We start from the raw sequence: 144,179 nt of genomic DNA, 5'->3' as shown, positions 1-144,179 counted from the left end.
GAAGTTTGAAACAAAAAGGGGATTGTCAGTCGACTAGGATGGTGTCCTAGACCGCCAAATACCCAGCGAGTACTAGAGGAGTAGATTTGTGAAGAGATTCTATTGAAATAATAGAATAGTACTGTTTGGAGATTTTAACTTCCATTGTATTGACTGGGACACTCAGAGTATAAAAGACCCCTATCGGGTGGAATTTGTTCAATGTGTCCAAGAAAGTTTCCGAGATCACTATATAGGGGGCCCCACTCGACTCAGGCGGGAGCAACACTGGACCTTCCCTCAGAAACCGAGGTCGGGCAAGTGACTGAAGTGTCACAGTGACCACAACTGTCTTCGTATTAACATAGTTATGGAAGAAGATCAGACAGCTCCACAGATTAATGTCTTAAACTGGAGCAGGGCCAGGTTTGGGGCCATTATGCAGGATGTAGCAGGGGTCGATTGAGTGAATTAAAAATCACACAACACCGAGTTATAGTCCAACATGTTTATTTCAAAACACTAGCTTTCAAAGCGCAGGTGATCACCCTAAAAGATAAAATTCACACTAAATTTCTTTGGTATTATATTCCATGACACTACTACCCTGTTGCTCTAAATTCTATGTCTTATGATTGGGCTCCACAAACACCCAATGAAGAAGCTGCGCTCTGAAACCTAGCGCCTCCAAATAAACCTGTTGGATTGGAAGCTGGTGTTGTGTGATTTTTATCTTTGCCCACCCCCGTTCAACACAGTCTCCTCCAAATCATGCTCCCATCAACTGGGTGAGTCTGTTTGAAGGAAAAGGAATGACTGACAAATGGGAGGCTTTTAAAAGTGTGTTGTCAAGAATACAGGGCCAGTGTGTCCCTGTTAGAGTTAAGGGAAAAACTGGCAGGTTTAGGGATCCCTGGCTCTTGAGGAATATTGAGGCTCTGTTGAAGAATAAAGAAAACAGCATACATTGTCTTCAATGTTTCTGTATCAAAGTAACCTCTTCCAGTCCTAAAGACACGATCACTCGCTGGAGACTCGACAATTCTTTCAGGACCCTGCAGCACTCCAGATCCGTGAACCCAATGAAAGGCTGTCACTATCCCAAATCCTGTTCCGACAAGACTCACAATCTGTGTGACATCCTCCTGTCACCAGCACCCACCCTATCAATGTAAGTTCCTCTTGTATCTCCATGCATCTACTCACCTCTATAACCTTCTCCAGCTCTTACACCTCTACCTGTGTAAATGTCACCCTCCCCTACAAACCTTCGCAAATTGACCAAACTGGAGGAGGTTACTTATGCTTCCTTATATGTGAAACTGTCTCCAGCCAAAATTACTGCCCTTCTGAAAAATCTGTCAGACTACACAACCTCCATGTCTAAATAATCTGCAGAAGTAAACCTTCCTATATCTATGAACATCTTCAGTCACGACTACCCTCCCTATCTCTGTTTGGTCCTCCAGTCTATCTAGCCCGCTTTATTTCTGTCATCTGTTCCATTCACCGCACTCTGGGGAAAATAAAGCTTCTTGCTATCCACCCTGTCTGTACATCCCATGATTTTGTAGACCTCAGTCAGGTCCCCAGTCAACCTTTGTCCTTCTAATGAAAATAATCCGAATCTATTCAAACTTCCTAAAGAGCTAGCCTCTTCCATACCAGACAACATCCTGGTGAACCTCCTCTGCACCCTCTCCAAAGCATCCACATACTTTTGGTAATGTGGTGATCAGAACTGCATGTAATATTCCAAATGTGGTCGAAACAAAGTCCAATAAAACTGTAACATGACCTGCCAACTCTTTTACTCAATATCTCATCCAATGAAGGAAATCATGCAGTATGCTGCCTTAACCACTTTACTGGCCTGTGTTGTCACCTTCAAGGAACAATGGACCTGAATACCCAGATCTCTCTGTACGTCAGATTTCCCCAGGACTTTTTTCATTTAGTTTGGTCTGAATTGAATCTTATGAAATGCATCCCATTGCATTTGCCTGGATTGGACTCCCCATCTGCCATTTCTCTGCCATCTCTCCCCTGCTGTATACTCTGACAGTCCACTTCACTATCTGCATCTCCACCATTTTTAATGTCATCTGCAAACTTGCAGGAGGTTAGACGGAGCGAGATTCATAGAACCTGCAGGATGGGACCAGAAATGTGTTGTAGAACCTGAAGGATATTTCAGTCTGAATGACTGATTTATTTTTGAAATTGCATGTTGAGCCGATCTTGACGACCTAATTTTGGAGATGTTTACCAGAATTTCTGTGCACAGCTTCAGATCCCCAGGCTGGGAGATGTGAGTTCAGATGTGAATCTATTTGCACATTCTGCCTGTGTGCCTGATACTGACCTGGAGCTGCTCTGATCGAAAGCACTTTCTCTGCATCTGGTGGCCTTCAGATCTACATGACTGACCAGAGCTCACCTCATCAAACCCTTCATTTAGAAAGTGCTTTATTTTTTCATTATTTTCAAATGGCAGTTTCATGAGATGCAGGAATTAGGGTTTGTGAAAATGATGCCTTTATCATTGGAAGATGGGAAGCCTTCAAAAATGAGATTACGGCTTTCCAGAGACATTATAAAGTATTCCTATTTGGGTGGAAGGAAATGCTGCAGGGTGTAGTGTATGCTGGATGACTAGAAGTCTAAACTTTTGGTTAAGAAAAAGAAGGAAAAAATTGTCAGGTATAGACATGAGAAATCAAGTGAATCCTCAGACTATAAAGGCAGGAGGAGTGTACTTAAGAGTGTAATCAGGAGGGTAAAAAGGGGACACGAGTTAGCTCTGACAAATAGGGTATAGGAGAATCCAAAGGGTCTTTTTAAATACATAAAGGACAAGAGGATAAGGAGGGAGAAAATAGGGCCCCTCAAAGATCAGCAAGGCAGCCTTTGTGCGCAGCCGCAGGAGATGGGGGCGACACTAAACAAATGTTTTGCATCATAGTTTACTGTGGTGAAGGAAATGGAAGAGAAAGAATATGGGGAAATAGATGATGACAACTTGAAAACGTCCATATTTAAAGAGGAGGACGTGCTGGATGTCTTGAAACACATAAAAGTGTTTACATGCCAAGGAACTGATCAGGTGTACCTTGGAACTTTGTGGGAAGGTAGGAAAATGATCGATGGGCGCCTTGCTGAGAAATTTGTATAATTGATCATCACAGGTGGAGTATTTGAAATTTTGAGGTTCTCTAACGTGGTGCCACTATTTAAGAACGATGATCAAGGAAAGCTAGGGAAGTTTGGCCAGTGAGCCTGACATCAGTAGTGGCTAAAGTGTTGGCGGGTATCCTGCGAGATAAGATTTACATGTATTTAGTGACTGGGGATAGTCAGCATGGCTTTGTGTGTGGGAAAACATATCTCAAGAAATTGATTGCTTTTTTTGAAAGAGTAACAAAAAGGATTGATGAGGGCCAATCATTGGATGTGATCTATACAGACTTCAGTGAGGCATTCAACAACGTTCCTCCTAGAAGATCGGCTCACAAGGTTAGATCTCAAGGAACACAGGGAGAACTAGCCGTTTGGATAGAGAACTGGCTCGAAGGTAGAAGACAGGGGGTAGTGGCGGACAGTTGCTTTTCACACTGGAGGCCGATGGTGTGCCACAAAGATCGGTGCTGGGTCCACTACCTTTCGTCAATATATAAAAGATTTGGACGTGAACGTAGGAGTTACAGTTAATAAGTTTGAGATATAGTGAACAGTGAAGAAGGTTGCCTCAGATTACAACAGGATTTTGATCAGGTGGGCTAATGGGCTGAGGAATGACAGATACGTTTAATTCAGATAAATGTGAAGTGCTGCATTTTGGGAAAGCAAATCCAAGCAGGGCTTATACAATTAATGGTAAGTTCCTAGGGAGTGTTGCTGAACAAAGAGAGTTTGGAGTTCATAGCTCCTTGAAAGTAGAGTCGCAGGTAAGCGGATAGTGAAGAGGTGCTTGGTACGTTTTCATTTATTGATCAGATCATTGAGTACAGGAGTTTGGAGGTCATGTTGCAGCTGTGCAGGACACTGGTTCGACCACATTTGGAATATTGTGAGCAATTCTGGTCTTTTTTCTACTAGAAAGATGTTGAGAAACTTCAATGTGTTCAGAAAAGTTTTACAAGAATGTTGCCAGGGTTAGACGATTTGAGCTATCGGGAGAAGCTGAAACGACTGTTTTCCCTGGAGCGTTGGAGACTGAGGTGTGACTTTCTTGAGGTTTGTAAAATCATGAGGGGCATGGATAGGATAAACAGACAATGTATTTTCCCTGGGGTGATGGAGGCCAGCGACAGAGGGCACAGGTTTAGGGTGAGAGGTGGAAGACTAAAAAGGGAACTAAGGGGCAACGTTTTCACACAGAATGTGGTGTATGAATGGAATGCACTGCCAGAGGAAGTGGTGGAGGCTGGTACAATTGCAGCATTCTGAAGGCATCTGGATTGGTATGTGAATAAAAAGGGTTTAGTGGGATATGGGTCAAGTACTGGCAGATGGGACGATGTCTTATTCAAAGAAACACTTTATAAAATATTCAAGGAGGATCTCGGATAATATCATTCTTGCCAATGTGTCTGTTCCAGATTATACAAAGATTGAAGTGCCCCAAAATTGTCACACCACCTTTGTTACAAAGTGCAATGAATTCCGGTTTAATGCAGGGATGAGCAACAAAATACTGCTAGGCAGTTTAAAAATTGTACTCTTGCTTTTGTTTTTGACAAGTAGGGCCCAAAATTTCCATTCAGGCTGATTCAGCTGCATTCTCTGAGGCCAAATGCTTTCTCTGTAATGCCTTTGTTATCCATTAGTGTCAGAGTCCCCATCTTGCTTTTCCATTCTGCCTGAGATCCAGTAAGGTTGTTTACTGTTGAATATTTATGTTCCACCTTTTGTTCACCATGTAATCACGTCTGTCTGGTGACTAAGCCACATTTTTCTCTGTGTCACAACTCACCATAATGCAAATACTTTGTCCATTCCAAAAATAAACAGCATTATAATTTACATTTTCCCACAATGTCCTGTCACAATCATATTCGCTGGTGCCCAGTTTTAGTTCAAATCTGTCCTTTCCTGTTCCTTTCTGCTTGTCTTCAGCCTCATCCCCATGCGGTTTCGAACCTTCACATTTTCTCATGGGATTTGGAAATCTGGTTTCACCTGAACCCTGTCCCTGCATCCTCTCTGTCAGTTTAAAGTCCTATCCATAAACCTACAGACATGATTGGCCAAGACACTGTTCCCAGCATGGTTGGTTTTAATGCACTCATGGGATGTTGCTGTCTCTGGCTGGCCAGCATCTCAGGCCCACCCGACCAGTCTTATACCTGAGTGGCTTGCCAGACCATTTCAGAGAGCGTTCGAGAGTCAAGCCAATTGCTCTGAGTCTGGATTCATATGTAGTCCAGATCGGCAACCAATAACAAATTTCCTTACTTAAATGGCATTCAGTAAGTCAGATGGGTAACCTTGCTACCGGAATTAAATTCTGGATGCACAGTCGAGTGAGAGTAACGCGAAACCATTGCCTGACACACTGATAGCTCACACATGTCTGAGTACTGATCCCAGTGCACTTTCTTCCTGACCGTTGTTTGATCGTGATGCGTTCTTGCACTCTGGTGATATCACTCCGTATCTCTCCATTTGATATCTGTCACCGTGAGGGTTTCATTGCTGCCGGTGAGTGCAGCTTTTGCTGCTGCTCCAGATCCTGAGCCATTAGAAATCTCCACTCCACGGAGACGAGGCAGCTCAGGCCAGGGATGGAGACAGGGATTTTCCAGATCTCTGTGGGGCTCAGTGACATTCTCTCTGTGTAAACCTCACTTCATCAGTTTTATTTCCAATTCTGTCAATTTCTCTGTCTCCTGTAGGTGATCAGGATGTTTTTGACTCAGCAGAAGTCCCGATTCCTCTTTCATTCATCACCACACTGAAGACCGTTGCTCAGCGAGAGTGAGATTTAGAGCCTTCAGTAAATCAGGCAGATAGGTAAGATCAATCACAATGAACAGAGCAGAGTATACTTAAGGCATCAAACTTTGTTCCAGAAGACATGACATAGATACAGTGTTGAAGCACGAACACAGAACATGATGGTTACCAGGCTCAATCTCCACCTTTTTGTTTATTTTCATCACTGCTGTACTGAGCCTTCCCATGTCAATATAGGAAGTTGAAAGTTATCAATCCAGGCCTGTGCTGTCTTAGTGAGGATCAGTACAATAAAGGGGAAACCAGGCCTCCCCACAAGGAGATGGCATTGAAACCTCGGATCCTTCTGTTCTATTTCATCCCTCACGCTGTCTCTTGTCGTGTGATAGAGTTATACAGCAAGGAGACATACCTTTCGGTCCAACTCATTTGCGCCAGTGCCTCGAATGCTTGTACTTGCCAGAAAATTTCCTGTTTCTATAACCTCCACCCCTCTCATATTCCTGCTCTATATTTGAACCCTACTCCAATGCTGATAACTCTCCCAGTGTGTAAATTGCTCCAGTGTCGAAAACATACCCAATCTCAATAATGTCATCCTGCATCCAGTACAATAATCCCTATTTCTGTAGTCTTGCACAATACTTACAGTGCCCCCGTCTCGGTAAATTCCTCCAGCCTGGACCAAAGTACCCACCTGTGTACCTTCCTCAAGCCCCAGGAGAACATGATATGATTGTAACCTTCTGCAGGCCCTATAACACTCCTGCCTCTTGGCCTACAGCACCACGCAACCACAGTAGGTTTCTCCCATCCCTCCTTATCTGAATAAACACCTCCAGACCCTTTTCAACCCACAACAGCTCTCCACATCTCTGTTTGCTCCTCCACTCCCAACAGTCCTCCCAGCATCTCAAACATTCCCTGTTTGTCTAATTGTGCAATTTGGTGCAGCAAGGTGGTGGGCAATGGTGCCTCACAGCGCCAGGGACCCAGGTTCGATTCCTCCGTTGGGTGATTGTGGGGAGTTTGCATATTCTCCCCGTGTCTGCGTGGGTTTTCTTCGTTTTCATCCCACAGTCCAAAGATATACAGGTCAGGTGAATTGGCCATTCTAAGTTGCCCATAATGTTAGTTGCATTGTCAGAGAAAAGTAGGACTGGATGGGTTGCTCTTTGGAGAGTTGGTGTGGACTTGTTGGGGTGAAGTACCTGTTCCCATGCTGTAAGGTTTCTAATCTAAACTCTCCCTCTCCGTTCCATGTTACTGTCCCTAAATATATCCCTCAATCCATAAACAGCCCCAAACCCTTCAAACCTCCCAGTGTCTGTGAACTCCCGCAGGCTCCCCCCTAAAATTTGTAACGTTTCCCAGTCCTGGAACACTCTGAAAATGTGAACATCCTACAATCCTCCCTACCTGCGTAATCCTCTCAGGTCGCGGTAACACTCCCGATCTGTGGAACCAACTCCAATGTTTGTGACTCTCCTGATCAGTTTCTACAAGACTTAGTATCTCTGGAACCTTCGCCTGTCACTATCACCAGCCCTGCCAATGGAAGCTCCTCCAGTCTCCCCACCAATCTAATCATCTCCATAACCTTCTCCAGCTCTTACACCCCTATCTGTGTAAACGTTACACTCCCCTACAACCACCCCTAAAGCAGATACCTCCTCCAGTGTGTGCAATGCTCCGTATCTGTGTTAGTGTCTCCAGGCTCGATCGCTATTCCTGTCTCTGTAAGCTCTGACAGATTATACAGCTTTCTGGTCCAATTAATTTCCAGAACCTCAGTATCTGAAATCAGCAAATGTCTTCATTAACTACAGTCTTCCATATCTCTGTTCGTTCCTCAATTCTATACAACTTCATAATCTCTGTAAATAGCACCATTCCATAAAATACTCCCTGTCTGCGTAAACTGACTCAATCCTCCAGTGAGAATCCTCACTGTCCTTTTGATCACCTGTAGTCCCTTTAGATCTTCCTGCATCTGTCCTGACTCCATTGAATGCAGCTCATCTCATGTCACAACTCCTATAACTCATATGTTACACCCAAATCTGTGATATTTTTCAGTTAATGCAATTCTCATTCTTTATCTCCAGAGCTTCCAATCCCTCGATTGATGTAAGGTTATTCTTCATTTGCAGCATGTTTTCTATCCCTCAAGAACTGAAAATGAAGCTGGAAGCTAAAGCAAGTTTTACAATCATTAATCACTAGACATACTCACATTCATAACCAAATTCATGTACATGCCTTGCCGGTTTAACTCTTTGCTCTTCCAAATGTGTTTGCATTACGTCAGGCAGTGAAGTTTTGAACTCCTCCAAATTAATTATCTCTCGAAGAGCATCATAACTTTGCTCTCTTTTTTAAGCTCTTATCCATCTATCAAATTACCAGATTCGGCATAAGATTCCTGAAACGTTGTCTGTCAGCTTCTGGCACAACTCATACGCACTTTTTCCTCTCCTCATACTCCCCAGATCTCTCCTCTAATCGTGTTGCGAATACCTCACTAGCTCTACCCACAAGTTCTGTTTGGATCAACACAACCCACATGCTCACTGGCCACTGCAATTGTTTAGTTACATTTTTCAAGTGAAACGAAAAATGTTTTACATAAATATACCATGTATATCCTATATTTTGTATATCCTGCTCTGACTCCAGCGGTGCTTTTCCGTGAATATACCTAAAATGTTTCTGGACAGGCTTTCGACCACCATGGGTTTGCTCACCCTCACGCTGTTCCTCACTAAGTTTACCTTTAGCCATCATCTCCATCCTTTTAAGCTGGCTTTCCATTCTAAGTGTCCGTCTCTGAAGCTGCCTCTTTTCCGTTTTTTCCTGCTAAAGCTATTTGTTATTTTTTCTGTTTCCTCTGCTAAACCTATTCATTCTCCTTCTTTCTCTTCTGATATTAGTCATTACGCAAACTGCTTCATTTGCGATTGAAGTTTAGTCATCTCTACAGATCCTGCAAAGTTTCCAGCAAAGTGGAATGGTGAGCCCCTGCTGCAAGCATCTCATCTTTCCTCACGTTAGGCGGTAGCTTCAACTTCAGCTCGTCCACTAATTCCTGCAGCTTTGACTTCACGTGCATTTTGTAAAAACCCCAATGTTAATTCTTCCACCTCCAAAACATACTTGGTGGCTGCAAGAGCCATTGTTATCTGAAGCTCTGCTTACTCTACCAAATCAACACCCAAAGTAAGAGACACTAACACCTGCCACTCGCCGACCAAATCCCACAAATGGCCCCAATCTGTTATGGGCCAGACCCGGCCCACCAAAATATTTTTAAAACGGTAGCCAGACAGTAATATCTGAATAACTTGTCCTATCCAAACTCGACAGGGTATCCCGATTTAAGGATGCTGTTCCAAATGCTTGTAAAATCCCAATAAGCAAGTTCCTTAGCACAAGGATTAAATCTGAAACAAAAAAAATTACAGGTTATGCGGTCAGAACCGCAGAAGAAGAGGGAGAGCATCCAGTTTCAACAGTAACCCTGACTCAACTAACCCCCAAGGTGAACCAATCTGCCGAGCGCGAGAGCTGACCACATCCACTTGATTATAAAAGACATTTTTTAAGATTTGAAAGCCTACTGCCTGAGGCATTGCCTGCTAGGTATAAATAAAAGTGAGCCAATGAACATTTCTAAATTCAAACATATTGTTTCGACCCTCTCTGACAAAAAACAAAACAAGGACTACATGACATTGTAAAGGGACCGACTTTGTGACAACATGTCATGTTTAGCTTTGGACTGAAATAGAAAAATGTGAGACCTATTCCTTTGAAGCCAATAAAGTGCATTAAAGTGTTTGTGAGTTTATATAAAACAGTGCTGACGCACATTGTGTGTTGAAGAAACAAAATTGCCTTATTAAAGCAATGAGATGAAAGACCAGACAGATCCACACTCCCTGTGTATGGTCAGGGCAAATATGTTCACTGTAAATCTACAGGTTGGCACCTGTTCTAGTCGAGGAGGGATCAGCATGGTAACTACATCTAGATTGCGTTTTCTGGGGGTGGTGGTGGCGGAAGTTTCAGGCGGTTGCAACATTGCAAACAGACAACACAGCAGAATAATCATGCCTGCGATAGGAAAGCATCCAATATTCTCCCTCACAACTAACTTCACGAGAGCAATGGGTGATGGGAGACGTGACCAATATCCAAGTGATACCACAATTCAATTCAGTCCAGTTGTTATTGTGATATGAAGGAACCACACTGAAAGGAGTTAACTGGATCTGTTTGTTCAGTGACTGTAATTGATGACAGTCTCCATGGACCCTAATTGTGTCACTGGATGGTTTCGTCTTCTATTAGTAAGGGGCTTCTTGCAATGTTTTGTCCCATTGAAGCAGCAGGTGCATCACCTCCACATTAACAGGGATCAACAGCTGCAGAGACCGGAAGAGGAGAGATACACATCTGAGAATTGTCTGGAATGTTCCATTAATGGATCAGAATCTGAGAACAGTAGACTACAATGCTGTAACAATGGACAAGAGTTTATCCGAAGGTCTTTTGAAGATTACTTGGCCTTGGATATCAGTAACATATCGGATATACTGTGCACTTTTGATTTTCCAGGCAGGTTACTATCCTTTCCTTGCTATTGTTGGTGTTCCTGGTAAGTGTCCGCATCGAGACCATTTATTAAACCCATTAGCCATGGTGAAACTCATTGCTATTTCTGTTATCTATATCTGGCAAAGAGGAAAACTATTGTCTTCAGTTTCAAATGTAACTTCGTATCGTTATCCACACGTTTCAGAACCACCCACAACTCCGGCCTCACAAACATCTCAGAACAACACTGTTCACAATCCCGATATACTGTTTTGTCCTGAATTCGTTTGTGTCTCAGTCGTCTGACAATCACTAAACCGATCCACGACCAGCTCGATTATACCCCCAGTCCCCACCTTGGCATCAATGCTGATGTTTAATAAACCATTATCTATGCCTTGGTAAAATTCTTACTTTATAGTTCCGACTGTCCTGTGAGCACTCTTTCAGTTGCAATTATTTCAATAATCACCTTGTTCCTGTCTCTAACGCAACTCCATGACAGGGACACTGTGTCAGAGTAGTAATATTGCAAGAAATGTAATTCAGTGGCACCGGTTATTACACATAAAGACACTGTTTCATACGCTACCACAGATGATGTCAGAACATATCGTGATGATGCTGTTCGTCTGGCTTTGCTTCATAAGGCAAAGAAATTATTTGGTAAAACATATCATCCTTCCCATTTTGTATTTATGAGAAGGCGAAATGGTCCTTGGTCATGAGTCACTGACAGAATTCATGTGGAGCCGTAATTAACCAGCACAGTAAATGAGTGGTGTCCTTCATTCCACAATGATTAAGTCTCAGTGTGAAGACACCATCCTGTAGTTGCAAAGTATTGGGGGCACTGTGAACAGATTTTCTCTCCTTTATAATGAATGATCTACTTGCTACAGAGAGACAGTGTAATGGAGTTTCACCAGTCTATCCCTACAGTGGTTGTACCAGGAGGAGACTGTGAAGAAGGTGGCTGCTTAATCTGTAGCGCTACAAAATAATAAAAACTGATTGCATTGAAACTTGAGTGTTATGAACTAACACTCAGTATTTCCAAAACAAAACGTTGATACCGTGAAATATACCGTGTTTTCTGCGATACACGTCTTCACGTTTGTACAAATATATAGATAGGAAACTTTGAGAAGGATATTGGCCAAGTGCAGGAAAACTGGGTGAGCATGGATGGACATTTTGGTCAGCATGAATCATTTTGGGCGAAAGGTGTTATCTCCGTGGTGTTGGACTCAAAGATTCTATGATAGTTTACATAGCTCTGCAGACCCTTATGTTGGTTTGGAGAGAGCTCCAGATTCTGAATTAACTGTCGCCGCCTCAATGCGCAGTTAGTTTGTGTCACTGCACTGAACGTCTTGTTGTTCACAGACCTGTCCACAGTCACACTCTGTTAGAGTTAACCATTCCCACCAGCTTCTGACCTCTGTACAGAAAACTAGCCCGTCTTCTCTGTCACAAAGCTAGTCGCTTTTTTTTCTCAAAGCTTTTCCTTGGCTCAAGGAGATTCTGTCCTTGATTGTTTTCAGAGGAACATTAAAATGGGGCCTGACTCCGATCAGTCTGGCCTCGTAGAGATGATATATGGAAGCAGATGAAATTTCCGGCCAAAGTGGTCATATTTTAGAAGGGATGCGTATAATGAAAGGGGAGTGGTCAGAATTTCTTTTAGCTGAACGAGCTGAGCTGAGCAGTATTCAGTTGAGTCTGGAACTGGGAAGTTCAACAGGGAACTGTGTGGAAGCTCTCTCGCTTTTCTATCCTTCAACTTCAAACTGTAGGCATGTGTTCCAGTTCTACTGGTTTTAAAAGGGGGTTTCATATTGGGACTGTTGTGTATATTTGGAACGGCATCATTAAGTCTAGCTGGATAGGTTGAGTTCGGTAGGGAGTCCTTATTCTGTTCTTTGTGTTTCATTGTGTAATGTTGTGAATAAAGTTTTTGTCTCTTTTAACATTTAGTTGACAACTTCCCTATCTTACTCCTGGTAACTTTCATTGTACGCTTACCGAAACAAATTGTAATGTTACGCCCTGGACTGCCTGCTTAAGAATATTTTAAGTGGTCTAGCCTAGTCCATAACAGACTGGGGGCTCTTTGCAGGATTTTAAACAGTTAGCGTGAGGGGCTCATATCTTTATTCTGGATTTTGGTTTTGTTGGGTAGACAAAGCTTGGCATAGCAATGGCTCTTTCAGTCGCCAAAAGTTTGTGGATGCAGTGATTGGACGTTTTGAAGAAAATGAATAAAACCAAGTTGCATGAATTAGCAGAGAAGCTGTAATCAGAACTGCCTGCTTCTGTGAGGAAAGGACAGTTAATTGTAGTAGTAAGTCATCAATTAATCTTGCTGGAGAAAACATCAGAATCTATGCAGATGGTAAGAATTCAATTGCAAAGGAAGCAGCTGGACTTAGCGGCGAGAGGTAAGGAATGGGCAGCAGAAATGAAACAGTTTCAGTTACGATTGAAAGCAGAACAGAGGGAAAATAGAGAGCAGCAGAAGAGAGAAAAAGAGAGCGCAGTAGAGGAAAAAGGAAGAGGCAGCTTTTGAACAGCAAAAGCTGACACTTAAAAAGAAAAGTCAGTGTAGAAGGCGGGAGATAAAAGTTGGGGGTAGCGTTCGTGAGGAAGAGAGGGAGGATGAGCAAGCCCCAGTAGTCAGAAGCCTAGACAATTACAATTTGATGAGAAGGATGTGGAAGTCTTTTTCAACTCATTTGAAAAGGTGTCTGCGTGGGTTTCCTCCGGGTGCACCGGTTTCCTCCCACAGTCCAAAGATGTGCAGGTCAGGTGAATTGGCCATGATAAATTGCCCGTAGTGTTCGGTTCGGGGTATGGGTGGGTTGCGCTTCGGCGGGGCGGTGTGGACTTGTTGGGCCGAAGGGCCTGTTTCCACACTGTAAGTAATCTAATCTAATCTAATCTAATCTAATCTAAAAATTGCCTCTTAAGGCCAGAGGCAATAAGAGTTTTGTTGATCCAAACGAAATTTGTAGGTAGGGCTAGTGAGTTTATGGAATAGCTCGTAATCATCACAATCTGATCTTAAACTTCAACTTGGAAGCATGTATTCCATTGATACTGGTTTTAATTGGGTGTTTGCTGATTGGGAGAGTCGTATATATTCGGAACAGCGAATTCTGTTGGGATTCTTTATTCTGTTCTTTGTGTTTCATTGTGTAATTCTATTCATAAAGATTTTGTCTGCTTTAAAATCTAGTAGTCTATCAGCTAAATTACTCTGGGTAATTTTCATTATACACTTACCGAAATAAATTGCCAAGTTATGCTCTGGGCTGCCTGCTTAAGGCCGTTTTGAGTGGTCTAGCCTAGACCATAACATCTCGGAGATGGAAGATGCCTTCTTGGTACTTGGTACAAACCAATCACTTTCTCTTCTCATGGTCAGCAAACCATGTTAACGTAATATGTGTGTTCCATTAGCAATGGGGCCAGGAGGAAAAACATGGAGCAGTCTGTCTGTGCAGTTTCTGCTTCATTGGTTTGTCATGTTACAGCATCAATGACATCCTCCTATTTCAGTGTAAGAGTTTGGAGGGGCTGAAAGGCCTCTTCTGTTCATGTGTCAGTGTCTCGAGGAATTGAATCTCTTCCTCCTGGCCCGAGTGCAGAGGTTCAAGGACTTCAATGGGCAACCCGTGTTTCCTGCTTACCGGTGTGTTGTGCTGACTAGACTCTATCTTCCTGAGTTATAGGAGACAAAGAAAAGGCTGAAAGAACACAACAAGCCAGGAAGCATCATGAAGTGGGAAAGTCAACATTTCAGGTATAACACTTCTTCAGGAACGGCAGTAGGAGTAGGGAGTGCTGCAGGTAAAGAGGGAAGGGAGTGGCTGGGGTGGGGAGAGCAGCGGGATGGTAAGGTATGGATACGTGGACTAGTAGTTGGGTGATGGGAGGAAGTAATCCAGTTGGGAGCTGGAAGACATCGTTGTTAGGTGGAATGGAAGGGAGGGAGATAGTCAGGAAAGGGAGAAGGGGCATGGGTGGGAATGTTATTTCAAATTGGAGCAGACAACGTTGCGTCCTCCAGGCTGTAGGTTTGACAGGCAGAAGATAAGGTCTAGATTAGAGTGATGCTGGAAAAAATACAGCAGGTCATGCAGCATCCGAGGAGCAGTAAAATCGACATTTCGGGCAAAAGGCCTTCATCAGGAATAGAGGCAGGATTCCTGCAGAGTTGAGAGATAATAGAGCGTGGCTGGGCGTGGATGGAAAGCAGCATAGAGCACAATAGGTGAATGGTGGTGGGGTTGGAGGTGATAGCTCAGAGAGGAGGGTGGGGGAAGGTAGCAAAAGGAACAAAGGGTGAATGGGAATGTGCAAGGCTTATTTGGAGCCTTGGATGGACGTGAGGGATAAGGTGTGGGCGCAGGTTTTCCCATTCGTGCGGTGGCAGGGGAGGGTTCCAGGAAGCGAGGGTCAGTTCTTGGGGGCTGTGGACCTGACCATTTAGTCACGGAGGGAACGGTCTTTGCAGAAAGCGGAACTGGATGGGGAGGAAAATATATCTCTGGTGGTGCGGTCCATTTGGAGGTGACACAAATGCCTTCAGATGATTTGGTTTTTGCGGAGATTGGTAGGTTGAAAGGTGAACACCGGGGGCGTTCTGTCCTTGTTACGGTTGGAGGGGTGGGTTTAGGGGCGGAGGGGCAGGGTGTGGACGAGATGCATTGGAGGCCATCTTTAACCACGTGGGAAGGGAAATTGCGGTCTCTAAAGAAGGAGGCCATCTGGTGCGTTCAAAGGTGCAACTGGACCTCGTGGGAGCAGATACGGCGGAGGCGGAGGAATTGGGAATCCGGGATGGCATTTTTGCAGGAGATAGAGTAGGAAGAGGTGTAAGAGCTGTGGGAGTCGGTGGGTTTGTAAAAGATATCAACGTTAATTCGTTCTTCATTAATGCAGATGCAGATGTCCAGGAAGGGGAGGGAGGTGTCAGAGATGGTCCATGTGAATTTAAGGTCAGGGTGGAATGTATTGGTGAAGTTGATGAATTTCTCAACCACTTCGCGGGAGCACGAGGTGGCGCCAATACAGTCATCAATATTGTGAAGGAAGATGTCTGGAGTGGTGCTGGTGTAATTATGTAAGATGGACTTTTCTACGTAACCAACAAAGAGACAGGCATAGCTGGGGCCCATACGGGGTCCCATGGCTACCCTTTTGGTCTGGAGGAAGTGGGAGGATTTGAAGGAGAAATTGTTAAAGGTGAGCATTAGTTCAGCAAAAGGAATGCAAGTGTCAGTGGAAGGGTACTGTTGGGGATGTCGCAAGAAGAAGAAACGGAAGGCTTGGAGGCTATGGTCATGGTTGATAGACGTGCAGAGGGATTGGATATCCATGGTGAAGATGAGGGGTTGAGGGCCCGTGAAACAGAAGTCTTGGAGGAGGTGGAGATCGTGGGTGGGGTTCTCGAAGATACGTGGGGAATTCCTGGATTAGGGGGATTTGACAGTGTCAAAGTAGGTGGAGACGAGTTCGGTGGGGCAGGAGCATGCTGAGACAATGGGTCGGCCAGGGTGGTCAGGTTTGTAGATCTTGGGAAGGAGGTGGATTTGGGCAGTGTTGAGTTCCCGGACTATAAGGTTGGAAGCTGTGCGTTGGAGATCTCCTGAGGTGATGAGGTTCTGTGTGGTCTAGGAAATGATGATTTCGTGATGGGAGTTAGAGTCATGGTCAAGGGGGCGGTAGGAGGAGGTGACTTCGAGTTGGCGTCTGGCGTCAGCAGTGTAGAAGTGAGTGTGCTAAACTACCACTACATCTGCTGGTTTGATGGTGAGGTTGGGATTGGAGCAGAAGGAGTTGATGGCTGAGCGTTGTGAAGTGAGAGGTTGGAGTGGGGGAGGGGTTTCAACAGGTTGAAGCAGTTAATGTTTTGGCAGTAATTGGAAATGAGCTCACCTTCCACCCGACCAACCTTCGCATAAACCACATCATCTGAAGACATTTCCGTCACCTCCAAACGGACCCCACCACCAGGGATATATTTCCCTCCCCCACCCATTCCGCTTTCCGCAAAGACCGTTCCCTCTGTGACCTCCTGGTCAGGTCCACGCCCCCCTTCAACCCACCCTCCCTTCCTGGAACCCTCCCCTGCCACCGCAGGAATGTCAATACCTGTGCCAACACCTCCCCGCTCACCTCCAACCAAGGCCCCAAAGGAGCCTTCCACATCCATCAAAGTTTTACCTGCACCTCTATCAATATGATTTCTTGTATCCGTTGCTTCCCATGCGGTATACTCTACATTGGGGAGACTGGATGCCTCCGAGTAGAGAAATTTATGGAACATCTCCGGAACATCCGCACCAAATTAACCCCAACGCCCTGTGGCCCAATATTTCAACTCCCCCGCCCACTCTGCTGAGGGCATGGAGGTCCTGAGCCTCCTCTATCGACACTCCTGCACCACCCGACGCCTGGAAGAAGAGCGCCTCATCTTCCGCCTTGGAACACTTGAACCCCATGGCATTAATGTGGATTTCACCAGTTTCCTTATTACCCCTTCCCCCACCTCACCGCAGCTCCAGCCTTCCAGCTCAGCACCGCCCTCATGACCTGTCCTACCTGCCTATTTTCATTCCCACCTATCCACTCCACCTTCCTCTCTGACCTATCACCTTCATCCCCACACTCATTCACGCGTTGCTCCATTTGCTACCGACCCCATCGTCCTCTCTGATCTATCACCTCCATCCCTACCCCCATTCACCTATTGTACTCTATGCTACTTTCTACCACCCCATCCCGCTCTCATTTATCTCTCCACTCTGCAGCCACCCTGCCTTTATTCGATGAAGGGCTTTTGCCCAAAACTCCGATTTTCCTGTGCCTCAGATGCTGCCTGACCTGCCATACTTTTCCAGCACCATTCTAATCTAGACTCTGGTTTCCAGCATCTGCAGACCTTGTTTTTACCAGAAGATAAGGTGTTGTTCCTCCAATTTGCAGTCTGCCTCACCATGGCAAAAGAGGAGGCCAGGGATGGTTCTGTTGGAAAGGGAGTGGGAAGGAAAATTCAAATGGTCGGTGACTGGGAGGTCAGATCGGCCCCTGCAGGCCCGAGTGTGATGTTCGGTGAAATGTTTATATTCGGTCTCCCCAATGTAGAGAAGACTACATCAAGAGCATCTGGTGCATAAAAGTAGGTTGGATGAGAGGTAGGTGAACCTCTGTCTGAGCTGGAAGTATTGTTTAAAGCCGTATAAGGAGCTGGAGGAGTTGGTGTGCAAGTAACTATTGCATCTTTTGCAGTTGCAGGAGAAGATACCTGGGGTGATTGTGGTTATTAGTCGGAGATAGGCGTGGTAGTGGGATCCAAATCTAGTATACTGCATCTGGTGCACCCAACGTGGTCTTCTCTGCATTGGGAAGACCAAATGTAAATGAAGGGAATATTTTGCTGAGTATCTCAGTCGGATTTGTCAGGGCTGACCTGACCTCCTAGTCACTTCTTATTTCAATTCTCTCTCCCAATCCCTTCTGTCATGGCCATCCTTGGCCTTCTCCATTGACACAATGAACCAAACCATCAATTGGAGGAGCAAGATCCCAACTGTCACCTGTGCAACCTACACCCGACGGACTCAACATTGAATTCGCCAATTTCAAATAACCTCCCTTTCAATCCCCTGACTCCCTTCCCAAGTCCTCCCCTACCCTCCATTCCTGTGAGCAACACTTGATCCAGCTACCAATTGGATTCAGCCCTCCCATCACCAACCTGCTAAACCCTTTATCTGTGTTGACTTGTCCTCAACTCGCCACTCTACCTCCTCCTCTCGCACCCGCCCCTTTATCTATAGACCCCTTACTTCCACCCACAGTCCTGACGAAGGGTTATATCCAAGGCATTGACTTCTCAACGTCTTGATGCTGTCTTGCCTATTCTGTTCTTCCAGACTCCTGCGTGACTATTTTGGATTCCAACAGTTGTTTTTTTTTAAATTATCTTCTGTGTAATAGGCAGGAGAGAGTGAATGTGTTGAGCCTCTTGTTAGCCAATAGGTCTGATGGGCTGAATGTCTTTCTTATATTACTGTAAAACAAACTAGAGTTGCTAAAGGGGTTCGTCGTTTTATTAACAGTGGAAATGTTTAGTGTCCAGCAGTGCTTTTCACTAATGTTACCTACACATTAACAGCACAAGCTTGAATGTTGTCCAGGTTTCATTCATTAATACCTTCGGAGTGGACTCATTGTTCTGAACATTATGTACTATTCACAGAACATCCCCACCTCTGATCGTATGACAGAGGGAAAGACATTGATGAAGCAGCTGAAGATGTTTCTGCCGAAGAAGCTACCCTGAGGATTGCCCACAAAGATATCCAGGGACTGGAAGGATTGATATCCATCAGCCCCATTGTGTTCTGAATGATCCAACCAGTGGGGAGTTTACAACTGATTCCCATCAAGTTCAATTTTGTTCAGTCTCCTTGACACCTTGCTCAGTCAAATACTGTCGTGATGTCAGGTTCCATCACTCTCGTGTTGTGTTCGCATAATAGGCAACGGTATGTGTGTGGGGAGTGTTTCCTTCTCTCAGAGGGTAATGACAGTCGGGACCAGACAGTTAGGGGAAGCTACATCACTGAAATGTTGGGGGGTGGGAGTGGGTGTCAATGGATTTTGAACTGTTAGAGAGTCGAGAGCTACAACGAATTGGCACGAAAGAGAAATTGCGGCCGAGTGCAGATCAGCACCGACCTTATTGAATTGAAACTCAGGCCTGAGGGGCTATGCAGCCTGGTGTTATTCCAGTATACCCCATTGACCAGTCATTTTGTGGCTTCTTCCATTTCCTGTGTTACTGACTTCAAGTAGCTGAATAGACTGATCATGTTGCTGTGTAACTGGACACTGGTGCTGCATGATTTACTCTGGGTACAGTTTTATAGACCCTGATGGCTGATTGGCCTCCTCCTGTAACAGGGGTAAGGACCGCGACATTCATCCACTTTCAAACATTCCAGTACGTCCAAAATCTCCTCTTGGCTGTTGTCCAAAGCCTCTCGTGTCGAAGTCTTATTGCTTACTCTGCTACCAACGGCATGTCTCTCTACCCCTCCACATTTAGTTTTGGTCAGGGAAGGAAGGAGACACGACAGTGATGTAGTGTTTGGGCTGTCAGCACTCCTTGACACCTGTCCCCTGGTGTCAAGGAGGGGCCAGGAGTGTTAACACAGGCCCCTTTGATACTCGGCTCCCCAGTGCAGGTCGCTGCTTGGCCTTGGAAAGAGTCTCACTAAAGTCTTCTTTCTGGTAGGGGTGACTGTGTCCATGTAAATCCTCACCCCGTCAGGCAATCCGTATTGTCGCAGTCCTCTGGTACTTTCTGTCTATTAGTATCGCGTTTATGAATTCCTGGAATCCCTCGATTGCATTCCAAACTGTGTCTCACTCCACAGTGAGAGAAGTGGATGTTCTTGTGGATACAGAGCTATTGGAAAAGAATATCATTAGACAAAGGGGCAACAATATGTCTATCCGCTCACTGAGTCTGCTTTTCCTTCGATTAGGTTATATTTATTTTGATAATGCCCCATTCCACTTTCCTGCGATTTCCCCGTAACACTTGTATAAAAATATGTCTGTCTCATCCTTGAAAATATTTAATGATCCAGCTTCAACAGCCCTCTGAATTTTCTACAATTGTTTCCCTCTCACTGATGTGTGACGTGGTGGTCTTTAATCTGGGGATGTTCCCAATCTTTATCTTGCATAAACTTCCAATTCTTCCTCTGTTTCAATTCGCTCACGGTTCACACTGTCAATCTCCCTGAATCCAGGATCTGCTTCTGCAATCTGAAGACCGATTCATTGGATGTATATAACATATTTTCTGGCTCTATGAACAGGCTGTCCCCTTGCCCCTTGGTCCCTAGTACTCTCCATTCTTTTTCGCGTTAACCTCTTCCCCTTAATAAACAAATCAAAATGACTCTGGATTCTAGCTAATCTTACCCGCTAATATTTTATCACCCCTACTTCTGCTCTTCCCCTTTTTAAGTTTAGCCCTACACTTTCTATCTTCTTTTAAGACCACCATTGACCTGTTCACTTGATACCTGCTTTAAGATTTCCTTTCCTTTTTCATTCTGTTCGGAATTTGTGTCCACATCTGAGGTTCTTTGGGCTTGTTTTACTAAATTTTATCTGCCGTGTAACATGCTGGGCCGACACTGTCATCAATTCAATTTTGATCAAATGATCCTGCAAACCCCGCCCCACCTTGTTCTGCTGCAGTTTCACCCAGAAGCAACTGCACTTTGGCCAGATCTTGTCATTTGTTTTCATAAAATCTGTCTCCCCAATCCAGAAAGCTTTTACTTTGCAAATTTTGTGTGGGGTCTTTTCCTCAGCAAACTCAAAATGTGTGATGTCACGGTCACTGGTCCTATAATGATCTCCTACTTCTGGCTGGAACAGCTGACTGGCTTCGTTCCCCAAAGTGAGGCCCAGAACTGCACTGCCCTTTGTTGTATCTGCTCTGTCTTAATATAAGAAGCTCTCTGGAATAAATTTCAAATCACCTGCCCCCTCTTAAAAAAGTTATCACTGTCCTGATTAATATTTGGAATTGAAATGTCTGAATATAATGATCATATTATTGTTTTTACATACCTCAATAACTTGGTTAATACCGTACTCGGTATGTGCTCCCTACTTTTCATTATCTGGGGGTCTATAATATGTCCATAGCAGTGTTTCTGTCATGGTTCTGATCCTGAGCCCCAACCATTAAGCCTCATTAGAAGATTCTTTCAAGATATCGTCCCGTTTTACGACAGTAACTGACTCCATAAATAATAAGGCAACACCACCTGCTGTCCTGACTACAGTTCTGCTACCACAGAATACTGAGTTTTCAGCCCTGACCTCCCTCAAAGACATCTCAGAAATGGCAAAAATGTCACACTTCCACATGTCACCTCGTTTCTTTATCATATCTGTCTGTCTGTTAATATTACCAGCATTGAGGTAAAGCACATCCAACCTGGAATATATTACCTGGAATACTCTGTATCTCGGAGTTCTTCAGTCATTCACTGTTCATTATCAACCTGTCCAATTCATGAATCAAAACTGTAACGCTGGGACTGAATGAATGTTTGTTTAATTTTAATTTAGTTCATCAAATAAACGTGTTCATCAAATGCAATTTTCCAGAAGTGAACGGGTTTCGGCTGATTAGTTCTCTGCTCAGTGTGCAGGGGGGACAGTTCTCAGTAATGGAGAAAGTGAGGACTGCAGATCCTGGTGATCAGAGTCGAAAATTGTGGCGCTAGAAAAGCACAGGCAGTCAGGCAGCATCTGAGGAGGAGCAGAGTCAAAGCTTTGTGCATCTGCCCTTCTCATGTTTTCCATTCCATATTACACAGGATATTAGGGACCATACATGCTCATGAAAGCAGCACTGTACAGACCCCTGAAAGGGAAAGTCAATCCGTTGGTTGGACAGGGAGTAAACAAGTTGAGGTGAAATACAGACTGATTGAACATAAGGATAGAAAAATCAATCGGCCAGAAGGGAAACACCCGAGGTTACTACAGGAAGAGAGGCATGAGATTTCTGTGCATTTGGCGATGGTCTTTGTGTCTTCACTCTCCATTGGAGTAACGTCGAATGATTGAAGAGTGGTAAATGTTATTCCCTTGGTCAGGCAAGGAAACAGGGCTTGTCCTGAGAATGACAGACCAGCCAGTCTTACATCGGTATTGGGCAAAGTATTGCAGATGATTCTGAAAAATCATAGTTTGATTAGAAATAGTCAGCATGGCTTTGTGAGGGGCAGGTCATACCTCACAACTCTTATTGGACTCTTTGAGGATGGAATTAAACACATTGAAGAAGGCAGAGCAGTGAATGCCAAGTGCATGGATTTTAACAAGGTGTTTGATAAGCTTCCCCGTGGTATTTTCATTCAGAAAGTAAGGAGGCATGGCATACAGGGAGACCTATCTGTCTGGGTACAGAATTGGCTAGCCCATAGAGGAAGGTGGTGGTAAATGGGAAATATTGAGTGTGGAACTAGGTGACCAGTGGTGTCCCGTAAGGATCGGTTCTGGGACCTCTGCTGTTTGTGATTTTGATAAATGACTTGGATGACGAAGTGGAAGGGTAGGTTCATAAGTTTGATGATATAACACAGGTTGGTGGAACTGTGGATAGCTGTGTGAAGTTTGCAACAGGACATTGACTGGATGCAGGACTCGGCTGCTAAGTGGCAGATAGTGTTCAATATTGAAAAGTGGGGTACGATTCATTTTGGAAGGTAGAATTTGAATGCAGAATACAAGGTTAAAAGGCAGGATTCTTACATTGTGGAGTACAGGGGGAGTCATATGGTCCATGGAATAGCTCCCAAGAAGTTGCTTCCCAGGTTTAAGCGGTTGTTAAGAAGGCGTTTGATGTGTTCATTAGCCGAGGTATTGAGTTTAAAAGCGGCAAGGTTATGCTGCTACTCTATGGAGCCCTGGTGTGACCACACTTAGAATATTGTGATCAGTTCTAGTTGCCTCCTTATAGGAAAGATGTGAAAGTTTTGGTGAGGTTGCTGAGGAGATTTATCAAGATGCTGCCTGGACTAGCGGGCATGTCTTACAAAGAAATTTTGAAGGAGCTAAGGTGTTTTCTTCATTGGAACGAAGAAGAATGGAACGTGACTTGACAGGGGTGTACAAGATGATGAGAGACATAGATAGAGTGGATAGCCAGAGACTTTCCCCAGGGTGGAAATGACTATCTTGAGTGGGTATGATTTTAAAGTAATTGGAGGAAGGTTTAGGGGAGATGTCAAAGGTACGTTCTTTACACAGAGAGTGGTGGGTGTGTGCAATGAACAGCCAGCAGTTGTAATAAAGTCAGCTATATTCGGAATATTTAATTGGATAGGCATTTTAATGATAGAAAATAGAATTATGTAAGTTTATCTGAACTTAGACTAGGATAAAAGCTCGTCAGAACATCAAGGGCCGAAGGGCCTGGACTGTGCTGCAATGTTCTATCGTTTCACCCAGCTTGTGGATTCTCATCAATTGTTGAATGTGTGAGGGAGTGATGTGTGTGAGATCAGGAAGCTTTGGAGGGGTGTAAGGCTAAACCTCCAGTTATGGTGTGTTTTATTACAGTCACCTGAAAGCCATTATAATCTGTATGGTGACTTAGCCCAGACAGAATCAAACAAGTTCAGTTATTAATGTGATTTGTGGATTGCCGTTTGCTGCTGGTGACTTCACATACATTCTACTGTGTGATCCATGTAGTAATCTCGGACCATTCATAGAGATGTACAATTTTATTTTGAAACTGAAGAATGTGAAGGTGGCATTGATTGGATATGGCTTTAGAGGCTTCTTTGTGAGACACAAGGCACTGCAATAGATTGTCAACTTGTTAACGACTTCACCCATGTCTGAACCGGGGTGCAGATGTATGGAGTCTGGGAGGCAGATCAGATTTCATCACCGTAGATAACTTGTATTGTGTGATTCTGGCACTCCGTGTCAACAAGTCGGCTCTCTGGGCCAGGCTCTGACTGAAGATGAATTTCAAAACGTGGTTGCTGGTCAGCCATTAGTATTTTGCCAGAACAATATTTGTACCTACACTGAGACCAGTGATAGTCTGTTGACGGGTTCTTCCCCTGCCCAAGGTGGATCCCAAATTATTTGTTTTGAAATAATGTTTGATTGATTGACCTGGACCAGGATAGACGCTCTATGCACAGATTTCGGAACAGGCCACTGAGTCTGTATCACAGGCAGCTATTAGGTCCAATAGCACTGAAAATGATTTCAGATCTATTGGAAGCAATTTTAAGCGTAGCTCATGGCAAGGTGTTGAGTTTACCGACCAGAACAATAATCGGAAGTTTGTTATATTTCATGAATTGGGCAAAACTAAGACGTGAACGATAATCATTCAACTGAACTATAATCTCTTAAATCAATTATGTTGATTCTATGTTTATGGAACTAAAACATAAACTCCTTTCAAGATTTTCTAACACAGAAATAAAACATGTATATTTTACTTTCGCGAAGAAAGAATATAACTCTTGTGGTGATCAGAATTAGATATTCAATGTCAGGATTCAAAGCAATGTTTTGCCACTCCAATATTTTTAAGGTGTTTGGTTTCTGGATAATTCCATGTTCAGAGCGAGCAGAAGATTGAACATGCAAATAGAATTAGCGTGCTTATTCATTTATATATAATCAATCAGTTTAATTTCTCACTGAAATGTACGATCTTCAGCTATTTGCCAACAATTTAAAAATGGCAACAATTCAACATAGACAGAATATTAAACTAAATAAATTATTTGTTATCAAATATTAGTGAACAATAAATTGAAAACTTTCAATTTTTAGAATGAATGATGTTTAATATGAAATGTCGAGAGTGAAAGCAAAAACAACGAAGATAATATCGTGTCAGGGAAACGTTTTGTGCCAAAGCAATGATGTATTTGTTTTAGTAATTGGAATACAACATGTAAAATAATTAGACTTCATAATGAAGCTGACCTTGCAATACTTGCATCTGAAATATTTATGCTGCACCAAATAATCAGATAGTTGCGAGCACTTACACTGTGAAATAATTGGATACTGACTTTTATTCACAGCTGACATTTGATAGAGTACAAAACTTTAAAGTACATGAGGAGGCCATTGGCCATTATGTATGCATCAGTTCCAGAAATGTCTCCCAAGCTCATCCCATTTGCAAGCCCTCTCTCTGTTGCCCGTTAAATTTATAATTTCCAAATATATATCCAGTTTTCTTTTGAATCTTCATCCACAACTTTCCCAGCCAGTCAATTCCAATTCGTAACAACACTCTTAATAAAGACATTTCCCCTTATTTCACTCCTAGCTCTTTTGCTGACAAAATTGAAATTAGAATTCCTTGATGCCGTAATGCCAACTAATAGAGTAGACTTTTTCTACTCTGCAGCTTTATTCATACTTTTGAGCATCTCAATAACTTCACATCTTTGTCTGCTCTGCTCTAGGAACAATAAGCCTTGCAAGAACTATAACAAACACAACAAGGAAAACAAGCAGAAAACTAGTCACCAGGATATATGAACATCAACCAGCCACATGACCCCAACCTTAATTTCTTACATACTGATAAGGAAGTACGTCACTTTGACTAGGTCTGCATATCCATCCTAAGACATGCCAAACAGAGACAAGAACAAGAATTCCTAGAAACATGGCATTCCGGAACTACATCAACAAACGCATGAATTTGACTCCATCTACCAATCTCTGAGAAAAAGAGCCGGAAATTACATCATCGACACAGGAAATTACATTACCAACTCAAGGAAACAGAAACACTTAAATAGAAAGTGGAAGATAACACCAGCACTTCACTGGAGTGTCGCTTACTGAGTACAGTCAATGGAACAAACCAGCAACTGCCATTAGCTATTGCTTCAGAATATATCAGAGTGTTCATGGTTGCCACCACATAGAATCATTGAATGAAAATGCGAGCCTGCACGACCAAGTGCATATCCAACGGCTTTTTAGAAAGTTTGTGAGATCACCTGCTCACGGGTTTGGCACCTTGCACTGAAACAGTAGCCTTTTGTGTGGCACTGTTCTTCGTATCAATAGTCAGAACTGAATAAATTTTTCATCTGCAGGATGGACACAGACTCATTGCTAGAATCAGCTAATGTGATGAGGATAAATACTCAATTAAATTCGACATTATGGACAAACTGCAGAAGATGAAATCATATTGGAATTGGTAGGAAATACATACTTTTAAAAAATTCAAAACTGTTCAGACACCATACCATGGAAGGAAATAAAACATGTCATCTGCATTTGATGGAGATACAGAAATGCAGAGAGAATGTGCAATCTGATCAAGAATGAAGTGCTAGAAAAAGAAGTACATCAAATCTTAATTTTCAATGGAACAAGATCCCAATTTTCCTGAACAGTCATGTTTATCACCCAATCTCACTTTTGCAAAAGCAAGTTTTTCCCAGTCACTAAAACTTCATTAGCCATACTTCCTCCGCCTTCCTACTCGTTTTTACACTCCACTTCCCCTGCATTACCACTTCTGCTGCTCCATACTCTTCCACTGATGATATCTCTTCACATCTTTCTTCTGCCCCTCCCACTATAAGTTACACCAGTTCCCTAGTTACTCCCACTTCCACTGGCCATTCCTTTCCTTCTTTGCCTTCCAACAGGGGTGAAGGGAAATGCTGGCTTCTGTGATACTATTGCCATCAGTGAATGATGAGATTTGGATGATCAATGTCCAATAGGAACAGACAATAGTGGGTATCTGTCACTGTCCAATGCACCGTGAACAGCGTGTTTTTGTCCCATATACAGAGTTGATCTTTTTTCTTCCGTCTCTGTGTCACAATGCATAACCAAACAGCCTCATCACAAATAGGATGAACCTCTCCTCAGAATCAGAAGTTCATCCATCAGTTTTTCCTTAAACGTTGTGAGGACATTGAGCACATTGTTCTAACAACCCGTGCTCTATCATTTTGCTCTTTGCTATTTTGACTCATTTTCCAATTTCATTTGAGGATGATATCAGAGTAACTTCCCATGTATCAAAGTAATATTTGACTCATGTAGCATCATCCACCCTCAGCAAACTGTGGTTAAGAGAAATCAGAGGAAATTCTGTGCTGGTAATTTCCTCAATGAACAATGACACCTTCCCTCGAGCCATTGGGAATGACAAATAAACTCTGCCCTTGCTAGTGGCTTCCAAAACTATGGATGGATTTGTTTTATTAATAACATCAAAATACATCTGTATTCACAGTTTGGTCTAATGTCTCAGAATAGCAAGACCTTGCTGGTTAAGTGTCACCCCAATGAAATCAGAGCATTACAATAAGATAACGATTCCAATTATTTTCAATCAGTTACTTTCTGAGGACTGATCGTGCGATGTCAGTGCCACTGAGATCAACATTTTCTCTGTCCAACAGCATCACATTACATTGGCTGAAAGTTTCACCATTCACAAATTCTACTTCATTCTCCAGCTCATTTGCCATGCTCTCCAGATATACGAGGCCCACAAGATGGAATAACTCAGAGATGCCTATGAGCCTCTGGAACCTGACACCCCACCCATGCCCTGCAATCTGAGTCCATCCCCTCCCCCAAGCTCACCTCCTGTCGTGTATTCACCATCCCTCCTAACCTTCCACGCTCTAATGCTGAATGTTCTGTACTTAGCAATGGTCTCAGCTTTATGCTTCTGTGCCCCACTTAAATGAATTTCAGGAACGACATAATGCTGAACTTCTCTTCCACCGTCTTCTCCTCGGTGTCCATTTCTTTGGGCAAGAGTCCACTCCCCATCCCATAGCACCTTCGCCCAGCTCCAACACTCTCCCTCCATCTGGACCCATTCCTCTGGCATTTACTTGAACTCAATCTGTTCATAGTGAACGCTCCATGTGAGTTTGGCTGTTTTAAATTCTCTGTATCCCCTCATTCTATCCAACCTATCACCATCTGAACAGACTATACGCTGTATGCTTCGATCCAGCCCTGACTATATTATTCAGCCTGTGCCGATAAAGGTGGTGCTGCTGTAGTCTGGTGGACTCAACTCTACATTTCAGAGGCTGCGTGCCAGCTTTCAGATACCTCCACATGTCACCTGCTGTTCGATAACCCTACCATGACACATCAGGCTATTTTATTAACTACATCTGACCACATTTTATCTGGAGATTCCCACCCACTCGCTCCCCACCCCCCCACCACTCACCCCCACGTAACACTCCCGAAGCTGATGGTCCTCTGATAGCAGAGTTCGCTTTTTATCTCCTCCTAAACATCCACAAACAGAACGACCCATGCAAACCCATTGATTCAGTCTGCTCCTGCCATACAGTGGGGGTGCATGGATACGTGGGCCCATGTCTACCTGCTCTTTCATGGGGTACGTAGACCATTCCTTGTTCCAGTTCTATTCCAGCCCCCATCTACAACTCTTTCTCCGATACGTAGATGTTATCATCGCTGCTGCTCCTCTCGCTTGGCCAGAATTTGAAAAGTTCATCGTTTCCAACTTGCACCCCTCTCTCACTTTAACACTTTCTAGATCTGACTCCTCTCTTCCTTTCCTCAACATCTCTGCTTCTATTTCTGGGGATAGACTTGTCAGTGATATCCAGTATTAACCCACCGACTCCCACAGATGCCTTGAGTACATATCCTCACACCCTGTTTCCTGCAAAGACTCCATTCCATTCCCCCAGTTCCTCCGTCTCCACCGCATTGGTTCCGATGATGACAATTTCAAAGATGTGGCCTCTGAAATGTCCACCGTCTTCCTCAACCGAGAACTCCCCAGCACTGTTCACAACAAGGCCCTCAACCAGTTCTGACCCACCTCCTGCACTTCTACCCTCACCCTCTCTCCTCCCTCCTGCAACAGGGTTCGAGTTCTCCTTGTCCTTACCTACCATTCCACCAGCATTCACAAGCAGAAGATCATCAGTCTGCACTCTCCCACCTCCAGCGAGCTGCCATCACCAGACTTATATTTGCCTCCTCGCCCTTTTCTGCCCTCTGAAGGGACCATTTCCTCCAGGACACCCTGGTCCACTCGTTATTCACTGCCCACACCTCCCCCCACCTCCCCCACCCCCCACCACAGTTACACTTCACTTTCCCCTGCCGGAGGTGTTACACTTTCCCATTTACCTCCTCCCTCCTCATTAACCAAGGACCCAAACATACGTCCCAGGTAAAGTAGCATCCTACCAACATTTCCCACAATCCGGTCTACTACATTCGTTGCTCCCATTGTTGTCTGCTCTACATTGGGGAAACTAAAGGTGGACTGGGTGACTACTTCACAGAATATCCAAGCTGTACTTATGCAAAAGACCCTGAGTTTCCAGTTGCCTGCCAGTTTAATACCCCATCCTGTTCCCTGACCAATATCTCTGTATCAGACTTGCTGCAGTGTTCCAGGACATTTCAACGCAAGCTGGAAGAACAACACCTCATTTTCCGCGGGCGGAGCCTGCAGCCAATCAGACTCAAAATAATGTGCAATAAGTTTAGGGACTGAACTCCTCAGTGCCCCTACCCATACACCAGGCCTAGTTCTCACGTGGCCTTCCATTACTCACCCCCTATTGTTAGCTACTAACGTTCTCCATTAACAGCCATTCAGCCTCTTCTGTATATCAATCAACATTTTCAGGGCTACCATACATTCTGAGGAAGGGCCACTGAACTAGAAACGCCAATTCTGATTTCTCTGCACAGATGCTGAAGACCTTTTGCAGCAACTTCGGTTTTTGTTTCAACAATATCTCACAATGTTTTTGTATCTCAATGCAATACGTCATGAATATTTGGAGCTCTGTCAAACATAGGAACTTTATAATTTCTCATTTAATGTCCATAAACAAATATTCGAGATTCGACTGAGGTAGCAGCTTTGCTTATATCGTTCAGATCAGTCAATTTGTCACAGTTGAGAAAGAAAAACAAATCGATAGAGGGAAACTCAGCAAGTCTGGCACTCTCTGAGCAAAGATACAGAGAATTAACCTGTGATTTCAATATGACTTTTTCAGAACAGTGTCACTTCATATTGGAAATGTTAACTCTGTTTCTCTCTGCAGATACTTCCTCATCTGTGGCGCTTCTACCATCATTTTCTGTTTATATTTCATGTTTCTGTATCACTATATTTCATGTTTCTTGGCAGGGTTGCATGCTGAATTTGGTTATATGTGGACAATGTAGTCCTTTCCTGTTCGTGTTATAGTTGGTGTATCTGTGACACCTGTGTTACGGCCGATATCTGTTTCTTCTTTAAGATTCAAAGGAAAAAAAAGAATATTTTTCTGATTATCCTGTAAATCTCAAGAACCCCACGTTGTTTGAAAAGACATTTTAGAGGCAGCTGAAATTTCACGAGATAATATGAATAGATTATTGATGGTGGACCACTCTGTGTCCTTCATTGAACCGACTTGTCTACCCCCTCTCCAAAGGCTTTGATTACATATCACAGAATTAGTTACAGCAAAAGTGAGGGAAACTCAGTCCATTGTCTCTTCCAGCTTGGAATGATTATATCTCTACTGTTTGTCTCCGGTATTGTCCCCATTGCCCGTCACATCTTGTTACGAGTGTCTGCTTTTAATTGGAAGTATTCTGCCAGATATGAACAATATGATAAATCTCAAACATAAAGAAAACAGAACTTAGAGGGCAAGTTCAGCAGGTCTGGCAATATCTGTGAAGAGAATTCAAAGTGAATGTTTCAGGTCTGGTAACTCTACTCGATCTGTATCCCAAATGATTAAATTGTATGTATATAAAATATAGTTCACTTTATCACATGTAATATTATCCTTTTAGTTCACATTGTCATTCAGCATTGCATCTCACAAATATTGGCTGTTTCCTTGCTATGCATTAGATTTAATTCTGTCTGTCAGAAAGAGGGATGATGACTGGGGAATATCATTGCACTCCCCATGCAGACTCCACAGCCACTGCTCCCATTCCCCCTCTCTCCCAGCCAATAACGTGTTCATTCGAACCTGACGCATTAATTCATAAGTCTTAATGAGTATGTTCATTGTAATTATCACTTTTAGTGTTGGACTGAGGCCAAAATGCTTAAACAATACGGTTTACAGCAAATGAAACAGCATTTAGAATTCTGTCAATTTATATAAATAAATTACTGAAGCATATTCCCATTGGAAGTTCCAAAGTTGCCTTGTTAGAGCAGTGAGAGGAACATTTAGAGAAGTCCACACTTCCTGTCTATGTTCAGGGTGACTGTTCCCAATGACAGTCTGTTCGCTAGCGTTTGTTCGTGGAGGAGAGATCAGCACAATAACAACATCCTGACTGTGATTCTTTTGGGGGTGGAAGTGTTTTTGGAGATATGGTTACAGCATAGTAAACGGACAACAGAGCAGAATCATGTCGCCTACGAAAGGAAAATATTCTTATTCTCCCTCACAACTGACTTCACTCGAGCAATTGGTGATGGGAGATGTGACCAATAGCCAGCAATGTCAACATGTAGTCCAGTCCAGACATATTGTGAACTGAATGTGCTGTATTGAAAGCTGTATTGCTCTTACTGTGGTTGATGTCAGTCTCCATGCAATGCAACCGTGTCACTGGAGGGTTTCGCTCTCCTATTATTAAGAGGCTTCATTCAGGGCGCTATCCCAGAGTGGTAACAGATGCATCAGCTCCAAAAGTAACAGCTGCGAAGAACTGAATCCGAGAATAGCGGATTGGAACATTACAACAATGGAGAGGAGGTTTTCCTTGAAGTTTTTCAAGATTTCCCCCTCTTGGGGAGTTCTACCATATCGGATATCAGCAGGGCTGGTGATTATTCCGGGCGGGGTGGACGGTGAGCTACTCACCTATTCTCGCTATTGTTGGAGTTCTCTTCCTCTCTCCATTCATTTATCCCGCAAACAAGTTTGAGCTCCGTTGCAATTTCTGTTATCTATATTTGTCAGAGAACGAAACTATTGTCTTCAGTTTCAATTGCAGTCTCCATTCATTACCAATAAAATGCAGACCACTCCCTCACAAACATCTGCAAACAAAACTGTGCACAACCTCGAGATCCCTTTGTGTCCTGAACTGATTTAAGTCTCCTGTTCTCTCTGTCACCAAACCTGTCCACTCCCAGCTCCTAATATCCCCAATCTCCATCTCGGTGTCAGTGCTGCTGCTGAACAAACCATTGGCTGCACGTTGGTAAAATTGAGACTTAATGTTCAAACTCTCTTCTGACTACTTTTCCAATTACAAATATTTCAATCATAAAATTGTTCTTGTCTCGGACGTTACTTCATGATTAGGACAATGTATGAATGTAGGAAGGTCGCTGGATGTAATTCAGAAGCTAAGCTTATTAAACGAAAGATATTGTTTCAAGTGATTTGTTTCAAGCTCCTAATATCCCCAATCTCCATCTCTGTGTCAGAACAGCTGATGACAGAACTTAAATAAAAATGATAAGAATTCGAATAAAAGTGAATTTCCTGAAAAACAAACATAAAAGCAACATTCTTCCTGAAAACCTTCATCTTTCACTGATCACCTTTGGAAGGAAATCTAATGTTATTACCCGGTCTGGGTTAATTGTGACTTGAGACCCATGACAATGTGCTTAACTTTATATTGGCTTGTGGAACGGCCTCATAATCAGAGCAATTAGTGATGGTAACCAAATGCTGCCCTTCCCACGAATGCCAACATCCCACGAATTAACAAAATTGAAGGTGAAATCAAATAAAGGAAGTAGATGAAACTCTGAAGTCATAGAAAGAAATGCAAAGAAACGAAAAGGAAGTGCTGGGAAACTTTCCTGAACTGAAAGCAGCTGGAAAGGAGTGTGAATAATACCGTTGACAGGGATGTCTGCTTTGAAGGGGAGGAGAAATCAATAGAGAAAGAGAGATAAAGAAGAAAAAGAGAAAACAAAGAGAATGATGATCAGCTGGGCTGGAAATAAAATGTGAGATTCACCTCATTTATTTTTCGCCTTTCCAATTTTCCTAAATATCATGCTCACGTAGATACAGGTATCCCCCGCTTTTCAAAAGTTCGCTTTTCGCCACTTCCCTTTCCGAATGACTTACATTAGGACATTGTTTTGCTAACCAAAAGAAATTCGAACAAGATTTTTACTTTTACGAAGAAAGCCGAAAATGTTCCCATATAAATCAGTGCTACTGCACTTGACACCATATCCGCTTGTGAACGGTTTTGTAGGAACACTCTACTTAGAAATAGTGAGGGAAAACTGTATAAATCTAGGATTATGTTTGATTCCCTCTGTGTGTCCTCCCTGAGTGTGGTCATCTTCTAATATTTATTAAGTAGCTATGGGCATCTCTGACTGAGGCAGAATTAGTTCATTTTTCCAGTTGCCCTTGAGAAGGCCTTGAGCCACTGGAGTCCACGTGTTTGATCTGATTTGGTTTCGTTTATTTTAGTAAAACGTACAATTCAAAGGTTTGTTTTTATTGTAGTGCAGGCACATGACCCTAAGCAAGAAAACAGAGATCACTGGGTCCTTGGACTGAGTAAGGCATACAAGGTTACAGCTTCACAGGAGTTGGGCAAAGTAAGATCGACACTAGTCAGGTTAATATTATTTGAAAAGTGAGAGATGTCAATTTGTCACTCTAATAATGGTAGGGAAGGAAGTGTTCCTGAGCATGCTGGTCCATTTTTTCAAACCTCTGTGTCTCCTCCCTGTTGGAAGAGGTTGTATGAGATTATTACTGGTTTGGGGGAGATCTTTGATGTTGCCAGTATTTTTGCGACAATGACAAGTATAAATGGACGGAAGATTATCTTCCATGATAGTCTGGATTGTGTACACAACCGTCGGTAGTTTCTTATGGTCCTGGGCAGAGCAGTTACCATGTCAGGTCATTGTGCACCGAATAGAATGCTTTGAGTTGCCAGTATACAGAGCACTGGGAGACGGGCGGTTGCAAAATAATTAGATGTAACAATTGGCTGTTAAATGGATACCCACGTTCTGTTGCTATTGCTGTTTTGACAACAATTGAAATGTAACTGACAATTTTAAATTATGTCCTCTATGCCAAAACCTTGTTGAGTGTATTGTATTGCCTACATCGAACCAATGAGCCATCACCTGCTTCAAACGAATAGAGAAGCCATCACATCACAACGAAGGAGAAAGAGACAGAAACAAAGGGAAGGAGAGAGAGAACACACTTTGGGAAACAGATGGACAGGCAGTCAAAGAGAGAAAGGAAACAAAACAAGGAAAAAACCGTCACATGTGCAGGGAGAAGGGAACGTGATAGGTTCAGGGAACGAAACAGAAGGCAGGGAAAAGGGAAACACAGGGAAATAGGCAGTGTGAGAGAAAGAGTGAGAGACAAAGCTCACAAGGAGCTGGGAATAGGATAAAGGGGAACTGGGGGAATGGGAGGAGCTGGGGGTGAGGACCGGAGAGACCTTGGCGTGAGCACTGGGGGAGTTGGGGATCGGGAGGTGAGGATTTATTTTGTCCTGTGACAAGATGTCCAGGACGATAATGGTAAGAATAGATGTACTGAAAGATGGCTGTAAAATATGTCTGAGAGGCATATAGGTTGCGCTGCACAGGGCGTGCGCTAGGCGAGATCAATATGAACAAAATCAGCATTATCTGAGGTTGGAGGGTCCATTCATCAGTTTAAAAACAGCTGAGAAGAAGCTGTTCCTGAACTTGCTGCTCTGTGTGTTCAAGCGTCTGTATCTTCTAGCCTGATGGAAGAGGTTGTGGGAGATCTTTACAGGTATATGATGGGTCTTTGGTGATGTTAGAACAAAGAACATTCCAGTACAGGAACAAGCCATTCGGCGATCCAAGCCTGCGCCGATCCAAACCCTCTATCTCAACCTGTCTCCTATTTTCTAAAGGTCAGTATCCCTATGCTCCCTGCCCATTCATGTATCTTTCCGGAAACATCTTAAATGGAGTACCACTGCTCATTTTGAAAAAACTCCTGACCCCTACTACGCTCTGTCCCCTGTCGCCCAGCCTGTCCTTTATCCTTGTAGCCAGCACTCCCTGGACACCAAGTGACTTCACTTTGTCCATAAGCCGATAATGGGAAAAATTACCAAACGCCTTCCTGAAGTCCATGTACAAGACAACTGCAGCCCCTCCCTCATCAATCAACTTTGTCACTTCCTCAAAGCGTTCTATTAATTTGGTAAGACATGACCTTCCCTGCATAAAACCATGTTGCCTCTCACTGATAATGCCATTTACAGCCAAATGAGAATAGATCCTGTCACTCAGGATCTTCTCTAGCAACTTCCCGACCCCTGATAACAGGCTCACCGGTCTATAAATATTCATGCTACCCTTCTTAAACAAGGGGATTAGCAACTTTCCAGTCCTGCAGGACCTCAGTTATGTTCACGGATGTTACAAAGATATCTGTTTAGGCCCCAGTTATTTCCTCTCTCCCTACCCTCAGTAACCTGGGATAGATTTTGGCAGCCTTCTGCAACGAGCCGTGTAAATAGAGTCAATGCTTGGGAGATTGGAGTCCGTCATCGTCTGGGCTGTGAACACAATCTTCTGTAGTTTCTGATGGCCCTGGGCAGAACGTTGCCGTACCAGGCCATTACGCACCTGGACACTACGTTCACAATAGTGCATCTGTAGAATTAGTACACGTTAAATATCCTGAGCCACCTGAGGAAGGAGAGGTGTTGTTGAACCTTCTTGACTGTCACAGCTATGTGAGAAGTCCAGGGTAGGTTGTCAGTTATCGTCACTCCGAGGGAGTTGATGCTCTGCACTTCCTCAACCATTGATGTAGATGATGGTGTGTTCCTCTCCTTTCTTTCTGAAGTTAATGATCAGTTTTTTTACTATTACCAAATTTGAGAGAGAGTTTATTTTCATTACACCATGCCTCCAAGCCCTCGATCTACTTTCTGTATCCTGATGTATATATCCGTCTTGGTTTGGTGATGTCATCAGCAAACTTGTAGCTGGCGTTGCTTGGAATTTGACAACACAGCCGCGTGTGTACAGGGAGTACAGTACGGTGCTGAGGACACAGACGTGGATGTACAGGGAGTACAGTAGGGGGCTGATGGCATAGCTGTGGGTATAGAGGGAGTACAGTGCGGGCTGAGGACACAGCCGTAGGTGTACGGGGAGTACAGTACAAAGCTGAGGGTAAAGCCATTCTTGTATGGGGAGTACAGTAGGGAACTGAGGACACAGCCGTGAGTTTAGAGAGAGTACAGTAGTGGGCTAAGGACAGAACCATGTGTGTACAGTAGGGGGCTGAGGGCATAGCTCTGGGTATACAGGGAGTACAGTAGGGAACTGAGGACACAGCTATGAGTATACAGGGAGTACAGTAGTGGGCAGAGGACACAATCGTGTGTGTACAGGGAGTCCAGCAGGAGGCTGAGGGACACAGCCGTGTGTGTACAGGGAGTACAGTGGGGGCTGAGGGCACAGCCATGGCTATATAGGGAGTACAGTAGGGGGCTGAGGGCACAGCCCTATGTGTACAGGAAGTACAGTAGGTTTTGAGTACACAGCTATGGTTATACAGGCAGTACAGTAGGAGACTGAGGGCATAACTGTGGGTGTACAGGGAGTAGGTAGGGGCCTGAGGACGCAGCTGTGTGTAAAAAGGGAGTACAGTAGGGGGCTGAGGACAGAGCCGTGGGTGTACAGGGAGTACAGTACGGGGCTGAGGATACAGCCATGGGTGTACTGGGAGTACAGTAGGGGGCTGAGGGCACGGCCATGGGTGTACAAGGAGTATAGTAGGGGCTGAGGGCACAACCGTGAGTATGCAGGGAGTGCAATAAGGGGCTGAGGGCACAGACGTGAGTGTACAGGGAGTACAGTAGGGGGCTGAGGATAATGCTGTGGGTGCACGGGGAGTACAATAGGGGGATGAGAACACATCTCCGGGAGTTGTGCTTTATTGTGGAGAATGTGCAGATACCTATCTTCACAGATTGTGGTCTGTGTGTCAGAAAGCAGGGGATCCAGTTGCAGAGGGTGGAGCCATGATCAAGGTCACGGAGTATTGAGATCAGCCTGGAGGGGATAATGATGTTGAAGGTGGAGCAGGAGTCTGGTGCATGCATCCTTGTTGTCCAGATGTCCCAGGGATGAGGGCAGGGCTCGTTGTATGGCATCCGTGGTGGACCCATTACATCAGTGGACACATTATAGGGCAGCAGGTCAGGCTGGGAGATTGAGGTGGTGTGGGCCATAACCAGCGACTCAAAACACTTCATTTTTATTGAGGTCAGAGACACTGGGCGGTTGTAATTAAGGAACGTTGCATGTGCATTCTCACTTAAAAGGATGATGGTGGTCTTCTTCAAGCAGATTGAGACTTCTGTAAAGGAGGGAGAGACTGAAGATGTTTGTGAATACCTCTGCCAGTTGGTCCTCACATGATCTGAGTTCTCAGCCGGGAACACTATCCAGGCCCGTCACTTACCTTGACTTGGCCTGCAGGAAGACTGATCATGCCTGCAGTGGTGAAAGCGGGCACAGGTGTATCCCAGGCTGTCGGGGCAGGTTTTACGCTGACAGTCACACAGTCATTCATCATAGACGTTCCTTCCCCCCACCTCCCTCCATCATTATCAACATACAGTGACATTGGTTGCTGTGATCAACACGCAGTTAATGTTGAGAGAGAGTGACATCATTAGATTGTGATTGTGCGCCATCAAGTTCTGTGTCACTATAACGGGGTAAATTCACAACAAAACGGGGGCAGGGTGTGCTCCTACTGGGTGTCAGTGGTGCAGGGAGTGAAGATTTTTCAGATTTAATTACAGTCGAGTCACTGCTTTAACCTGAATGGAGTCAAGCACCTTGAGTGCTGAGTCTTTTAAATGGTGGACAGTTCTTAGGGAGTCAGGAAATGCCATCTACATGAACCACCTGAACAAAGGACCTGAGGGCAGTTTTGCTAAGTTTGGAGATGGTACAGTCATGGTTGGGTGGGCAGGCGTTATTCATGAAGTGGGCAGGCTGCAGGAAAGCTTGAATAGTGTAGGACTTTGTGAAAACACGTGGCTGTTGGAACACAATATGGGATCATGTGAGACTAAGCACTTTGCGAGGTGGAATAGAGGCAGACACTATGTCCTAATAGGATCCATTTAATCTGAAGCACAAAAGGGTTTTGTAGCACTCGACCTCTCTTACAGTTAATGTATAGGTTCAGGTGGCAGTAAGGAAAGTAAATGCAATGTTGGCATTCATTTCAAGGGATCTAGAATACAAGAGGGGGGACATACTGCTGAGAATGTAATGGGCTATGTTCAGACAGCATTTAGAATGTTGTGAGTTGTTTTGGGCACTATCTCTGGGGAAATATCTGCTGGTGTTGGAGGTGATTCGTCCTGGGGATGATGGCTTGTCATATGAGTGGCAGTGTGTGTACTCGATGGAATTTAGAAGGAAGAGAGGTGAGACATCTGATAGAAACTGATTGGCTACTGCAAAGATTGATACAGTCAGTGTGTAGAAGATATGTCCACCAGTCAGAGAGACTATGACAAAATGGCAGTTTCAGAGTGAAGGGATGGGCTGAATGGAATAAATCTATAGCTATATCTCATGCCCTTACTGTCATATGGTCTATTAGTCAGTGCAGAATTATAAATCTCTGAGCTGCTCTTGTAACACTTGTATTTGTAAGTTGATTTTACTTCACGTTCTGCTCGATAGTAACCCCTGTGATATGGACGGTGGGAGGATTCAGTGTCGGCCAGTTGTCCATTAAACGTTGAATATAAATAACTATCTATGAGTCTCATCTGCCGGGAGTACATTGTCTCTCCGATGCTTGTCATTTTCAGTTTGGTATTTCCGAAGGATCGATCCTGTTATGCCAGTACTGTTAAATTTAACAAAACAGATGCAATTTATCACAGCACACAGGAACAATAAGTCATCAAATACTGAAAACCCTTCCAATAACAGAAACGACAAAAATGTTCTGTATAAGAAACACTGCTTTCCTGTTCATGTTCAAATGAGATTACCTGCCCATCAAGATGCTCAACTTAGAACTATTTTATAAAAAATCTGTTTTTGAACGTGGCATCGCTGGATGGGCCCACCCTTTCTTGTCTGTCCCTCGTTGCTGAAAGTGGTGCTGAGCTGCTTTCTTGAACCGCTGCAGTCCACCTGCTGTGTGTTGACCCGCAATGCTAGTAAGGAGGGAATTCCCGGGTTTTTACACAGCAACAGTGAAGGAACGGCGGAATATTTCCACATCAGGATGTTGACTGGTTTGGAAGGGAATTTGTACGTAGTAGTAGTCCCATAAGTCTGCTGCCCTTGTCATTCCAGATGTAAGTGTTCGTGAGATTGGAAGGTGCTGTCTGAGGATCTTTGGCGACTTTCTGCAGTGTGTCTCTTAGATTGTACACACTTCCACTACTAACCGACGGTGGTGGCGTGAGTGAATGCTTGTGGATGTGATGCCAATTAAATGGACTATTTTGTCCTTGGATGGTGTCAAGCTTCTTTAGTATTGTTGAGGCTGCACTCATTCAGGCAAGTGGGAAAATTCCATCTCATTCCTGACTTGTGACATAAAAATGATCGACAGGCTTTGGGAAGTCAGGAGGTGAGTTACTTGCACAGTATTCCTAGCTTCTGATCTGGTCTTGCAATTATGTGGCGAGTCCAGTTGAGTTTCTGGTCAATGATAACCCCCAGGATATTGATAGTGGGGAATTTAGTGATGATAATGCTGCTGAATAGCAAGTTGTTATATTGTTTCTTATGGGTGATGGTCATTGTCTAGCATCTGTGTGGTGCGAATGTTACTTGTCACTTGTCAGACCAAGCCTGGAGTGGGTCCAGATCTTATTGCATTTGGGCATGGACTACTTCCATATCTGAGCATTTGTGAATGGTGCTGAACATTGTACAGTCATTGTCGAATATCCCCACGTCTGACCTTATGATGGAGGGAAGGTAATTGATGAAGCAGCTGAAGATGCTTGGATCTAGGATTTATCTGAAGAGTCACTGAAGATGTTACCTAGTATGGTGATGAAACCTTTGATAATGAACATTCCAGCTCATCGAAAAACAACATCCACATTATCATGAGGGACTACTGCAGAAATATTCTGGAGCTGAGATGACTGACCTCCAACAACAATGAGCATCTTCGTATCTGTCAGGTATGACACCAATAATGGCGTATTTGCCCGCAATACCCTTTTTGCTCGGGTTCAGTGATGCCACATGTGAAAGAATGTAGCCTTAATGGTATGGGTTGGAATTCAGTTCCTTTGTCTATGTTTGAACCAAGGCTGTAATGTGGTCAGGAGCTGAGTGTCCCTGGTGGAACACAAACTGAGTGCCACTGAGCAGGTTACTGCTGAGCAGTTGCTGCTTGATAGCACTGTTGATGTCCCGTTCCGTCACTTTACTGATAATGGGGAGTAGACTGATGAGGTGGTATTTGGCCGGGTTGACTTTGTCCTGCTTTTTATGTACAGAATACACTTGAGAGCATTTTTACCCATTGTCGGTTTTTAATTGTACTGCAACAACTTGGCTCGGGGAGCGGGAAGTTCTGGAGCACAATCTACAGAACTATTGTCAGCATGTTATCAGGGCCCATAGCCTTTGCATTATCCACTGCCTTCAACCGTTTCTTGATATCAGTCAATCGAATTTCTGAAGACTGCAATCTGTAATGATGTGGACCAGAGGAAGAGGCTGAAATGGATCATCACGCAAAACTTCTGACTGAAGAATTCTATGAAAGTTGATGTGCTGGGCTCTTCCTTCATTGAAGTTGGGGAGCCTCCCACTCCGATGAGTTATTTAATCGCCCACCACCATCCACGATCAGATTGGAAGTCCTGCAGAGCTTAAATCTGATTCGTTGGTTCTGGGATCGTTTAGCTCTGTCTGTCCCTTGCTTTTTATCCAATTTGGCATGCAAGTAGTTCTGTTTGGAAGCTTCAGCAGATTAACATTTTATGTTTATGTATGCCTGGTTCTGCTCCTGGCTTGCCCTCCTGCACGCTCTGTTGAACCAAAGTTAATCCACTTGCTTGATGGTAATGGATGATTGGGGGATATGATGGGTATATGAGGTTACAGGTTGCAGGGACTCCCAGAGCATCTACCGCCCAACTCTATCGCACTGAGCTGCCCCCTGTGCTGGATCGGTTCTGCCTTTGGGATAGGACATATCCAGGGAAGGTGAAGATGCTGTCTGGGTTATATCTGTAAGGTAAAAGCCCGTGAGTTTTCCAATGTCAGGCTGTTGTTTGAGTAGTCTGTAAAACAGTTGTCCCAATTGTGGTATGAGCCCTCATTTGTTAGAAAGGAGGACTTTGCAGGTTCGACAATGATGTTTCTACTGTCCACTTTTCCGTTTTCCAGGTCAATACATCCGGTTTCATTTCTTTGAGATTTTGCAGCACATCTGACTGACTTGCTAAACCATTTCAGAGGGCAATTGAGAGTCAGTCGCATTACTTTGGGTCTGGAGTCAACGGTCGGCCAGACCAGGTGAGGAATGGAAAATTCCTTCATTGAAGGGTATCAGTGAACCAGATGGATTTCTCTGACAATCGGCAACGATTTCATTTTCATAGGTCTATTCTTAATTCCAGGTATTTTAAAAAATTATTGAATTGAATTTCCAATACCTGCATTGGCAGGATTCGAACCTCTGTGCACAGAACACGAGCTGATTTTCTGGATTGATAATCTCGCGGTAATACAATGAGGCCTACTTGGAACCACATGTTGTACACAACTACTATTCATTGTGTTGCCCTGTTTTGCTCTCATTGTTATGTTATTGTGGAAACTAATCCTTCAGTAAATCCTGATTGAAATACATGGTGATTAAAGTCATCCCGACTGCTCGAATTTCATTCAGTCTGTTTTGTTTGAACCGACATTTCAAGGCAGCTGCAGGTCAGAGAAGAACAGAAAGAGATAATCGGCAATTGTGCACGGTAAATATCGCCTGATCAGCGTGTCTGTCAGGCACCGAAAGTATTTATTGTGAGTCAAAGAACGGCAGAATTATGATAGCACTAATGGAGGTCAGTCACCCCATCGTGGGGTCACAAGCTCTCCAACTGCACAACTGGAGATAGATAGAGGGTGTGGAGATAGATTGTGTGAGAGAGAAATAAACAAGTAGAAAAAAGTGAAGAGAGATAAACTGAGGGAGAATAGAAAGGGGAGTGACTAACTGAGTGGGAGATGAAGAGGTGTTAGATGAGCGTGAGGTTAAATAGATCAGAAGACAGCATGAAGGTGGATAGATATGGACGGACAGAAGTTCGAAGTTTTATTTAGAAATTCCTCAGGACTGCAAAACCTTTGTCTGGTGGCATACACTGTAAGCAGTGTGCTGATACTGGCTGACATCCCAGACCAATTATTTCCAATAATGTCACAGAGCTAGGTTATTGACAGCTAAACAAAATCCATTCGGCCAATAGATTAGTACCATGGAGAAGGTGGATTTTTAAAAATACAACATGCCAAGAATAGCAGGAAATGATAACAATCGAACATCCACCCACACCTCCCCCATCCCGCTCCCCACCCCACTGTGTGCGAGACTGGTACAGAGAATATCAGTCAGGTGGATCACTAACTGTCGTGGAAATTAAACTGAGTGGACTCAGATGCCAGCAAGAGCAAAGGAAAAACTTTATTTTTAACCACTGCAGGGAGCCAATACACTTGGCAAACGCACCTTGTGTAAGGGCCCTGAACATAATTAACGTATTTCTTTTATGCCCTTCTTATCACACGCTCAAGGACAAGGGCTGGGAACCATTTGAGTTCTTATTTTCTCACTCCCTTGCCGTGGACATAACTCTCTTTATGTTTTCCTTAGCTTTTCTGCTGAATTCCACTGCTCAACAGGCCAGGTTGAATGTATACAAAGTTCAGCAAAGACAAGCTGTCTCCTCTACTGCAGAATTTAGCAAAGTGTTTGCAACGTTCAGAAAAGTTTTAGAATTAGCATAGCATTCTCCTTCAGGTTTCACAGAAAGTGTTAGTTTTGCCACTTTTCTATTACATTGACAGAGGAGAAATCAGGAACTCAGCTGTGGATCAAATAATGATTGATAAAATTACACACCACTTCCATGGTTTTGTAATCCACATTTCAATTTATATAGCTCCATATCAGGAGTGCATTTTAACAACCTTATCTCTTTGTAGTTTGCATATTTCGGTCTGTTCAGAAAATCGTTTTTTTTTCCTGTATTTTGTATTGCATACATGCATTTCATTAATATTTTATCTGTTAATTCATTATTGTAGATGTACCCTTCAATCTGTTCTTCATATCAGTTATAAAGAGTAAAGTTCCAATGCTAGTTATTGGGGAACATCACTGTCTCTCTACCAAGACTGAACTGTCATGTCCCCGAGTCTTCTCCCTCTTCTCTCTTTTCCCCAATGTCATAATCACAATGTAAATGAAGTCCAGTAAATGATACTTCACAACAGTTCCTTAGCATCGATAACATCAACAACATGTCCCACACCTGCCCTCTCTGATTCTGGAATATCAATCTGAACTCGTTTGTCATGTACAACATATCCATGCCGTTTGTTTGTTATAAAACCACATTGTCTCAGGGACATTTTGGCATCAGATTATGGATGAAAAATGCTCTCTTAATGTTTTACTGATATTGCAATGACTGAACTGCAGTTACAGGATTTGTATCTCTATGTATGTGCACAGAAATATATTGATGTCCTGTTAAACCTCGAGCATGATTTCCATATCCAAGGCAGACTGAATGATTACACACAATCAATCTTGCATTCCTTCCTTCAACACTCCCTCCTTCAGTCACACGCACATATCACACCCAGAATGCATGAATATTCAAAGTTATTTTGAATTTTGATGAAATAGTATTGAATTGTAAGGGATTAACTGAGCTGTTTATTCAGCGATTGTGACTATGTCACTCTCCATGGATCCTATGCGTCCCGAGAGTGTTTCTCTCTTCTATGAATAAGGGAATGCTTTCAGTGTTTCATCCCATCGTATGAGTGGGAGCATCACCCATACCAGTAACAGGGATCTGCAGCTACAGAGAGGGTGAGGAGAGATCAGAAACTGATAGAATTAGACTGGAATTTTACATCAATGGATCAGAATCCGTGAACATTAGACTGGAATGTTCCAGCAATGGATCAGAATCTGGAACATTCGACTGGAATGTTCCAACAATGGATCAGAATCAGGGAATATTGGACTGGAATGTTCCAGGAAAGGATAGGAGTTTATCCTGGGGTCTTTAATGGCTTTCCCAGCCTTGGATACCATTGGCATCGCGGATTGAAGATGTACTGATGGTGATTTAAGCTGGTTCCTATCCTATCTTTGCTATAGTTGGTGTTCCTGGTAAGTCACTCGAGCTGTCTAGTTAAACGGTCTGAACTGAATTGATGATCAAGAGATGTAAATTTTGGAAAGGTGCAAGTCAACATTTTCATTTGCAATCAAAGATTCCATTCCCTTAAAATTACAACTAGCAAATTACTCCATACAAGTTGCTCACCAATATCTGAGGATGAAACAAACTGTTCTCAACCTCCTTGATTCATTTTCTCCTGCACAGTTGACATCTCCATACCCTCCCCTCTCACCAGTCCTTTCCAGTACCCCCATTGTGACATCCAGTGTCCTCCTCAGGCCCAGTGAATCGCCTGAATACACCATCGTTTGTGCCTTTGTTAATTCCACAGACAACTTGTTTCAAGTCCCTTCTTACCACGTGTCCATTGCGAAACATTTGCACCTGTGATGTTTAACTTGTTCTCTGCACTTAATCTGAAAGATGGGAAGGCAGTGTATTATGGTCGCAATCTAGAGCCACAGAATAATAATCTGTTGATATCGGATAGCCTCATGCCCATTAGAGAAATCAGTGGGTTATCCGTCCCTGGTCAGGTTTCTGTTTAACTGCAAAACCACAGCAATGTGTTTTATTCTTTACTATCCTGTGGAACAGCAGAAATAACCACTCAGTTAAAGATAGCCATAACATGCTGGCCTGACCAGGTCTGCACACATCCCGTGAGGGAAAGCAAAGGAAATATAACTCCCTTCCTCTGCCTGTATCCTATATTCCTGCCGTTCATTTCCATTCAGATAGGTGGGCATTCACTCTTTTAGATTTATTCTTTGTGACTGACTCTCTGCCCGAGGGTGATATCCATCTCGATAGGCACATCTGGTGCTGGCATTATTGATGCTGACCTACAGATGTAAGGAAGTTTTAAATTCCAAAGCAGTGACAGTGCATCGTAAATGAATGGTGTCCTATTTTACACAAAATAAACGGAGCCAGCTAATTGGGGGAAAGGAATTATTGCGATCAAACCTGAGAGTGTTGTTGAGACCGTATTTGGAACATTGTGGGCAGATTTTCTCTCCTGTATAAGGAGTGATCTCCTTACCACAGAGAGAGTGAACAAGGGTTCCACCAGATTAATCTCTGGCATGATGGCACCATGAGGAGTGAGTGAAGGTTCATCAGTAGCGCTGTGAGGGTATACGAGGTGATTACATTGAACACTGCGTGGGATGAACACTCACTCTGTATATTCTAAAAAGACAATGAGAAGGTGATAAATTCCATTACTGCTGTTTCACTCAGGATGCATGATTCTGGATAGTTTAAGTGCCTCCAAGGACGTTACGCACTACCACCCCAACCTCCACTCCTCACGGCATTGACAGGGAAGGAGAGATCCAGGTTTTGAATAATCTCTCCCCACAATAATACAGTGCAGTTGGTGTGTGATCCTGCACTGAATGTAATAACTTCCACCACCCCAGCAGCATCCACAATACATTCATTCTAAACCAGTTAACTATTCCCACCAGCTTTTGACATTCATGAAGAACATGAATCAATCTTCTCAGAGATGCAAGGTGCCACTTTGAGATTTAAACCATATGACGATAATATATAGGAACAGAAATTAGGCCATTTAGCTCATCGAGTCTGCACCACCATTCAATCATCGCTGATACGTTTCTCAAACCCATTATCCAACCTTCTCCCTGTAACCCTTGATCCCCTGGATAATCGAAAACGCATCTATCTCCGTCTCAAACATACTCAATTACCTGGCTCCCACTGCCTTCTGTGGCAATAAATTTCAAAGATTCACCATTCTCTGGTTAAAGACAATTCTCCTTATCACTGTTCTAAAAGCTGTTCCCTTTCATCTAAGTCTGTGCCCTCTGGTCCTCGTCCAATGGATATATCTTTCCAACATCCACTCTGTCCAAGTCATTCAGTATTCTGCATGCTTCCATTACAATCATTCTCATTCTTCTAAACTTTATCGAGTATCGACCCAGAGTCCTCAAACATGAGTCATACGATAAGATTTTCATTCCTAGGCCATTCTCTTGAAGGTCTTGTGAACACACTCCAGGGGCAGTGCATCCTTCCTGAGATATGGGGCTCAGAAGTATGCACAATACTCCAAATGTGGTCTGACCAGAGACGTAGACAACCTGTTTTATATTCAATTACTCTCGTAATAAATGCCATCAATAATAAATGCAATTGCAATCCTAACTACTGCCTCAACCTGCAAGCTTACCTTGCGAGAACGCTGTACTAGAACTCGTAAGTACCTTTGCACCTCAGATTACAATATTTTCCCCCCATTTAAAAAATAGACAGTGCCTCTATTCATCGTGCGAAAGTGCAAGACCTCACTTTCCAACGTTGGAATCCATCTGCCCATCTCTTTACCTGTCCAAATTCTTCTTCAGCCTCTCTGCCTCCTCAATACGACCTGTCCATTTGCCAATCTTTGTATCGTCTGCAAACCTAGCCAGAGTGCCCTTAATTCCATCATCTAGATTGTTAACGTAACGATTAAAACGTTTCGATTCCAACAAAAAGCCTTGTGAAACACCACTTGTCACCGGCTGCCATCCTGATAAGGACCATTTCATCCCCACTCTCTCCTTTCACCCAGACAGCCAAGCTTCTACTAATGCAACTAACTTGCCTCTAAAACTAGGGGACCTTATCATACTCACTAATCTCCTGTGTGACACCTTGTCCAAAGCCATCGTGAAGTCCAGGTGAATAACATTAATTGGCTGTGCGTGGTCGAGCCTGTTCATTTCGTCTTCAAAGAATTCCAACAGATATATCAACCATGACCTTCCCTTGATGGAACCATAGTGGCTTTGCCCTATTTTACCAAACACTTCCAAGTATTCAGAAATGTCATGCTTCACAATGGTTTCCAGGATCTTATCCAGGATTGAGGTTAAGCTATTCATTGTGGAATGTTTGTCTTTTTCCTTACTCGCTTGTTAAAAAGGGGTGTAACGTTAGTGGGTTTCCAGTGCTCTGAGATTGTTCCTTACTCTAGTGATTCCTGAAATATCACCACGATCACCTCCACTCCCTCTTCAACTATCTCCCTTATAACACTGGGATGTAATCCATCTGGTGAAGGTTATTTTCGAGCATGTTCTCCATGGTGGTGACCATCATACTCAGCTCTGGCCCCTCAATCTCTTGAATGTTTAAGGTATTCCTAGTGTCTTCCACCGTGAAGGCTGATGCAAAGTAATTGTTCAGTTGCTTGGCCATTTTCTCGTTCCCTACTAATATCACTCCAGTATCATTTTCCAACAGTCCAATGTTCACATTTCCCTCTCTTTTGTACTTTATATATCAAAATAAACTGTTACAGTCTTCCTTTATCTTACTGCCCAGCTTACCCACATATTTAATAATCTCCCTCCTTATTTTATTTTATTTGGCCTATGTTTTGTCTTTGTAAGCTTCCCAATCCTCAGGTTTTCCACTGCACTTTGCCACAATATATCCTTTCTCTTTTGCTTTTATGTTATACCTGACTTGCCTAGTCAGCTATGGTTGCCTCATCCTGCCTGTACCACGCCTCTTATTCCTCAGGATAAATCTCTGCTGTATCCTGAATTACTCAAAAATCGCCTGCAATTGATATTGCACTGTCTTTCCCGCTGGGCCCGTCTCCCAGTAAATTCTACCCAGCTCCTCCCTCATGTCTCTGTAATTGCCTTTATTCAGCTGTAATACCGTTACTTCTGATTATAACTTCTCGATCTAAAACTGCAGAGTAAAATTCAATCATTTTATGATTACTGCTTCCTATGAGTTCCTTCATCGAAAACTCCCCTCATCTCGTCTGCCTGCACAAGCGGCTACAAAAAGCCATCTCATAGACGTTCCACAATCTCCTTTTCTTGCGAACCACTATCAAACTAAATTCCCAGTCCATCTGCATAATGAAATCCCACATGATCACTGTACCTTTGCCTTTCCTGCAGATCTTTCTAGCTCTTGGTTTATCTTGCACCCCAGCTCCCTGTCCACAACTCCAATTGCATTTTTTCACCTTTTTGATTCCTCAATTCTACCGACACAATTTTTACAACATCTGATGTTACTGCATTTCTTATTATTTATTATTGATTCAATTCCATTGTAAATAATGAGACAACTCTATCGCTCTACCCACCTGCCTATCTTTTCGACAGGATGAATAGCCTTGAATATTCAGCTCCCAATCCGGATCGTCTTGCAGCGATGTCACTGTAATGCCCACCATGTCCAATTTGTGGATGAGTCACAAGCTTATTTACCTTATTCCTTACACTGCATGTATTCCGATATAACAGTTCAGTCCTGATTTACCCGTTGCTCTTCTCATTTTCATTTGTTTGTCCAGGCGTTGGTACTTACATGGACCCTGACCACTGGATCATTCCAATCCCGCTTCACGTTCTGCAACCAAGATGACATATCCCAAACCCGAGCACCAGGCAACACAACCTTCAGGACTCTAAAACCCGGTCACGGAGAATAGTATTTATGCCTCCAATTATACCATCCACAATTATCCATCATTGGACAGGACGGTGAAACAGCAATGCTGCCTCACAGTGCGAGGGACTCGGGTTCATTTCCAACCTCTGGACCCTGTCTGCGTGGGCTTTGTACATTCTTCCCGTGTCTGCATTGGGAGCATTAACTCTTTTCTCTTTCCACAGTACGCCTCTGTGTTTGCTTTGGATTTCAACCATCTACAGTATTGTTGCTTTTTGCAAGGTTTGTGAAGGTTTGTAGCTCAGGTTGAGGTTTAGGGTGTAGGTTTGCTCGCTGAGCTGTAGGTTTGATATCCAGACGTTTCATTACCTGGCTAGGTACCATCATCAGTGGCAACCTCCAAGTGAAGCAAAGCTGTTGTCTCCTGCTTTCTATTTTTATCTTTCTCCTGGATGGGGTTCCTGGGGTGTTGTGGCTATGTCATTTCCTGTTCGTATTCTGAGGGGTTGAAAGATGGCATCTAGATCTATGTGTTTGTTTGTGGCGTTGTGGTTGGAGTGCCAGGACTGACGACATTATATCCGAATTCATGCTGTATAAAGAATAAGGTAAATAAGCTTGTGGCACAGATTGAAATCGGTAGGTATGACGTGATGGGCATCACGGAGAAGTGGCTGCGAGGGGATCAAGATATTTGACGACATTTATCCTATCGAAAAGATGGGCAGGTGGGCAGAGGGAATGGATTTGCATTATTGGTAAGAAATGAAATTAAATCAATCGTAAGAAAGCAAGTAAGGTCAGATGGTGTAGAATCGGCATAGGTAGAATTGAGCAACCATAAAGGTAAGACAACCACAGGGCTCCAAAGAGTAGTCAGGAGCTGGGGCACAAGATACACCAGGAGATAGAAAAGAGGTGTAGGAAAGGCAAAGTACAGTGATCATGGGTGATTTCAATATGCAGGGGAACTGGGAAAATCAGGTTAGTCTGAATCACAAGAAAATAAATTACAGGAATGTCTACGAGATTTTATTTTTGGAGCAGCTTGTGGTGGATCCCACTCCGGAACAGATGATGCTGGATTTAATGAGCTAGGCCAGTACAGGAAGCTTTAGGTGAAGGGAAACTTTGGAAGCAGTGATCAGAACATGGTTGAATGTATTCTGTAAATTGACAGAGAGAATATAGAATCAGAGGTAACAGTATTTCAGCTGAATAAAGGCAACTAAAGAGGCATAAGGGAGAAGCTGTGTAGGATTGACCGGAAGAGTGGTCTAGCAGGAACGACAGGGGAATGGCAATGGCAAGATATTCCCTGATTAATTCAGGAGATATTGGAAAGATTCATGCTAAGGAATAGAGACATGTTACACGGAAGATGGGCAATCATTGCTGACAAGGGAAGTCAGGGATTGCATGCAAGCAAAAGAGCAAGCATATAATGTATTGAAGGGCAGTGGGAAACGAGAGGATTAGGAAACTTACAAAGACCAACAGAGGGCTAAAAAAGGAGGGAGATGATTAAATATGGGGGTAAGCTAACCAGTAACATAAAGGAGACTGTAAGAGATTCTTTAGATATAAAAAGTGCAAAAGAGAGGTAATAGTGAATATGGACCACTGGGAAATGATGTTGGAGAGACAGCAGTGGGAAGGAAAGAAATGAATGAGGAACTTTGCATCAGTTTTCACAGTGGAAGACATGAGTAATTTCCCAAAAGCTGAAGATAGTGAGAGGGCAGAGCTGAATATGGTGGCCATCATCAAGAAAAATATGTTAGGAAACTGAATGGCCTGAATGTGGATAAATCACCTGAACCATATGTACTACACCCCATCCTTGTAAGGGAGATACCTGAAGAGGTAGTGCAAATGTAAGTGGTAATCATTACAGGAATGACTAAAATCAAGAAAGGGCCAAGAGGCTTGAAAACATGAAACATGACACCCCGTTTACTAAGGGAATTAGGCAGAAGATGGATAATGACAGACTGAGTGGCCTAACCTTGGTTGTTGGGAACAACCTGGAATCCATCGTGAAGGATTGGATTTCTGATACGTGGAGGTCTTTGGTAAAATAGGACAGAGTCAGCATGGTTTCATCAAGAGGAGGTCTGGACTGACAAACCGGCTGGAATACATTGAGGGAGTAATGAGAAAATTAGGCCAAGGAGAACAATAGATGTTATCCACTTGCTCATCAAGAAGCCTTTGACAAGGGGCCACACAGGAGGCTATTGAGAAAGATAAGGGCCCATGGTGTTAGAGGCAAGGTGTGAGCATGGATTGTAGCATGGCTGTCTGACAGAAAGCAGAGAGTTGGGATAAAAGGGAAGGAGAGACATGGACACGTGGGTACAGAATAAAGAGGAGACCTTTAGAACAGAAATAGGAGAAAACTCTTCAGACAGAGAGTGGTGAATCTACGGAATTCACCGCTACAGAAGGCTGTCGAGGCAAGGTCATTGAGTATATTTAAGAGTGAGACAGAAAAGTACTTGATTGTAATGAGGATCAAGGGTTACAGGTAGAACGCGGGAGAATGGAGTTGAGAAGCTTAACAGCGATCATTGAATGACGGAGCAGGCTCAATGGGCTGAATGGATAAATTTCTGCTCCAATGTATTCTCGTTGCTTGGTTACTATTGTCTCTCCTCATTCCTCATTGGAGATGTACCCTGGAATTTGATCTTCATCCGACTTTTAAAGAGCAACATTCCAACACTGATGACTGGGAAATATCATGTTCTCTCCCTCCAGTCTCAGCAGTCATGTCCCCAATATCATAATCACACTGGAATTTAAATCCAGTGAATGGTACTTCGTCACAGTTGATTGACATTGATCACATTGATATCATGACCCTCACCTGCCCTCTCTGATCCTTGAATAACCAACTGAATTGTGTGTCACACCATATTCTCTGTTAACATATCCATGCTCATTTGTCTGCTATAACTCATGTTGTCGTAGACACATTTTCCTGTCAGATTATGGAATAGAAAAGTTATCTCCATGTTTTACTGACATTATAATTACTGATCAGTAGTTGCAGAATTTATGCTTTCTTTTATAAACGGAGAAACTTGTTTATGTTCTGACAATCCTTCGACTTTACTCCCATATCCATTACACACAACCATCTCCAATATTCCCTCCCTTAGTCACCCCGACATATCGCATGTCAAATGTGTAAATGTTAAACGTTCTTTTGAATTTTAATAACATCAGTATTGAATTGAAAGGTGTTAACTAGAGTTATTTGTTCAGTGACTGTGATTATTGTCAACTCCGTGGATCCTAATTATCCCAGTGGAGAATTTCCATCATTGAATGATAAATGGGCTCTGTCAATGTGTTATCTCATAGTATGAGTAGGAGCATCACTGACAGCACTAACAGGGATCAGCAGCTCGAGAGAAGCGGGGAGGAGAGATCAGAATCTGAGAACATTAGAGTGGAATGTTACAATAATGGTTCAGAATGTGAGGACCTTGGATTGGAATGTTCCAACATTGGAACAGAATCTGAGAACATTAGACTGGAATGTTACAACAATGGACAGGAGTTTATCCGAGCGACTTTACTGGCTTTCTCAGCCTTGGATATCATTAGTATCACTGATCGAAGATATCCTTTGGATTATTCAAGGTGGTTATTATCCCATCTCGCTATAGTAGGTGTTCCTGGTAGTCATAGTATTTGATTTCTAAACCATGGATCTTAATTTCTGCTCATGTTATATAAATTTGGAAAATGCAAGTCAATGTCTTCAGTTCCAAATAAAAATTCCTTTCCTTATGAATTATACCTATCAAACAACTACTTATAAATTACTCATTGATATGTGAGAAGGAACCAGACAGTTCTCAACCTCCATCATCCAGTTTGTCTTCACAGATTTACATCTCCATGTCCTCGACACTCACAAATCCTGTCCAATACCATCACTATGACATCCTAGTCTCATCCGCAGTCTTTGTGCAACTTCTGAATAAACCATGATTTGTGCATTTGTTCAATCCCGATGCAACAGCTTCATGTTCCTTCTAACCACATGTCCGTCACTAAATAATTGCTCTTGAGGATGTTTAACTCAATCTCTGCACATACGGGAAGACAGTTTGTGATGGTCAAGCTATTGACTCATAATCTAGAGCTTCAGAATAATGGTCTGTTGATATCTCCTGAAGGAAATTGGTGGAACTTAGAAGAATTCATTATCATTTGTTATAAAAGGTCATCTGCTTTCCTCAAGTCCTTTCGGGAAGTCAATGTGTCATACTTCCCTAGTCAGGTTTCCTTGTGACTTCTGTGATGAACATGTGGGTCTACTGTACGTTTAAGAGAATTAACAGAGAGTAATAACTACCTGACAGTACCAAGTGTTCTGAAAAATAGATATAATGCAACATTTGGTCGAACAATTCAATTAGCTCATTGTCTCGAGCCAAAAACAAATTCAGCCAAACAGTTTAAATTATACCCCAAAATACCCATCTCCAATCAAGTTTGAATTTAGTATACTGACAATCTTAAAAGCCAATGACACAATCTAATGGTTTGGGGGTACAAGATCATGGAAATCGAACAGTTGAAAGAAGTGTCAAGCAACCAGCATGCAAAGACTGCCTGAAAAATAGCTCTCTTGAAGGTACCTTTATTGATTAGCAACTGGTGAAGTAGAATCACCAATAAGAAAAGAAGACAGGAATATGGAGAAGAGCAGAAAGCTTCCTGGTTTTGAGATAAGAAGTTTTGTTTTGTAAATCTTAATTAGGAGTCTTATCGGAATAGTATTGTGGTGTGGGTGGGGAGGTAAAAGATAGGTTAGAGGAAGAAGTTGTAAATAGTCTTTTGTTTATTATTCTCAGTCATACTTTAAGAAATAAAATTGTTAATTTTTTACTTTAAATAGTTCTGGAATCTAGGATTACCACAGCTTACTGCATGGGATAAATCTTTTCTCTGTTGCTGGTTTTAATTAAGAAGGAGAATATATCCTGTGTTGTAACACTACAAACCCCCAGCAATGTATTTTACTCTTTACTGTCCTCTGGAACAAGTGAACCTGCCACTCAGTTTAAGACTGGCATAACATTCTGCCCTGACCAAGGCTGCATACATCCTGTGAGAGAAGAACAAAAATAAAGATAGCTCCCTTCCTCTGCCTGTTTCCCGTATTCCTACAGCTCATTTCTATTCAGGTAGGTCATCATCTCCGATTTTAGGTGCATTCAGTCTCATTGAATTTCTCCCCGAGAATGATGCACATCTCCATTTACATCTCTGGGGCTGGCTTTATTGATGCTGACGTAAGGGACTTATAAATCCCCATGTCAGTGGTAGTACACAGAGAAGTAGTGGTGTTTTATGACACAGGAAAGAAATGGCGATGAAAATGTGTTGCTGGAAAAGCGCAGCAGGTCAGGCAGTATCCAAGGAACAGGAGAATCGACGTTTCGGGCATCAGCCCTTCTTCAGGAATGGCTGATGCCCGAAACGTCGATTCTCCTGTTCCTTGGTGCTGCCTGACCTGCTACGCTTTTCCAGCAACACATTTTCAGCTCTGATCTCCAGCATCTGCAGTCCTCACTTTCTCCTCAAAGAATTGGCGATGTCTAAGTAAGAGAAAGGGATTAATGTGATCATCCCTGAGAGTGTTATTGATGCTGTATTTGGGGTACCGTAGATAGACATTCTCTCAAGTCTCACCAGACTAATCTCTGGGATGATGGCAACTTCAATAGTGAATGAAGCTCAGTGAGAGAATAAGAGTTGAATGCATTGAACATTAAGGGGGAAGGACAATCACTCATGATGTTCTAAACAGAAACTGTTACGATGATAAATTCCATGACCCATTTTTCACTTGGGTTACCTGATTCTCGGTAGTTTAAGAGCCTCTGAGAACGTTCCACCCAACCACACCCACTCCCTATTTCGATTGAGACAGAGAGAGAAAGAGAGAGAGAGAGGCTCAGGCTTTTGAATAAACTCTCCCAACATTAATACAGTTCAATTGGTGCGTGATCCTGCAATGAACGTTATGCTATCCATAATCCCGACAGCAGCCACAATAGTTTCATTATAAAAGAGTTAACTCTGCCCAACAGTTTCGGACCAACATGGAGAACGTACGTGTGTCTTCTCGGAGATGGAAGTTGCCTCCTTGAGACTTGGCACAAAACATTTGGCTTCCCTCCTCACTGCCAGCAAACCATGTTAATGTAGCACAGGTTCAACAAACAATGGAACCACGATTAACATCATGAAGCCCTCTATCAGTGCAGTCTCGGTTTCATTGGTTTGTCAAGTCGGAGTATCAGTGTTCCTGTATAACTATCTCTTGTGGCTGAATAGCCTCCTCCTGGTCTCATGCAACAGGGCCTGATTGGGCTCTGTTCCTGTTTAACAGCTCGATGTACTGACCAGCCCCCTTCTATCCCTGTGGAATAGGCAGGATTGAATGGGCTGTCCCTTTTCTTGTTCAGTAGTTTCCACGGGCTCAATGGCTTCCACATATCAGTGTGTAACCAGCTTGAGGTGCTGTATGAGCTCCTTCTTCAACTGTCGAAATGTACAGTGTGTGGCCGTGCTGTTACATGAATGTTACCAACACTTTAACAGCACAAACCGGAATGCTGTCCGGGTCTTGTTGCACATGGGCACGGAATGGTTCAAGAGCTGATGGGGGACAAAATGTTCTGAACGCTGTGTGATCTTCAGTAATCATCCCCACTTCAGATCTTATGATGGGGAAAGATATTGATGGAGCAGCTGAAGATGTTTGTGCTGAAGAAGCTAGCCTGAGGATCTCCTGCAGAGATGTCCCGGGACTGAGATTAGTGTTGGCAACCAACCACAAGCATCTCCCTTTGTGCTCTGAAAGATCCAGACAAGTGGGAGGTTACACCTGGTTCCTATTCAGCTCAATTAAGTAGGTGGTCCCGATGCCAGCGTCAGATAATTACTGCCTTGATATCAAAAACATTGACTCTTTACTGAGCCCCTGTGCTCACCTCTTTTTCGAATCAATAGGTGACAGCGTCTGTGCAGGGGGTCTCACAGAGGGTAATCACTGTCAGGAATTAGCTGGGATCGAGAGTTATGGGAACTAAATCACTGTAAGCATTTAAGGAGGAGGTAGATGCATTTTTGACAGTCAGAGAGCGAAGGGCTGAAGAATTGGGCATTAAAGAGGAGCTAATGTCAACAGTTGATCAGCCATGATGGTATACAATGGCTTGATCATCCGAATTATCTGGTCCTCTTTCTTTTGTTCTCATATTTTGTATTTACAAAGTTAATGGTTGTAATTTTCCTTAACATTCCGTTATTGAACATTGCAATCAGAGAAAGCAAAGCATTTTGTGAGTCATCTCTGGGTGAGGTATGGGGGCTGTATTCAGAGGGAGTATGGGTCAACACCATGACCAACAAATGAAGCACAAGTTGCAGAGAGGGCACGCTCTGTAAAGAGACCAGAGGTGTCTTTCAAACCCAGCTTCAATTTCCCAAAAAACGTTTTCCCACCCACATCAAACCGTGTATGACAGTCTGGAGGGAATGAATGATATCCTGAGCAACTGTGCACCAGGTATTTGGAGCAAGTGGCCTCCATCTGCTCCTTTCAGGAGCTGTGAGAGGCTGAATAGAACATAGGAAAATAGGACCAACAAACAGGATTGGGAAATTAGACACTTTGTTACCGTTCCTCCATGCGTCAAGATCATGGGTGATGTGTTTGTGTTCTCAGCAGTACTTTTCTGTCTGTATACCATTTTCCTACATTCACTTATCTGTCAAGTGTCACCAAAAACGACTTTGAATAAATGCAAATATTCAGGCACCACCAACATCTGTGGAAGGGAATTTCCACTTGAGCAGTCCTTTGAGAATTTCTCATTTGTGTTACAACCAATGTTGGAGGGCAACTGTTTCCTTTCCCAGTCACACTCCTCCACTGGTTTCACCAAACTTAAATAGTTTAGTAATGCAGCCAATGATATAGATCTTAGAATAAGTCATTGTCTAGAAAAATGTGAGACATACAAAGTTGAACTTACACAAAGTGGTAAAATGTTAGAGTCCCAAAAGCTATTCTGCTTTTGAAGTTATTCTGCTCACACAAGCTACTGTAGTGGGATTTCTTTCTAGAACAGTTGTATTTGGCTGAATTCCCTGTGTTTCAGGCAGTGGAGAGACTTCAATGAATCGTCACCAGGAATCCTTCACAAGTGGTAAAGATAACTCAGGGATTTTATGGACTGATACTTTGCTATTAGGCGGAACAAAGTAAGAGAGAGGGATCAATTTGCTGCTGCTTCTCAGGCAGCTAACGTTTTTCTCCCTCACTGTGTTGAAACATACAATCATGTCAACTGAACACCAAACTAGACCGTGTGTGCTCTCCTGGAACATTCTCTGGAAAACTTGATTATAGATTATATGCAAGTGTGTCATTCCTTTCAATCGCAAAAAAATTCCCCACTTTATAATTTGATGACGTGCTTACATATGTCTGTGTAAATTGTAAATATTGGGCGGTGTCTTCATAGTATGTGTGTTAATATCAAGACATCATTTTCTTAAAATTTATTCTCCACCTTTAGTCTCCCTGAGAAGAGATCATATGCATACAGTGGATACACTTTTCAGAAAGTCATGGATGGTTCAATGCTATTCCTCAGCTAAGATCGAAACTGATAATACCACATAAAATTAGGCTGGCATTTTAGGAATGAGTAAAGGGAAACCTCTTTGAAAATCTTCGAAAAGAATTACATCATTTTATTTTAGTTTAGGGGATAAAAACTACATACAGTGCCTCAGGTGTGGGCTCAGCAATGTCCTGTACAGTTGCAGTAAAACATTCCTGCGATTAAACCCTATACTCTTTTGTTAAGAACAGCATCATTCCACTTAAATTCCAAATCACTTGCTGCTTCTGTAGACTGATTTATATGATTTATGTCCCAAGAACGTGGAAACTGCCTGTATCACAGGGTTCTGCAATCTCTCTCCATTTAAATTGATCACCATTGTTTCATCCTTCATGCCAAAATCGACAACCTACCTTATGTTATTTCTGCTGAAGTTTTTCCTCTCTAACCTTTCCTGTCTATATCACATTGCAGACTCACTACTCCATTTGATGACACATTAAATGACTATCCTGGTGTATGAGCTAATTGAGCTTCAAGCCATTCCCTCGCCTTCCTTCAGATTTTTGAAACACATTATTAGTCACTGATGAGCCCACAGTGATCTCTGAGACACTCTATCAGTTACAGCTTTGCTGCCTGAAAATAAATATTTGTCTCTACTCTCTATTTCCGATTAGTGACAGCTTCCATGTTCCTGTGTAGCAGTTCAGGCAATTTGAATGGCCTCCTCCTGGGCTGTGTAATGTACTCAGTGAGCTGAATTACTTCATTCTATTTTCCTGTGTAATTCCTTAGATGAGTAGAATTGTCTCCTCCTGTCTCATTGTAATGATTCTGTCTGACTAAATGGGTGATCCCCTACCATCTAACTGCCTCGAGGGGTGGATTGATGGAACAACACACGGGGTAGGGGCAGCAGTACATCTCTGTAACAGCATCGAGGGGTGGATTGAGGGAACAACACATGGCGGACGGGCAGCAGTTGGACATTCGGCTGCACCATTCAGAATGCTCATGGCTGATCCGAGTTTTTCTGACCATCCCTCCCCTGTCTGTTCCCACTTAACATTAACTCTCCTGCCCAGCAAAGATCAGTCGCGCTCAGCATTGAATATCTTCAAAAATGGCGTGTTCACATTCCAGACTCAAAACCTGTCCCACATTGACACTGACCCTTTCCAATCAAATATGTCTCAAACCCAGTCTCTGCTGCTGTCTCAGGAAGAGAATACCTGATAGCATAACACCACATGAGAATGAAAAAAGGAGTAGAATGAGGCCATTCGGCCCATCTAGTCTGATATGCCATATAATAATTTCTTATATGTTCCCCAACCTCATTCTCCTGCCTCCCCCGAGAATCCTTGACCCCCTTATAAATCATGAACTCATCTATTTGTGTTTTAATGACATTCGTGTTCGTGTCTGTGTGCACGTATGTGTGTGTTCATCTGCTTGTCATCTGTGTATTTGTGTGTCTACGTCTGTCCTTCTGTGTATCAGCCTGTGTATTTCTCTCTGTGTTTGTGTCTATTTGTGTGTGACTGTATATGTCTGTGTGTGTTTCTACGTGTGTGCATGCCTAACCACTTGTATGTAATGTGTTTGTTCATATATTGGGGTGTTTACCAATAATTCTGTGTATTTCTGTGTCTGAATCCCTGTTCAGTGAGGTATCTGTGTTTTTTTTGAGGGGGAGAGTGATAGGATTGTCGTTGGAACTGCCAGTGGGTTTAAAGTGAGAATTGTTTTTTCACTGAGCACTGCTCTTTAATCTGTCAGTTGGACATGGATGTTTTAGAAACTCCACGCAAGGCATCACAGTCCACTCCATCTCGTACTAGGATCCTCCCCACATGGCAGGGGGTAGGCGGGTGAAGGAATGGATATTGGGCACTCCACGACCCGGCTCGGCCCTTATTCCAGGCTGTTTCTCTTGGAATGGGAGAAAGGGAGGGAGGGAATGAGGGCAGGAGTGGATGACCCTGCTGTTAGTGCTGGTAGAGGTGGGGCTGGGGGGAAATGTGATCTTTCTGGAATGAGTCAGTCGACAGTTTTGAATCCATATAGCATTATTAATGTGGGGGGTATTGCGTAGGTGACAGAGAAAGTGTGAGAAGGAAGTTACTGAATTCAACAGTGAGAGTAGTAGTGTCTGAGCCTTAGCTGGAGATAGAACGTGAGGATTGTCTGGTGATAGGTGCTTTAAATGATATACAGTGAGTGTCAGGGAACAGAGAGAATACGGTGACTCTTATTCTGACAGAGCGGTGAAGGTTATTGATGCTTGTACTGTATTGCTGGGCATTACTTCAGATCATCTCAGTGTCGAGGTGAGTATCCCCGAATGTCTCGTCCAAGTCTATCACTAATAATGACAAAGACTTGACCCTCAGCTTCCACAGAATCAGTTTAGGTAGAGTTTACAAATGGCAAGGAGAAGCAAATATTGGTGTGTGATATATCGAAACCAAAACGGCTGCAGATAATCTTAGCATCATATGCTCTGGAAATTAGGTATGCAACTATCATGGATACTGCAGTGTTATTGGATGGTCTCAAGTTGCATCTAAACTGCATTAACTAACACAGCTCACGGTGTGAAAAATAAATTCTGTAAGTGAATATGCGGTAGTTTGAAGAGTATGTTGTGAAGCAAGCTAGAGAGCAGGTTATTTTGGATTTGGCATTGTGTGCTCAGAAGGATGAATTAATAACCTTGTTCTGAAACAGCATTAAGGAATAGTGACATTAATAAGGCGCATTTTACACGGCGTCTGCATACAATATAGAATGCTTGAACATTCTGGCCAAACGTCATGGTAGCCTGAAGGCTAGAGGGTCAAGATAGCTCCAGTGAATTAGGAAAGTACAATATAACATGCAGTGGGAGATAAGCAATGGTTGTTACAGTCATAGTGTCCGATAGCACGAAGACAGGCCCTTCGGCCCAAACTCGTCAATTCCGAGCAAAATGTCCATCCACACTAACCCCATTTCCCTGCTATTGCCCGGCATTCTTCTAATCCTTTCTCGTCCATGTATTTGTCCAAATGCCTTTTCAATGTTTCGAAAGTTTCCGCCTCAACCTCTCCCGCTGGCACATCATTCCGTATGCGTATCACCCCTGTGTGAAAAGTAGTTAATCCTCAGGCTCCCTCTTACTATTTCCCCTCTGACCTTAAAATGATGTCCTCTTGTCCGTAATTGCCTAACCCTGGGAAAACAAATCTGAGTGCATTCACTCTGTCCATCCCTCTTATACACTTCTATCAGATTCCCACTCAGCCTCATACATCTTAAGTAAAAATCTTTCCCAACCTCTCCATGTATCGCAGACCATTGAGTCCTTTGCTGCATCATTGCAAATTTCCTCTGCACTCTTTCCAGTTTAATAACATCTTTCCTACAGTAAAGTGAACAAAACTGAACATTACACTACCAATAGGGCCTCCACAAGGTCCTGTATAACTGCAACGTAACTACCTAATTTTGATGCACAGCGATATACACAGATGAAGGTCAGTGTGCCAAAAGCTCTCTTCACTGACCTGTCTATCTCTGAATCAACTTTCAGAGAACCATGCACCTGAATTCCAAGGTCCCTCTATTCCACTACACTCCTTAGGAACCACCATGAAACTCCAGCCTTGATTTGATTTTCTAAAATGCAAGACCTTACATTGATCAATATTGAAATACATTTGCCATTTCTAAGCCACTTCTCCAGCTGATCAAGATACTGCTGTATTTTCTAAAATTTCAGATAACTTTCCTCACTTTCCATGATGCTGCTTTTTTCGTGTCATATTCAAACTTACAAATCATTCTGATACATTCTCATCTAAATCATAAATATATATAATATGTCGTGATCCCAGCACCAACCCGTGAGGTATTCCACCAGTCACAGGCCCCCAGCCTGACCAGCATTTTTCCAGTATTACCGTCTGCTTCCTACTATCAATTTTGTATCTAATGTGGCAGCTCCTCCTCAATTACATTCGATCTAACCTTCCAGAGCAGCGTACCATTTGGAACTTTATTGAAGGCCTTACTGGAATCCATATAGACTACCTTTTCCACCCTGCCCTCCTCAACGTTGCTGGTCACATCATCAAAGAATTCTAACAAATTTGTGAGCCATGATCTCCCATGCACAAAGCCGTGCTGAGTTTGTTGATGGACTTTTGCCTGAAACATTGATTTTCCTGTTCCTCGGATGCTGCTTAAACTGCTGTGCTTTTCTAGCACCACTCTAATCTTACTCCTAATCACACCCTGTCTTTCCAAATGCATGTATATCTTATCTCTCAGAACCTTTCCAGAAACATACCTACTACAGATTGTAGGTTTACTGGTCGAGAGTTCCCAGGCTTATCTTTGTAGCCCTTCTTGAGTAAGGGCACAGCATTCACTACCCTCCAGTCCTCCGGGATCTCACCCGTTGGTCAGACATGATGCACAAATATCAGCCAGGGCCCCCACAATTCCTTCTCTGTCCTCCTGCAGTGTTCCTGAACATATCTGGTCAGGCCAGGAGATTAATAAAAATCCAAAGTCTGAAATCTACGTCTATTTATTTCAGGTACAAACATCAAAGAAAGGGAAAGTGACACAATGATGTTTAACATAACAAATTCCAAATTGTATTAATCATATGAAGTGGCTTTAGAATAATTTCAGTCATTGTGGAAACCTGAGAATTTTAGAAATTCACGATCCAGAAACGAGGGCAATGAAACTGATAAGGAAATCTGAAAGAGAACATGAATGCTAACAAACAGGAACAATAAACACTGCATAAATCTACAATCTGTATTTCAAAGGAAACAAAATAAAAGCAAGGTCAAATATGGAAATTTGTTATCGGGAGAGGAGAGTTTATTGTGAAGAACAGGGAAATGAAAAAGAAAATAATTAGTTACAATTCATCTAACTTTATGGAGGAATTTCCACAAAATCACCCAGTAATACCCAGTGAAATTGTAGGGCTTGTGCAACTAAAGACATAAAGTCAATTTACATCAGTAACAAGGCGATATTTGAAAGTGTAACAGGATTGAGCATTGCTCAGTCTGACAAACCTGATGTGCGTCATATTAAAATGTCAGGCATAAGTCTGCAATAGAAGTGTTAATTGCACTGTTGATGACCGTTTTATTTTCCTGCATTCTGCAGAGGCCGCAAGCCATTGCAGATAAATGGAAGTTAGTGAACGTGGTCCAAGCTCTATAAATTAATGGAAGGGATCCAAGCATCTATTAAGGCAAGAAGACATAGTTTGGAGAACTGGCGACCAATTAACTTGACATCTGCAGTGAAACGGTTGGAATCTATTATACAGCTTGTGATATTGGATATTTAGAAATTAACAGCAACAATGGAGACAATCCGTATGAATTTCTGACACATTCTAACTCGATGTGCTATTAGTTGTTAGACCCCACCTACCACCACACGAGAAAAGCAACAGGAAGTGACTTCACCACGGGAAATAACATCACCACAGGAAATGACATCAACAACCCAAAGAAATACAAACAAACAAATAGAAACCAGGAATTTTCAGCATTGCTTTGCCTGAGGTCTATTGAAGATGTAAGGTAATGAAACCTCTGGAAATGAACCTTCCAAACCTGCATCCATTGTCTACAGTGTTGGTGACCCAATATGAGAAAGAATATACTGACCACAAGTAAAGTGCAGTGGACATTCTCCAGATTAATGCCACAGATGACGAAGTTGCCTGATGAGGAAACTCAGCCTATGTTCTCCAGAGTTTCAATGAATGAGAGGTGGGTCACGATGAAATTTAGGAAATTCACAAAACATATGACAATTTGGAAACTAACAGAACACTTCCCTGGCTGTCTAATCCACATTCAAGGCAAATGATGGCAAGATAAGGGATTTGCCACTTAAGACCGTAATAATGAGGAAATTCAGCACTCGGTGAGAACTGTTTAAAACAGGGGCACAGAAACCTGCTGACAGGGTAAGACGAGGGAGAATCCCCAGATATTCTGCAAATGTGTCAAGCAGAAAAGAATAACAAGGGAACAGGTAGGAGTAATTAGTGACTTGCCAATTTGCATCCAAACCAACTTAGTGTTCGGAGACAGAGGGTAGTGGTTGAAGGCTGTTAGTGTGACTGGAGACCGGTGTCCAATGGTGTATCACAGGGATCAGTGCCATGTCCCTTATTATTTGTGATTCGGAGGTGGTGGTGTTGGACTGGGGTGGACAAACCTAAAAATCACATAACACCAGGTTATAGTCCAGCAGGTTTATTCAGAGGCACGAGCTTTCAAAGTGGACATAACCTGATGAAGAAGCAGCCCTTCGACGCTTGTGCCTCCGAATAAACCTGTTGGACTACAACCTGGTGTTGTGTGAACTATATCCTTATTATTTAGGGTACTCATAAGTTATGCAGCTGTGAATATAGACGGGGTTGGCGGGAGTATGACAACTAAGTTTGTGTTTGATACAAAGATTGGCCACGTGGTTCGCAGAGAGGAGGAAGGTCTTATATTACAGGAAGATACAGATGGAATGGTCAGATGGACAGATCAATAGCAGATGAAAAGTTATCCTGATAAATATGAGATGACACACTTTAGAAGAAGGAAGGTGAGTACTCGATGAATAGCAGCACATCCCTGAATGTGACTAAACAGGTTAATACACAATTTGAAAAAGCATCGGGAAGTGAACATAACCTTTATTCATCAGGGCATAGATTATAAGAGCTTTTCGGAACTTTGGTTTGGCCAAGATGCAATTCAGTATGTAGTTCTGTGAACCACATTACGGAAAGGATCTGATTGTAGTGGAATGGACTCAGAGAAGATTCACCAGGATGTTCCCAGGGATAGAGCATATCAGCTATGGAGAGAGGCTGGATAAGCTCGGGTTGTTTAGTTTGGAGGAGAGAACTGAGTGGGCCGTGATTCAGAAAGATAGTATTCCGAGGGATATGGACAGCAGCTGTTCTTTTCAGTCAAAGGACCAAGAACAATGGAGCATATTTTAAAGTGAAGGGTTTGAGATTTGGAGAGGAATTGAGGATTGTTTTTCAACCAGAGGGTGTTGGGGTCAGGAATTCCCTTCCTGAGAGAGGAGTTGTCATGGTAACTTCACAACCATTAGAAAATACACGGCTGTCCACTTGAAATGCCATAATACTCAGGGCTATGGGTCTTGTGTCGGAAAGTGGGGCTAATGGAGAACGTGCTGTATTTCTGATAGTACAAAATCTATGCTTCTGTGTTTGCATGGCTGTGGAAGGTCAATCATTGAGTAGCTTAAGATAGGAATTGATGGGCTTCTGAAGAGTATATTAACAAGGGTTTTAAGATTGAACTTGTAATATCTTCTGAAAATATGTCAATGGCAAAATTAAGGGGAAGAAAGGTGCAGCTTTCTTACAGTCTGATACCAGAGAATTGAGGTCAGGGAAAAAGGCAGAATTATGGAGCAAATACTTTAGTTACGTCTTCCCAGAAGAAAACAAAACAAAAAAGAAAACTTCCCAACAATACTAGTGAACATTAGTCTGTTGAAAAAAAAGAGAATAGAATGAAATTAGCAACCAAACAGATTTAGAGAAAGTAGTGGAACTGAAAGTAATGAGCACAGACAAAGTCAACATAGATTAATCAAATGGGAATCATATTTGAGAAAGTGACGTTTCGCATAATTATGAAGAAGCAATCAATACAATACGATTCGATTTTCAGGAAGATTTTTGATAAAGTCCCAAGCCTATTCTGCAAATTAAAATCCTATGGGCCTAGGACTAGTATGGTTTTTGAATGGGGGAGCTGGCAGGAAGCATTGAATAGAAATAAAAAAAGTTTTGTTTCGAGTGGAACCCTTGGTGGATATAGCAGGACTGGGGCATGGGCCCCAGCTATTCCAAATACTTATCAAATATTTGGTTGAGGAGATCAAATACAATATTTCCAAGTCTGCTGATGGCACTAAACAATATCGGATTGTGAGTACGTGAGCAGGATGTCAAAAAAACTGCAAGGTGATTGAGACAAGTGGAGTGTCTGGACAAATACGTGGCAGATGAAGAGCAATGGGGGGAGCGGGGGATATGTGATGTTGTGAACATTGATGGGAATAACAGAACTGGAGCCTATCATTTGAAAATGGATTTTTTGAAAAATGTTGATCTATAAAGGAACTTAAGCTGCGTTTTTGTTTCCTTCTGTGCAGCCATCCGAGTTCAGTGCAGGGCAGTGAGATCTAAAACCACAAGTCAATACTGGGAATGGAATTGGCACGCTGACCAGTGTACACAGACCCAACAGGTGGGGAGCTGCATCATTGAAAAGGATCTGGATCTCCATGTACACTAGTCACTGAAAGCAATATTGCAGGAACAGAAAGCTGGTAGGCAGATAAATCATGTATTCACCTTCATTTCAGGGGGATTTGAATACAGGAATAATGGTGTCTTACTGTCGGTAGACATGGCCTTTGTGAGATCTCATTATGAACATTGTGTAGTATTGTGTGCAGTTTTGGTCTCCTTGTCTTATAAAGGACAAACCTGACATTGAGGGACAGAACTGAAGGATGACCAGACTGATCTCTGGAATGGCAGGCTTGTTGTGGGTGAAGAGTCTGGTGCGGCTGGGCCTGTATTCCAAGGGGTTTAGGAAAATGAGTGGAGATCTCTATGAAACACATAAAATTCTATCAGGCCGCGTCAGATTGGAAGCAGGGCTGATAATTTCCCTGGGTGGGACATCAAGAACAAGGGGTTACAATATTAGATACAGACAGGCCACCCTGCATTGAGATGAGAATAAACATCTCTACTCAGAGACTGGTGAACCTGGGGAATAGTCTCCCAGGCAGGCTGTGAAAACCAAGGTACTGAATATAAATAAGGATTTCTATAGAGTAAAGGGATATGGAGCGAGCAGGAGTATGGTATGAAGACAGAGGATCAGATATCTTTACAGGTTATTCTCCAATATCACGGTAGCTGTATATCTGTGCAATACTATGTTACAGAAAATCGTGCAATATTAATAATGGGGCCAATGAGAAAAAAAAGGGTAAGGAGCGAACCGCAAAATATCAGGAAAAACCAAAAATTAGTCTAACACACACACACTAGCACAGTCTAAGTAAACCTTTAAAGCATATATTTTAATGCAATAGTGCTCTTAATGTAACACTTTCACCGAACAGTCACTGACTCCAGCCCTGTATCTTTCACCATGATCTTCACCAGAAGGCATTCAGGCTGACTGACCACGTGGTGCTGATGCGGTATCCCAGTTCTCTCCAAGAGTCTCCTCCAGTTTTAAATAAAGTTCTTTCTAAATATAGACTAATATTCCCAGTTTCAGGCTCAGTTTCAAGGTTTGCAGAGCGGATTACATTCCTGTTTTAGCTGAACACTCACAGGGTGCATTTGGCAGACAGAGGATCCTGAAGCTAGGTTTTGTTGTTCAGCTGGTGCCTGGCAAGGAATCGTGTCACAGTGAATGGGAGTTCACTTTATAAAAAAAGGTGCGCAATTCACGAATCGCATTGCAGCAAAATCGTATTTAATAAACACGCGCTATCTGAGGACTGCCTATATATTGAATCGAGGAGCAAAATTGATGGACCGAAGGTAACGACAGCAGTTCTTATTTTATATTTCGCAATGTTAATACATATTGCAGAATATGAACACAGTGTGGGAAAACTGCATTGAGGAGATTTTGTCCATGAACTAGAATAGGGGAGGCTCAATGTGATGAATGGCCTCCTCCTTTCCCGGTGTTTCTGTGCAGTCTGTGGGAAAGCTCTGTAAATGTTGTCACAAGCTTTCAGAGGTGAGGTCTCTGTAGGGTCAACAGGTCTGTGTTTCCCGTTCCCTTTTCCGGTACCGAGGCTGGGGCCGGGTATTTTGACCGGTATTATCCTTTAAGACCTCAGAGCAGTTTGATACAATAGAGTGTCTTGCTTGACCGTTTCAGAGACTATTGAAGAGTTGATCACATGTCTGTGTGTCTGGAGTCACTCTTAGGCCAGACCAGGAAAACACAGGAGATTCACTTCCTGAAAGTACATTGGGGGAGGAGATCGAAGTTTAAAATCAACATTGGTGGAAGGTCACTGTTACTGACACCAGATCCTAGATCTTGATATTGCATTAATTGTTTATAACTTCCACCAGCTGCAAGACCATTATCCTGTATTGGATTAGTAATCCAGTGAGATTTCCACAACAGCACCATCTCCACATAGGAACCTATCTGAAACCACACTGCGCGGGTTATTTCTGTACTGCTTGACAGCCCTGTCAAAAAGACCTCCCACCAATTTGATTATCATGAAGGGACTGAGGGCGTGTTAAATTGTCAGAATGCAATTATTCATCCATTAGCGGACGGGAGAAAGTTGAGTAATTTTTCACATTGCCAGGGAGTTGTCAGAATTGGAGCTGGAATGAAGCAGCTTCCCCAGGGACACAGCTTGTTGTGCAGCACAAGTCTTCAGTCCTATTGCAGGAATGGGGTCAGGGCCCATTGCCTTTGCCATATCTGCTGGGTTCAGCTATTTCTTCATGTCACGTGCAGCCAATCGAGTTGGTTGAACACTGCCATCTGTGATTCTGTGGGCATCATGACGAGTGTGAGGTGGATCATCCATTCAACACCTCTGGCTGAGGATGGTGCAGATACTCCATCCTTCTCTTTTTCACTGATGTGCAGGGCTGTTCCATTACTTAAGATGGGGATATTTCTGGAGTCCTCTCCTCCAGTAAGTTGTTTAATAGTACACTGACATTTATGTCTGGATGTGGCAGCACTGCAGAGCTTAGATCTGATCTGTTGGTCTTGGGATCATTCTGTCCTCTCTATCAGATGTTAGTTCTGCTGTTTGGAATGAAACCACGTAAGTGCGGTAGCTTTAATGGTTTGTCATCAGCTTTAGGTACACATGGTTCTGACCTTGGCATGTTGACCCACACTCGTCACTGAACCATCATTCGGCTTGATGGTACTTATAGAATTTAATTTACAGTCATGCACAGAGACAGGGCATTCAGCCAAAACTAGTCCATAGCAACCAAAATGTGGGTCCACATTCACCCATTCCCCTGCACTTGGCCCATATTCTTCTCTGTCTTTCCTATTTATTTATTGCTCGAACAAAGTGCAGCGAGGTTTTGTGACATCAAAAAGGCCTCAGGAAATATCTCTCTGAATCTACCATTCACCTCACCCCAGCAATCAGATTACACAGAAACAATTTGACTGGAGGTCATACACAAAAAGTACAAGCAAACACTGATGTAAGATTTGCATGAAAGTCAATACTGCAGGGAAGAGAATGTGTACCTTTCAAAAAAGAAATTAGATATACAAGCGTTTTCAGGCAAAACTCAACGGGTCTGGTACCATTTGAAGGAATAAAGTCGAACGTTTGGCCCTCGAATAGCACAACAGGTCTGGGGGGCATCCAAGGAGAAGGAAAGTCTTTGTTTCGGACATTCTGCACGAGTAACACTGAGAGTTGGGGAGACTGTACCTGTAAAATTTTGATGTCTTGATCTAAGTAAAATATTTTGATCACATATACTGAATGGGCATTCTCCTGAGTAATCTCTCAGCTGGCACAATGGTCTGCTGAGGAGACTTGATCTGAGATCATGGCGGGAATCTGTGTTTAAAACTGGAGAACGTTGATTGATTGTTATATGAGAACTTCACGACGGTTTAGTTGGGAAAATGAGGAGGCAGGTACAGAATTCAAGAAGACGGACTGGGAAGCTCCTGAATAGATTGATGTAAGATGTGTGTAGGGATTCATGGTTTTGGCTGGTATAAAATTGGAACAATCCCCAGGTCCAGATTGAGTTACATCTCAGGCTGCTGTTGGAGACAAGGGATGAAAGGCGCTGATGCTAATATTTAAATAGAATCTGGTCACAGGTGAGGTGCCCGAGGACTGGAGAACACCCTTTATATGAAGGGTTGTAGAGATAGAGCAGGGAACTATAGACTAGTGTGTTTCAAATTGGTGTTCGAGAAAATTTTGCAACAAATAGGTGGTGGTAGAAGGCTGTTTGTGTGACTGGAGACCAGTGCCCCCTGATGCACCACAATGATCAGCGCTGTGTCCCTTATTATTTGTGGTATTTATAAATGATGCAGGTGTGAATGTGGAGGGGGAGCGGCAGCGTGATAAGTAAGTCTGTGTTTCACACAAATATTGGCTGTGTGTTTGGCAGTGAGGAGGAAGTTCTTATGTTACAAGAAGATACAGCTGTAATGGTCAGATGTGTGGATCAATGGAAGATAGGACATAACTCTGATAAATATGAGGTGATGCACTTTGGAGGAAGGAACCAGACAGAAGAGTACACAATGAATGGCAGCACATCAGGAATCTCAGATGGTGCTTCTCCACACATCCGTGAATGTATCGGGGGAGGATCAAAGATTACGTAAGATATCATTGGAAAAAGTATGCTTATCCTGTACTCATCGAGGCATAGATTACAAGAGCTCTGTGGCACTTTGGTTAGGTCTAGATGGAATACAATTTAGGGTTCTGGGAGCAACATTACAGACAGGATATGATTGTTCTGGAGGGGGCACCAGGATGTTCCCAAGGATGGAGCATATCAGCTATGGAGAGAGGTTTCATAAGCTCCATTTGTGTACTTTGGAGCAGAGAAGGCTTTGGGGGACGTGATTCAGGATAAGATTACGAGGGTCATGGACAAGGTGGATAGACGGCAGCTGTTCCTTTTAGTCAACGAGCCAAGAACAGGCGAACACATTTTTAAAGGGAAGGATTTGATATTTAGAGAGGAGTCAGGGATTGTTTTCACCAAGAGGGTTATGGGGTCCGGAATGCACCTCCTGAGGATGAGGTGGGGGGTTGTTATCACGGGTCACGTCACAACCATTAAAATGTATTTGGACAAGCACTTGAAGTGTCAAACCATTCATGGCTATGGGACTGATGTAGTAAAGTTGGAATAATATGGATCGTGCTGTAATTTTGATGCTACACAGGCTATGCTTCTGTGATTGTATGGCTGTGAAAGGTCAATCATTGAACAGCTTAAGACAGGAAGTGATAGGTTTTGGAGTAGTACATTCAACAAGCGTGAAACCTAAGTTTCTCAAAGTACAATATACCAAGGTGAAATGTTGGCAAAGATAATTGTAGCTTCGTTACAGTTGAAAGCCAGCGAATGGTGAACAGGAAAATGGCAGACTATGAAGCAACTACTTCAGTTCTGCCTTCATGAAAGAAGAAAAATAAAAACTTCCACGCAATTCTAGGTCTACTGAGAAAAAGCAGGAAATACAATCGTACTCGTAAATAAACAGTTTTGAAGAAAATATTAGGTCTGAAATCTGATAATTCCCCATGGCCTGATAATCTCTATCTATGATTCCTGAAGGAGGTGGCCATGGTAATAATGTATAGTTTGCTTGCTGTCTTCCAAATTCCTCATGACTGAATTGACAGATTTGACAGCAGCAAATATAACCCCAGTATTTCTAAAGGATGCAGAAAGAAAGCAGGGAATTACAGTCTGCCTAGTGGCAAAGAAGCAATCAGGACAACACAAGAGTCCATTAGAAAGAATGCTCTGCCAGGTAACTTTGAGAATTAAATTAATTTGAAAGTAATGAACATGGATCAAGTCAATGTCAAACTATTAAAGGTGAATCATATTTGAGAAACCGACTGAGAAATAAATTATGGTGAAGCAATAGATGCAGTGAATTTGGATTTTCAGAAACTTTTTGAAGAAGTCCCAAGTCTGTCGTTGTGAAAATGCAACTCCTTGAACAAGGTCATGCTGACCTTGTTTTTTTTTTCAAAGATGTCTTAAAAGCAGTGAATCCGAATTATCTTGGTTTGACTGCTCTAAAATAAAAGCACGTACAATAAGGAGCAAGCTATGCTAGTGCATTGGCGTTGTTACATTACACATAGTGTTCAGCGATTCGTAGGTTGGGTCCATTAGTCAGGCGCAAATGCAAGATCTGAGAATTAGTCTGGTTGCTTTAGTCTTCATAGAATCGTTTTGGAGTTGTTGGGCCGAAGAGCCTGTTTCCACACTGTAGCTGTTCTAATTCTAACATTCCACTGGATCTTTTCCCTTCCAGTCGTTCCACTTTTGGTGTTTAAATTGAATGTGTTTCCCTCTGTTTCTCTCCATGGTCTTCATTAAGAACTCTGTAGCGTCAATGATGCTAGTCTTATGTCGTTTCAGAACCAATGGATTTCTACATATTGTATTATTGTTCACTTCCCCGGTGTATGGCGCTCCATGATGGACAGGGCGTTTGAGCGGCTTGGACACACCTCTTTCAAGCGTTTCAAAACCAGACGTTGCTGGGAAAATTCAGCAAATCTAGCAGCTGTGGAGACAGAGAGACAGAGACAGTGATTCAAGTTCAGCGTGACCCTTATTTAGAACTGAAAATAACTCCTTAATCCCTTGACAAAAGTGGACGAGGGATGATGGGAAACAGATCATTTGGAGATGCAATGCCACAGAGGAATGAGCTTTTAATTGTGTTGAAAGAGAAACAGATGTGAAATGAGTGTATATTAAAGTGTCAATGGGAGAAATGCGTTCTCTCTATTGAGTACAAGATAAACAAGTCACAGACAAGATCATAGAGAAACCATGAAGCAGAATGTATGAAAAATGGACAACAGCTATAATGGGGTCAGGTTGAGTAATTATGGAATTGAATATTAACTCCTACAGGCTGTAATATACCAAAGTGTAAAGTGAGGTGTTACTCAAGATTAGGTTGTGCTTTTTTGGAACATAACAGCAGCTCAGGACCGAAAACAACGTAGGTTATTGGAATGGGAAGCAATGGGAAGGTCAAGATTATTCCTACAGAGAGAATGGAACTCTTCCTTAAAACAGTCTCTGTTTCGTCTCCCAAGTGTCAGGGAGACTGCATTGTGAGCAGCAATGACAGGAGACTGGATTGAACGAATACCAGTGGAATGCTACTTCAACTGGAAGTTGTGATTGGGGCCCTGGACAGTGAGGAGTGCAGAGGTGAATAGGCAAGTGTTGTTGCACCTTCTGCAATTGCATGCGAAGGTGCCATGGGGGGAGTGGGGAAGTGTTCAGTGTGATGGGAGGTGTCATAGAAGGAATGGTCCCCATGTAATGCTGACAGTGGACGGGAGGAAAGGATGTGTTTGATGGTGTAACCGTTCAGGAGGTGGTGGAAGTGGCAGAGGATGCTTCCATGAATGTGGATTCTAGTGCAGTAGGAAGTGATGACAAGGGAAGATATATCATTGTTCTGGGAAGGAGGGGACTGAGTGAGGGGAACACTGTGGGCGATGGCACAGTGACAGCTGAAGGCCCTATCCACTGGAGTTAGGGGATTTCTGGTTTTAAGTAAAAGGAGGTCACGTCAATGGCAGTTCTCTGGAATGTGACATCATCAAACAGAAACAACAGAGATGGAGAAACTAGGAGAATAGAGTCAGCCTCCGCTGATCGTGTATTCAGCCACATGCAGAAGTTCCTCCTGAATGATTGAAAAGAACTAAACATTTAAATCGAAGATTTCTGTCTCACATCTGGTCTGAAGAGGGATGTAGAAATAGACCCGGAGGAAGGTCAGTGGACATACAGGAGCAGAAATTCAAGCAGATTTCCCATAAAACGCAGCAATTATTGTTTCTGTTCAAAAAGAAGGAGTCGGAAGAAGATGAACTGCCCGTGGTTGACAAAATCTGTCAAGGATACTAATCAATCGCAAATTAACGAGCATTAGTGTGTGCCCAGATTTAGGGTGTATATTTCAGGGACCATGAGCAGAAGCTGGGCATGAATTTCAGCTGAGCTTCCTGAATTACCCACAGAGACCCCAGCCATTACTGCTCCATCCTCTTCCAGGTTGTCCCTCTCCAATTACGGAGTACATTCTGTCACATTATGGTTCCTATCTGAGGCTTTTTGATCAGGTCTACCTTCCCTGCACTAGCAAACAGCTGTGTTTTGTGCTGCCACTTTGCCTCTGGTGTCAGTGTGACTCGACCTCTCTATTCATGTTGTTTTACACCTCCCACTCACATCTCATTCGGGAAAGTTTCCTCCTTGTCGTAAACCTTATGGAAATCACCTCCCCCACCCCCCTTTGTACTGAATTCACACTGTGATTCAAATTTCAACAAGTATTCTCATCCTTCATCTCACTCTGCTAAAGACACTGCATGCTGACCGTGTGGTATAAGCATTCCCTTTCTTATGTGGACTTGGCCAGAGATACGCTTTCAGTGTAGGGATCATCACCCTCGTTCGACAAAGGAATTCAATTGTTTAGCTTCCTCATGGCACTGGTAAGGGTTTCACGCTGTCTTAGTATTGTTGCTTTGAGAAAAAAAATCACAGTATGAAGTTTTGTCTGTGTTGTTTATCTGTCATTTTTAATATTGTTTCAAATTTGCAGTGCTTACGATTAAATGCTTATTCTTGAAGTTGGTATTAGATGGAGTGGAGGAGGTTGAAAAGTGACATTATAGAAGTTTTTAAAATCATAAAAGGCATGGATTGGATAGAGAGCTAAGGAATTCTCGCCCTGAGAGTGGGGTTGTTCAAACATAGAGTACATCGCTTCAAGGTGAAAGGGAGAAGATTTAAAAGGGCCAATGTGGCAACTTTTTCACATGTAGGGTGAAGTGTGTATGGAATGAGCTGCAAGAGGAAGAGTGATAGATGAAAGTTCAGCTGCAACATTTAAAAGACATTTGGACAAACACATAAAGGGGAAACGTTTAGAGGCATATGGGACACGTGAAAGCCGATGGGACTAGTTTAGTTAAGCATGAACAAGTTGGACCAAAGGGTCTGTTTGTGCGTGATGTGACTGTATGAATCTAGAAAGCGAGGAAAAAGGGAACAAAAGACATAATGTAAGTAAATTGGCAAGAAATATAAAAACAAGAATCACAAAATGCTCACGAATAAGTTTTTTTGACAAACAGGTAAGAGTAAGGATGGACCGGTCAGCAGTAATTCGTAGTTGTTTTTTTTTAAGTGGTTAATGGATGGTTGATGGTACTGTGTGAAAGATTCCATAACTCTCTGGATTTCAGGAGTATTCCAGCGAAACTGGAGAACCTCCAATATGGCGCCTGTCTTCGAGAAAGGAGCGAGACAGATAGCAGGAACCATTTAGCCCAACCATTATTGCTGGGAATCTGCGAGAGTCTATTATTAAGGCAAGAATTGAAGGGCATTCAGAAAAGCTTCACGCAGAGTCAGCATGGTTTTGTGAATGGGAAACTATATTCTGCCTGCAAAGTTATTCTGAGATCCCTGAAAATGTAACATGCGGACTTGATAAAGGGGAACTGGTATGCATGCGGCATGGATCTTTCACAAGGTATCACAAAATAAAGGTCCTTACACAAGACAGAAGCTCGTAGTGTTACGGGCAAGGTATTAGCATGGGATGACGGGTGGTTTACATGTAGAAATCAGAGAGTCAGGATTAATGTATCGTTATGATAAAGATCTATCTACTGGGGTATCACAAATACCAGTCCGATGGCATCAGTTATTTACAGTCTATCCTGACAGCCTGACGGCGAGAGCTGAAGGCAATATACATCCGAGTTTGAGAATGACACTACGAACCTAAAGGCATGTTGTTATTTAATGAAGAAGACTCCCAACAAAGGAGCAGTAAAAAGGGATTGGAGTGTTCCTGTGTAGGAAATATAAAATCAGCGTAGTGATGCAGCAAGTAACTAGATTGATACAGTTCGCAGGTTCCTGGGATGAAAGGGTTGAATTATTGAATACATCTAAAATGGTGAGGCGATTATTCATTGTACTTGAAATGAATGAGCGAGATATTACTGAAACGTAAATGATACAGAAGTTGATTGACAAGGTAGATGCTGAGAATGTGTTTGCAAACCTGGGCAGAGTCTCGAACTCATGGACAGAATAAGGGATATCGATTTCAAACTGAGATACAAAGAAATGTCTTCTTTCTGAAGGTCATTAAGTCTGAATTTCATTAACCCAGAGAGTTGTGGAGGCTGGGTCACTGTTTTTGCCGATGGGCTGGATTATGTTTTTGTCACATCAGCGAGTTGAGGGATATGAGGGGTTCGCAGGAAAGTAGAGTTGAGCCCTGGACGTTGAGAGAACGTCGCATTCATGGTGACCTTTGTCAGTGTGGGAAATTGAACCTGCGCTATTGGCTTCCCTCTGCCTCACAAACCAGCCATCCAGCCAACGGTGTGGGAGCCTATGTAACTGTTTCAGACATAAACACTCACAGACGAAGGGGAAGAGAAACTTTCATAACAAGGAAAAAGGTACAATTCAGGTAGCGGTCAAGGTACCAGCTGAGGATAAAACTGTTCTCTGCTGGAAATTGTTGAAACAAGTGTTTAGATGCTATCTTGAGCTGAATGCAATAAGGTGACCCAAGCAAAATAACCAGAATAATAATTGTGCTTAGATATCGACAACTATTAAATAACAGTATATTTCTGATTGGTCTGTGTGACGCATGCTTACTATTGTATGAAAATAGAAAGCTGATGGGACATATTGGTAGGAGAGTCCGTCACCATGGGAAATGCCTCAGGAACACATGCTTGAAGAAACACAGGATAAAAATGCCTGAGTGTCGTCTGGTCAGTGACAGGAAGCTTGGGGGCTGAATGACTGAGATTTCCTGTAACATGGAGCTCAGGACACAGTTAGATTACCCCCGATCTTATTAAATGGTAGAGCACGTTTCAAGGACTGAATGCCCTCATGATGGATTTCAATTTCGTGTGCATGTAATTTTATTTTTTGAAAAAACACACTGTTCCTTCCTGTTATGTTTTCCACACTGTGGCACTGTCATTTTCCTGAAACTGGGACACTTGGTACGTTATCTGGAACATTCCATAACCAGCATTCTCCAGTGCATTCTATAAATGTCTGGGGTTATCACAAAGGCGAGAGGGAGAGAGGAGGGGAGGTATTGCCTGTAGCAATGGGAATGTTGGAGCATGAGCCTTGTTCGAGGGTAGGTGCTATAACAGATATACAGTGAGTGTGAGGGAGCAGAGAGAAAGGGGACCCTTATCCTGACAGAGCGGGGAAGGTTATTGATACTTGTCCTGTATAGCTGGACATTGCTTCAGACCACAGATACTGAACTAAGCAGGGTGGTTGAGCTCAGACCATGCTTGCTGGGCCTGGTGGTGTGGATCCCTTTGAGAAGAGAATGGTCCCCCGCTCTACTACCCCATCCACCAGGATCTCAATGACCCTGTCGACCAACCCGTAGTGTAATTGCCCTTTATGGATGAATGGAGGTCTTAAAGATGGCGGAATCAAGGGTTATGGGGTTAGGCAGGAACAAGATACTGACTGTGGATGATCAGCCATGTTCACAATGAATGTTGGTTTTGGATCGAAGGGCCGAATGGCCTACTCCTGCACCTATTGTCTACTGTCTACTTTCAATTGTCTTTTCTGCCATGCTCAGGCAAAACTGGGCAGTGCAGCTCCGAACTGAGAAAGCTAAATTATTTGCCCACTGGCCTTTATTTTTGGCATCGGTGCCAGGGATCACTGAATACCCAGTGATTTCCGGTGATGGTGAGTACCTGCAGCCATGATGGGAGGGAGAATCTGGCTGGCAATGAATGACAGGGACACCATGCGGTGGAGTAGATAGGTAATGAGGTGAGTTCGATAAGATTGAATCAGGAAACTAGCTGAGTCTCAGACAGACAATCCCTGTCACTTAACAAAAATGATACTGAGACAAATTAGTGTTAGATTCAGCCCAGAGTCGAAGACTCTGCAGACCACACTCCCAGGTACAAAACTGCAGAACAAAACTCTCCATCATCTTAACTCAAACCAATATCCCATTCACCCATCATTCATGGTAATGTTGGCTTATGTTGCCAGATGCTATCGACATGTCTACATTCAGAAATCTGAAACCTGTGAACATATCTTTCCTTGACATTGTTTCTCAAACTCCCCCCCCCCCCTCTGTATATTCAAAACTCCTTTCATTTACAGCCATACAATCCTACTGCACGAGACAGGCCCTTCAGCCAGAACCGGTCCATTCTGAGCATAATGTCAATCCATATTCAATCCATGTTCGTGCACTTGACCCATATCTTTCTCAGCATTTTTTATCCATGAGTTTTTGGAACAAAATGCGGAGAAATTTTGTAACATCAAGAATTGCCTCAAGAAAAAATTCGCTGAATCTACCATTCATCTCACCAGGGTGCTCAGTTTACACAGAAACAGTTTGACTGCAGCTTAGAACCAAGAAGGAGGAGGAAACACTGGTGGGAGATGGACATGGAAGTCAATACTGCAGGGAAAACCTTATTTATGTTATAAACAGGAAATTGGATACACAAGAATTGTTCGGAAAAACTCAACGGTCTGGTTGCATCTGCAGGAAGAAAGTCGAAATGCGTGGCCGCCGAAGAGCACAGCAGGTCAGGCAGAATCCGAGGAGTAGGAAAGACTATGTTTCAGTCATAATCGCTTCATCAGGAATTCGCTTCAGAATTCACTGCATTTGAAGTCGTCACTTTTTCTCAATCATTTGTCGGAAGAGAGAAGAGTTTTTTTTTCAAATCTGGGGAGTCTTCATCAGAACAGTACTCGTTACAGATCTCCAGTGTATACAGATGTTTGTTTTATTTTAGATCATCAATTATCTTGCATGCTGCAGTATTAATTGAACACTTGATCTGAAAAAGTAGGGAAGGGGTGAGGGCAGGTGTGCAGGCAATGTGTCAGTCACAACTTAAGGCCCTGTCCATTAGAATGTGAATCCTGGGATGAAGGTGAAGGAGGGATTGTCAGAGGCACCACGCTGGAATTCAACATCATCTGAACAGATGTGTCAGATCCCGAGAAAGTGGGAGCAAGCAGCTACTCTCTCTCATGGTCATTCAGTTGCAAAGTGGCTAGCAATGCTGCCTTGTAATACCAATGATGCAAGGTTCGATTCCACCCTTTGGTGACTGTGTGGTGTTTGCCATTTGTCCCCGTGTTTGTGTGGGTTTCCTTCGGGATCTTGGTTTTCCTCCCACAGTCTAAAAATGCACAGGATCGGTTCAGTGGCCTCACTAAACTGTCCCACAGTATCCAGGGATATGCAGGTTAGGTGAATTGTTTAAGGGAATTGTAGAGTTACCTGGGGAACGTATGGGTGTGTTGGTCAGCATGTTATCTGGAGGGTCAGTGTGGACTCGATGGGCCAAATGGCCTGTTCCACACTGCAGGGTTTCCATAGTTTCTATTCAGCTGTCTGTGTTTGAAACACTTCCCAGGGTCCTGCCTACAAGTGCTGACCCAATTTGGCTCACGAAAATGTTACACCATCCGTTTGTCTTACATAAACTCCATCAGTCACTCCTCGGCCCTTTGGCACATCTTATCAGGGTCCCGTTTTACTCTGAGTTAACCATCTTTACTGTCGACTACCTCACAATTTTGGTGTAATCTGTAAACTCACACACCATTCTCTACTAATATTCACATCCAAATCATTTGCATAAAAGACAAAATCCATTAGATCGTTGTGGTACATAGCTGGCCACAGGCCTCCAGTCCAAATAAGATATGCAGCACCAGCATTACCTTCATCTCTTACCTTTGAGCGAATCATCTACAACTGTCCCTGTATTCTTTGTGATCTAGCCATGTTTAGCAGTTTACCACGTGGAACCTTTTGAATGCCTTAACAAAGTCCATATTCTATTCCACAGTTCTATTTTGTGCCTTTATCAATCTTATTCATCACTTCTTCAATAAACTAAATCAAATTAGTGAGACAAGATTTCCCACACGCAAAGTCATGTTGACTATTGCTAATCGGAATTCACATTTCCAAACACAAGGAAATCCTGTACCTCAGAAACCCCTCCAACAACTTACCCAACAATGACATCAGGCCCACCCGGTCTATAGTTTCCTCACTTTTCCATACCAAGTGTTCTTAAACAATGGCACAACCTTACCTGTGGCTGTCCATGATAAAAAATATTTCAGCCAGATATAAAACAATGGCTTCCCTAGCTTCCAAACAGATTTTCGGGTACACCTGATCAGGTCATAGAACACAGAACAGTGCAGCACAGGACAGGCCCTTGAGCTGTTGATGTTGTGCCAGCAGTTTCTCCTACTCTAAGATCAGACTAACCTATGTGCCCTTCATTGTACTAACGTCCAAGTGCCTATCCAAGAGTCACATAAAAGGTCAGAGGGAGTTATGCACCTTAATGCATTTTAAGACGGCGAGCTCCTCATCATCTGTAACATGGACACTTTTGAAGATATCACTATTCATTTTCCCAAGTTCTGTCCCTTCTATATCCAATCCACAGTAAATACTGATGCAAAATATTTATGTAGAATCTCACCAATCCCCTGTAGTTTCACTTTGCTGATCTTTAAAGGGCCCTGTCCTCTCCCTAGTTACTCTTTTGACCTAAATGTATTCGTAGATTCTCTTTGGATTCTCCCTTTCCTTATTTTCGAAAGATGTCTTATGCCCCCAGTTTACCTCCTGCTTTCCCTCTTGAGTATTAGCCTTCATCCCTGGTACTCCTCGATGGATTCACTCGATCCCTACTGTCTGTACCTATCATACTTCCGATTTTTCTTGAACAAACCTCAATTCCACTCGCCATCCAGCATTCCAGACCAGCCTTGCATTGCTCATGAACTGGAGCATACTCGCTCTAGACTCTGTAATCTCACTTGTGATGGCCACGAGCTTCTCCCAAGCAGCTTTTGAAATTGCCAATATAAAACGTTCAAAGTTGGCCTGATTCAATTTAGAACTTTACCATTTATGTCAGGACTGTTCTTCTCCATAAGTATTTTAAAACTGGTAGTTACTGAATAACAGGCTCAAGAAGCAGAATGGCCTCCTGCTGTCCCTCTGGAACAGATACAATAGGCTGAATGGCATCCTCCTGACCCTCTGCAACAGACCCGAGAGGCTGAATGGCGTCCTTCTGTCCCTCTGTAACATGGCCAATGGGCTGAATGGCTTCATCCTGTCCCTCTGTAACAGGCTCAATAGTCTGAATGGCCTCCTCCTGTCCATTTGCAACAGACTTGAGAGGCTGAATGGCTTCCTCCTGTCCATTTGCAACAGACCCGAGAGGCTGAATGGTCTCCTCCTTTCCCTCTGCAACAGACCCGAGAGGCTTGATGGCCTCTCACTGTCCATCTGTAACAGGTTAGAGAGGCTGAATAGTCTCCTCCTGTTCCTCTGTGATAGACACATAGGGACAGAATTACCTTCTCCTGTTCCTGAGCAGCAGTCTCAATGCTCTGAATGAAGTAGCAAGGAGCAGCACTACACAACGCCAATGGGCAATAAACAGTGTACACTGTTTTATTGTCTATGGAAGTGTCCCTACTGGTCACCCTGTGCTGCTGGTCTGTTTATTTATCTCTATCGCCCTTTATAAACAATATGTAATATAAACAGTCCTGCAGTGTTCTTGCACTACTCCCACATACACAGAAGAAAGAATAAGAAGACTGAAAGACTTATGGTCCATCCCTAAGCAACACCCATCTGTTCCAAAAGTTACGTACGTTAGGGGTTAACTGAACCTATTTGTTGAGTGACTGTGATTAATGCCAGTCTCCACAGATTGCAATTATCCCAGTGGAGGGGTTCCATATTTTAATGATAAATGGGTTCCGTTAAATGTGCTATTCCACAGTCCGAATAGGAACACCACCGAGAGCATTAACAGGGATCGACAGCTCAAGAGATGCAGTGGGGAGAGATCAGAATCTGAGCACAATTGTCTGGAATGTTCCAACAATGATTCAGAATCTGAGAACATTAGACTGGAATGTTCCAACAATGTTTCACGATCTGAAAATTTTAGGCTGGAATGTCTTAAGAATGGACAGGAGGTTTTATTTGAATGTTTGGTTTCTTTCTACATATAATGATCCAAGCCCATTTTCGTGGCGGATTGAATATGCACTTTACATTATTCAATATTTTTATTATCAAATCCTGGCTTTCGTTGGTGTCCCGGTTAAGTCTCAATGTTCAGTCATTAATGTTATAAATCATGACTGAGTGTAATGCTGTCCTTTCATTGACTCTATTATCATTGTCTCTGTTATTGTTCCTGCTGAGACACTAAATCGAGATGTTCACTTCACAAGCCACTACTAACTGCAGCAATGAACTGGTTAATTCACTCTCTCCCTCATTGCTTCTGGCAGTGTTACTCAAGGGTCTATATGTTGACCTGTCCAGTTTCAACTGTGAAACATGATTTATTTTATCACTGCCCTTGCTGTTTAAATATTGAAAGCATTAGGTCACTGTGTTCTGTTCTGGTTACAGATTGAATTTCGTTCCTCTCACTACATCTCATCCCCGACCAATACTGAGGCTGAAATACACTGGCATAGTCTACACAGCACCCCATGCTGGGCAGATAGTTCAGCTTACTGAGCAATGCACTGGCACGGTCTGCACAGCTCTCCATGCTGGGTAGGTACTTCATTTTACGAAGCAATACATTGACATAGTCTGCACAGCTCCCCAGTGTGTCCCACTGCCCTGTCTCTTTCCCCATATTTCACCAATATGGCCTATTTCTCTCTTAATTATCTCGTTCTATCTTTAATGTGCATTTCTCTGTCCCTCAGAATCTTTCCATCGCTTTGAGTTTTGGCTCCCTAATGTATCGAGTGCTGACATTGTGAAACTCAGAAGCAGTGAAATGGTGTGTGTGGGTTGTTGTTCACTTCACCGTGTGTCCCATGTTCCATGTTATATATACAATCCTGCAGTGCTCTTGCACTACTCCCACATACATGGAAGAAAGAAAAAAGTTTGACAGTTTAATGATCATGTTGGACAGGAGGGATTCAGCAGTTTTGACTCACGTCTTTAAAACTTAGTCTATGCCTGTCCACTGAACACCGGTGTTTGTCCCTCTCAGTTGATCGTGTGGCCAGTAACACGAGGAAGCCCTCGAGTATTATTGTAAAGGCACAGGCATCGAACTTGCGTTGATGGCTGAGGGGTGACCTTATAGAGGTTTGCAAAATTATGAGTCGCATTGATCGAGTAAATAGACAAGTAATTTCCCTAGGATCGGGGAGTCCAGAAATATAGGGCATAGGTTTAGGGTGAGAGGGGAAAGAGACCTAAGGGGCAACTTTTTAACATAGTGTAGTACGTGTATGGAATGAGCAACCGGGGAGAGTGGTGGAGGCTGGTAAAATTGCAACATTTAAGAGGCATTTGGATGGGTATTTGAATAGGAAGGGTTTGTAGCAATAGTCGGCTGGGTGCTGGCTGGTAAACTAGATTGGGTTGGGATCTCTGGTCTGAAAGAACGGGTTGGACCAAAAGGTCTGTTTCCATGCTGTACATCTCTGTGACTCTGTGAAAATCTTCTGACTGACTGCTGTTATTCAAAATTGAGTGGAGGTGTTGGGGATAGTTTGCTGGAAGTTGTGCTGTGAGCTGCCCCAGACATTCAGGAAGACCTGAGGATTTTGTTACCAAACTCTGGATGGAGCATGGGGACTGTAGTTAGAGTATCTGAGTCTGTAACATGATCAACAAATGGAGCAGAGGCTGCAGAGTGTGAAAGCTCTGAATCCAGGGCGTTAGTCTGTGTGGGGAAAGGCATTTGCCAAATCTGTCTGTGACTTAACGAGGACACACACACCTGCCACCCTTGCACGCACAAGTACACACACACACACACGCTATTTCTCTCGCACACACACACATACACACGCTCTTTCTCTCCCTCTCTCACTTCCCCCACCCTGTGCACACACACTCCGCATTTCTCAGATGCACACACACATAAATCTGTGGGGTGAATTTGAATTTGTAGCCTTGTATGTGCAAATGCATTCAATTTTGTTTTTTTTTAAAAAACTCATGCACTTTGTAAGCAGTTAGTCAAATGTGTCATTTTATAAATTTCTGCCTTGGAAATAAAACCCGTCTGATTACAGCGTACAACACAGACAGACTACAAACAAGATCTTCCCTGGTTTGGTTCCAGCGAGGTCACATCTTCGCAAACATAATAGATTTATTCGTGGAAGTGAAAATTGATAGTGAGGAAAAGACTGTAGATGTTATACAACGGACTTCGGTAAGGTATTTGTTGAGGTAAGCTGACGCAAAAGGTGAAGTTGCAAGGGGTCCAGGTCTATACTAGCTAAATGGATGGAGAACAGGCTGGGCAGCAGCAGACAGTGAGTAGCAGTGGAAGGGATTTTCTCAAAATGAAGAACTATTCTGGGTGGTTTTTCACAGGGTTTAGTGCTGGGATCGCTATTGTTTATGATACACATAAATGAACGAATGGAAGGTAAAGGTGGTCTGATTAATGAGTTTGCAGATGGCACTACGATTGGTAGAGTAGCAGAAAGTGAAGGGGACTGTCAGAGAATGCAGCAGAAAATAGATCGATTGAAGAGTTGTGCAGAGAAATTGCAAATAGAGTTCAGTCTGGACAAATGTGAGATGATGCATTTTGGAAGATCCAATTCAAGAGGGAACTGTCGGGTAAATGGCAAAAGTCCTGGGCAAAATTGATGTACAGAGAGATTTGGGTGTTCAGATCCATTGTTCCTTAGAGGGGCAGGTCGATAGAGTGGTCAAGAAGGCATACAACATACTTTGCTTCCTGCATTCCACCATTTTACGAAGGGCAGATAAGCGAAAGTGGTGAAATACAGACAAGTTAGCTTGTCATCCACAGGAGGGAATCTGTTGGAATCTATTATATACAAGAGATGACAGGTCATGTTACAGTTGTGTATGGCTTTGGTTCAAAAACATTTGGAATAGTTCGTACAATTCTGATCGCCACCTTAACAAAAGGTTGTGGATGCTTTGGAGAGGGTGCAGAGGAGTTTCACCAGCATGTTTCCTGGTATTGGAGGCAACTGGCTATGAAGAGAGGTTTGGTAGATTAGCATTATTTTCATTAGACTGACGGAAGTTCGGGGGACCTGATTGAGTTCTACAAAATCATAAAAGGTATAGACAGTGTGGATAGCAAGACGCTTATTCCCAGAGTGGGGTTCTCAATTTCTCGTGGTCAGGAATTCAAGATGAGAGGGAAAAGGTTTTTGGGAGATATGTTCAGAAAGTCCATTACACAGTGTCTGGCAGATGCCTGAAACGCATTGGCAGCGGAGATGTTAGACGTAGTCACGATAGCGACATTTAATATGAAACTAGACAGATGCATTAATGGGTAGGGAGCAGGGGGATACAGATCCTTCAAAAATAGGAGACAGCTTTAGACAGAGGATCTGGATCGATCGGTGCAGGCTTGGAAGGCCCTTAAGGGCTGTTCCTGTGCTCGATCCTTTTTTGTTCTTGATAAATACTGGCGCGAAGTGTCTGTCCATATTTGAAAGGAAAATGGAAACAAGGCCAAATGTGGCACAGTGAATGTGTGGAAAGGATAATTTTTTTTAGAGAACAGAAAATTGACAGGGAGACTAAACTGTTACATTATGTCTGCCTTCACGGAAGAAGATCCAGAACATATCCCAGAAATACCATGGAACTTTTGTAACTGAACACTAAAATCCTTCATACTAATGACGTGATAGTATATGACAACATACTTGGATTGAAGATTAATAAGTCTGACAGACCAGATGTACTTCATACTGCATTTTCAGTGAAAGCAACAATACACAGATGGATTGTATTGTGGATGACTGTATTTATCAGTATTCAATTTAAAAGGATATAAATGCATTCTAACCATTTACGAATGGAAGAAGAGGGAGAATGGAATGCTACAGACCAGTTTACTTGTCATCTGCAGGAAGTAGTCTTTTGCAATCTATCAAAACGAATGTGATATTGGACACTGAGAAAGTAATATCAAACTTCAAGAGAATTATTCTACATTTATAAAAGGGAAGTTATCATTTACAAATGTCCTGTTTGAAGATATTTCTTGTAGACCTAAACATAGAGAAGCAATGGATGTAATATAGTCAGATATTCAGGAGGATTTTTAATGAGCACATACAGTATGTTAGCATTAACATTAAAGCAAAGGGTATTGGGAGGAACATATACAAACAGGGAAGGTAAAAGTTAAGTTTGCCTTCATTTAAATACAGACGATGAGGAGTCAACTAGACTCAAAGCGTTAATTTGCACTCTCTTTACGGATGCTCTCTGACTCACTGTGATGTCGAGCATGTGTTCGTTTCAGTACAGATTCCAGCTTTTGCAGTAATTTGTTCGGACGAGCAAGAAGAACATTATGCACGAGTTACACAGCGTGCTGGTGAGACTGTACCTGGTGAATTGTATTCAATATGATGTCTTGATCTAACTAAAATATAATGATCCCATATACATGAATGGACATTATCCACATTAATCCCTCAGATGGCAAGGTTTTCTGATCGCAAAAATTGGCCTGAGATCAAGGCGGGAATCTGTTTGTGAATCTGTTGAACATTGATAGATTGATATATGAGAGCTTCATGTCTGTTTTACTTGGGAGAAGGAGGATGCAGGGACAGAATTCGAGAAGATGGACTGAGAAGCTCTTGAGCAGATTTTTGTAAGATGTCTACAGGGATTGATAGTTGTGGCTGGTATAAAATATTCACGTCCCTAGGTCCTGCTCAGTTACATCTCAGGCTGCTGCTGGAGACAAGGGATGAAAGGCGCTGATGAAAATACAATCTGGTCACAGGTAATGTACCGAGGACTGGAGAACACCCTTTATGGGAAGGGCTGTAGAGATTTACCAAGGAACTACAGACCAGTAAGTAGCAGATCAGTGTTCGAGAAACTACTGCGGAAAATAGGTGGTTGTCGAAGACTGTTTGTGTGTCAGTGCTGTGTCCATTACTATTTGTGGCATTCATGAATGATATAGATGTGAATGCGAAGAGGCTTGGGGTGAGTGTAATAATTAGGTTTGTGTCTGACACATAGACTACTCGGGTGGTTAGCAGTGAGGAGGAAGCCCTTACGTTACAGGAAGATACAGAGAGAATGGTCAGATGGGCAGATAAATGGCAGATGGAATGTAACACTGATAAATATGAGGAAATGCACTTTGGAAGAAGGAACCAGACATGGGAGGATCAATAAATGGCAGCAGACTCGCAAGTTCAGAGGGTGCTTCACTACACATTCCTGAATGTGGCGGGTCTGGGTAATACATTAGTTAAGAAGTAATTGGAGACAATAGGCCTCGCCTTTACTAATCGAGGCATAGATTACAAGAGTTATATAGCACTTTGGCTAGGTCAAAATGAAATACTGTGTGCAGTTCAGGGATCCACATTACAGGAAAATGTGATTTCACTGAGAGTGGTGCAGAGGAGAATCACCAGGATGTTACCTGGAATGGAGTATATCAGCTTTGGAGAGAGGCTGGATACGCTCGGGTTGGTTACTTTGGAGCAGAGAAGACTGAGGGGAACGTGATTCAGAAGGGAAAGATTATGAACGGCATGGACAGGAGTGAATAGACAGCAGCGGTTTCTTTAAGTCAGAGGGTCAAGAGCAAAGTGGCACGCTTTTAAAGTGAAGGGTTTGAGGTTTAGAGAGGATTTCAGGATTTTTTTTTCACCCAGAGGAAGTTGGTGTCCGGAATGCACTTTTTGAGAGAGACGTTGTTGTGGGTCATCGCACAGCCGTTAAACGGCACGTGGACAAGTACTTGAAGTGTCATAACACTCACATCGATGGGCCTGATGTATGAAAGTGGGACGAATGTAGATTTTACTGTATTTCTGACTATACAAAGATTGCTTCTGTGATTGTATGGCTGTGGAAGGTCAATCACTGATCAGCTTTCGACAGGAAATGATGGGCTTATGAAGCGTACATTAACAAGAGTGAAATGCAAAAGCTTCTCAACATGCAGTATACCAAGGTGAAATGTTAGAGAAGATCATTGTATATTCCTTCCAGGCCGAAACCAGAGAACAGGAAAATTGCAGGACTACGAAGCAACCACTTTTGTTCTGCCTTCACAAAACAAAACATTTCAAAAAGTAAACTCCAAGCACTTGTCAGTCTACTGAGAAAAAGTAAATAGAATCAAATCTGTACATATACAGCTTTAGAGAAATTATTTTGACTGAAATCTGATAAATCCCCATTATCCCCTAGGATTATGTGGGAAGCAAGAGAGGAAATTGCAGTACCGTTGGCAATGATCTTCTCGTCTTCACTGGCAACTGGGGTGGTACCAGGGGACTGGAGAGTAGCGAATGTTGTGCCCCTGTTCAAAAAAGGGAATAGGGATAACCCCGGGAATTACAGGCCAGTTAGTCTTACTTCTGTGGTAGGCAAAGTAATGGAAAGGGTACTGAGGGATAGGATTTACGAGTATCTGGAAAGACACTGCTTGATTAGGGACAGCCAGCACGGATTTGTGAAGGGTAGGTCTTGCCTTACAAGTCTTATTGAATTCTTCGAGGAGGTGACCAAGCATGTGGATGAGGGTAGAGCAGTGGATGTAGTGTACATGGATTTTAGTAAGGCATTTGATAAGGTTCCCCATGGTACGCTTATGCGGAAAGTCAGGAGGCATGGGATAGAGGGAAATTTGGCCAATTGGATAGAAAACTGGCTAACCGGTCGAAGTCAGAGAGTGGTGGTAGATGGTAAATATTCAGCATGGAGTCCAGTTACAAGTGGAGTTCCGCAGGGATCAGTTCTTGGTCCTCTGCTGTTTGTAATTTTTATTAATGACTTAGATGAGGGAGTCGAAGGGTGGGTCAGTAAATTTGCAGATGATACAAAGATAGGTGGAGTTGTGGACAGTGAGGAGGGCTGTTGTCGGCTGCAGAAGGACTTAGATATGATGCAGAGCTGGGCTGAGGAGTGGCAGATGGAGTTCAACCCTGCCAAGTGTGAGGTTGTCCATTTTGGAAGAACAAATAAGAATGCGGAATACAGGGTTAATGGTAGGGTTCTTGGTCAGGTGGAGGAACAGAGGGATCTTGGGGTCTATGTACATAGATCTTTGAAGGTTGCCACTCAGGTGGATAGAGTTTGTAAGAAGGCCTATGGAGTATTATCGTTCATTAGCAGAGGGATTGAATTCAAGAGTCGTGAGGTGATGTTGCAGCTGTACAGGACTTTGGTTAGGCCACATTTGGAGTACTGTGTGCAGTTCTGGTCGCCTCACTTTAGGAAAGATGTGGAAGCTTTGGAGAGGGTGCAGAGAAGATTTGCCAGGATGTTGCCTGGAATGGAGAGTAGGTCGTACGAGGATAGGTTGAGAGTTCTCGGCCTTTTCTCGTTGGAACGGCGAAGGATGAGGGGTGACTTGATAGAGGTTTATAAGATGATCAGAGGAATAGATAGAGTAGACAGTCAGAAACTTTTTTCCCGGGTACAACAGAGTGTTACAAGGGGACATAAATTTAAGGTGAAGGGTGGAAAGTATAGGGGAGATGTCAGGGGTGGGTTTTTTACCCAGAGAGTGGTGGGGGCATGGAATGCGCTGCCCGTGGGAGTGGTAGAGTCAGATTCATTGGCGACCTTTAAGCGGCATTTGGATACGTACATGGATGGGTGCTTAATTAAGGATAGAAGTTCGGCACAACATCGTGGGCCGAAGGGCCTGTTCTGTGCTGTATTGTTCTATGTTCTATGTTCTATGTTCTATGTTTTCAGTTCTATCTGTTAATCTTCTCGTTGGTTACTAAGGGAGGTGGCCAAGGTAATAATGAATACTCTGGTTATCCTCTTCCAAATGCTTGATGATTCTGGAACTGAATTCACAGATTTGACAGCAGCAAATGTAACCCTAGTATTTCAAAAGGAGGCAGGGAATCACAGTCTGCTTAGCACCGAAAAAAAAATCAGGACAATACAAGTGTCTGGTGGAAAGGACGCATTTTCAGGGAACTTTGAAAATTACATTAATGATGAAGTAATGAACATATATAAAGTCATTGTCGATTTATTAAAGGCCAATCATATTTGAGAAACTGATTGGGAAATAAATTATGGCAAAGCAATGGATGCAGTGAATTTGGATTATCAGAAACATTTTTGATGAAGTCCCAAGTCTAGTGTTGTGACAATGCTACTCCTTTAACAAGTTTATTCTGGCCTTATTTTATTTTTCATGGATGTCTTAAAAGCAGGGAATCCAAAAAATCTGGGTGTGACTACTTGGGAATGCTTTCAAGTCTAAAATAAAAGCACGCACAATGAGGAGCAAGGTATTGTAGTTCTGGTCATGTACAATGAGACAAGAATAATTATTCACATTATAGTGAAGGAGTGATCACAGTATGGTTGACTTTAGAATACTGTTGGAGAGAAGATAAAATCCAATAACAGGTTGTTGTGCTTCAGCAAGGGAGACTACAATAGAATGAGGGAGGAGTTAGCTAAAGTCGCCTCGAAATAAATACTTCATAATGGGAGAGTTGACAAGCAGTGGACAACTTTCAAAGGAGATTTTTAATTTCAGTGGCAAAAGTATATTCCAGTGAAAAGGAAAGACTCTCAGAAAATGGTTAATCTGTCATTTGTATCGAAGGAAATAAGGGATGCTATCAAATTGAAAGAGAAGGAATGCGAAGTGGTCAAGAACAGCAAAAACCTAAAAGATTGGGGAAAAGGTGAACAGAAAGCCACAAAATAAACTATAAAGAAAAGTTTTATAGAACACGAGAGAAAAAAAAAAGTACAGAATATAAAGATAGATAGATGATGGTATATACTATAAATGAATAAAATGCAAAAGCATGACTTGAGTAAATGTTGGTCCTTCAGAGGTTCGGAAGGGTCATTTAGCTATAAGATATGACGAAATGGCCGAGGCATTGAACAGGTGTTTTGTATCTGTCATCATCGTGGAGGACACAAATAGCATGCTAGTGATTGTCAAAGAGACTGAGGTAGGTGAGGACCTTGGAAACATTCATTATTATGGAAAAGATAGTGTTGTGCAAGCTAACAGAGCTGAGGGTAGGCAAGTCTCCTGGCCCTGATGGAATGCATCCCAGGGTTCTAGAAGAGATAGCGGGAAAAATAATAAATGTAATTGTGGCAATTTGTTAGAATTTGCTGAACTCCAGGGCAGTTCAGCAGATTGGAAAACAGCAAATGTGACGCCACTGTTTAGAAAGTGAGGTAAACAAAATATGGAGAATTATAGACCAGTTAGCTTTTCCTGTGTAGTGAGGAAACTGCTTGAGTGTATTATCAAGGAAGAAATCCCAAAGCATTTCGCAGACGCAGCATGAGTTCATGAAGAACAGGTCATGTTTGACAAGTTTTTTGGAAATCTATGGAGACAACACGAGCAAGGTGAACAACGAGGACCCAGTGGCTATGGTGTACCTAAATTTCCAAAATGTCTTCAACAACTTGCCGCACAAGAAGCTACTGCATAAGAAAAAGGTGCATGGCGTTACAGGTAAAGTATCAGCATAGATGGAGGATTTCTTGACTCACAAGAAGCAAATTGTGAGTGTAAGTGAGTGATATTCTGGCTGGCAATCAATACCTAGTGGTGTGCCTCAGGGATCGGTGTTGGGGCCACAATTATTCACAATCTATATAGATGATTTGGAGTTGAGGAAAACGTGTAGTGCGTCAAGGTTTGCAGATGACACGAAGATGCGTTTCATAGCAAAGCATGCAGAGGACCGTGAGACTTCGTGGATTGACATAGCTACTTTGAGTAAGTGGGTAAAGGTCTGGCAGATGGAATACAATGTTGATCAATGTGATATCATCCATTTTGTTGGGAGTGCCAGTAAAAAGGATTATTACTTGAATGGTAAAACGTTGCAGCATGCCGTTATACAGAGGGACCTGCGTGTCCATGTGCATGAATCACAGAAGGTTGGCCGAAGGTACAGCAATTACTGAGGAAAGCAAATGGAATGTTTCCCTTCATTGTGAAAGGGATTGAGGTTATAAGCAGGGAGGATATGTTGCAGCTGTCCATGCTGCTGGTGAGGCCACACCTGGAGTACTGCATGCTGTTTTGCTGTCCTTACTTCAGGAAAGGTATACTGGCACTGGAGGGGTTGCAGAGGGGGTTTATTCGAGTGATTCCAGAGATGAGGGGGTTGGCTTATGAGGTGTGACTGAGCAGACTGGCAATATATTCATTGGAATTTAGAAGAATGAGGGGATTATGCGGTGAGTATATAAGAGAGAAGTAAAAAGGATGTTTCCACAGGGAGGTGAAGCTAGGACAATAGGGAATGGCCTCAGCATTAGAGGGAGTAGATTTAGGATTGAATTGAGAAGGAACCTCTTCACCCAGAGGTTTGTAATGTCTGTAATTCCCTGCCTAGTTAAGTAGTCGATACTACTTCAGTAAATGTATTGAAAACTAAGGTAGATACTGTTTGAACAATACAGTAAGTGAGGGATATGGTGAGAGTGCGGGAAAGTAGATCAGAGTCCACGAGTATATCAGTCATGATCTTATTGAATGGCAGACGACCAGAACGCCTACTCCTGCTCCTAGTTCTTCTGTTCTTCTGTTCTTATGAAAGGGGAGTGGCCAGTTATCCAAGTTCAGTTCCTCTGCTTTAGTTCGTTCGGTCTGATTTTTCGCAGCCTGGCTGTTTACTCAAAGTAGGCAGCAGTTGTGAAGATACCAGACTCAAAGAGGCAGGTCCATGTTGTTCCTCCCTATCTCTGACATCTCTCCTCTTAGAAACTGGGTTTGATTGTTTTTCCTTTCGCTTTTGCCATAGAGTGTTTATCGTGATTATATCAAGTATTTGGAGCACGATCATTAAGTTGGGATAATCTGTTGGGTTTTCGGATCGGTTAAGTTGTTCTGTATTGTTTGCGTCTCACTCAGTAACCTTGCAAAGACATTCTGTTTTGTTTAAAACTAAGTGATTTGACCAGCTGCATCACTTCTTGAAAATCCGCCTTACACTTGCTTAAGTCAATGAGCAGAAGTTGGGTCAGTGCTAATTCCTTGAAATGATTTGAGGGGGTTTGTCCTGGCCCATAACAGTGTGTAACAGCTAGATCTAATATACTGGCATGGGTTGAGAATAGGAGACCTGACAGGAAAAAGTGAATTAGCATATACCGTTCCATATATTTTTCAATAGAAAGCAATGACTAGCGGGATAATCCAGGAATTGATGTTTGTGCCCCATCTATTCAGAAAACAGACCAAACATTTGTTCATGGGTATTAAATGTAATCTTTTCAAATTTGCGGATGGTACCAAACTGAGATTGTGAGTGGATGAGGAGGTTATAAAAAAGTTTCAAGGTGATTGAGACAAGTGGACGAAATGATAAAATACGTGGCAGATGAAGAACAATGTGGATAGACGTAACATTGAGCATTTGGTAGGAAATAGATGAATAGGCTCGCATTTCAAAAGGAATTCATGGAAAAAAGTTGCTGCATGAAGATACTTATGTGCATACTTTTGTTGACTTCTTCACCACCAAACTCCAAGGTCTATGCAGGGCAGTGAGTTCTGAAGCCAGAAGTCAATACTGGGATTGATATTGGCACACTGACCAATATACATAGACCCACCAAGTGGGGAGCTCTATCATTGAAATGAATCTCGAACTCTTTGTACACCAGTCACAGAAAGCAATACTGCTGCAACAGAAAGTAGGTTGAAAGTTAAATGATGTATTGACCTTCATTTCCGGGGGATTTGAGCGCAGGTGTGTGTTACTGCATCTACACAGGGTCTTGGTGAGCCCCCATATGGAACATTGTGCAGTATTGTGTGCAGTATTGGTTTCCTTAACAAATAAAACACAAACCTGACATTGAGGGAGTGCAGTGAAGGATGACCAGACTGATCTCTGGGATGACAGACGTTTTGGGGGAACATAGCTTGGGGCGACTGGGCCTGTGTTCCATGGACTTTAGGAAAATGGGTGGAGAGCTCAGTGAAATAAATAAAACTCTGACAGGGTGAAACAGATTGACAGCGGGGATGATAATTCCACTGGCTGGGACGTCGAAAACATGGGTCACAATATTAGGTACAGGCAGGCCACTCTGCATTGAGATGAGAATAAATGTCTGCATTCGCAGACTGGTGAATCTGGGGAATTCTGTCCCACATAACACTGTGGAAACTGAGGCACGGAATATAAATAAGGATGTCTAGACACTAAACGGGTGAAGTTGCAACAGGTGTTTGGTTTGGAGATACAGGATCAGCCATTGTTATATTGAATGGGAGAGCAAAATTGACGGACCAAAGTTCGTACTACATATCACTCTGATATATGAACATTTCAAAGGATATGCAGTATATAGTGTTAGGGAAAAGTTAATTGAAGAGTTGTTTAGTCAAAACCTAGATTGGGGAAGGCTCAATGTGTTGAAAGGCCTACTCATTTTGTGATGTTTCTGTGCAGTCTGTGGAAAAGCACTATTAATGTTGTCATAAGCTCTCATTAGCCTGCTTGGCATACCCTCCTCATTCCTGAAGAAGGGCTTATGCCCGAAACGTCGATTCCCCTGCTCCTTTGATGCTGCCTGACCTGCTGCACTTTTCCAGCAACACATTTTTAAGCTCTGATCCCCAGCATCTGCAGTCCTCACTTTCTCCTCATAAGCTCTCAGATATAAGGAAGGAGGTCTCTGCAGTGTCGTCAGGACTGTGCTTCCTATTCCCTTTTCCGATATAAAGGCTGGTGCCAGGTGTTACCTCATTTTTATCCTTTAATACCTCGGAGAAGTTTGATGCAATGAGTTTACCACATGTCTGTGTGTCTGCAGTCACTTTTTGGTTCGACCAGGAAAGCACTGGAAATTCACTTCCTGAATGTACATTGGGGAAAGGAAATTTACGTTGACAATAGACATGTGCTTCAAGGTCAATATTACTGGCACACGATTTTACATCTCGATATTCTATTAATTGTATCTAACCTCCACCAGGTGCCAGAGCGTTATTCTGGTCTGGATTAGTAATCCAGTGACATTTCCACAGCAACACCGTCTCCACTTGGGGGGCTTATTGGAAACAGCACTCTGCACGTTATTTCTGTGCTGGTTGACAGCTCCATCAAAAAATTCCCACCAATTTGATTATCATGATGGGAATGAGGGGGCGGTAATTGGTCAGATTGTAATTATTCTCCTCTGAGGGGACGGGACACTTTTGTGTGATTTCCCACATTGGCAGGGAGATGTCAGAGTTAGAGCTGGAATGAAACAGTTTCCACAGAGACTCGGCTTGTTGTGCAGCACAAGTCTTTCATTCTATTGCAGGAATAGTGTCAGGGCTCATTCCCTTTGTCGTATCTACTATGTTCAGCTGTTTCTTCATGTTACGTGCAGCGAATCGAATTGTTTGAAGACTGACATCTGTGATTCTGTGGGGATCATCAAAGCAACACTTTTGGCTGAGGATGGTATATACACTTCATCATTGTCTTTTACACTGATGTGCAGGAAGGTTCCATCTTCACTCTAATTTTGTCGTCAATTGGCTAGCTTATCCTGGATCTATTTATGACCTAACCTTACTAACTTGTCTGCCATGTGGGATTCTGTCGAATGCCTTGCTGAATTTATGTGGACAGCGTCTATCATACTGCCATCATCAATCTTCTTTGCCACCTCTTCACAAAATGCAATCAACTTTGTTAGAAATGATTCCCCATGCACAAAGCCATGTTGACTATCCTTCATCAGTTGTTGGATTTGCAAATACATGTAAATCCTGCCCCTCTCAATGCTCTCTAACAATCTGGCCACCAATGACGTCAGGTCACTCTTCCATTTCCTCGTCCCACGCTTCCGCTGGCCATTGCAAATGTTAATGTAACCGGGTTGGTGATATGATCAATACTATCGGTCTCAGACTATGTGAGGATTATGAACAAGTCAGGCAGGATTCTTTAATCTGCTAAAATTAACATATTTATGACCGAAACAACGTTCCTCATCCTAGGATGGAAAGATGAATGACAAATTGTTTGACTATTGCAAATCTGTACGCTGATGTTTCCCTCTCTAAAAATACTGACACATGCACACGTTTGATGACAAACTGAAAAATATAATCTCTGCAGAACGTTAACTTGAATGAACTGTGCCCAAATATTAATTGAACTCACGACGAAATGAAACATTAGTGATAGTTCCAAACATCATTCAGCTTATGAAGCTACTCTGCTCTCACAAGCTACTGGTAATGGGATAACTTCCTGGAGCAGGTGGATTTAGTTGGATTGCCTTTACTTCAGGCAGTGGGGCGATTCGAATCAATCCTCGACAGGAATCCTCCTTGAGTGGTAAAGACGACTAAGAAGATTTCAGCTCACACACATTGCTGGGAAGAGGAACAGAGAGAGAGGGAGCAACAGGCTGTTCCTTCTCAGAAACGATGCATTTCCTCCCTCTCTGAGTTGACTCACACAATACCGTTATCCAGCCTCAAACTGGACCAAATGAAGTCTGTTTGAACAGTGTCTGAACTGTACGACTCCATCACATTCCCTACTTCATGTAGGTACATCACTGCTGCTGTTGGACACCCAGCCATTTCTTTTGGAACAAATAACGCCACTAGTTTCGAAGATGTGAATATATGTTCCCGTATATTTTTATAATACAACTTGTAGTATCTTCACAATATCTGCATTTTAATGAATGCATTTTATTCTTAAATTCGCTCCCCAGTCTTGTTCTCCCATAGCAGACAAAATATTCATCAGGTCTTCACCAGATCAAAATCTTGTGTGGTCAATAAGAACATTTCTCATTCTCAAGACTAAACTTCGAATCGTTCATAACATAATGCCTTAATTGCAAGTACGAGTAAGGCGAAGCACATTTGAAACATTTCAAAAGCAATTTGTTTTTCACTTCAGTGGAATTACAACCATGCACAGTACGTCAGATGTGTTCTCAGCAACGGCCTGTACAGATGCAGTAAAACATCCTTAAGATCAGCCCCAATTCTCTTTGCAAGAAAAAGTGTCATTTCATTTAATGTTCAAATCACGTGCTGTCTGTACAGACTAACTGCATGTGATTTATGGAGCAGAACACACGATTCCCTTTGTACCACGGATTTCTTCATTCTGCCTCCAGTTATATAATTTATGGTTGTTTTATGCTTCCTCCAAAACACAAACTTCTCATCACACACAATTGTACTGGTTTTTTTTTGGCGAAGATTTACTCACTGCCCTCTCCTGTCTGTATTCCATTGCAGACGTTCTGTCTCCACATGAATTCTTGTTGAATGACTATCCTGGTGTATGAGCAAACTGAGCTCCGATTTTTCAGACCCTTCCAAATCATTAACCTAGATTGTAAACTGTTGATGGCCTCACACCGATTCCTGAGGATTTCCACTAGTGACAGCTTTCCAACCTCAAAATAAGTAATTATCTCGACTCTGTATTTCCTTGTAGCGGACCAGGGCTCTCCTCTTACTGTTTAATAGCCTTGAAGCGTTGCATGGCCTCCAGCTATACTGTGTAGCTGATTGTCGATTTGTTTCTGATCTCAGCGATCATCTATTCGGGGCAGTTGTTGTCAGATGATCAGGTGGTGTTCGTACTGTCAATGATCCTGATCCCTGAGTTTATAAAACATGAGCACAGAATATAGACTAACATTTGGGGGGATCGCTGCCTATCTGATGAAACTATAGAACCATCTGCAATGTCAGTCATGCACTCAATTTTCACCTTCAGACACTGAGAAGGGGGCAGAGTTCCTTTTAGCCTGATGAACATGCATCCCCTAACAACATAACCAATAATGTCGATCATTAATTTCATTTTTAACTGTTGTGTTGAAAAATTGATGCAGTCACTACACATTAAAATAAGCGATTTTCTTTGAGAGGTGACATAATAGGGGTTTATAAAATCATGAGAGGCATGTATAGGGTAAATAGGCACAATAATTTCCCTGGAAGAAAGTGAGGACTGCAGATGCTGGAGATCAGAGATGAAAAATGTTTTTTCTGGAAAAACGCAGCAGGTCAGGCAGCATTCAAGGAGCAGGGGAATCGACATTTCGGGCATAAGCCCTTCTTCAGAATGAGGAGGTTGTGCCAAGCAGGCTAAGATAAAAGGAAGGTCTTGGGGGAGTGGCGTTGGGAATGCGATATTTGGAAGGAGGTTAAGGTGAGGGTGATAGGCCGGAGAGGGGGTGGGGGCGGATGGTCCGGGAAGAAGATTGCAGATCAAGAAGGCGGTGCTGAGTCCCAGGGTTGGGACAGAGAAAACGTGGGGGAGGGGAAATGAGACAACTGGAAAAATCAGCATTCATCCCTTGTGGTTGGAAGGGTCCTAGGCGGAAGATGAGGCGTTCTTCCTCCAGGCATCTTGTTGCCATGGTCTAGCGATGGAGGAGGCCAAAGACCTGCAAGCCCTTGGTGGAGTGGGAGGTGAATAAAAGTGTTCAGACATGAGGCGGTTGGATTGGTTGGTGCGGCTGTCCCAGAGGTGTTCTCTGAAACTTTCCGCAAGTAGGCGGCCTGTCTCACTAATATAGAGGAGGCCACATTGGGTGCAGAGGATGCAGTCAATGATGTGTGTGGAGGTGCAGATGAATTTGTAATGGATATGGAAGGATCCCTTGGGGCCTTGGAGGGAAGTGAGGGGGGAGGTGTGGCCGCAGGTTTTGCATTTCTTGCAGTTGCAGGGGGAGGTTGGATTGTTGGGGGGTGTGGACCTGACGAGGGAGTCGTGGAGGCAGTGGTCTTTCGGGAACGCTGATAGGGGAGGGGAGGGAAAAATGTCCTTGGTGGTGGGGTCTACTTGGAGGTGGCGGAAATGACGAAGGATAATAAGATGTATCTTAAGGATGTTGGGGTGGTAGGTGAGGACCAGTGGGGTTCTGTCCTGGTGGCTATTGGAGGGGCGGGGTACAAGGGCGGAGGAGCGGGAAGTGGAGGAGATGCAGTGGAGAGCATCGTCAACCAAGTCTGAGGGGGAATTGCAGTCTTTGAAGAAGGAGGCCATCTGGGCTGTTCGGTATTGGAATTGCTCCTCCTGGGAGCAGATGCGGCGGAGGCGAAGGAATTGGGAATATGGGATGGCGTTTTAACGGGGGACAGGGTAGGAGGAGGTGTAGTCTAGGTAGTTGTGGGAGTCGGTTGGTTTATAGTAAACTTCCGTGTTGAGTCAGTCATCCGAGATAGAAATGGAGAGGTCTAGGAAGGGGAGGGAGGAGTCAGCAACGGTCCAGGTACATTTGAGGTTGGGCTGGAAGTTGTAAGTAAAGTGGACGAACTGTTCAATTTCCTCGTGGGAGCACGAGGTAGCGCTGATACAGTCATCGATGTACCTGCGGAAATGGTGGAGATTGGTGCCAGTGTAGCTGCGGAAGATGGACGCTTCCACATATCTGATGAAGAGGAATATAGACGGGGGCCATGTAGGTGCCCATGGCTAGACCTTTGGTTTGGAGGAAGTGGGAGGATTGGAAAGAAAAGTTGCTCAGAGTGAGGACCAGTTCAATCAGTCGAAGGATGGTGTCAGTGGAAGGGTACTGGTTGGGTCGGCGCTAAAGGAAGAAGCGGAGTTTTTTGAGGCCTTCGTGATGGGGGATGGAGGTGTACAGGGATTGGATGTCCATGGAGAAAATAAGAAGTTGGGGGCTGGAGAAGCGAAAATCACGAAGCAGGTGGATAGTGTGGTGGTGTCCCGAATGGAGGTGGGGGTGTTCTTGGACTAAGGGGGACAGGACCGTGTGGAGGTATACAGAGATGAGTTCGGTGTGGCAGGAGCAGGCTGAGACAATGGGTCGGCCGGGGCAGTCAGGTTTGTGGATTTTGGGCAGGAGGTAGAAATGGACGGTGCGTGGTTCTGAGACTATGAGATTGGAGGCGGTGGATGGGAGATCCCCTGAAGTGATGAGGTTATGGATGGTCTGGGAGATAATGGTTTGATGGTGGGAGGTGGGGTCATGGTCATGGGGTAAGTAGGAGGAGGTGTCCGCAAGCTGGTGATTAGCCTCAGCAAATTAAAGATCAGTGCACCAAACTACCACCGCACCTCCCTTGTCTGCCGGTTTAATAGTGAGGATGGGGTTGGAGCGGAGTGAGTGGAGGGCTGTGCATTGGGAGGGCGAGAGGTTGGAGTAGGTGAGAGGGGTGGACCGGTTGTGGAGGTCAATGTTGCAGCTGCAGTTGGCTATGAAGAGATCGATGGCAGGTAAGAGGCCAGCACGGGGTGTCCGGGTGGATGGGGTGCGTTGGAGGCGGGAGAAAGGGTCGTTAGAGGGTGGGCGGGAGCCCTGGTTGAAGAAGTGGGCATGGAGGCGAAGGCGGCGCAAGAATTGTTCGATGTCTCGCCGAGTGTTGAACTCGTTAATCCGAGAGCATAGGGGGGTGATGATGAGGCCTCTGCTGAGGACTGATCTTTCATCCTCAGAGTGGGGGAGGTCTGGAGGGATGGTGAAAATACAGCAGGATTGGGCACTAGGGCCTAGTGTGGGGCTGGAGCTGGGAGTGGGGGCGGGATTAGACGTGGGGGGCGGTATTCGGCGTGAAGGTGGGGTTAGGCATTGGGCGGAGTTGCGAGTGGGGGCGGAGTTCAGCGTGGGGGCGGAGATAAGCGTGGGGGCGTAGGCCGGCGTGGGGGCGGAGAATCGTGCAGCATGGTGGTTGTGTAGGTGAGTGACGTCACTCAGGGGCGCACTGATGTTTACTTTGCTGAAGCTGAACGCCAGCTCGCGGACACCTCCTCCTACTGCCCACTTGACCATGACCCCACCTCCCACCACCGAACCATCATATCCCAGACCATGCATAACCTCATCACCTCAGGGGATCTCCTATCCACCACCTCCAACCTCATAGTCCCACAACCCCGCACCGCCCGTTTCTACCTCCTGCCCAAAATCCACAAACCTGACTGCCCCTGCCGACACATTGTCTCAGCCTGCTCCTGCCCCACTGAACTCATCTCTGCATACGTTGACATGGTGTCGTACCCCTTAGTCCAAGGACTCCCCACCTACTTCGGGACACCACCCACGCCCTCCACCTCCTCCATGATTTTCGCTTCTCCAGCCCCCAATGCCTTATCTTCACCATGGATATCCAGTCCCTATACACCCCCATCCCCCATCACGAAGGCCTCAAGCCCTCTTGTTCTTCATTTTCCGCTGAACCAACCAGTTCCCTTACACTGACACCCTCTTTCGACTGACTGACCCGTTTCTCACTCTGAGCAACTTCTCTTTCCAATCCTCCCACTTCCTCCAAACCAAAGGAGTAGCCATGGGCTCCCGCATGGGCTCCAGCTATGCCTGCCTCTTCATCAGATATGTGGAAGAGTCCATCTTCCGCAGCTAAACTGGCACTAACCCCCACCTTTTCCTCCGCTACATCGATGAATGTATCGGCGCTGCCTCATGCTCCCACAAGGAGGTTGAACAGTTCGTTCACTTTACTAACACCTTCCACCCCAAACTCAAATTTAAATGGACCGTCGCAGACTCCTCCCTCCCCTTCCTAAACCTGTCCATTTTTATCTCGGACGACCGAATCAACACGGAATTTTACTATAAACCGACCAACTCCCACAGCTCCCGAGACTACACCTCCTCCCACCCTGTGCCCTGTAATAACGCCATCCCATATTTCTAATTCCTTCGCCTCCGCCGCATCTGCTCCCAGGAGGACCAATTCCAATACCGAACAACCCAGATGGCCTCCTTCTTCAAAGACCACAATTTCCCCTCAGACGTGGTTGACGATGCTCTTCACTGCATCTCCCCCACTTCGTGATCCTCCGCCCTTGTACCCCTCCCCTCCAATCGCCACCAGGCCAGAACCCCACTGGTCCTCAACTACCACCCCAACAACCTCAGGATACCTCGAAGGATATCATCCTTCATCATGTCTGCCACCTCCAAATAGTCCCCACCACTAAGGATATATTTCCCTCCTCTCCCTATCAGCGTTCCGGAAAGACCACTCCCTCCGCGACTCCTTCGCCAGGTCCACACTGCCCACCAACCCAACATCCACTCCAGGCACTTTCCCCTGCTACTGCAAGAAATGCAAAACTTGCGCCCAGACCACCCCCCTCAGTTCCCTCCAAGGCCCCAAGGGATCCTTCCATATCCGTCACAAATTAACCTGCACCTCCACACACATCATTTACTTCATCTGCTGCGCCCGATGTGGCCTCCTATACATTGGGGAGACAGGCCGCCTACTTGTGTAACATTTCAGAGAACATCTCTGGGGTACCCGCACCAACCAACCTAACCGCTCCTTGGCTGAACACTTTAACTCCCTCTTCCACTCCACCAAGGGCTTGCAGGTCCTTGGCCTCCTCCATTGCCAGAACATGGCAACACGCCACCTGGAGGAAGAGCGCCTCATCTTCCACCTAGGAACCCTCCAAAAACAAGGGATGAATGCTCGTTTTTTCAGTTTTCTCAGTTCCCCTCCCCCACCTTTTCTCAGTCCCAACCCTCGGACTCAGCAAGGCCTTCTTGACCTGCAATCTTCTTCCCAGCCCATCCGCCTCCACCCCTCTCCGGCCTATCACCCTCACCTTAACCTCCTTCCACCTATCGCACTCCCACCGCCCCTTCCCCAAGTCCCTCCTCCCTACCTTTTATCTTAGCCTGCTTGGCACACCCTCCTCATTCCTGAAGAAGCGCTTTTGCCCAAAACGTCGATTCGCCTGCTCCTTGGATGCTGCCTGACCTGCTGTGCTTTTCCAGCCAACGATATTTTTTTCCTGTCGTAAGGGAGTCCAGAACTAAACGTCATAGGTTTAGGGTGAGAAGAGAAATATATAAAAGAGACCTAACAGGCAACGTTTTCATGCAGAGGGTGGTACGTGTGTGTAATGATTCACGAGAGTTAGTGGTGGAAGCTGGTACAACTGCAACATTTGAAAGGCATCTGCGTGGGTATATGAATAGGAGGGTTTTGGAGCGATATGACATGTGGGACTAGTTTGGGTTGTGAAATGTGGTCAGTATGGAGTTAGACCGAAATGTCTGTTTCCATGCTGTACATCTCTGGGACTCTAGGACTCTATGGCCTAGTCTTCACTGTTCCCTGGGAATGACAATACCAAAGACAGTACAACTCTATGAATATAGGAACATCCTTATCTCAATCTTAAACGGGGAAACATTTAAATGTAAAAGTGCATGGACCTCACAGCAAGTCCGCTTCCCCTTTTTTTTTAAAATGAGGGCCCAACTAATCCGAAAGACATAGACCATTCAGTCCCTCAAATCTATCCTACATTCCCATTGGCTACATTCAGTGAAGTATTTATCAAACCCAGACTCCACTGCTCTCTTGGTTAGACATTTCAGATAGCGTAAACTATAGAGCGTATGAAATTGGTGCAGAACTAGACTGTTTGGTTCAACAAGTCTCTTCTGCCGTTCAATCAGGGCTGATATGTTTCTCAACAAATTTATCCTCCCTTCTCACTGTTATCTTGATCCACTTATCAATCAGAATATATCTATCTCTGTCTTAAAGACAGAACTGTGTCTGTGCTCTATGTCTGTATGCATGTGTGTGTTTCAGCTTATTGGCAGGAGGCAAAGTGTGGTGGAGGGAAGTTGACTTTTGGATTGGAGGCCTGTGACCAGTGCCGTTCCAAAGGGATTGCTGCTGGATCCACTTTTGTTTGTCATTTATATCAATTATTTAGATGAGAATTATACAAAGTATGGTGAGTAAATTTACAGATGACAACAAGATTGGTTATATAGTGGAAAGTGAAGGAGATCACATAAGATTACAACGAGATCGTGTTTAATTGGTCAATGAATCATAGAAATGTACAGTACAGAAACGGACGCTCTGGTCAAACACATTCGTGCCAACCAGATGTCGTAAGTTAACTTAATTTCATTTTCCATCATTTGTACCATATCCCTCTTGACCCTTCCAATTCATGTCCCCAACCAGATGCATTTTAAATGTTGCAATTGTACCATCTTCCACCACTTCGTCTGGCAGCTGGTTGCATACATATACCACCTTCTGTATGAAAATTGTCCTCTTAGGTCCCTTTTATATCTTGTCCATCTCACCTTAAGTCTATTTCCCCTTGTTTTGGACTTCCCTACACTGGGGCAAAGACCCTGAATATTCACCTTATCCATTGTCTTCATGATTTTATGAACCTCTGGAATGTGTAAGTTTGACTCCAGGCAACACGAATGGCTGTGTTTTCAGTAAACCTGGACATAAATTTTGAAATTCAATACTGACTCCTCTTCCTTCTTCATCACATCACAATTCTAAAATCTTTTTAACAACTTGTTCAGCCACATTATGAAACACCTCTGTGGGATTTGAATCTAAACTTTTGGGCTCAGAGGTAGACATACTACCACCATTTGGCAACAATCCCTGAAGCTGCAACATTATTCTTCTTTGTGTTTGTTCATCAGACACTTTTGAAATACTATGACATACTTCCGTGACAGGCAGGTCTTGAATCCAGACATTCTGTTCCAGAGTGAGAGACACTACCACGCAAGTTCATGTATTGGAGTCTGACCCAGAGCTCTGGCTCAGAGGCATGGGCGTTACTCACTATACAAGTCTTAAACCATGCCGGGATTTTGGGTCACATTTTAATTGTCAGCTTTCAGCTCGGTGTGGATTCATTAAAATTTGGTTAACTTTACTGACTCACACAGTTAAATGAATTACATTGTTAAACAGGTGAAACGTACTTACTTCAACTCTATAATGTTGAGTTTATGTGCTCTGCCTTCGAGATAAACTGTGAAGATCGTTAATTGCTTGGCTATGGTTTCCACCTTAAATGGTAATTATCTGATATCTGCAATATGAGGGAGAAAGCATCCTGCAGACACACTCTGCACTATAAAGGATCTGGAATAGATATTTATTACTGAACACCAGAGACGAAGAAAGAGCATACTTTCTGGATCAGAAACACCAATCACTCTTTCCTGCTTCTAACGTGCGGCTGCTCTCTTCTTAAAACCACGAAGGAATCCAAGGCAGCTCATTACTGTCCAGCCTTTCTTCCCCAGTATTATCAGTCACTGGACGGAGGAGTGGCAGATGGAGTTTAATTTCAATAAATACAATGTATTACAATTTGAGAAAAGAAACAAGGAGACAACACCTACAATTAAATGTTGGTCCATTGGTAGTATTGTAGAACAGAGAGATCTAGGGTTCCTTTTTTTTACGTTTGCACCATGTGTAAGCACGGTGGTTATGAAGGCGTTTGGTTTGCTATGCTTCATTGCTCAGACCTTTGAGTACAGGAGCTGGAACATTATCTTCGGGTTGCACTGAACATTCGTGAGGTCTCTCCTGAAGTACTGTGTAGTTATGGTCAACCCGTTACATTGAGGATATTATTAAACTAGAGAGGGTTCAGAAAGGATTTGTCAGTCTGTTGTTGGAAATGGAGTGTTTAAGGCCAGGCTCGATGAATTGGGACCTTTGCCACTGCAGAGACGAAGGTTGAGGCATTATCAACCTTATAGAGGTTTATAAATCATTTAGGGGTATAGATAATGTTGAATGGAAGTTTCGTTTCCTTACAGTGGTGGATTTCAAGACTAGGGGTAATTTGAAGGTGACAAGAGAAAGGTTTACAGAAGACAAAGTGTCATCGAGCTACCCAGCTCTACCGTAGTACAGTTCCATTTGCCAGCATTTGGCCTATATCCCCCAAAACATTTCGTATTCACGTGCTCGTCCAGATGGCTTTTAAATGTTGTAATTGTCCCAGCCTGCACAACTTCCTCTGGCAGCTCGTTACATATAAAGCACACTCTCTTTGAAAGCGTTGCCCCTTAGATCCCTTTTAAGTCTTGCCCCTCTCTAATTGAACCTATGTCCTCTAGCTTTGGAAATGCTACCCTGGGGAAAAGACCTTGGCGATTGACACTACCCATTCTCCTTGTGAGTATATAAACCTTTATGATCACAATTCAACTGCTGATGCTGCAGGGAAAATAATCCCGGCATATTAAGCCTCTCTATAACTCTCAAAACATCCAACCCTGGCAATATATTTGTAAATCTTTTCTGAATTCACACATCTTTCCTCGAAGAACGGGACCAGAATTGCACGAAGTATTCGATGCTGGCCTAACCAATGTCCTGTACAGCTGCAATATGACCTTCCAATTCCTACATTCAATGCACGGTCCAACAACGACAAGCATATCAAACACCTCAAAGTTTGTGAGAAGATTTGTAGCTCGGGTGCTCGTTGTTGTGGTTCTGTTCACCGAGCTGGTAATTTGTGTTGCAGACGTTTCTTCCCCTGTCGAAGTGACATCCTCAGTGCTTGGGAGCCTCCTGTGAAGCGCTTCTGTGATCTTTCCTCCGGCATTTGTAGTGGTTTGAATCTGCCGCTTCCGGTTGTCAGTTCGAGCTGTCCGTTGCAGTGGCCGGTATATTGGGTCCAGGTCGATGTGCTTATTGATCGAGTGTGTGGACGAGTGCCATGCCTCTTGGAATTCCCTGGCTGTTCTCTGTTTGGCCTCTCCTATAATAGTAGTGTTGTCCCAGTCGAACTCATGTTGCTTGTCATCTGCGAGTGTGGCTACTTCGTAGTGTACAAAGTCCCATGCAAGGACTGCACAAAACACTACATAGGTCAAACAGGAAGACAGCTAATGATCCGTATCCATGACTACCAACTAGCCACGAAACGACACGACCAGCTATCTTTAGTAGCCACACACGCAGACGACAAGCAACATGAGTTCGACTGGGACAATCCTACTATTATAGGACAAGCCAAACAGAGAACAGCAAGGGAATTCCTAGAGGCATGTCACTCGTCCACACACTCAATCAACAAGCACATTGACCTGGACCCAATATATCGGCCACTGCAACGGACAGCTGGAACTGACAACCGGAAGCGGCAGATTCAAACCACTACAAATGCCAGAGGAAAGATCACAGAAGCACTTCACAGGAGGTTCCCTAGCACTGAGGATGTCGCCTAGACAGGGGACGAAACGTCTGCAACACAAATTCCCAGCTCGGCGAATAGAACCACAACAATATCAAACACCTTCTTCACTATCCTGTATAACTGAGACTCCACTTTCAAAGTATTATGAACCTGCACTCCAAGGCCTCTTTGTTTAGCAACACTCCTCAGGGACTTAACAGTAAGTCCAAATCTTGATTCTCCTTTCCAAAATGCAGAACTTCATACGTATCTAAATTAAACTCCATCTGTAACTCGTGAGCCCATTGGTCCATCTCATCAATATTCCGTTATACTCTAAGATGATCATATTCTCTATCCACTGCACCTTCAATTTTGGTGGCAAATATGAACTTACAAACCTTACTTCTGGTGGTCACATCCAAATCATTTATGCAAATGATGAACAGTAGTGGACCCAGCACCAATCTTTGTGGCACACCTCTGGTCACGGGCCTCCTGTCTGAAAAACAACACTCCACTACCACCCTCTGACATCTACCTTTGAGCCAGTTCTGTTTCCAAATGGATAGTTCTTCTTGTATTCTATGAGATCTCACCATGCTAACGTCTTTCATGGGGGAACCTTGTCGAATGCCTTACTGAAGTCAATGTAGATCACCTCCACTGTTCTGCCCTCATCAATGTTTTCTTTAAAAAGCAATGTTTCGTGACTTAACCTTACAAATAATCTTGCATGTAAGAAAGGATTGAAAAGTCCTAAAACACACCAGCAAAGCATGGCATTATATCACTTTCAGCAAAGGAGAGAGAGACAGAGGGAGAGGGAGAGGGAGAATGGGAGGCTTTGAACCCCATTCAATAATTCACCCCAAAACGAAACAGTTCCCATTGCAAATAGATGCAAACATACATGCACACACTAATAGAGGAACTCACAGAGAGAGAGAGATAAACATAGATACACATATAGACACAAATCAACAAGCACAGTCAGAAATATGCAGACACAGACTTGGACAAGTATGTATCAGCGAGTATCAGCATCTGTGTTCGTGTGTGTCTGTTTGAATGTATATACCTGTTTGTGTGTGCCCGAGTTAGCATATGTGGGGATTGTGGGCGTGTATGTGACTGTTTCAGCAAGTCTGTTTGTGTGTGTCTGTGTGTGCCTGTATACAAACCAGCACACAGGCACGCACACACAGAGATTCATACACACACACACAAACAGATACAACAAGAAGAAAGTAATTAAGTTCGTGAGACAAGATCGCTCATGGACAAAGCCATGTTGACTTTCCCTTATCAGGCCTTGCCTTTCCAAATACATGCAAATCCTGTCGTTAGGATTCTCTCCAACAACTTGCCCAACACCGATGTCAGGTTCACTGGTCTATTGTTTTTTGGCTTTTCCTTGCCAGTTTGTTTAATAATGGCACCACGTTAGTCAGCCTCATGTCTTCCAGCAACTCACTTGTATCTATTGATAATAAGAACATCTCATCAAGATTTCTAACAATCACTTCCCAAGTTTCCCACAGAGTTCTTGTGTGTATCTGATCAGGATCTATGAAGTGCATTGTGCTCATACATCAGTTGGTTCGTGTATGGCATGAACGTCCTCAGAAGTGATAGATGTGGGTAAAGTTAAAATGTTTAAAAGACATTTTATTAAGTACAACAATAAGAGAAGGTTTGGAAAATTATGGTCCAAGCGCAGGAACGTGGGACTAGTTTAGTTTTAGATTATCGTTAGCATTGAGTGTCTGAGCTGATAGGTCTGTTTTCAAACCTCCTGTACAACTCTATGGTTCCATGTGTCTTTGTATGTCCAAGTCTATGTCTGCATATATCTGTCTGCGCTTGTTGATTTGTGTCTGTATGTGTATCTATGTTTAACTCTCTCTCTCTGAGTTCCTCTATTAGTGTGTGCATGCATGTTTGCATCTATGTGCAATGGGAAGTGTTTTGTTTTGGAGTGAATCATTGAATGGGTTTTAAAGCCTCCCATCCTCCCTCTCCCTGTCCCTCTGTCTCTCTCTCTCTTTTGCTGAATGTGATAATGCCATGCTTTGCTGGTGCGTTTTAGGACTTTTCAATCCTTTCTTACATGCAAGATTATTTGTAAGGTTAAGTCACCAAACGTTGCATTTTACAGAATGTGTGTGTACGTGTGTGTGTGTGTGTGTGTGTGCGTGTGTGTGTGTGTGTGTGTCCATATGCGCATGCCACTGTGTAGGTCTTTGCATTTGTATGTCTGTATGTGTGCGGCTGAGTTTACGTGTGTGCGCCTGTGTGTGTGCATGTCTTTGTGTGTCTGTGTGTATTTGTGTGTGTCCTTGTTCTGTGTGTGCGCATGCTTGTGTGTTTGTGTACATCTGCGTGTGTGCATGCGTGTGCATGTGTGTGGGGATTGTGGGTGTCTGTGTATGGGTGGTTGTGATATCTATCTGTTTGTGTTTGTGTCAGTGTGTTTGTGCCTATGTGTCCTCTCTGTGTGTTACATGTCAATGTCTATCTGTGTGCGTGTGTGTGTATGCCTGTCTGTGTGTGCTTACATGTGACTGTATGTGTGTGTGCATATGTGTGTCTCTGTGTCTGTGTGTATGAATCAGCATCTGTGTTAGTGTGTGTCTGTTTGAGTGTATATATCTGTTTGTGTGTGCCCGAGTTAGCATACGTGTGCATGTGTGGGGATTGTGGGCGTGTATGTGAATGTTTCAGTATGTCCGTTTGTGTGTGTCTGTGTGTGCCTGTATACAAACCACCACACAGGCACGCACACACAGATTCATTCACACACACAAACAGATACAACAACCACTCATACACAGACACCCTTCATTTTTCCAGAGTGGTGAGGAGAGAAGGAGGAGTAAAGCGAAGGCTGCTGGGAAGGTAAGAGTTTAATATATATTTGGGCAGTGTCTAAACCCGAGATACTACACGTGATATATCTCTCTCCCGCCCCCCTCCCCTCCATTAACTGGAAGTAAAAGACCCTGTAACGTCAGGCTTTTATTTCTTATCTTCATTTTTCATTTATTTAAGTGCATTGTTTGGTTTCACTTAGTTCATATAAAGCTATGCTAATAATGGCTGGAGACCTCAGACCCATGGCATGTGCCTCTTGCTTCATGTGGGAGCTTAGAAACGTGTCTGATGTTATTGACTCTTACACTTGCAAGGAGAGTGTCCAGCTGCAGCTGTTGTTTGACCGCATGCCGGCTCTGGAGCTGCGGATGGACTCACTGTGGAGCATCCATGATGCTGAGGAGATCCTGGATAACACGTTTAGTGAACAGGTCACACTGCAGATTAGGATTGCTGAGGAAAACAGTGAATGGGTGACCAAAAGACAGAAAACGAGTAGGAAGGAAGTGCAGGTGTCCCCTGCGGTCATCTCCCTCCAAAACAGGTATAACGTTTTGGATACGGTTAGGAGGGATGGCTCACCAGGGGAGGGCAGCAGTTGCCAGGATCATGGCACCGAGGCAGGCACTGCTATTCGGAAGGGCGGTAAAAGACTTGTAGGACCATAGTAATAGGGGATTCGTTAGTGAGGGGAGTAGATAGGCGGTACTGTGGCCAAAAACGGGACTCCCAGATGGTATGTTGCCTCCCAGTTGCTCGGGTCACGGATGTCAGCGATTGGCTGCAGAGCATTCTAAAAGGGGAGGGCGAACAGCCAGGTGTCTTGGTGCATATAGGCACCAATGATATCAGTAGAAGGCATGATGAGGTCCTGAAAGAAGTTTTCAGGGAGCTAGGAAAGAAGTTAAAGAGGACGACCACAAAGGGAGTGATCTCGGGATTACTACAAGTGACACGCGCTAGCCAGCGTAGAAATAAAAAAAAGGCAGGATGAACACGTGGCTTGAGAGATTGTGTAGGAGGGAGCGTTTCAGATTTGTTGGACATTGGGTCAGGTTCTGGGGAAGGTGGGTCTATTAAAATAGGGACGGTCTACATCTGAACTAGACTGAAACCGATGTCCTTGGGGGAGATTTTGCTCCTTTGGGAGGATTTAAACTAATGCAGTAGGGGACTGGGAACCAGAAGAGAAAACAAACAGGCAGCGAGGTGGAGACTGGAGACTGTAAGAATTATGAAGGTAACATTAATAAAGGAAAGAATAAGCAGAGAGCAAGTGAGCAAAAAAGAATTGGTGGCCTGAAATGCATCTACTTTAATGCAAGGAGTATAGTATAAGACAGATGAACTAAGAGCATGGATTGGTGCCTGGGAGTATGACATTATTGCCATTACAGGGACTTGGTTGAAGGAAAGGCATGATGATTGGCAACTAAATGTTCCAGGATATAGACGCTTCAGACATGACAGGGAGGAAAGTAAAAGAGTGGGTGGAGTTGCATCGCTGGTCAAGGACGATACCACGGCTGTGCTAAAGGAGGTCACTATAGCGGTCTTGGATAGTGAGGCATTATGGTTGGAGCTGAGAAAGAAGGAAGGTGCAGTTACACTGTTGGGGCTGTATTACAGACCTCCCAACAGTAAACTTGAGGTATGAAAACAAACCGGTAAACAGATTATGAATAGATGTAGAGGCAATAGGATAGTGGTGATGGGAGACTTCAAGTTTCCCACCATTGACTGGGATACACTTAGAGTCAGAGTTCTGGATGGAGTACAATTTGTACGAAGCATCCAGGAGAGTTGTCTTGAGCAGTATGTCAATATTCCGACGAGGGAAGCGGCCATAGAGGACCTGGTAATGGGAACGAGCCAAGGACAAGTGGTAGAAGTTGCAGTGGGGGATTTCCTTTGGAACAGTGACCAAAATTCTGTAAGTTTTAGAATACTTCTAGATAAAGAAGAGACTGGTCCTCAGGGAAGAGTACTAAACTGGGCCAAAGCCGATTATATCAAAATTAGGCAGGATATGGGAAATATGGATTGGGGACAGCTATTTGAAGGGAAGTCCACATATGAGATGTGGAAGGCTTTCAAAGATAGGCTAAAGATAGTGCAGGGTAGGCATGTCCAGTTGAAGGCAAATAATAGGAAGGGCAAGATTCGTGAACCATGGATGACAGCAGAAATTGTACGACGAGCCAAGAGGAAAGGGAAGCGTACATAAGATCTAGGCAGCTGAGAACAGAACGGGTTCTGGAGGAATATCACAAGAGTAGGACCAGTCTTAAACAAGGAATCAAGCGGGCGAAAAGGGCTAATGGAAAAGCTTTAGCAAGCGAAATTAAGGAAAATCCCAAAGAATTTTGTTCTTATATAAGAAGCAAGTGGGTAACTGGTGAAAGAATTAGTCCACGAAAAGACAATGAAGGAAGGCTGTGTGCCCAACCTGAGAGTGTTCACTGAGGAGAGGGACGTGATGAATCTTGAGAATAGAGATAGACGTTTGATTAGTCTGGTCACGTTGGTATAAGTAGGGAAGATGTGTTGGGTATGCTAGAGGCTTTTAAGGTGGACAAATACCCAGGGCCAGATGGGATTTGTCCCAGATTCTTGAGGGAGGAGAGAGTGGAAATAACTGGAGCCCAAAAAGATATGTTTGTGGCATCCTTAAATACAGGCGTGGTGCCAGAAGACGGGAGGGTAGCTTATGTTGTCCCCCTGTATAAGAAGAGTAGTAGGGATATTCCGTGTAACGACAGACCAGTGCGCCTGACGTCACTGGTGGGGAATGTGCTGGAGAGAGTACTAAGAGATAGAATCTATTTATATTTCAAAAGGAATGAGCTTATCAGTGATAAGCAACATGGTTTTGTGCAGGGAAGATCGTTCCTTACCAACTAAATAGAGTTCTTCGAGTAAGTAACCAAGTTGTTAGATGGAGGAACCGCTGTTGATGTCATATATATGGACTTTAGTAAGGCGTATGATAAAGTTCCCCATTGTAGACGAATGGAGAAAGTGAAGTCACATGGTGTGCAACTAGGTGGATAAAGAACTGGTTGAGCAACAGGAGTCAGAGAGTAGTAGTTGAAGGGAGTTTCTTGAAATGGAGAAAGGTGACCAGCGGTGTTCCACATGAGGTCAGTGCTGGGACCATGTTGTTTGTAATATACATAAATGATCTAGAAGAGGACACCGTTGGTATGATCATCAAGTTTGCAGATGACACAAAGATTGGTGGAGTAGCAGAAACCATGAGGGACTGAGAGAATACAGGAGAATATAGATAGACTGGAGAGTTGGGCAGAAAAGTGGCAGATAAAATTCATTCCAGGTAAATATGAGGTGTTGCATTTCAGCAAATCTAATTCTAGAGTGAATTATACAATGAATGGAAGAGCCTTGGGAAAAGTTGATGGGTATAGAGATCTGGGGAAGCAGGTCCATTTTACCCTTAAGGTTGCTGCACAGATGTATAGAGTGGTCAAGAACACATATGGTATGCTTGCCTTCATTGGACCGGATATTGAGTATAAGCGCTGGGAATTCATGTTAAAATTGTGCAAGACATTGTTTCGGCTGCATTTAGAATATTGTGTGCAGTTCTGGTCGCCACAATACCAAAAGGATGTGGACGCTTTGGAGAGGGTGCAGAGAAGGTTTACGAGGATGTTGCCTAGTATGGGAGGTGCTAGCTATGAAGAGAGATTGAGTAGGTTGGGTTTATGTTCACTAGAAAAAAAAGAGAGTGAGGGGGGACCTGATTGAGGTTTACAAAATCGTGAAGGGGAAAGACAGGCTGGATAGAGACAAGCTTTTTTCCCAGGGAGAAGGATTCAATTAACAGAGGTCATCCTTTCAAGATGAGAGGTGGAAAGTTGAAATGGGTTACATGCGGTAAGTACTTCACACAGAGTGCGTTTGGAATGTATTGCCAGCAGAGGTGGTAGAGGCAGGCACGGTATATTACGTTAAGATGCATCTGGACAGATGCATGAGTAGGTGGGGAGCAGAGGGATACAAATGCTTAGAAATTGACTGACAGGTTTGGACAGTACGTTTGGATCGGCTCAGGCTTGAAGGGCCGAAGGGACTATTTCTGAGCTGCAAATTTTCTTTGTTCTTCTTCTTTGTTCTTTCCTTGTGTGCGTGTGTGGGGTGTGTGGGTGTCTGTTTGTGTGCGGTGGAGGGTGGAGGGTGGATGTCTTTGTGGGTGGGAAGTCTGGCTGTCTGTGTCTTTGTGCATGTGTCGGCATGTGTGTTTGTTTCTCTGTCTGTCTGTGTGTTTCTGGGTCTGTGTGTGTGTTTCTGCGTCTGTGTGTTTGCATGTGTGTGTCTGTGTTGAAAGAGTGTGGTGATGAAAAACCGCAACCATTCAGGCAGAATCCAAAGAGCAGCAGAGTCAAAATATCGAGCATAATCCCTTCATTAGGAAAGAGGCTTGTGGGCCAAGGGGACTGAGGGATAAATGTGAGGGGGTGCTGCTGGGGGCAAGGTAGCTGGGAAGGTGATTGTTAAATGAGGGTGAAGGTGATAGGTCAGAGCGGAGGGTGGAGTGGATGGGTGGGAAGGAAGATGGCCATATAGTACAGGTCAAGATGGAGGTGCCGAATTGTAGGGATGGATCTAGAATAAGGCGACGGGGGGGAATGATGAACCTGGTGAAATCTGGCTGTGTGTGTTGTGTGCGTGTGCACGCGCGTGTATGCGTGTCGGTAGGCTTGTGTACATCACTGTATGTCTGTTTGTGCGTCTCTGTGTCTCTGCATCTGGGTGTGTGTGTGCATGTGTCTGTGTGGGAGTGGGGTTTCTGTCAGTATGAGTGTTTGTGTCTGTGTGCTGCAGTATGTGTGTCTGCGAGTTTGTCTGTTTCTGTGAGTGTGTATGCATCTGTATATGTATCTGTGTTTGACTGGTTGTGTGTGTCTACATCTGTGTTTGCCTGTTACTGTGAGTGTGTGTCTGTGTCTGACACTGTGTATGTGTGAGTGTATGTCTGCATCTGTGTGTGCCTGTTTCTGTGAGTGTGTGTGTGCGTGTCAGTTTATGTGTTTGTGTGTGTGTGTGGGTGTCTGTGTGTGTTTGTATGTCTGTGTGTGTGACAGTTTGTGTTTGTGTGTCCGTGTATATGAATTTGTGTGTGTGTGTGTCTGTGTGCGTGTCTGTGTGTGTGTGGATCAGTGTGTGTGTGTCTGTATGTCTGTATGTGCGTGTGTGTCAGTGTCTGTGTATGTGTATGCGGGTATCTGCGTGTGTGTGTGTGTTTGTGTGTGTATGTGTGGATGGTATTGGGAGCTGCTGCCCTCCCTCTGTCCCTCCCAAACTGGATCCCTGATGATTTTTTCCCTCCACTTCCACCTGTACAGTGCTGTGGGGAGGCCAGCAGAGACTGGCAGCAACAGAAAGCTCAGCAGTTCTGATAGCATCTGTGGTCAGAAATGAAAGGACCCCTCCTCAGATCTCATGTCGGGGCTTTAAGCACCACAGAGACTGCAGACTCGCCTCACACTGATACACACAGATAAACACACACTAATACCGAGACATAGAGACACTCACTAATGCACAGAAACTAATATAGGCATGGAGTGTCTGTCAGTATTTCTCTTGCTCCACGGTGACCTTGTCAATATTTCAATTCTGCTGTCTGGTATGTGTCAATATTTAAGTCTGTCCTTAGGGAGTGTGTTAATACTGTACTTGCTCACAATAGTGAGTGAGTCAGAACTTCTGTGTGGAGTGTGACTATGACAATTTCAATGTTCACAGATACCAAACTTGGAAGAATTATAAAGTATGTGGTGGACAGTGTGGAACTCGAACAGGACAGTGACACATTGGTGTAGTTGTCAGGTTTATGGCAGATCAGGATCAATGCAGATCAGTGTGAGATTATGCACCTTGGTAGGATTAACTCGGAAAGTCAATATAAAAAAATCTGGACCATTATAAAGGGGTGTAGGAGCAGAGGGTATTTATGTGCACATCTTATTGAAGATGTCAGGACAAGTGGGGAGAGCAGTAAATATCACAGATTAGTTTCAGTATCTGAGCTGTTTATAGGAGGAGGTGTAGGAGCGAGCCTCCGTGCTCCCTTCCTGGGAGGTGGTGGTGGCGGTGTGTTTTGAGCACACCCTCCTGCCAACTGACACCATGGGGATTCCATTTGTACCAGCTCGACACAAAAGGGAGATGGCATCAGGGCTATGGCGTCTAAGTTGTGCCCAGGAAACAGAACTGCCTGTGGGTTTAAAGTGAGAATTTTCCTTCAGTGAACTTCGCTCTTTACTCGGTCGGTGGGACGTGGATGTTTCAGATTCTCCACACGAGGCATCGCGGTCCTCTCCGGCTCATACCAGGGTCCTCCCCACATGGCAGGGAGAGGGGGTGAGGGAACGGATATCGGGACCTCCACCACCTAGCTTGTCCCTTTCCGTCCTATTGCAGGCTGTTTCTCCTGGAATGGGAGCAGAGGAGGGAGGGAGGGTGGGAGTGGGTGGCCCTGCTGTTAGTCTGGTACAGGTGGGGTGTTTTCCAGAGGGAGTCGGTCCACAGTGTTGTATCCATGCAGTCTTATTTGTATGGGAGGTAAAGTGAAGCGAGAGAGAGAGCAAGAGAGAGAGAGAGACTGCATGCAGTCGTGAGAGTGGTGGAGCATGAGCCTTGTTCGGGGGTAGGCGCTATAACAGATATACAGTGGGTCTGCGGGAGCAGAGAGAATATGGTGAGCCTTATCCTGATTGTTGTGGTTCTGTTCGCCAAGCTGGGAATTTGTGTTGCTTCTGATAGAACGGGGAAGATTATTGATGCTTGTTCTTTATTGCTGGACATTTCTTCAGGTTTCAGATACTGCACTGAGCTGGGTGGTGAGCTCAGACCATGCTCAAACCAATATCCTGTTCACCCATCATTCCTGGGAACATTGGCTCATGGTGCAAGATACGGTAGAAATTTCTTCATTTCAGCATTCTGGAACCATACACACATCCTTCCATGATACTGTCTCTGATCTCGCTCACTCTGTCTATTCCCCAAACCCCTCCCATTTGTTGATATGTTAACTAATTTCCCCGCCATCTATCCCTGGCTGGGATGCTCACACCCACAGCACCCCCTTGTCATGGCACAAGGGAGATATGGAGCTGTAATTGGATGGGTGCTGCACATCCTGTCACATCCAGCATGGCCTGCAACTTTCCCCTCACTGGGCAGTGATCTCACACAGTGTTACTGAGCAATGAACTAGGGTGATGGACACAATTCCACACCCTGGTCACATAGCTTATCAGGGTTTATAGATCAATGCACTGCTATAATGTGTACAGTGTTCCACTCTGGACTGATTGCAGGGTGGTGTTCAGCAGGACTCTTGCCTGGTCTGCACAGTGCTCCATGCTGAACTGATATCTCCTCTGCGTTTATAGTGCCTGGTCTGGTTCTGTGAGGTGGATTGAGAATGTGATATAACTGATCCTTTCAGTAGATATGGCAATGCCTTTATTTTTGTTCGCAATCATATGATTGGACCCTCCAAATTCTGACTCCGTCAGCCAGTCCCATTCTTCAGTCTAACTCCATAGTTCAGCAACGTGTTGTCCCCTGAGTACTTTTCCAGTTTCAATGTGAATAACTATTCTGTCTATTTCCCTGGCATTTGGCCTTGCTCATGCTGGAGCATCGGAATTCACCGCAATAAACCTCAATAAGGTCACTCGTCAGAACCAACGCTCCAGGGAACATAGTCCCAGCCCATTCATACTCTCCGTGTAGCTCAACATCACTCGCCACCACCACCCTGCACAATACTGTCAATATACTTGGAAATCTTTTCTGCATGCTTTCAAGTTTAACAACATCTTTCCTGTAACAGTGTGAACAGAATTAAAGGCAGTATTACAGAAGTGACTAAAACTAGCGCAAGTGAGTATTGCAGAAGCGGGAGATTAGAGTCGAGAGCGTGAAAACGTCAAAGTTTCCAGCTCCTCGATTGCTGCCTGAACCGCTGTATTTTTCCTGCACCACTCTTTGAACCCAGTATATATCCCAGATGGCTTCCTTCTTCAAAGAGAGCAATTTACCCTCCCGCAGGGTCGCCGATGCCATCCGGTGCATCTCATCCACTTCCCACACCTCCGCCTTCGAATCCCACCCCTCCAAGCTCAACAGGAAAAGAACACCCCTTTCCTTACCTTCCATCCCACCAAACCTCCAGATACAACGCATTATCCTCCCCCATTTGCGCCAACTACAGACAGACTCCACCATGATGGATACATTTCCCTTCCCACCTTGATCTGTTTTCCATAAAGAACATTCCCAGCGTGACTCCTTTGTCAGGTCCACACCATCCACCAACCCAGGCCTCACTCCTGGCACTTTCCACTGCCACCGCACGAATTGGAAAACTAGGACGCTAACCTTTGTCCGAGACCCGAAAGGATCCTTCCTCATCCTTCAGAGTTTTACCTGCACTGACACAAGTCACCTATTTTATCCGTTTCTCCTGTTGTCTCCTCGACATTGGGGAGACAGGATGCTAACGAGTGGAACACTTCAGATAATATCTCTGGGACACTGGCACCAAGAAACCCCACCATTCCATGGCTAAACACTTTAACTCCCCCTCCCGTTCCGCCATAGACATTCTGGTCCTGGGCATCCTCCACCGCCAAACCTTAACATCCAATGCCTGGAGGAAGAAATACTGATCTTCTGCCTTGGGACTCTGCAACCACATTTGTTCAATGTGTATTTCACCAGCTTCCTAATTTCCCTTCCCCCCACCTGATCCCAGATCCACCCGACCAATTCAGCACCGCCCCATGACCTGTCCTACCTGTACATCTTCCTTCTCCCCATCCACTCCACCTCCCTCTCCGACATTTTACTTCCAACACCAACTTCATCGACCTATTACATTCTCAGCTAACTTCCCCCAGTACCATCGCCTTCCCATTTATCTCTCAGTACACTTGGGCAACAAACCTCATTCCTGATGAAAAGCTTACACAAGAAATGTCGATGCTCCTCCAATGCTGCTTGACAGCCTGTGCTTTTCCAGCACCATATTATGGACTCTGATCTCCAGAATCTGCAATCCTAATTTTGTCCCTTGAGTTAATGCATCCAGTAATTTCCACACCAGATATCTTAGTTAGCTTGTCTGTTAATTTATCCCTGTCCCTTTCTCCTTTATAAACAGAGTGGGACATATACAGCCCCGCAGTGCTCTGCCAATACTCCCACTTACAATGAAAATTTTTTTATAACTTGCAAGATTTATAGGCCATTCATCAGTAACCCTCATCCATTACATTCAGATTGAGTAAATATTCCCTTTTATTGTGATGTGAAATGTTATGTAAAGAAAGTGTTAACTGAGTTTGTTTGTTTAGTGACTTTGATTAATGCCAGTCACCATGTTTTGTAATTATCCCAGTGGAGAGTGTCCATCTTTTAATGATCAATGGGCTCCATTCAATGTGTTATGCCATAGTATGAGCGGAAACATCACCGACAGCACTAACAGGGATCAGCAGCTCCAGAGAGAAGGGGGAAGAGAGATCGTTATCTGAGGACGTTAGACTTGAATGTTCCAACAATGGATCAGAATCTGAGAACATTAGGCTGGAATGTTCCAACAATGAATCAGATTCTGAAAATTTGGACTGGAATGTTTCAACAATGGATCAGAATCTGAGAACATTAGACTGGAATGTTCCAACACTGGATCAGAATTAGATTAGATTACATTACAGTGTGGAAACAGGCCCTTCGGCCCATAAGTCCACAACGACCGGACGAAACGCAACCCACCCATACCCTTACATTTACCCCTTACCTAACACTATTAGTTAATTTAGCATGGCCAATTCACCTGAGCTGCACGTCTTTGGACTGTGGGAGGAAACCGGAGCACCCGGAGGAAACCCACGCAGACACGGGGAGAACGTGCGATCGTCACAGAGTCATTTACCTGAGGCGGAAATTGAACCTGGGTCTCTGGCGCTGTGAGGCAACAGTGCTAACCATGTGGCACCGTGCCGCCCTTTAGACATTGAACCCGGGTCTCTGGCGCTGTGAGGCAACAGTGCTAACCACTGTGCCACCGTGCCGCCCATTAGAGACATTAGACTTGAATGTTACAACAAAGAATCAGAATCTGAGAATTTTAGACTGGAACATTCCAACAATGGACAGGAGTTTATCTTATTATGTTCGGTTTCGTTTTACAAATTATTATTGGTTGTCATTGAATTCGCAGATTTATTGTGCTCTTCGCATTATTAATATTTTTATTATCCTCTCCTGTCTATCGTTGGTGTTCCTGGTAAGTCTCACTGTCCAGATATGTTTTCCTTTAAACGAGTTACGACTGCATTACTGTTCTTTCATATGGTCTTCACTTCTTGCTACTAATATTGTCCATGTTGAGACTCTGAATCCAGATACTCACTCTGTAGATCACGTCTAACTGCATTAGTGAACTTGTTCAATTACTTACTCCCTCCTTGCTTCTGGCAGTGTTACTCATGGGTCTCTATGTTGACCTACTCACTTTCAGATGTGAACCATTGTCTCACTGCACTTGTTATTTAAATATTGGGAGCGTGGAGGTCATTGTCAACTATTATGTTTACACACTCCGTTTCCTTCCTGGGACTCCATCTCATCCCTGGCCAATATTTAAATACATTCATTTCTGGGACTTGGGTGTCGCTGGCTGGTCAGCATTCATAGCATCCCTCTATTTGCCCTTGAGAAGGTAGTAGTGAGCTGCGTTCTTGAATCGCTGGAGTCCACTTGCTGTCAGTTGACCCATAATGCTGGTAGGGAGGGAATTCCAGGATTTTTGACCCAACGACTGTGAACAAACAACGGTACATTTCCAAGTCTGGGTAGTGAGTGGCTTGGAAGGGAACCTGCAGGTGGTGTTTAAACCAGACGAATCACAGCATTAGTAATCCCTTTGGCCATGAGCTGATTCCTGACTTCATATCCTGACCATTATTAACTTTAACTATTCACTGTTCCAGAATATCCTTCACTGGCATAACTCATCTGCTGTTTAAACCTTGAGCTGTGCAACACAGACTTAATGATAACAACAATCTGCTGCTGACACTGTCGGGTTGAAACCTGCAGAAACAAATCTGATTCGAACTCAGACCAACTTTCCATCCATCTGACATTCCCGTGCACGATGACCTATATCGCTATTGTGTCTGGCAATGCCTTTATTTTACTATTCTCAATTACTTTAACTAATCTGTCCATGAAGCTTCCCTCAGTACCCCTGTGTGGATTATCCAAATCCCTGCCAGTTGTTCATATTTAACCTGGTTTCCTTTAAGTATAGTTTTCAATACTCCTCATGCTGGACAGATAATCCAGTCTACTGAGCAATGCACTAGCATAGTCTGCACAGCTCTCCATGTTGGCCTGTAATCTTGTCACAGCGTATGTTCCGTGAAACCGATTCAGAATTTGATGAAACAATCCATTTCAGCTGATCCGAAAATACCTTTATTCAATGATCTCGTTCTTGTATTTTTGCTCTCTAAGTGATCAATTCTCCAGTTCGTCCCACTACCCAGTCTTTTTCTACATATTTCCACAACGTGCTCTCAGTTAGTTTATTGTCTGTTTCTGTCTTTAATGTGAATCTCTATATCCCCCGTATCTTTCCAGGGCCTCGGGCTTTGACTCTCGAGTGTGTTGAGTGCTGGCATTGTGAAGCTCAGAAGCAAATACATGGTGTGTGTCAGGCTGTTGTTCATTTCCCCGTGTGTCCCATGTGGTGCTCCATGTTGGATAGGGGTGACTGCACCTTTGACTCATGTCTTTGAAAGATGCTCTGTGCCTGCCCACTGAACGTCTGACGTCTGTATCTGCCCCTTTGAGCTGATTGTGTGGTCAGTAACACGAGGAATCCCCTTGAGTATTATTGTAAAAGACCAGGTGTCTAACATCTCTGACAATGCTCTCACTGTTAAAAAGTTTATTTTCTCCTTTTCTTTAAAGAAAGATCGTAAAGGCCGAACTTCCTACTGCAAACGACTGAAATAAATAACTTAGGAGGCTTTTAGGCTGTTTTTTTTAAAATAAATAGTGATAACAATGGCCAGAACCTACAAACCAGACTTTCCAGGTTTGCTGAGCTGTAACAATCACCAGGTGCGTGGGGTGGGAGAAGGGTTGGATGCTTCAGTAAATGATCCCTAGCTGTATTATCTCTGAAATCTGTCTTGATACATTTTCCTCTTAGATTGGATGTGTCTTTTTGCCAAGGGACGAGTTTATGGGATGTTAGTACATTGGAACTCTTCATTAGTGGAAAGTACTGTATCTAATATTCTGTTTAGATTTCCAATAGTTATCTTATTCTAAACATCTCTTCTTTTTGTATGTATTTTTATTATGGTGTTTAAACAAATTGTGTTTTGGCTTATGTTGAGTGGTTTGACCAGCCGCATCACATCTTGAGCACCCATTTCACATCTACCTTTACTAAAAGTTCGAGGGGCGACAGCACCAGGGACCCAGCTTCAATTCCCACTGATGACTGTGTGGAGTTTGCACATTCTCTGTGTATCTGCGTGGGTTTCCTCTGGGTTCTGTGGTTTCCTCCCACAATCCAATGTTTTGGTCAGGTGAATTGGCCATGCTAAATTGCCCATAGTGTTGGGTGCATTTGTTAGGGGTAAATATGGGCTGGGGGGAGGGGCTGGCGAGTTAAATCTTCGGTGGGTCTGTGTGGACGTGTTGGGCTGTATGGCCTGTTTCCCTACTGTTGGGAATCTAGCCTAAGACAAGGTTGGCATCCAGGCTACCACCTTAAAGCATTTTAAAGCAGCCTGGTCCGTTCCGTAGCAAAGTGGGAACACTTGTCCAGTTCAAAATCGATAATTCCAAATTGGGTTCAGGATTAGAATCCCTACAGTGTGGAAGCAGGCCATTTGGCCAAACAGGTTCACACCAACCCTCCGAAGAGTAAATTACCCAGACGCTTTCCCCTCCCCTATTACTCCATATTTACCCCTGGCTAGTGCAAATAACATACACATCACTGAACGTTACGGGCAATTTAACGTGGCCATTTCGCCTAAACTACTTATATTTGTCTTATGGGAGCAAACTGGAGCACCTGGTGAAAACCCATATAGGGACGCGGAGAAAGTGCACAGGGAGATTGTTGGGCTCAAAGGCAGCATTTTTTAGTTGTTAGTATCTTTTGTTGTGGGTGTTGAATTCGGTTGGTTTGTACAGTGTTTTGTCTAGTAATGGCTATTTCTGTCACTAAGAGTTCTATGGTGAGGACAAAGTGAGGTTGGAGATTTTCCAAAAGGTGAGCAAGTCAAAGCTTTTAGGATTGGCAGACAAGCTGGAGTTGATTTTGTGTTTATCTGTGAGAAAAGGACATAATTACAGCTGTAGCTTTACATTTAAATTTTTGCGGAAAGATCATCAGAATCTTTGGAAATGGCTAGAATTCATTTGCAGATCGAGCAGCTTGGACACAAAAAGGAATTGAGACAGTTTTAAATATGATTTAAAGTAGAATTAAAATAAGAGGAAGAAGAAAGACAGAAAAAGAATGAAGAAAAGCAGAATGAGAGAGAGTTTCAACTTCAAACGTTAGCAATTTGAGTGGAAAGTCGACTTAGCAAGGTGGAGATGAAGGGAGATGTTAGGCTGGATGAGGAGGATAGTGAGGATGAACAACTCTATGGTAGCCAAAGTCCTGAGGGGGATCTGTTTAAATACGTACAAACGTCGTCTAAATTTGATGAAAAGAATGTCGAAGTCTTTTTAATTTCATTTGACAAAGTGGCTAAACGGCTGCACTGACCACTGACCACGTGGGTTGAGTTAATCCAAACAAAGCTGGTCGGTATTATGAGTGAGGTATTAGTATCGCTATTGGAAGAGGTATCTGGAGAGTATGAGAAGGTGAAGAAAGACCTTTGAAGGGCATATGAACTTGCGCCAGGAGCCCACTGACAGTGATTTAGAATGTAAAATTATGTCCCCCTGGTTAAACGTACATTGAGTTTGAAAGGATTAACCAAAGTAATTTTGAAAGGTGAGTCAGGGTATTAAAAACAGAGCAAACTATGACACTCTTAGACAGACTCACATTTTGGAGGAGTTCAAAAACTCACTTCCTGCAGTTGTGAGAACGCGTGGGGAAGAGCAGAGAGTTGAAATGGCACGATTTGAATCTGAAATGCTTGATGATCATCAGTTGGTCCATAAATCAAAGTTTGGTTTTTGGGTGGGCTTGAGTAGAATGGGCAAGATCTTAAAATATATACCCTTGTATAAGATTTAGTGGCATAGGCCAGGATCAGCAGGTAAAGAGGTTACAGCATTAAGACATACAGGAAGATGTAAATCCTTTAAGCTGAGACATGAGGAGGTATGTCATTGAGAAGGACTATGTTAGAGATGAGAAGTGCTCCATTATGTAAGTTTGTTTGGAGTGTCCGGTGACGCCATCAATTGTAAAATATTTCACAATTGGGAAGGAGGCCTTGAGCTTGGTGTTGATGTTCCAACATTTCAGCATCTAAGTTGCCAATACCGTGTCAAGACAAATATATATATTGATCATAACTCCTGAACGATTTTGGACAAATTTCGGGAGAATACTTCCAGTCCGTTCAGACAGAAGTTATTATTGTTGCCATTCAATTTGCAAGTTATACAGGTGACCGGACGAGAAACTGTACTTGCTGACAAGTTGTCGAAACTTAGATGAAGAAAAACAGAGGCGTTCGGTCGCAGAAGTAAACTGACTGAAATAGAATAGAATTGTGAATGTTAGCACACTTAGTGTCAATGTAATATATATGTATTGCAGTCTACTGGAACAATAAGAATAAAGGGTTTAAACGAGGCCATCTTTGTATATTTTTTTTAACTTTAAAAAGGTTATTTTCTCTTGTTTTTTTTTGAAGAGAGGTCTTTAAGGCAGAGATGCCGAACTGTCACCTGAAAACAGCTTAGGTTAATAACTGAGAAGGCATTTAGGTTTTATTAAAGCGTTGGGAACAATGGAAGGGGAGTGGCCAGGTTTTCTCGATTTGTTTTGCTGCAGCATTCAGAAGCTGCTTGGGATCCCAGAAGGGTTGGAAGTTTCAATACATGATCCCCAGCTGCTATTCTCTCTGAAAACTCACTTAAAGTTGCTTTCTCCTGGACTGGAGAACTGCACATAAGATTCTGTGTTTGAATTTAACTTTTTGCCAAGAGGTGTGTTTATGGGATGTTCCTGTATTAGCGCAGTTAATTAGTAGAAGGCACTGTATCTAATAGTAACATAGGTGTTCCAGTAGAGAAGCTATCCCAAATTGTTCTTCTCTTTGAGTGTGTCTTAATTTGAGGTTTTGAATGGATTGCATTTTGCTTAACCTTCAGTGGGGTGACCAGTTGCAACACATCTGGAACACGCAGTTAACATCTGCATTTAAAATAAGGGAAAGTTAGGGGCGAGGCTGTTTGCTTAAAATAATTTGATGGGGTCTGGCCAGGTCCATAACACGTGTAGCTGAGAGGCCTCTGACTGTCTCCTGCTATTGCAAAGTTAGTGGAAGTGTTGGGGATGGTTTTCTGGAGGTTGTGTTGTGAGCTGCCTCAGACATTCATGGAAACCTAAGGATTTGGTGACCCACCTCTGGATGGAGCATGGGGACACTAGTTACAGCATCTGGGTCTGTAACATGTACAACAAATGGAGCGGGGGCTGTAGAGAGGGGAGGCTCTGAAACCATGGTGTGAATGTGTCTGGGGAAAGGGACCTAACTAGATCCATCCCGTGTTGTCCAGGAACAGCTTGCCACGTTCCACCTAACCCAGGAGCAGAGTATGAGGGGACCCTGACTGAATAAGGAGCTGGTCACAAAGCGGTGTCAACTCCTTCAACACGACCTGCAGCTTCACACCAGGGGGAGGATGGTGCTGCCGGTGACAGTTAGGGTCACTGTTTCATTCAGCTTCTATGATCTGGAACTTTCCAGGCCGGAGTGGGTGACATGTGCATTGTCTCCCGGTGGCATGGTGGCACAGTGGTTAGCAGTGCTGCCGCATAACGCCAGAGACACGGGTTCAATTCCCGCCTCAGCTTAATGGCTGTGTGGCGTTTGCACATCCTTTGCGTGTCTGCGTGGGTTTGCTCCGGTTTCCTCCCACAGTCCAAAAATGTGCAGATTCGGTGAATTGGCCATGCGTGTGAGTTGAAGGGATAAATACACGGGAATGGGTCTGAGTGGGTGGTGGGTCGGTGTGGACCTGTTGGGCCGAAGGGCCTGTTTGCACACTGTAAGTGATTTAATCTCAACATCAATGTCACCATTTGGTGCTGGAGGGTATATATTGTGGATGAAGTGAATATTTTCTCTCTCAGCGGAGAGTTGCCAGGTGTATCCATGTTTTCTCAGTATTACAGAATTCCCAATGATGTACATGGCTCTGTGGGCTTCCCATGTTAATGAGGAGAGTTCGAGGAACTGAAGGAGCTCTCACTCCATTAATGTTACAGTGTGCCCATGCACAGTACATCATGTTGGTGAATACTCACTGTCCTGGCAGCAGCCACTGCATCTTATTTCAGAAGCAGTCAGCCATTCCCATCGTCTTTAGGTCTTCATTCGGAAAGAAAGGATAGGCTCTCGGCCTTTGATAGACGTCTCAAAACAACCTCCCCCTCACCACTCCCACCGCCAACCAACCACATCAAAATAACCTGGGTGTTCTGAGAGTAGTAAGACCACTGAGAATGTCAGGGAGCAGACCATCAGGGAGATCGAGTAACACTTCCCATGTCTGAATAGGTTAGAGTAAACCCTCCAGAACACACTGTCTCTCGATATTGAGTAATCCATCTCCATTTCAGTAACATATTGCCTTTCATTCTTCCAGAAAAAAAGCTGGCAGGTTATACATTCCGTTATATTCCACTTGGCAATGTATTCTTCAATGACTTTACCTGTCCATATCAATTTGCAGACTCTCAACATTCTCTAAATATATTAATGTCTTGTTTACCTCAGTGTCAACAACAAACTTAGTAGCAGTACATCTGTTCTATCATCCTGATCACTGATATCGATTGAAAACAGTTAAGGACCCAGCACTGGTCGCTGTGTGACTCCACTGGTTACGTTCTGTCAAACTGTTTAAGACTCATTTATCCAGATTGTCTGCTTCCTGATAGATAACCAGTCCTTACCCGTTACTCTGGAGCACAGTCGAAGGACTGAATAAGAAAGAAGAACAATCCAGCCCCTCAAGTCTGTTCCGCCACTGAATACAATCATGGCTGATGTAATCGCCCGCTCAGGTCCATTCCCCTGCCTGCTCTCCAAATCCCTTCATTTACTCAATGTCCCAGCATCCCCTGCACACTGGGACAGTGAGCTACACAGATTCACAACCCAGTGAGAGAAGTAAGTTCTCCTCGCCCCTGTTTTAAATCTGCTCTGCCAAATCCTAAAGCTATGATCTCTTGTTCTAGTTTGCCCCAGATGAGGAAATTTCCACTCCACATCGACATTGTGAACCGCCTTTAACATCCTCCAGGCCTCAATGAGGTCTCCTCTCATTCTTCTGAACCTAGAGTGCATTGGCCTGATCTGCGCCAACTCGCTTCAAAAGACAAATTCATCTCTGGAATCAATCTAAAGTACTTATTCTGAACTGCCTTCTTTGTAACAACATCACTCCTGCGTCAGGACAACAAACCTGAACACAGTATGTCAGTTACCGTCTCCTTAATACCTTGCAGAATTGCAGTAATTCTTTCCTCCCTTTACATTCTATTCTTTTACAAGTAAATTCTGAAATTGCACTTGCTTTTCTTATTCCCTGCTGTACCTGCATGTGAGTTTTCTGTGATCTGCACAAGGACACCCAGATGCCTCTGCAAGGAAGGACATTGAAGTTTCTCTCCATTTCTATAACAAGTTGGATTACTCTGATCAAAATGGTTAATCCCATATTATCCACGTTAAATTTTAGCCGCCAGATGTTGGCACATTCGTCTAAACTGTTCATGCCCATTTGCAATTTTTCGACAACTTCATTACATCAACCTACGTTTCCAGTTGTTTTAGTGTCAGCTGAAAATGTAGCTGTAGTGTTTTCTCTCCTCTCATCCAAGTAACACAATGGATGGTAAATTGATGGGTCATGTGGTCTGAACTCTATGGAATCTCAAACGTTGCCAAACATAAACGAAAAAACTATTCCATGTCTCTGCATTTTGTTGGCTCACCAGTCCTTAATCCAGGTGAATTACCTCCTCCCAAACCCATGTCCTATTTTACAGCTTAATATTTTGTGCAGCGTTTAATCATTGCCTTTCCAAAGTCCAGGTACTTTACTTCTCCAGGATCCCCATTGTCTACTTGGCATGTTACATCTTTAAAGAATTCATGCAAACAAATGCTTTAAAAAATGCTGATTCTGATGTATGCTGGTTTTAAATTGCATTTCCCCTCTTATTAATTAATTAAAAATGGAGTCTCACAATTTCCCTTAATTCCCAACTGAATGCTCACGACCTTTTGTTGACAAGTGAAGATGATTATCCTAATTCCTAACTTTTCCATACACTCTACCTTCCCTTTCCCGTGTTCCTCTGTAACAGGTTCAAAGTTTTAAAAGATATGCTCCAATCGCTGTGTAATAGACCTGAGTGTCTGAATGGATTCACTCAGTCCCTGGTTTATACGCTCAATGGGCTGAATCTCCCCATGGTGTTCCTACATTTATAGTCTCGATGACCGGAATGTCCTGATTTACAGGTTCAAGATCTGCTTCTCCTCCTCCTGATAATATGTCAGAAGCCTGAGAGATTGTGGAATCTTCCTATTGCTGTGCAACATTTTGAGGGGCTGAAAGGTCTCTTCATAATCCTTCACAACAGGCTCGAGATACTGAACAATCACCTGCTGCATCCCTGAAATGGGATCGAAGGAGTGATTTGTCTTCTTCTGTTCCCGTACAACAGACTCATGGGTGAATTACCACCAACTTTCCATCACATGTCTCAAATAATTTGATCTCCTTCTTTAATTCTCATGCTGAATGGCCTCCTGTTATTCTAGTGTACTAATCTCTTCCAGTTCTTGTGTTAGAGACTTGAGGAGGCTGAATAGACTGATCCTGTTGCTGCATAAAAGTATACTGGTGCCTAATGGCCCTCTCTGCGTGCAGTGTTATAAACTCGAGGGGCGGATTGGCCTCCTCGTGTAACTGTATATCAGGATTCAGGGGCTGAATAACCATGTCCTGTTCTGGTGTAACAGGATCGAAGTCCTGAATAGCCTTCTGCTGTTCCTGTGTTACAGGCTGGAGAAATGGAATTGGCTATGTAATTAGTTTCTGTTGCTGACGCATTCTGGTGTTCTATTTAAAAAATAAGGCCACTTTTCATTCTTGTAAACTCAACTGCGTATTGGATCAACCTGCCGATCCTTTCCATGTACGTTAACTGCTTCATTGCAGGAATCAAATGGAGGAAGCATTTCTGATCTGCTTCCAATATAGCAATATCCTTTCTTCAGTGAGGAGATTAAATCTCTGGACACTACTCTAGATGTGATCTGATTGTGATCCTGTACAGTAACAGCAGCACTTTACCAGTCTGCTGTAAGGTTCCCACCCAGGTTAGAGCACACTCAGCTGTCTGGGGGAATGCATAGCATTGTTGAAAGATCATTGTCCTTCTCTACCCCACCAGCAGATCTAGTGAAAATGTCATAATAACACTTGAGAAGAATTAATAACGTGACGAGATTATCTCAACGAGCCCAACGAGTCGTGGTTTAATAAGGAATTGGAATCCCTTGGGAAAGGGAAGAGGGCAGCCTATGTAAAGATGAGGCGTGAAGGTTCAGTTGGGGCGATTGAGAGTTATAAGTTGGCCAGGAAGGATCTAAAGAGAGAGCTAAGAGCAGCGAGAATGGGACATGAAAATTCCTTAGTTGGTAGGATTAGGGAAAATCCAAAGGCTTTCTATAGGTATGTCAGGAATAAATGGATGACTAGGGTAGGTATCGGTCCAGTCAATGATAGTAGTGGGAAATTGTGCGTGGAGGCAGAGGAGATTGGTGAGACACTAAATCAATACTTTTCGTCAATATTCACTCAGGGACAGGACACTGTTGCTGATGTGCGTATTGAGTCACAAGTGATTAGAATGGATGTCCTTGAGGTACGTAGGGAAGAGGTCTGGGGAATACTGGAAAGGAGGAAAATTGATAAGTCCCCTGGGCCTGATGGCATTTATCCTCGGATCCTCTGGGAAGCTAGGGAAGAGATAGCGGAGCCATTGGCCTTCATTTTTATGTCGTTGTTGTCTACGGGAATAGTACCAGAAGACTGGAGGATAGCGAATATGGTCCCCTTGTTCAAGAAGGGGTGCAGGGATAGCCCGAGTAACTATAGCCCAGTGAGTCTCACTTCTGTTGTGGGCAAATTCTTAGACAGAATTGTAAGGGATAGGATTTATGAACATCTGGATAGTAATAATGTGATCAAGGATAGTCAGCATGGTTTTGTGAAGGGCAGGTCGTGCCTCACAAACCTTATTGAATTCTTTGAGAAGGTGACCAAGGAAGTGGACGAGGGTAAAGCAGTAGATGTGGTGTATATGGATTGTAGCAAGGCGTTCGATAAGGTACCCCATGGCAGACTAATGCAAAAACTACGGAGGTATGGCATTGAGGGTGCATTAGAGGTTTGGATTAGGAATTGGCTGGCTGGAAGGAGACAGAGGGTAGTAGTTGATGGTATAGGTTCATCTTGGAGCGCAGTTACTAGCGGTGTTCCACAAGGATTTGTTTTGGGACCATTGCTGTTTGTCATTTTCATAAATGACCTGGAGGAGGGGCTTGAAGGCTGGGTGAGCAAGTTTGCGGATGACACGGAAGTCGGTGGAGTTGTGGACAGCGAAGAAGGATGTGGCATGTTAAAGCGGGATATAGATAAGTTGCAGAGCTGAGCAGTAAGGTGGCAAATGGAATTCAATGTATCTAAGTGTGAAGTCATTCACTTTGGTAGGATTAACAAGAAGATGGATTACTGGGCTAATGGTAGACTACTTGGTAGTGTGGATGAGCAGAGGGATCTTGGTGTCCATGTACACAGATCTTTGAAAGTTGCCACCCAGGTAAATAGTGCTGTGAAGAAGGCATATGGTGTACTGGGCTTTATTGGTAGAGGAATTGAGTTCCGGAGTCCTGAGGTCATGTTGCAGTTGTATAAGACTCTGCTGCGGCCTCATCTGGAGTATTGCGTGCAGTTTTGGTCGCCATACTATAGGAAGGATGTGGAGGCATTGGGACGAGTGCAGAGGAGGTTTACCAGGATGTTGCCTGGCATGGTAGGAAGATCGTATGAGGAAAGGCTGAGGCACTTGCGGCTTTTCTCATTGGAGAAAAGAAGGTTTAGGGGAGATTTGATAGAGGTGTACAAGATGATTAGGGGTCTGGATAGGGTTGACAGTGAGAACCTTTTTCCGCTAATGAAGTCAGCTGTTACTAGGGGACACAGCTTTAAATTAAGGGGTGGTAGGTATAGGACAGATGTTAGGGGTAGATTTTTTACTCAGCGGGTTGAGTTCATGGAATGCCCTGTCAGTAGCAGTGGTGGACTCTCCCTCTTTATGGTCATTTAAGCGGGCATTGGACAAGCATATGGAGGTTATTGGGCTAGTGTAGGTTCGGTAGGCTTCGGTCGGCGCAAAATCGAGTGCCGAAGGGCCTGTACTGCGCTGTATTTTTCTATGTTCTATGTTCAAAGTCCAAATAGCCTTCACCAAATATCTCACCTGAATCTACCACTGATCTCCCAAGAGGCCACATCTCTCAGATTGCACACAATCTAGAAAGGTGAAGCTTAGAAACAGCAAGGAGAAGCAAAGATTGATGGAAGTTATATGTCAAACTGAAAGTTGCAATACAAATGTTGGGTATGTTATAAAACAGGAAATAAGATACCCAGGTTTGTTGGCACTGCAGTAATAATAAACAGTTACAAGCTACATCTAAACTGTGGTAACCCACATGAATAATAATACTGAGAAAATGGATTTCATTAACGTATTTGAGATGGTTTCCTTTAACAGTATGTTGATCACTCAAGTGGAGGTGAGGCTTGCTTGAAATTGATGTTATGTGATTAGAAGAGCCAATTGAAAACCCTGCTGAAAAGGAGGTTTCTGGAATAGCAATAACAGCATATTGAATTTTATATGACGTCTGAATACAAAACAGTTGTTTTTGAAGTTGTAGTTATAAACCTGAGTCATGCAATTCACGAAAGTATGAGGCGCATATTAGCTTCAGTGAATTGGAGAAGTACATGAAAAAGATTTACTGGAAGACAGGTAATGGTTGTTGTTTAAACAAATACTTTAAAATGTGCAATACACACATGTCCACAACAGTTCAAACAGCAAAGGGGTAAGGTGACTTAACAATAGTTCACAAAAGAAGTTAAAGATTGCATTAGATCAAAGGAAGCAGCTCAGAAAAATTTCAGATATTGTTGTAAGTCATGGATTCAGAGACCTTTGAGGACAAATGAACTGAAAAGGAACTAATAAAAAAAAGTAAACTAAAAAGAAACATTAGGATGACCAAACGTTTTCTCTCAATACTTGATGGGAAGGGCACGTGTGGAATGGGGAATATCCACATAAGATAATTTCTTGCAAAGAACTTGGAAATTATAGAAAAACTAAAAAGTTACTTTCATGCTAATCTTATTAGAATCAAGATTAACTGATGGAGAAACTCAGTTTGTGTTATCCAGTGATTGCCAAAACGAAAGGAGATTGCAGTGAAGCTTAGAAAGTTCACACAGAGAGACGGACTGACACAGGGGCATGGAGAAGTGTTGCCAGGCAAGATTAGGGAGGATCCCAAGATGTTGTCCACGTATATCAATCGGAACAAATTAACTAGGACACAACTAGGGCCCATTAGAGACCAAGGGAGCACTCTGTGTGCGAAGCTGGAGAACATTGATCGATTGTTACATGAAAGCTCCATATCTGTTTTACATGGAGAAGGAGGATGCAGGGACAGAATTCAAAAAGATGGGTTGGGAAGCTCTTGAACAGACTGATATAAGATGGGAGCAGGGATTGGAGGCTTTGGTTCGTATAAAATTGGACTGATTGCCATTTCTGGATGAGTTGCATTCCAGGCTATTGTTTGAGACAAAGGAGTTAAGGCGCTGACTCAAATCTTTAAGTCGAATCTGGCTGCAGGGAAGTTAGAGTTGCTAGATGACTGGAGAACAACGAATATGGTCCCACTTTACAGTAAGAATGGTGGAAATAGCCTGACTGTTAACCAGTCAGTTTTAGATCCGTGTTAGGGAAAGTACTGGAGAAAATAGGAAAGGAAAAAAAAATCTATATTTGCAGAGGCAAGGTTTGGTCAGGGGGAGTCAGCATGACATCATAGGAGGGAAGTCATACTAAGTGAATGTTATTGTTTGTTTTCGAACATGTTGTTCTTATGGTTATTCGGCAAGACACATGACAAAGCCCCATATGTGAAACTGATAAAAAATGTAATGATACTAAGAGTATCTTAGTGAGTTACATCAAACGGTATCTTATTCGCAGGAGACTGAGGGTGGTGGAGGAAGGCTGTTTGTGTGACTGGAGACCAGTGTCCCCTGATGTACCACAGGGATCAGTGCAGTGTATCTTATTATTTGTGGTATTCATAAATGATCTAGATGTGAATGTGTTAGCGGTGGAGGGGGGGAGGAGCGGTGGTGAGGGAGTGTGCTAATTAAGTTTGGCCGGGTGGCAGTGAGGAGGAAGGCCTTATATTACAGGAAGATACAGATGGAATGGTCAGATGGTCAGATGGAATATAACTCTGATAAACATGTGGTGAAGAAATGGGAGTATACAATGAATTGCAGCACACAAAGAAGCTGAGAGGTTATTCCTCCACAGATCCCTGAAAGTGACGGCACGGGGTAATAGGTTAGGGAAAAAATGAGGACTGCAGATGTTTGCGATCAGAGTCAAGAAGTGGAGTTCTGGTAACACACAATCGGTCAGGCAGCATGCAAGGAGCAGGAGAGTCGATGTTTCAAGAATAAGCTTTTTATCAGGATTGGTGGCCACATTCCTGATGAAAAGCATATTCTCAAAAAGTCGACTTTTCTGCTTCTCGGAAGCTGGCTGATCTGCTGCACTTTTCCAGCAATATACTTTTTGACTGACGTTAATACGTTACTTAATAAGGCAGAGGAAACCGGAGGCAGAGCCTTCATTCACCGACGTATAGATTGTCAGAGCTATACAAATCTATGGTTAGGCCATGTTAGAACACTGCGTGGTTCTGGGAGCTATATTTCAGGAAGGATGTGATTGTAGTGGAGGGGTGCAGAAGGGATTCACTGGGATGCTCCCTGGAATGGAGCATATCAACTATGGAGAGAGGCTGGATAAGCTCGGGTTGTTTACTTTGGAGCAGAGAAGGCTGAAGGAAAGGTAATTCACAAGGATAAGATTACGAGGGGGATTTCCAGAAAGATTTTTGCTGAAGTCTCAAACCCAGTGTTCAAAATCATATGTTATGTGATTGTGGCAAATATTTGGACATGGTTAAAGAATGGGACAGCGGGCAGGAAAGAGGGAGTAAAAGTTTTTGATTTTGATTTTATGACCAGGTGTATTTTCCAGGATAAATAGAATAAAACACAGTGAAATGCTTTCACTTGTTGTCACAATGTGGTGCCATTTTGGATAATTGAAGACAATGGAATAAATAGAAGATACTTCCCTAAGAGAGTTTATGGGTTGTGAGACAGCTCCTCATCATCTACCACCCCTGCAACCCAACCCCTTCATGATAGCTTCATCAGCATCTACACCAGACCCCAACAACATCGAAGTTGCTGATCCTCAGGCACCATCTTTGCCACTGGGCAGATATTCCTCCATCACCAGCTCATTGTCTCCTCTGCCAGGCCATTCCAATGTCAGAGCCATGTCTCTTACTGCTGGGCCCACCTCATCGATGTTACCATCATGGCCTTCTACTATCCGCTTCATCCAACCAGTGCAGGACCCAACCAACAACAAGTCTCCAATCTTCAGGCATCACCTTTTACTGCTGGACCCTATCTCACTCACGTTGACTCTGCTGATGTTGCAGCTGCCAATTCCAGGTCATGTGCTTGCTCCAGAAAAGTAACGACTCACTCTCCTGCGCATTGGCCTTAGCTTGAGTTCCAAGCCCTGGGTCCAGCTTGAGGTCAGTAAATTACAAAAAGGAAGTTGAAGGAGAAAATAAGAAAAATAAAGCATGTCAGCAAAGGATCCCTTGGACCGGAAAAACAGGAATAAAACGATCCTTTTATTGGAGGTTGAAGGTTCGTGGAGTATCTCAGGATTATGTCCTTGGGTCTCAGCTATTCGCAAACACCTCAAACATTTGGTTGATGGAATCAATTGCAACATATCTAAGTCTGCTGTAGGAGAAATGCATTGAGGAGATTCTCGGCCATGATAAGAATGTGGAAGGCTGACTGCGTTGAATGACCTACTCCTTTCCTAATATTTCTATGAAGTCTGTGGATAAGCACTGTCAATCTTGTCACAAGCTCTCAGATGTTAGGAAGGAGGTCTCTGCAGTGTTGGTAGGCCTGTGTTTCCTTTTTCTAATGCAGAAGCTGATGCCGGGTGTTCTGACCGGTTTTATCCTTTAAGACTTCAGAGCAGTTTGATACAATTGAGTGTCTTGTTTGGCCATTTTAGAGACTATTGAAGAGTATATCCCATGTCTGTGTGTCTGGAGTCACTTATACTCCAGACCAGGAAAACACGGGCGATTCACTTCCGGAAAGTACATTGGGGACGCAAATTGGTGTTTATAATTGACATTGGCTTCAAGATCATTATTATTGACTCAAGATTTTAAATCTCAATATTTTATTAATTGTTATTAACTTCCAACAGCTGCCAGAGCATTAGCCTGGTCTGGATTAGAAATCCAGTGACAGTTCCATCTCCACATATTAAACTATCGCAAACCAGACTGAGCAGTTTAATTCTGTGCTGCTAGACAACTCTGTCAAAAAGAACTCCCAACAATTTGACTCTCCTGCAGTGAGTTGTTTAATCCAATAATGGCCGAATCTGGCAGGACAGTAGAGCTTCGAACTGATCTGTTGGTCTTGCAATCATTTCGCCCTCCCCATCAGATGGTACTTCTGCTGTTTGGAATGTAAACAGTCAAGTGTGGTAGCTCTATGGTTTGCCATCAATTTCAGGTTCTGCCCTGGCATGTTCACCACACTCGTCGCTGAAGCATAGATTCGTTTATTGGTAATGGTAGACTGAGGGATAATTCCAGGCAAAATGTTACAGATTATGGTTGAATATAATTTTGCTTCTGTTGCTGTTGTGGTCTACAGCATCACATGGAACACAGGTTGAGCTGCAATATCTCCAATAGAGTCCTGCTGGCTGTCCCCCAGTTCGCACCAAGTCCCACTCACCCATCAGCCATGTACTCAGTGACCTATTCTGGTTTCTGATGTGGCACACTTCAAATTTTATATTCTCATTCTACTGAGGGTCTCTCCATAGTTTCACACTTACATTTTGTCTCATTGCCCAACACCCTTTAACATAATCATCTGAATCCTTTCCTTTCCAGTATGTGCAACCTTCTGTGTTTAGAGTGAATCATGTCCCTCTGTTTCTCTCCCTGACTAACAGTAAGAACTCTGTAGTTTCAGTGATGCCAGCTTTACGTCATTTCAGAGACACGGAAATTGTGCATCTTGTGTTATCTTTCACTTCCCGGTATATGCGCTCCAGGTTGAACAGGGCATTTGAGCCAGGTTGACACATGTCTTTGAAACGTGGTGAAAAGCATCAATTGCTAGTGAAATTAAGCAAGTCGGGCAGCATCCGTGGAGTGAAAGCAGACTTAATCATTTGGGTGCAGTGACCATTCTTCAAGGCTCACAGTTTCTTTTATGCTCTCGTTTCAGATTTCAAGTATCCAGAGTTATTTGTTTAATTGAAAATGTGTTTTTTTTCATTTCTGGAGAAACACAGCAGAACTAGCAGCATCTGCGGAGAGAGAGAAACACAGTTGGCGTTTCAAGTCCAGTGTGACTACTTTTAAGAACAGAAAAGGATTGGAAAATTAGCTTTTAAATCCCTTGACCGAGGTAGAGGAGGGCTGACGGGAAACAAGATGGTGTGGAGGAGCAATGCCACTGACAAGTTGACTTTTATTTCTGGTAGAAGAGAATCAAATGTAAAATGAGTATTGATTAGTTTGTGAAGGGGGGAAAATGGGTTCCTTAATAAAGTGCAAGATAAACGATTCACAAATAGGGCAAGTTCATTGGGAGACCAGGAGAAAGAATGTGTGAAGAATGGAGAACAGCCATAATGTGGGCAGGCTGTGGAAGTATGGAATTGAATAAAAACTCCTTCAGGATAGAATGTACGAAGGTCTAAAGTGAGGTGTTACTCGAGGTCGAGTTGTGCTTCATTGGAGTATTACAGCAGACCAGGATTGAAATGTTAGCATGACAGCAAGGTACGTTATTGAAATAGGAAGCAATGAGAAGGTTAGGGTTATTCCCACAGACAGAGTGGGAGTGTTCCTCAAAACAGTTTCTGTTTGGTCTCCCCCATGTAAAGGAGACTGCATTGAGAGCAGCAATGACAGGAGACTGGATTGAAAGAGTACAAACGAAATGCTGCTTAATCTGGAATGTGTGTATTGGCTTGTTATGAAATAACGAATGTGTCCGCGTTCTTCTCAAATGTCCAAATTTATTTCTTCTTATATATAGACCATCTAGTTCCACAGCTTGGAGAGAGGAAGTATTATAGGTGCGGGACGCCAGAGTTAATAATCTTGGAGTTGGATAAACACAGCAGACCAGACAGAATAGAGGAGCAGCAAAGCAATATTTTGATCTTGGACCTTTCGTCAGGACTGGTGAGTGGGAGGGGAGCCCTGAAATAGAGTGATGGGATACGGAAGGGCGGCGGGTATGTATAGTGGTGGTAGGTACATGCAGGTATGAGGTTACTGTGATTGGTCAGTGAGAAGGACGGAGCAGATACAGGTGGGGCTGTTCAGGGAAAAAGGGACATGGGATAAGGCTGTGGTGGAGGGCTTTTGAAGCGGCTTCAGTCAATATTGAGGCCAATGGGCTTTCAGCTTCAAAGGTGAAGTCTCAGGTGGTGTTCCTCTGACAGTGGACAGGCTATGGGTGGGTGAGTGTGCGTTGAAATTAAAATGTATGGTAACTGGAAAGTCGAGTTGGTTGTTTCGTGCAGAGCACTCATGCTCCACACAGAGCCTGATCCTGACCCACTGAGCACATCTCCAACTCCCAACGTGGTCTCCTCTATGTTGTGGAGACAAAAGGGAGACTCAGGGACATGTTCATGGATTATCTGCTCTCTGCACGATTTAACAAACTCAGCATTCCAGTTGCCGTCCATTTCAATCACTCCCCTCCCCGTGTTCATCCGGAAACAAGTCCATCTTTGGCCTCGTCCACTGTCAGAGTGAAGCCACACAGAAACTGGGGAACACAATTTGATATTTCAGCTGGAGACCTTACAGCTCAATGGTCTCATCTATTGATTTCACTCGATTCAAAGTCTCTCTACCCACAGCCTTACCCCATGTCCCCTTCCCTGATCTGAACAAAGCTCTCCATCTTCCCATTCGTTTATCTGTTGCGCCCTTCCCACTGACCAATCACAATAATTATCTGCTTGCATCTCCCTATCGCCATTCCACCTACCCTTCCACCAGCCCCACGCCCCTCCCTCTATTTACTTCCCGGTTCCCCTTCCCTCACCCCAATCCTGTTGAAGTCTTTCAGCCTGAAACATTGACTTTCCTGTTCTTAGGATGCTGTCTCACTTGCTTTGCTTTTTCAGCTTCATATGTATTGGCGATATAGTTGCACGTTGAGACCTTATCAGCAACAGATTTTATTGTGCTTTTTATACATTCCTTTTTGTCTGTTTACTGAAAAGCTTATCTCAACGTTCACACTGCAGGATCTAAGAAACATTCTTTTTGTCACTAATGCTCCTGTCTGCTTCGAACTGATTTCCTTTGTTTTAACCATACTTTCATCTTTGCTGTTCACAATGGCACTGTAAACGTAACTCTTGTTATGCTGTAGCTTAATCACATCCTTTCCAATATACTTCACAACTTCCTTGTTCTTATACTCCACACATCTATTCATAAACCCAAAGTCCTTCTATAATTTCCTGTCTTCTGTTTTCCTCTCTCCTTAAACGGGAAGGTTACATTGTCCAGTCCTCCCTCACTTCAAAATTTCCTGAAAGATCACCAGCAATGCCGCCACTATTACCTTCGATATCTCTTTAGAACTACGAGCTGTTGAGCAACTGGTCTCGCTGATTGATTCAACTTCACCTTCCCCAGCAGCTTCTCCTTACTCTATCTCCTCACTGTCTTAAAGTTCTGACATTTTGCTGGTGTCTTCCACCGTGAAGACAAATGAAAAGTATGTCTTCAATTCCTCTGCCATTCCATTGCTTTCCATAACTACCCATGCCTCATTTTCCAACAGTCCTTTGTTTGTTTTTTACTCCCTGTCTTCCTTGTTATATATCTAAAAATCGCTTTCTTTATTCTTTTACATGATTAAGAAGCGTAATGTTATATTTCAACCTCTCCTCCCATTTGCTGTTATTAGTTACCCGTGGAAGAATTTGTAGACTACCAATTCTTATTGGGATTCCCAATAATATTCACCACATTTTGTGCATTTTCTTTTGCTTTTATGCTTTCCCTGAATTCGTTACCAACTCACAGCTGACTTGTCTTCTGCTGAATATTGTTCTTCTTACTTGGGTTTAGTTTCTGATGTGCTGCTGAATTATCCCCAGAAACTCCTGTCATTGCTGTTTCACCGTCTTCCCGTGTTCAGCTTCCCTTCCGACTAACCCTGGCCAACTGCTCCCTCATGTCTTGTAGTCACATTACTAAATTATAAGACATCACATCCAAAAGTGAGCAATAGCTGTAAACAGAAGGGGGGAAGTCTGAGGCATGGAACAGAAAGAACGATTGAACGAAGTATCAATAGATTAAAAGAGAAATCGAGAGACAGAGAGAGAGAGAGAGAGAATTTCGACATGGAGATATAAAAATAGAGAAGTCTACATGACTGATAGATATAGATGTACTTCTGTATTTGGATTGACAATTCCTGTGTGTTGTGGTCCTTTGTACAGTGTATGTGCAACAGAATAATATGTTGAAATGTCGGTCTGATGTCAGAACTTTTATCTCCAGCAATATGACAGGCAACAGCTGTTGACAGAACCAGCAGGCCAATGTTTATGTTTCCCGATAGAAAATTGATTAACTGAAATAAATTGGAACACAAGAAGCAGGAATTTATAACATACATCCGGATAGGTTTTAGAGATTAGGTCTGGGAATACAAGGAAGTGGCAGGAGGCAGAGTGTACGTTGAAAGGAGGGGAACATAACATCTCAGTTGAAGACAAAATAATATGTTAACGTTTTATAAATTTTGTACACATGCATTATTTTTGTTAACTATGTCTCTCTTGTTCATTCTGAATATGGTGAACACATATGAACAGTCTTATGTATCTGCACGCACACGCGCACACACACACACACACACACACAGACACACCCACACACAGACACCCACACACACTCACACACACACAGAAACCCACACACAGACGCACACCCACACACAGAGACACACGCACAGACACCCACACACTCACACGCAGAGACACACACACACAGACACGCATACTCACTCACACGCAGACAGACAGACACACAGACACACACGCACTCACACAGATAGACACACACAGGCAAACACACATTCACACACACACACACACACTCACACACACACACACACACACTGATCAATCGTTGTTCAGCCATTCCATTTCAAATTATCCTGTTTTATTTACATTGTCACTTGTAATTCTTTCTTCCGAATATATTCTGATTCTTTCTCTACATTTGATTCTATTCTGTCTGTCAAGAAGACATTGGGAACAGGGGAGATGTCAGTTTACTCCTCGTCAGACTCCACAGTAACTGTCTTCTATTCCTTTCTGTTGCTTAGCCCATTAAAACTACATATTGTGTCTAACCCTTGAATCCCGATAAACAGGTCACTTTTTATTAGATTACCTACAGTATGGAAACAGGCCCTTTGGCCCATGTATGAGGTGAGGGATGCCATGGACGTCCCTGCTGATTACACTTGCAGGAAGTGCACCCATCTCCAGCTCCTCCAAGACCGTGTTAGGGAACTGGAGCTGGAGTTGGATGAACTTCGGATCATTCGGGAGGCAGAGGGGGTCATAGATCGGAGCTATAGGGAAGTAGTAACTCCAAAGATGGCAGATAGATGGGTGACAGTGAGGGGGACTGGAAGGAAGCAGCCAGTGGAGGGACCCCCTGCGGCCGTTCCCCTCAAGAACAAGTATACCGTTTTGGATACTTGTGGGGGGGACGACTTACCAGGGGTAAGTGACGGGGCTCAGGCCTCTGGCACGGAGCCTGTCCCCGCTACTCAGAAGGGAAGGGTGGAGAAGAGCAGAGCAATAATAATTGGGGACTCGATAGTTCGGGGCACAGATAGGCGGTTTTGTGGGAACGAGAGAGACTCACGTTTGGTATGTTGCCTCCCAGGTGCAAGGGTACGTGATGTCTCTGATCGTGTTTTCCGGGTCCTTAAGGGGGAGGGGGAGCAGCCTGAAGTCGTGGTCCATATTGGCACCAATGACATAGGTAGGAGGAGTGCTGAGGATGTTAGACAGGCTTTTAGGGAGCTAGGTTGGAAGCTCAGAGTTCGAACGAACAGAGTTGTTATCTCTGGTTTGTTACCCGTGCCACGTGATAGAGAGTCGAGGAATAGGGAGAGAGAAGAGTTAAATGCGTGGCTACAGGGATGGTGCAGGAGGGAGGGATTTCGGTACTTGGATAACTGGGGTTCTTTCTGGGGAAGGTGGGACCTCCATAAAAAGGATGGTCTGCCCCTGAACCTGAGGGGCACCAGTATCCTTGGGGGGAGGTTTGCTCGTGCTCTTGGGGGGGGGGGTTTAAACTAACTCTGCAGGGGCATGGGAACCCAGACTGTTGCTTTAGGGTGCAGGACCTGGAGTGTAGGGAGATTAGGAATATGGCATCAATCTTAAAGGAGGGTGCCTGTAAACAGAAGAGTGGCTTGAAGTGTGTATACTTTAATGCCAGAAGTATACGAAATAGGGTAGGTGAACTTGCAGCGTGGGTTGGTACCTGGGACATCGATGTTGTGGCTATTACGGAGACATGGCTAGATCAGGGACAGGATTGGCTGTTGCAGGTTCCAGGGTTTAAATGTTTTAGTAGGGTCAGACGTGGGGGTAAAAGAGGGGGTGTGTGGCTTTGCTTGTCAAAGATAGTATTACAGCGGAGGAAAGGAAGATGGACGAAGATTTGCCATCTGAGGTAGTTTGTGTTGAGGTTAGGAATAGGAGAGGTGAGGTCACCGTGTTAGGAGTCTTTTACAAGCCTCCTAATAGTCCTAGAATCGTTGAAGAAAGGATTGCGAAGATGATTCAGGAGAAGAGTGACAGTAATAGGGTGGTTGTTATGGGGGACTTTAACTTTCCTGATATTGATTGGGAAAGCTATAGCTCAAGTTCGTTAGATGGGTCAGTGTTTGTCCAATGTGTGCAGGAGAGTTTCCTGACACAATATGTAGATAAGCCAACAAGAGGTGAGGCCATACTGGATTTGGTTCTGGGTAACGAACCAGGCCAGGTATTAGAACTAGAGGTAGGTGAGCACTTTGGGGACAGTGACCACAATTCGGTGATTTTTACTCTAGTGATGGAGAGGGATAAGTGTGTACTACAGTGCAAGAGGTATAGCTGGGGGCAGGGAAATTATGATGCGGTGAGGCATGACTTACGATGTGTGGATTGGAAAAGTAGATTCCAAGGCAAGAGCGTAATTGATATGTGGAACTTGTTCAAGGAGCAACTATTGAGTGTCGTTGATAAGTACGTACCTATCAGGCAGGGAGGAAAGGGTCGTGTGAGGGAGCTGTGGTTTAATAAGGAATTGGAATCCCTTGTTAAATGGAAGAGGGCGGCCTTTGTAAAGATGAGGCGTGAAGGTTCAATAGGGGCGATTGAGAGTGATGAGGTAGCCCGGAAGGACCTGAAGAGAGAGCTAAGAGCAGCAAGGAGGGGACATGAAAGGTCCTTAGTTGGTAGGATTAGGGAAAACCCTAAGGCTTTCTATAGTTATGTTAGGAATAAAAGAATGACTAGGGTAGGAATAGGTCCAATCAAGGATAGTAATGGGAAGTTGCGTGTGGAGGCTGAAGAGATTGGGGAGGCACTGAATGAATACCTTTCGTCAGTATTCACTCAGGAACAGGACATTGTTGTCGATATGAATACTGAGGCACGAATAAGTAGAATGGATGGCTTTGAGATATGTAGAGAAGAGGTGTTGGAAATTCTGGCAAGGGTGAAAATAGATAAGTCCCCTGGGCCTGATGGCATTTATCCTAGGATTCTCTGGGAAGCAAGGGAGGAGATTGCAGAGCCATTGGCCTTGAATTTTGTGTCCTCTTTGTCTACAGGAGTAGTGCCAGAGGACTGGAGGCTAGCAAACGTGGTTCCCTTGTTCAAGAAGGGGAGTAGGGATAATCCTAGTAACTATAGGCCAGTGAGTCTCACTTCTGTTGGGGGCAAAGTCTTAGAGAGAATTGTAAGGGATAGGATTTATGCACATCTGGATAAGAATAATGTGATCAAGGATAGTCAGCATGGTTTTGTGAAGGGCAGGTCGTGCCTCACAAACCTTATTGAATTCTTTGAGAAGGTGACTAAGGAGGTAGATGAGGGGAAAGCGGTAGATGTTGTATATATGGATTTTATGTGGTATATAAGGCGTTTGATAAGGTCCCCCATGGTAGGCTACTGCAGAAAATACAGAGATATGGCATTGAGGGTGAGTTGGAGGTTTGGATTAGGAATTGGCTGGCTGGAAGAAGACAGAGGGTAGTAGTTGATGGCAAAGGTTCATCTTGGAGTGCCGTCACTAGCGGTGTTCCGCAAGGATCTGTTTTGGGACCATTGCTGTTTGTCATTTTTATAAATGACCTGGAGGAAGGGTTAGAAGGTTGGGTGAGCAAGTTTGCGGATGATGCGAAAGTCGGAGGAGTTGTAGACAGTGAGGAAGGATGTGGCAGGTTACAGCGGGATATAGAGAAGCTGCAGAGCTGGGCAGAAAGGTGGCAAATGGAGTTCAATGTAGCTAAGTGTGAGGTGATTCACTTTGGTAAGAGTAACAAAAGATGGGGTACTGGGCTAATGGTCGGATACTTGGTAGTGTGGAAGAGCAGAGGGATCTTGGTGTCCATGTACACAGATCTCTGAAAGTTGCCACCCAGGTAAATAGTGCAGTGAAGAAGGCATATGGCGTACTGGCTTTTATTGGTAGAGGAATTGAGTT

The sequence above is a fragment of the Chiloscyllium punctatum genome, chromosome 14, assembly GCF_047496795.1.
Source record: "Chiloscyllium punctatum isolate Juve2018m chromosome 14, sChiPun1.3, whole genome shotgun sequence".
Taxonomy (NCBI): domain Eukaryota; kingdom Metazoa; phylum Chordata; class Chondrichthyes; order Orectolobiformes; family Hemiscylliidae; genus Chiloscyllium; species Chiloscyllium punctatum.
Note: the sequence above shows the minus strand (reverse complement) of the source record.